The sequence below is a fragment of the Lontra canadensis genome, unplaced genomic scaffold, assembly GCF_010015895.1.
Source record: "Lontra canadensis isolate GAN:19392208 unplaced genomic scaffold, GSC_riverotter_1.0 scaffold4, whole genome shotgun sequence".
Lineage (NCBI taxonomy): Eukaryota > Metazoa > Chordata > Mammalia > Carnivora > Mustelidae > Lontra > Lontra canadensis.
The window spans coordinates 54394029-54538207 of record NW_022630998.1 but is presented as its reverse complement, the minus strand read 5'-3'; the positions used below and the strand labels follow the sequence as shown (position 1 = coordinate 54538207).

Here is a 144179-nt window from a genome sequence, read left to right as displayed (position 1 = left end):
AATATATCCTTATGTTTATTCAGTAGATAAGGGGTTTGTCAGGAGATAAGGAGTTTGCTTTTTTTAACAGCTGCCCGCTGTATTCCATTCTAGGGATGTACCATCATTTATTTGACCCATCACTGTGAGTGGAATTGGGTTTTTTCTCCCCCAGACTTTTGCTTTTACGAGCACAGTGGTGATGAGTGATGAGGTACATGTGTAATTTCCCAATACATCTCTAGAATCAATTACTGATGTGTAATCGCTGGGTTGAAGGGGATGTGCACTTTTACTTTTGCTAGATATTGCCAATTTGCTCTCTTCAAACGCAGCCAGCGGTAGCATGAGAGAGCGCCTCTTTCCCTCACTTTGGCCCACCCTCCCAGGGCATCTTCATGGATACTGTGTCCCAAACATTCAGAAGTACCAGTGTTTCCCATCATGTCATCCGATTTCCCAGCACTATAACTTTCACCTGCTCCCCCTCTGCCTGGGAAACGTCACCATCCTTCAAATCCTTGCTTGATGCTATTTCTGTGTTGCTTCCGTGTGCTCCTGTGCGGACTCCGTCAGTAGCTCCTTCCTGTGTTCTTCCACACCACACCCTGTTTATACAGCGCCTACCATACAGGTCAGATCTGGTTCTGTCTTATTGTCAGTGCGTACTCATCTGTGTATCCTCAGTGAGAACTGGGAGCTCTGAGTTACTATTTACTGGATGAAGATGCAAGATACTACACTAAACTCGGTCAGGGAAACGATGGGGAAAAAAAAGCAGGATCCCTACTCTCAAGGAACTTGCAGAATTTATTAGAATTCTCTGATTCTGGAAAAAATGGGCACTTGGTCATTTTAATAATTTCTGTTGATGTCCCAGAATTCACACATGGACCTTGCAGTGAACAGAGGTGAGGGAATGTGTGTGTGCCCTTGAGAGAAGACAACACACACACACAAGCCCATCCCCATCTTGAATGGAGATTTAAAAAAAAATGGCTTTGCTAAAGTGAATGGGAAACTTTGAAATATGTACATGATAAAAACACTGTCTTACTCTGCTTCTAAGAGGACATATTCTACTATAAGACCAGATCAGATAGACCTGAAGAAGAGAGCAAGTACAGTTTACACACACAAGCCCATCCCCATCTTGAATGTTTTCCTCCCTCCCTCCCACCTTCCTTCCTCCCGGGAATGACTCCCAGAATATTATGGAAGCTATGGTGTTTGTCACAATTGGGCAGCTCACCTCTGGAAGAAATAAAGTCTAGAATATACCATCTTGGCTGCTATCCAGAGATCAGGAAGGTCTCCACTGCCAATGCAGTGTCCAGTCCGAGCACTGGACCACTAAGACCACTGCCACTACCACTACCTCTGGAAGCTGGAGATGAGACATTAGCATCTCTATACTTTTTCTTGACCATTTGAAAAGGGAAGAAGGATGGATGGAAAGAAGGAAGGAGGGAAGGGAAAGAAGAAGGAAGGAAAGAAGCCTTCCCTTCTTCCCTTCCTCCTTCCCTCCCTTCCCTCCTTCCTTTCTTTTAGGAACAGGTGAGGAAAAAAATGGCTTTGCCAAAGTGAATGGGAAACTTTGAAATATGTACATGATAAAAACACTGTCTTACTCTGCTTCTAAGAGGACATATTCTACTATAAGACCAGATCAGATAGACCTGAAGAAGAGAGCAAGTACAGTTTACACACACAAGCCCATCCCCATCTTGAATGTTTTCCTCCCTCCCTCCCACTTTCCTTCCTCCCTCCCTTACTTCCTCTCCCCTTCTTTCCGTCCCCCCTCCCTTCTTTCCCTCCTTTCTTTTAGGAACAACTGAGGAAAAACTGGCTTTGCCAAAGTGAATGGGAATCTTTGAAATATCAGGTACATGATAAAAACACACTGTCTTGCTTTCTGCTTCTAAGAAGACATATTCTACTATAAGACCAGATCAGATAGCTCTGAAGAAGAAGAGAGCAAGTGCAGTTTACAGACCAAGCCATCACAATAAGGTAAAGGAAAAGTTACAGGAAGAAGAAAAAGTGGACATGAGAAGGAAGCGAGTGCTGCAAAGTTAAGCAGGGGTATGCCAGGACCAAACACTTAACTAGAAGAGAATTTTGAGCTGCTCATTCTCTTGACTCCCCGATTTGAAACCCCAAATCTATCAGAGGAGCTTGATCCTTAATGTGGATTATTATTTTATAAATTATTAAGAAGAGCAATATCTCTCCATTTACTGAATGTCATAACAAAAGAGATAGGAGGAAAACCAAGACATAGCCTACCCAAAGAGCCTAGCATTTGGACAGTGTAAAGTCACTAAATAATTCAGCAGCTATTTGAAAGTATAGTGTTTTGTAATTTCGACAGAACCATCTTAGTCTGGCTCTCTGTAGCACAGAATTTTAAAAAGGTGTTCGCCTTCATGATGATCTATTTCTAGGAGAAATGGGAGTCGGGTGGAAACGCTGGTCAGGAGAGAGAGGACTGTCTAATTAGAGAGCCTTGTGTTTACTCTGATTTTAAACTTTCATGAGACTGCTGAGGGTGAGTTCTGACCAGCTTCTAGTACTGTCTCTGATTTCTTTCTCTGTGCCCACACGCTGGTGCTCTAACTAGACACATCTGTGCCCCGTATGCCCATGGAGAGGACAGCCACTGCCCGTGTGGCAGCTGTCGCATATTGCAGGAAAGATGAACGGAGGAGCAAGCCAGGGTAGCCACCTTAACTCTCCTAGTAAGGTTGGCGTGCCTGGTCCAGCTGGTTCGGAGCAGCTAGAAACACAAGCTCAACAGCACCTGGAAGACGCTGCACCAGGAAAAGACAGGGATGGGGTGAGGCAAGGGGCCCGAGGGCTGATCCCACACAAAGGAACTAATTCATCGCTCTGGGCGTGGTTTTATGTAGAGCTGACCTTACTACAGGGAAGATTTCAGGCTGTTTGCTGGGGTCCATAAAATTAAACAAAGCGTTTAGAGCATGACAGAGGCAGGATAGCATTATAGATAAGAGAGCACTTGAGTTAGTCTTTAAGTCCTGCCCCTCCCTGACGGGACCGTGGGCAAGTGCGTCATCTCTGTGCGCCTCAGTTTCCTGCCCTTGAAGGCACAGATAATTATGATGCTTACCTCCAATGGTGGTTGTTAGGATTTCAGTGGAAAATAACATGGTGTAGCAGAACAATGCCTGGCTCAGGGTAAGCGCTCAGTATGTATCAACTGCTCTTACTCCTTCGCCCTTAGTTCCCTTGACCCCCGAGAACTGGGGTAGGCATAGTAGCTAGTTACAGAGAACAGAGCTATGTGTTTAATGTGGCTATTGAGTGAGGGCCTCTGCAAGTACTTATTGGCAAGACAGACTCCTGTGGATGAGTTATGTAAGTGGCATCCCAGAGGTCCCGGCATGGATGCAAACCAATTAAGTTAAGCACTTACCGCAATCACAACTGCAGCTCATAGGTTTAAAAGTGGGAAGAGAGTATACGTGAACTTGGCTTTGCAGTACTTCGCTTTGTCAGGTCTATTAGAAATATAGCCCGTGATTTCCTCACTCTTGTTCTAAATTCTGGAGTGCTTTTTGTCTAATGAAGTATAGAATTCTGGATCTATTTTTTACTAGCTATGCAGTCTTGTACATCTATTTATATTCTCTTAAGAGAGTATAATTTTTCTTATCCATTCAATTTCCTTATCCGTTAGAAAGGTTTTAGTAAAAACTAAAATCACCCTAGCAATTTTGAAGCACAAGGATTTCCTATTGGGAATTAAGAACTTGTAGAATTGTTGTAAGGACTGTAGTTGAGCATGTAGGAATGACACCAGGATATTATGGAAGCCATGGCCTTTGTCATAATCGGGCAGCTCACCTCTGGAAGAAGTGAAGTCTAGAACATACCATCTTGGCTGCTATCCAGAGATCAGGAAGGTCTCCACTGCCAATGTAGTGTCCAGTCTGAACACTGGACCACTAAGACCCACTGCCATTACCACTATCTCTGGAAGACGGAGATGAGACATTAGCATCTCTATACTTTTTCTTGACCATTTGAAAACAGCAACCATAGCAGAAGATTACCTTTCACTTCATTTCTGCCTTCCAAATCTCGCTCGAGTGCATCTACTTTATGAAATCTCTCTCACATCTAGAACCCTAGCTGCAAGGGAGTCTGGAAATGACCTATTAACTTTCCAGCCTCTTAAAAGCTTAAGGGTACTGCAAAGAAGATGGAGATTGACGTTGAGTACTGACTTAACATATCCAGGCCAGAAAATAAGAGTAGTAATGATGTTATGGAGTTATTGTGGGGATTAAATAAGGTAATAAAATGATTTTAAGGCTATGTAACAAAAAAGTAGGCAATCAAAAAATTAATGATTTCCAACACTGCTACTATAGTAGGATTCATTGCTACATCTTTTAAAAAGACCCAAAGGGAATCATTGTTTCTTCAGATGCCAGGCTGAATTTCCTGTGAGAATGGGAGAATTCTCCACCACCCTGGCTCCCTCCCAATGACCTGAGGTCGTAGCACAGGTGTGTACAGAGCCCTCCTTGCCATCTGTCAATGCTCCAGGGTAACTTTCCAGGCCATTCCTCCTGTTTCCCATTCAAACCCGCCCCCATTCCAGATTCTACAGTTCCCATCCTGCTCCTTCAGGCCAAATTTCGAGTTCTTTGATTGCCCATTTCACGGTGAGACCTGAATAGAATAATTTGCTTGGTTTAGTCTCAGTTTCATCTCTAATACTGTACCCACTTCACACTCAGCCCAGGCTTAGAACCTTGTACTAAGGATGGAGCCTAAGACCGCACTTGTCATCAAAGGAATTATCAGGCAGAAGCTGGAAGACAGCACTGGGAATTCCAAGATAAAGCTCCAACCAGACAGCTTGTTCTTTCTGTTTTGTTTTTTTTTTTTTTTTTTTTTAAGAGTTTATTTATTTGTTTGACAGAGAGAAATCACAAGTAGGCAGAGAGAGAGGAGGAAGCAGGCTCCCCGCTGAGCAGAGAGCCCGATGCAGGGCTTGATCCCAGGACCCTGAGATCATGACCTGAGCCCTAGGCAGAGGCTTTAACCCACTGAGCCACCCAGGCGCCCCCAAACAGGTTGTTCTGAGGCAAATACAGAGCGAAAATTTATCTTCAATGTCTTCCAACCCACATTTTGTTGTTGCCAAGTGTTTCCCACTTAAATATTGAACTCACCCGTTGCTCTTTTACTTGGGATCATAACAGACATTCTCTACAAACCTTGGTTGTTCTACATCTCATTTTTTTCAGTGTCCTGTAAAACAACTAGCTAGCTCAGGGATTCTCAAGCCTGTTCGGGCCTCCGCTCAGCTCACATGAATCTGAATCTCAGGGGCTCTGGGTGAGGTCTTGACAGCTGTAGTTTTTAAAGGTCTCCAGAAACAATAACTGTAATGTGCAGGCAGGGTTGAGAGCCGTAGCATAGTCTAACTTGAGTTGCTATGTCAGTGGGTACAACTGTCTTAATATACTGTCCCAAATAGGGCAGTCCTATTTTTCTTTAATTAGGACTGTTTGCAGGGAATGCCATAACTCAAAAAGAAAATTCATAGCTGCATCTTAGGGCCCCGTGGCAGGATAAAGTGATAGATAAAGTTTTGGGGTCAGGACACCATTTTAATAGCCCTCAGGCTCTACCAGTCAAGCAGGTGACTTTTCCACCCATGCATAAAACCAGTTGTAGCAGTTTAATGTTTCATTCTTGATTAAAAAAAATTTTATTCTATGAAATGGAATTATATTTTATCTCTATTCTTCTGTGCAATCTTGGGCAAACTACTTAACCTCTCTGAATACCCATATCTTCCTTTAGTCAATAGGGATAATAGTTAGTACCCACCTGAGAGGATTGTTCTGTGACTATTATATGTGGTTGATGACACGTGTAAAGTACCTGGTACATTAGAGGTGAAAAATAAATTCAGCCCGTTACTATTATTGAATTATCTTTTATTCATTGGTGTAGCGTTTAGAAGCTGTTTGAAAAGTAGGTGATGGCAGCAGGTAAATAAATTGGACATGCTCAGGTCTGTGACCAGTGGAAGGAATTAAAATGTGCCTCTCCCTTGGAGTACTACTTAGCATGGAATAACCTTAATGGAAATTTCCAATAAGGATGGTTAAGTTTAGTGTTACCTGCCTGGCTTGTTTCTCTACATTGAACTCCTGCTTGTAAGCTGCAGGGCCATTGAAATAGGTAACATTTGCTTCACAACTTTTCATCTGAAAAGGATTGCCAGAGTTTGTTATAGGAATAAGGCCACCATGGATGCAGGGAGAGAAGTGGTAATGGAAAATCCAAGATGTTCTAAATAACATATGTTCACAATCTCATGAACAACAATCTTGGAAATTTGAAAATGATTCACATGCAGCCATACAAAAATGCCAAAGTAGTCTATAGTGTGTCGTCTCATCAATTTAATGAGCCTTAATGAACGCTTAACATGAGCCAGGCACTGAGCCAATGCTCTGAAGAAGAAGATAAGCAAGACATAGACCCAGCCTGTCAGAGGTCAGAAACCCCTGGGGAGACTGACAACTAGAGATCACTATTAAAAAGGACTATTGAAAGTAATGGCTTTAGGACTATTTGGTAAAATTGAAAAAATAAAGAGATATGAAGTTGAAAATGTAAGATACAAAGTGGCAAATAGAGTATAATTCTCTTAATGTTAAAATATGCCCCTATGGACATTGGGTAGGGTATGTGCTATGGTGAGTGCTGTGAAGTTTGTAAACGTGGAGATTCACAGACCTGTACCCCTGGGGGAAAAAATATATATATATATATATATGTTTATAAAAAATAAAATTATTAAAAAAAAAATATGCCCAAAAGAGTTCCGAGAATAAATACAGTATATAAAAACGACAGCTATAATTTTATGAAGATGGGGTATTATGGCTAGAAATTTTCCCCTTCTGTTCTCTAGTTCCCAAAGTTTCTCTATTTTTTAATTTTTTAAAAAAATTTTAAAAAGACTTACTTATCTGAGAAAGAGAACATACCGGCACTCATGAGCAGGGAATGGGCAGAGGGAGAGAGAGAATCTCAAACAGGTTCCCTGCTGAGCATGGAGCCCAATGAGGGGCTTGATCTCACAACCCTGAGATCAGGACTTGAGCTAAAATCGAGTCAGACGCTTAACCGACCGAGCCACCCAGATGCCCTTCTGTTTTTTTGATACATTATTTTCTTAATGAAAATTTTAAACATAAAACACCTTAAAATGTATCCTGAAGTACAACAGGAATGACCCATCTTCTATCTCTTTGCTATCTCGAGCTCCAATATCTGTCTCAGTTCAGGCTTCCGGAAAGCAACAACCAAGACACGAGCTTGGGAGACCCTAGGAAGGCCGGCTGAAAGAATGAGGAAGATGAGACACCAGGAAGAAAAGCTGATGCACCTGGGGTGCCCTTGTGAGCTGCTCACCACCGAAGCGACTGGAGCACAGCCTCACTGGGCAGCCTCTGCAGAACCCCGTGATCTGCGTCTCTGCTGAGCTGTCCCTCTGAAAGATGGGAGGCCAGTCGGCCCCTTAGCCACTGGCTCCTATCCCCAGTAATTGAGGATTGCTCTTGGAAGTGTGGACTCTCCCCAGCATCCCAGCTGGGCTGTGCCTGGGTTAAGTGGCCGTCCTCAGCCTTGGAGAAAGTCTGGAGGCAGAATAGCAGAGAGATGGCATAGGGGTCGCTAGACGCTTGTTGTGAGCGTGGAGCAATCCAGCACTGCATTGATAACAGGGGTGCAGAAGGCACACGCTGGGCACGCAAGGCCGCTGAGGTTTTCAAACATGTCTCAACCTCCAGGCTCCCTCCCTGCTCCACTCAGAGTGTACCAACAACTCAGAAACCCGGCAGGCAGGTCTCTCACAATTGAGAATAATGGGGAATTGGGAATTGAGGACAAATGCAATGAGAACTAAGTTCTTACAGATCTCAAGAGGTTGGAATGACATCACATTTAAAGATGGAATTTAAATAATGAGAAATGAAAGTTAAAAAATGTATACATTGCTCCAAACAAACAAAGACAAAGGCAAAAGACTGGAAACCGTGACTTAACCAGAGAAAATTTCATGCGATAGAACACACTTGGGTTTGAGTTAACCCTAAACCTGAAATATGAACCAATGGAAATTTTATTCCATCTTGCACTGCAATGTGTGCACTGAAGAAGCAGGATAAAAGGCCCGCGTACTCTGAACTAGCCAGCAGTGGTGCTGGGCTAATTGTGGGTACCCGCTCCAAGTGAGACATAGACCAGGTGGAACGTGGGTGCAGGAGAACCACCAGGGCTGGCCCCAGTGGGGAGGAGGCAGAAATCACATACTTTGGGCTAGAGAGACAGAGGGTGTTTAGCCAAGAAGGAGGCAGGGGGTGGGGGGAACATGAGTGCTTACTTCAAATGTCTCGAAGGCTCTTGAGGGGAAGCAGTGGGAGGCGGTGTGGCATGTGGTGGAGAGAAGATGGTATAGAGAGGGTCAGACACACCTGCCTTGGTTGGACTCCCCTTCTGATGTTAACTTGCTGCATAGGCTCAGTCAGGTTATCTGTAAAATGAAAATGCTGGGGTGCCTGGGTGGCTCAGTGGGTTAAAGCCTCTGCCTTCAGCTCAGGTCATGATCCCAGGGTCCTGGGATCGATCCCCACATCGGGCTCTCTGCTCAGAGGGGTGCCTGCTTCCTCCTCTCTCTCTCTCTCTCTCTGCCTGCCTCTCTGCCTACTTGTGATCTCTGTCTGTCAAATAAATAAATAAAATCCTTAAAAAAAATCTTTAAAAAAAAAAAAGAAAATGCTAATGATCCTACATCACATGGGTGTGTGTATAGCAAATGAGATGTGTACGTCAGTTGCTTAACACGGTACCCACCCACATATAAGAGCTCAAATTATGATGATAATTAGAAAGTTACAGAAAAGAGGAATTCAATTTGGTCTCTGTGGCTGCAAATTACCGAGCTAAGGCCACTAGTTCAGTACTAGTTTGATCCTAGTCTGTGTCAGATGTCTGTTACCATCGGAATGCCCCCCAAATTGTAGAGGCTGCCTTTGGAATCATGAGGTCCCTGACCTGGGGTGTGTATAGTCAGCCGGATGGTTTCTGACCAAACCCTTGGAGGAGATTCGAGCTTTGTAAGTCCTCCATGACTGGGGTGTTCGCTGGGCCTTCGCTGGCCACTGTGTGGGGCTGGGAGTTGCCAGTGGTGAGGGTTTCCATGGAAACCACGAGGGGCTCAGAATTCTGTGTCTGTGCACTGCATCCCAGAGGAAAGAGACAAGCAGTGAAGCAGTAACAGTGTGCACTTTTTAAAACTGTCTAATTAAATATTAACCCCAGAGACAGAGCATTAACGGGTCTCTTATGTAAACTTTGTGCATCTCATAACCATCCGGGCAAGGGGCTTAGGTAGGAAAGGAAATTAAATCTATACGCCTGTCTCCTTCCCCCCTGCCATCACTGACAAATAGCACAGAGGGCTGCCCTGCGGCCACTGCCCTCTCAGTGAGGCCCTTCCTCGGCCACTGGCCAGGGAGGATGGGGCAGGGCCCAGGGCCAAACCTGACACCATCTTTGACCCTTTCCTCCTTACCTCCTACTGTTTCTTCGGTCTCTGGAATCCCTAAGTATTGGATCCTCAGGAGTGGGTACAGACAAGAGGCAGAAGAAGTAGTGGGGTGCTTAAGGAGAGAACAGAGGTGGGTGGGAGGCAGGAACATGTAGCGAAGCCCTGGGGCTCAGAAGCATGGGTTTGTGCCCTTAGTTCTGTGATCTTGGGCAAATCCATTATCTTTCTGGCTCTTGGAGGGGGGAAATGAGGATTTGTACTAGAGCTCACGGACCTCTCCAGCAACAATTTTTGTGTAGCCCTTGTGAATGATGCTGTGAGATAAGAGGCCCAGTTCCTGCCTGGGAGGATTTCACTGTGGAGCCCAGGGGTCTTTGCGTGGGGTCCGTGTGTCCCTTCAAGGTCAAGGAGCAGAGCACCTAAAAAAACCCTTGCCTTTGCACCTAACTTTGTGAGGCTGTGTATGTGTTTGAGTGGTGTGAGTCCTTTGCTTTCACCAAGTTCATACAGGGATCTGTGGTCCTCCAGCCAACCAAGAATCCCTCCCTGCCCTCTTGCATCTCTTCCCAGACCTCAGTCACTTGTATGTCCTTTGTCCTATTTGCCATATCTGCATTTCACCTGTGCACAATTTTTCTCTAAAATAAAACTGGATGTAAGAGGATACCTACGTCAGCAACAGTCTCCATGAATTGTGAGTGTGGGTTTGAGGAGCGAGATACTCTCTAGCAAATCTCTCTACTTATCTATCTATTTCAACAACAACAACAAAACCAAAAACAAACCCAAAGCCGTTAAATAAAAAGTTCTCCCTTGCCTACCACCCCACATACTCTCTACTACCACGCTACACATCTCCCCTGCGGCGTCTCTGGGAAAACACTGGTCCAGTGGTTGCCCCCCAAAACCCTTCCAGCTGTCATTCCTTAGGAGCCTGCCACCCACCTTCCCTCACCTGCTCCACAGCCTCTTCCGTAGCCAGTCAAGGGGCAGACACGAAGGCCCCTCCTCTCCACATTGTCTGCCTTTGTGATCAGAGATGGTCGGAGGCTGCTGCCAACCCCCGGAGATATCCCCAGACCCAGGTGGCCGTGGGGGTGGGGGCCCGAGCTTCCCGCCCCCACCAACCCGGAGCGTTCCCTCTCCGCAGCCCCGACGCGTGCACCGCTGGCCTTGTAGGATCCCCTGGCTGACTTTGCGGTGAGTGACAGGGGCTGGCGGCGGGCTGGCAGTGAGTGGAAGCGGTCCTGACACCCGAGCTGTGTGCGGCGCGCTAATTACACTGATGTGGGGTCTGGGCCGTGCACAGTCCTTTGCTCAGAGGAAGGATGCGATGCAGGCGCGGGGAGCGAGCGGCACTACAGAGGAAACGGGGGACCAGCAGCACCTAGGCGCATCCATAATTTATAAAATGCCAGCAGCAACAAAGGCAAAGAGGGACCAGAACCAGGAGAACAGAATAGCATAAAGCTTTTTAATGGTCTTTTTCTATTAATGTCAGATGGGCGACCGTTTTTCAAGTGGGTGGAAGGGTTCCAAGGCCCCCACAGTTCAGTCACGAAAGCTAAATGCTGCCATTTACCCCTCCTCCCCCGGCTTTATGGAGGAGCTGAGCTGTCCTGCCAGCCAAGTGCGCTGTTTGAAGTTCAAGTGGGCATCTCATCCTTCCCGAGAAGCCGTCTGCTCTTTTGACGGAGTTTCCTGCAGAAGAATGGAAAGCCTCTCCGTTCTCTTGTTTTGTGGGGCAGGGGGTTGAGACTCTGTGACGTTTGTCCAGGGCCTGGCGGTGCAGAGTTCAAGAGCGCGGGCTCCGGAGTTGGGACTCAGCATCCAGGAGATCCTGGACACCTACTTACTACTTGATAGGTGCCTCTGTTTCTTCCCTTGTAAAACGGAGATGACAATCTTATCTCCCTCTTGAGATTATTGGGATATTCGGGAATAATGGACATAAATTTACCCAACAGAGTGTGTGGTTGTTGGTCAGCACAGAGCCTTTAACCCTTTCCGGGTGCCTCCAAATTCCGCCTTCACGGTCTGCTCTTGGGGTTCCTCAGAAGTGGCCCCTATGCTGTGGTTACCTGACATGTACACGTGCACACTACAAACATGGTTTTTGTGGTGTGCGGTTAAGTATCCAGGAACGACTTTATGTTTTTGAGATCTATCCGTGTTGCTTCATGCTGAGCTGGCTCATTTATGAGCTGCCGTACAGAATCCCATAGCCCATTTTCCCAATCTTCTATAGCTATTAAAAATATATGATAATTAGGCCTTTCTAATTCTGCTGTTTTGCGTGGCCCTACTCTGTCTGAACTTGCCTCCACTCTTCCTTTTTTTTTTTTTTTAAGTTTCTTATCTTAATTCCACTTTGTTAACATACAGTGTAATGCTAGTTTCAGGTGTACAATATAGTGATTCAACACTTCCATGCCTCAGGTGCTCATCATAAGGGCCCTCCTTAATCCCCATCACCTACATCCCCATCCCTCCATCAGCCGTCCCCTCTGAGAACCATCAATTTTTTCTCCCCTCCACTCTTTATTTTTTTAAGTTCTTTTCTTTTAAAAGATTTTATTTATTTATTTGACAGACAGAGATCACAAGTAGGCAGAGAGGCAGTCAGAGAGAGATTGGGGGAAGCAGGCTCCCTGCCCAGCAGAGAGCCCGACGCAGGGCTCGATTCCAGGACCCTGAGATCATGACCCACTGATGGTCTTAACCCACTATGGACTTTTCTATCAAATTTCTAGTAAGGAGCCCACACCACACCCCCAGAAGTATCTTTCTCACTGGATCAACTTGTCTTCGGCATGGGAAGTTAAAAAAAAAATACTTGACCAAAACTTTCTTCCTGCACACATTCTGTAGGAAAGTTTTCTCTTAAGAGTCTCCCCTTGAACCCAGGGGCTCCTTGGAATCAGGGTGTCTCTTGAGCCCAATATATCTTCCTTATAAGCAACGTAAATCATTGAGTACCAAAATTGGAAAAACAGTCTTACATATTAAGCAGGGAAAAGGGAAGTGCTCTCAGTTATATTGAATATTAGCTAATCACAGAAGAGCTGTACCAATGTTTTAAGATCAAAGGAAATTCAAGGGCTCAATGTGTGGCATTAGCCTCAAGAACAAAAATTACCACAGGAAAGAACTAAAAAAGATAAAGCAAAACAAAAATCAGAAAGCAACCATCTAGGGCGACAAGAAGAAGAGAAATTGATGTCAAAGCAGATATCTGCTAACCTGGCATCACTGATACCTAGTTTGGATGCCAAGATGACTCATTCCCATGTATACTAGTTTCCCGGACCTGCTATAATGAACTACCACACACTGGGTGTTTTGAACAACAGAAATTCATTGTCTCCCAGTTCCAGAGGCTAGAAGTCCTAGATCAAGGTGCCAGCAGGGTTGATTCCTCCTGAAGCCTGGGAGGGAGAATGTGTTTCAGGCCCCTCTCCTAGATTTTGGTGGTTTCCTGGCAATCCGTGGCGTTCCTTGGCTTGGACACGCATCACTCCCATCTCTGCCTTCGTGGCGGTGTTCTTCTTGTGTCTTTGTCTCTGTGTGCAGACTTTCCCTTGTGGTGAGAACACAGTCACCTTAACCTGATCATCTGCAAAGCTCTTACTTCCATACAAGGTCACATTCACAGTATTAGGGGCTTAGCACTTCAACATCTTTCTGGAGGACACAAATCAACCCATAACAGTGTCAGCTGTGTTCTTTCTGTACTTTCCCACAATACACAAACCAGTTTTGCCCATTCAGTATGTTAAAGACTGCATGGGCCCTGCAGTCAAGGAGTTTACAATCCATGTAAACAACACTGACACAGCCGGACCATATACAAGTGTGCCTCGAATCCCAAAAAGATGACCTTGAGAGGGATTTGGCAAAATCAGTTGAGGTTGGAGGTGTGCCTGTCCTACAATCCAGCCAGTTCATGTCTAGAGTCACTAGCAGACATGCACAGCGCGTTCACTGCATCATCATTTATGTTAACAAACCCAGGGAACAGCCTAAAACTCCAGCAGTAGGAGAATGGATAAATCTATTAGAGGTTCTGGACAGCAGATTAAATAAATGCACCACAGCAACCTGTAGCAACACAGGTAAATTTTAAAAATACAGCATTGAGGATACTTTTATAGAAAAACTACCTTCTAAATTTAGTTCAGTAATTACTTTAGGGGGCCTGAATGGAAAGGGGATGTGAGGTGAGCTCAAAGGTCATGCCCATTGTAATATTCAGGTCTGGCACAAGTATGTTAAAATAGTACAATTTATTGGGGCGCCTGGGTGGCTCAGTGGGTTAAGCCTCTGCCTTCAGCTCAGGTCATGATCCCAGGGTCCGGGGATCGAGCCCCGCATTGGGCTCTCCGCTCTGCAGGGAGCCTGCCTCCACCTCTCTCTCTGCCTGCCTCTCTGCCTACTTGTGATCTCTGTCAAATAAATAAATAAAATCTTTAAAAAAATAGTACAATTTACTGATTTGTGTGGTAGGTCCTTGGCTTTACTATATTATTCTCTGTGCTTTTCTCTGTGATCAAAATTTTTAAAAAAGATTTATTTATTCATTTTAGAAAGAGAGAGAGGGTGGGGACAGTAGGGAGAGTCCCAAGCAGACTCTGAGTGCAGAGCCCGACTTGGGGCTTGATCTCATGACCCTGAGATCATGACCTGAGCCAAAACCAGGAGTTGGCGTCTCAACTGACTGCACCACCTAGGCACCTCTGAAATATTTAATAATAAATTTAAGCTGCTCTCTAGAAAGCATCTTAGAGATCTAGATTTTTTAAAGTTTTTATTCTTAAAAATCATCACATATTTAGACAATAACTTGTACATAAATGTTCACAGCAGCTTTATTCGTAATAGTCATAAAGTGAAATCAACCCAAATGTCCATCAACTAACAAATGAATAAACAAATTATATTATACCCATACAATGGAATATTATTCAGTCATAAAAAGGAACGAAGTACTGATACATGCTTCAGCATGGATAAACCTTGAAAATACTTTGCTAAATGAAAGAAGCTGGACACAAAAGGTCATATATTGTCTGATTTCATTATATAAAATGTCTAGAGTAGACACATCTTTATAGCAGAAAGTAGGTTGGTGGCTGCCAAGAGCTGGAGGGAGTGAAGAATAGTGAATGACTACTAATAGGTATGGGGTTTCTTTTGGAGGTGATGGTCTGAAGGGTCTGAAATTGGATAGTGGTAATTATCGCATAATTTGGCAAATGTGCTAAAAACCAGTGAAGAGTACACTTTGAAAGGGTGGATTTTATGGTGTGTGAATTACATCCCAATCTAAAAAAAGATACACACTTATGAGCAGGGTCCCTTTAATTGATGGTTCTTTTAGTACTTTGAAGAACTGAGTACAAGAAAAAGCATTTGTATGCATAGATAACATCAGAATATTAGGGATGGTTATCTATGAGAAGTGGGACTAGGTTGGTTTTTTTAAGTTGTTGTTTCTTTTTTAAGTAGGCTCTATGCCTGGTGTGGAGCTCAACGCAGGGCTTGAACTCACAACCTGGAGATCATGACCTGAGCTGAGACCAAGAGTTGGATGCTTAACCTACTGAGCCACCCAGGCACCTCCAAGGGTCATTTTTTGCGCATATGTTTTTCTTTATTTTTATTCTACATTTTTCAAATTTTCTACAGCAAACATTTTCTAATTTTATGGTAGAAAATTTCTAAAAAAGAATTGTTTTCAAGTGGGGTTTAACAGAAATTTAAAGAAGAGCTCAAAGTAATAATAACTGCTCCCATTCATTGGGTTTTTACTTTGTGCCAAGCACCATGTGTTGCCTTGCATTACTCACTGAGAGAAGGACAGACTCCATTGTAACAGTTATAAAAAGTGGAATTTGAAAACATTAAGTTTGAATCCAAATTCAGGTTGGTTTCTTCACAAGCCAAGAACACTGAACTGCCACATTGTCATACTTCTAAAGACTAAAGCTTAGCTGGAAATGAAGCCATTCTGAACTCATTTGCCAGTGGGAGAAATGGGTATTAATCAATCTAACAACAATAAAACAAAACAAATCCCCAAGTCATTTACATGTATGTTTCCAAAAAACACATCTGTTTTGCAAAATAAGACTCTTATTCAGGGGGCTGCCTGGGTGGCTCAGTCATTAAGGGTCTGCCTTCTGCTCAGGTCATGATCCCAGGGTCCTGGGATCAAGCCCCGCATTGGGCTCCCTGCTCAGCGGGAGGCATGCTTCTTCCTGCCTCTCTGCCTACTTGTGCTTTCTCTCTGTTAAATAAATAAATAAAATCTTGAAAAAAAAAATACTCTTATTCAGGAAGTGTCACATTTCCCTATAACCTTTTTGGTCAGCAACTATTTCTCTATGATTGTGTTAAAAAGAGAAAGATCTTGACATTTTTTTTTTTCCATACATGATAAAATGATGACAGGATGCATGAAGGACAATTGTAGCCTGGGATAAGGATGAAGGGTGTGAGGTTACTTACTGTAAAGGCATTAGGATTCTCAGCCTGCTGCATGTGCCCAGCACAAAGGAAAGTGGGTATTTGATAGCTCTCCAGTTCCTGTCTGGGGACTCAGCCAAATGGAATCATCTAGACTCAAAACATACTTCGGGGTCTGAATTTTCTATTTGAGCTGTTGCCACTAATCAAATGGGCAGGTAAGGGAGGTGTAGAACTCAGATGCCCCATCCATCAATGTCATAGGCTGAATTTTGGGATTTGAAACTCTATTAGAGGAAGAAGGAAGATTGGCCATAAAGATGGCAACGGCATGGTCTATTGTAGTGCACGAAGGTTTGTCTATATGGTTATGCCTATGAAGGGGAAAGAGAAAGAGCCAGATAGAAATCATAGCCAAAGAATGAATGTTGCTGGTGGGGAAAGCTACACTGTAGTGAATCTCGGGTTGAATGATTATTATTCAGGGCTCAGCTATAGGTCTTGTATTTAGCTAGGCACTCCAGGGGGCCTGGAATTCATACATACATATAGTAAATGTCCAGTTTTCCTTGGGGTTGGGCATCCATTCTCCCATGGGACTGTCAATCAAGGTATCCTTCCTCCTCCTGGCCAAAAGTGGGCCACACTGCACACTGAGAGCGCTACCCTTGAGAGATAGTTGTTGTTGTTGTTGTTGTTCTTCTTCTTCTTCTTCTTTTTTTAATTAACATATAATGTGTTATTAGCCCCAGGTGACAGCCCCAGGTCTGTGAATTGTCAGGCTTACACACTTCCCAGCACTCACCATAGCACATACCCTTCCCAATGTCCATAACCCAACCACCTCTCCCTACCCCCCACCCCCACCGCAACCCTCAGTTGAGAGATAGTTCTTATCACTTCCTGCTACATAGACATACGAAGCTGCTTTGGTTTCTGTCCTTCTTGGTTCTTTAGCTTTGTGTATTTATATGGGCTTCTCCCTAGCCTTCTGATAAAACCTCCCCATTTTTTTTCTTAAGTTAACCAGTCAGTTTCTTTCACCTAGTGATGACTCCCTGCTGTTTAAATTTCCCATTTCATGATGTTTCCATGACTGACGAGAAATTTGAAGAATTTGGAAGGCATTGTGAGGATAGTCCTAAGAATGATTAGCAGGTGATGGATATGTGGGGCCTTCTTAAGGAAATACAGCTCTGTCCCAAGAAAGGAAATTTGAGCGAAGTTAGTTGTCTTTGAGTGAGTCTATGCTTTTAAAGAAGATGACACCTCGGACCAGTGTGTCTTTTGAGATAATTCAGGTGAAGATTTGCACCCACTGCTCCATTTTATTTTTTTTGCATGTAGACATAACAAATTTTTGCAAAGAATTGTCTCTGTTTGTCATCTACAATTCTTCCTTTCCTATTCAATTCACTTTTCCTTTCCCTGTAGTCTGGGATCATGGCTGACAGAGTCAAATCCAATGGGCCTTTTTCCGATCTTATTTTACCTCTGCCTCTTAGCTGTGTTGGACACTGTTGGCCACTCCTTCCTTCTTAAAGTACTTTCTTGCTATGGCTTCTGTGACTCCCCATTCTCCTGATGTTTCTCTCTTACTTCTCTGGCTGATTATTCTCCGCTTCTTTCGGAGACCCTTCCTGGGCCCGTTCCTCAAACGTGCGTGTCTTCAGGGGTTTGAATCAGGTGTTCATTTCTTCATGTTCCACGGAGGTGATTGTTATTTTATCTACTCCCATGGCTTCAATTACTGTCTGTTGGCAGATAATTCTTAAAAGTGCATCTCTCTCTCTCTTTCTCTTTCAGCACTCCCTCAGTGCCAGATCCTTCTATATAACATCCCTCAAGACTATTCTTTTGGCTATGTCATGGGCACTTCAAACCCAGCACTTCCAAAACTGATTTATTCCCTTGTGTGTCATAGTTCAACAAATGGCAACACCACCCACCCAGTGTTCAAATCAGAACCTGGAGCATCTTCCGTGATTCTTCCCTTTCATTGATTCTCCAAAGCCAATAAATCACCAAGACCTATTAGCTCAAACAACTAAAATATCTCTTAAATCCATCCATTTCTCTCCCATTCCATTGCCATGTCTCTAATCTAGTCCACCATCATTTCTCACTCCTTGGCTACCATAGTCTTCTGGATAGTTATGCTATCCTGAAGCTCTTTACCCATAACAGGCAGCCAGAACCAACCTTTCAAAGTACAAATTGATGATCTCTCTCCTCTGTTTAAAACCCATCAATGCTTCCACTTCCCTTAGGATAATGCCCCAATTCTTGGTATAAATGGTTAGTTAGCCCTTCCTTATAGTCTCTTGTCAGCCTCTCCAACTTTGTTTTCTCCTGCTTCCCTTATGCTCCTTGCACAGTGAACTTCCCGCATTCTGTTCCTTTTCTCCATCAACCTTCTGCACATGTTCGCATTGCCTGGAATACTTTTTGTCTCTCCTACTTTGTCTCCCCTACGCAACTTCCACATCTCTTCTTCTTGAAAGGCTTCCATGAGCTTCCTCTCTCCTTCTTCCCGTTGACTGGGTTAGTGCCTCTAACTCGGTGCTATATGTTCATGTAAGTCTCTGTTTCTTTTCAATCATATCCCCTATTACAATGCATTGAAATCACCTGTTTTAAGCCCATGACTGTGTCTTTGGAGATAAAATACCATGGTTTTCCACCATTCTACAGCCAGCACCTACTTCATAGTCAGTACTCATTTGACATTTCTTGAATGAATGAAGTAATAACATAAAAGAGAATAAGAAAAGTGGGCAAATCATTCTTTATTACTACCAAGAATGCAAGAAGAGAAATATTTAAATGGGAGCAAGGAGGGTCTAATTAAGCTATTTGGGAAATATTTCTGTAAACTTGGGTTAGTAAACATTAGTGTTGCTTCCTCTGTGGGAAAGGTGACATCTCCTTGGGAGATACAAAATAGAAAATTCTCTCGCTAAGAAAAGCAGGCAGAAAAAGGGATTGGATGATGTCTCTAGACGTTCAAATTCATTAAAAAAGCTTGCCAAATTTGAAATCTGGCTGACTCAACAAAGTGTTACAAGATTATACCTACATTATAAAGACATATATTATTAAAAGGTGAATAGCTTAAATTCTGAGAGGAATTATTATAATTACTCCTTTTCATATATCCTCAACTCCCTTACTCTTCTTCCACTTCATCATACTCAGTGAAAACCATAGTTTTGGTTCCTTCTAACGCCGACCTACTCTGAGCCCATATCCATGTAGCAGAATGTGCTAGTGAAAACCCCCTAAACACACTTCAAAGTCTCACTTCCAAAGGGTGACTTTGAAACTCAAGTGGCCCCCAGGCAACCACAGTGCTTGTCTTTGGTCCATTCATCCTCTTATGACGTAGACAATTCATTCACACCTGTCCTCTCCAAGTCTCTAATACCCCCTCTACAACCCCCCATTTTCAACTGGTAAGTCACTAGGAAAACTGAAGTCATCTGCAACCAAACCTAAACCTCCCAACTCTTTCACCCACCTCATGTACTTTCCTTTTGTTTTCATAGATGAACTTTCTACGCTCTTACCTAAAGCCAACACCTTTGCTTCTGGACTAAATCCTTTCTTGTCTCACTTACTTCAAGACATAACTCCAGCAAATTTGTCCTGTCTCACACAATGAGCTTTTGCTCTCTGTAACATATTGTTCCCATCTTACAAAAGTCTTCTCTTGACCCCTTTCCCCTCACCAGCTACTAAGGCCCCCTTTCTTTGCTTCCCTTTTCATCAAAACTTCTCAAGAGTTGTCTGTGCTTCCTGTCTTCAATTCCTTTTCTCTCAGGTTCTCTAGAACCCGGTTAAGTCAAGCTCTACACTAATTGCTCTGTCATGTTTGTCAGTGACCGCCATTTGGCTAAGTTCTGTGGTTACTAAGCAGTCCTCAGCATCTTTTTTTTTTTTTTTTAAGATTTTCTTTATTTATTTGACAGACAGAGATCACAAGTAGGCAGAGAGGCAGGCAGAGAGAGAAGGGGAAGCAGGCTCCCCGCTGAGCAGAGAGCCCAATGCGATGTGGGGCTCGATCCCAGGACCCTGGGATCATGACCTGAGCCAAAGGCAGAAGCTTTAACCCACTGAGCCACCCGGGCGCCCAGCAGTTCTCAGCATCTTAAACCCATTGGCGGTGTTTGACCAGTTGATTGCTCCCTTCTCTTTGATACACTTTCCCACTTTGCTTTCAGGACGGCACATTCTCTTGTTTTTCTTCTATACCATTGGCTAATCCTTCACAGTGCCCTTTGCAGATTTCTCCTTTTCTCTCTAAGCTCTTCGTTGTAGTGCGTTGGACCTTTTCTTCATCGACATGCACTCTCCTGGTCATCGCATCAAAGCGCAACCCAGTTCTGTGATGCACAGGTGTACATTTCCAGCCTTCATCTCTCTCCTGAGCTTCTATAAGACTTCTATGTCCAGCTGCTGATTGACATCCCCACTCAGATGTCAAAGAGACACCTGAAACTTAATCTGTGCAAGGCTGAGCTCCTGATCTTCCTCACTAAATCTGCTCTAGCCCAGCTTTCCCCATCCCAGTATGTTGTAATTACATCCTTCCAGTTGCTCAGGCCAAAAACCTCAGAGCCATTCTTCAGTTTAATTCATCAGCAAATCCGGTTCGCTCTTCCCTCAGAGTCTCTCTGCCCACTTCTCATGGCTTCCGCAGCTACCGCCCTAAACCAGGCTGTCATTGTGTCTTACAACAGCCTCCTGACAAATGGGTGTCCCTGGGTGTTGTAAAAGGCACAAAAAAGTGAGACTAAACGGTGTTCACCCTTGCCCGTCAGTCATCCACTCTCAACAAAACTGCTAATATAAGTCAGCTCACGTCACATTTGTGCTCGAAACTGTTCCCTCGGGGTAAATATCCATGTTCCTAGTGGCCCACAGGGCCCTGCATGATCTAGATTCCTGCTGCCTCCCTGACCTCATCCTCTACTACTGTTCCCTGGCTCACTGTTCCCTAGTAAGGCAAACATGCCAGGCCACTCTGAATTAGGGTCTTTGCTGTAACTAATCCCTCCGCTTGGAATGCTTTTTCCATGATTATTATTTCCATGATTATTATTATTTTCCATGCCCGTCTTCCTCCCCTCCCTGAGATTTACTCAAATTCCGCGCACTCAACCTTCTGACCACCCTGTACAATACTTCCCTACCCATTGCTCTTGATTCTCCTTACCTGGCTCAACTTTGTCTTTTTTGCAGAAGTATCAATAATTTTCTAATTTACTTATTATTTTTATACTCTATTTTCTGACTCCTTGTAGAATTTACATTCTAAAGGGCAAGGATCATTGTCTGTTTTGGGGATGTAACTTTCCCAAACCTCTGGAGCAGCGTTTCTCATCCTCAGCACTAAGACCTTTGAGCTGCAGAACCTTGGGATGTGGGCTGCTCTGTGCTCTGTAGGATGCTTAGCAGGATCCGTGGCCTCCACCCACTAGCTGTCAGTAGTAGCGCCTCATTGTGAAAACCAAAAATGTCCCCAGCCATTGCCAAATATCCCCTGGGGGGCAATATAGTCCCCAGCAGAGAACCACAGTTCTAGAAGAGTACTTGCCACGTTTAATGATTATTTGTTGAAATAAAGGAAGAAAAAATGAGGAATTTTAGGTACATCTATTTCTCCTGGATTCTCCCAGCATTTGTAGTTCACCATAGGCATCACCAGGACGAGCTTTCACCCTAGAGCAGGAAAAGCTAAGTCTTGAGCACGTGAAGGACTCCATGGCTGACACTATTATTGTTTTTGTGCAAGATGGCATGTGGCAGAGAAAGGTATAAAGTTAAGGGTAGTAAAATAAAATGATGCATCAGAACAAAGACACACTGAGAGGCTTGGTGCCAAGGAAAGTACTGCCCGTGAGAGTTGTGTGGATATACTCAGTGGGATTTCTAGATCTTGGGACACTTAGCACTTTCCCACACTGCTTCCATTTCCTTTTTACAGCCATCTTTGTTTCTCAATATACCTAGGAACCAGTTTCAACAGCTGGTTCTCTCTAAAATACTAGTAATAAAGAAAATATTAATAATAAGAATAATGTTTGCTGAGCACTTACGTGCCAGGCCTAATACGCTATCATTTAATTCATGACAACCTTGGGAGGCAGGTCCTATTGTTAGCCCCCATTCTCCATATGAAGAAACTGAGGCTCAGAGAGGTTAAGTAATTTGTCCAGTGTGACACAGCTGGGATTGAGAATGAGCTGAAAGATATAGTAAGTATAGTAATTTAAGTATATTACAAGTATATTACACATAACATTACTTATAAATAATAGGGATAGTAAGATAGTATAATCACAGACCTGTGCAAAAGTCAGTCTCCTTAGTTGAGAGCTATCAGTTTTTTCCCCATGATCAGAAAATATAGAATACACCAAGTCATGAAGACAATAACGATTAGACTTTTTGCTGGTTCTTTTTTTTTTTTAATTATTTTTATTATTTTTTATTTTTTTATTTATTTTTATTTATTTTTTAATTTTTATAATTTTATTTTTTATAAACATATATATATATATATATATATTTATATTTTCCCCCAGGGGTACAGGTCTGTGAATCTCCACGTTTACAAACTTCACAGCACTCACCATAGCACATACCCTACCCAATGTCCATAACCCCCCCTCTCCCAACCCCCCTCTGCCCAGCAACCCTCAGTTTGTTTTGTGAGATTAAGAGTCACTTATGGTTTGTCTCCCTCCCAATCCCAACTTGTTTCATTTACTCTTCTCCTACCACATTAATCTCCCATGTTGCATCTCCTCTCCCTCATATCAGGGAGATCATATGATAGTTGTCTTTCTCTGATTGACTTATTTCGCTAAGCATGATACCCTCTAGTTCCATCCACGTTGTCGCAAATGGCAAGATTTCATTTCTTTTGATGGCTGCATAGTATTCCATTGTGTATATATACCACATCTTCTTTATCCATTCGTCTGTTGATGGACATCTAGGTTCTTTCCATAGTTTGGCTATTGTAGACATTGCTGCTATAAACATTCGGGTGCACGTGCCCCTTCGGATCACTACGTTTGTATCTTTAGGGTAAATACCCAGCAGTGCAATTGCTGGGTCATAGGGTAGTTCTATTTTCAACATTTTGAGGAACCTCCATGCTGTTTTCCAGAGTGGTTGCACCAGCTTGCATTCCCACCAACAGTGTAGGAGGGTTCCCCTTTCTCCGCATCCTCGCCAGCATCTGTCATTTCCGGACTTGTTAATTTTAGCCATTCTGACTGGTGTGAGGTGGTATCTCATTGTGGTTTTGATTTGTATTTCCCTGATGCCGAGTGATATGGAGCACTTTTTCATGTGTCTGTTGGCCATCTGGATGTCTTCTTTGCAGAAATGTCTGTTCATGTCTTCTGCCCATTTCTTGATTGGATTATTTGTTCTTTGGGTGTTGAGTTTGCTAAGTTCTTTATAGATTCTGGACACTAGCCCTTTATCTGATATGTCGTTTGCAAATATCTTCTCCCATTCTGTCAGTTGTCTTTTGGTTTTGTTAACTGTTTCCTTTGCTGTGCAAAAGCTTTTGATCTTGATAAAATCCCAATAGTTCATTTTTGCCCTTGCTTCCCTTGCCTTTGGCGATGTTCCTAGGAAGATGTTGCTGCGGCTGAGGTCGAAGAGGTTGCTGCCTGTGTTCTCCTCAAGGATGTTGATGGATTCCTTTCTCACATGGAGGTCCTTCATCCATTTTGAGTCTATTTTCGTGTGTGGTGTAAGGAAATGATCCAATTTCATTTTTCTGCATGTGGCTGTCCAATTTTCCCAACACCATTTATTGAAGAGGCTGTCTTTTTTCCATTGGACATTCTTTCCTGCTTTGTCGAAGATTAGTTGACCATAGAGTTGAGGGTCTAGTTCTGGGCTCTCTATTCTGTTCCGTTGATCTATGTGTCTGTTTTTGTGCCAGTACCATGCTGTCTTGATGATGACAGCTTTGTAATAGAGCTTGAAGTCCGGAATTGTGATGCCACCAACTCTGGCTTTCTTTTTCAATATTCCTTTGGCTATTCGAGGTCTTTTCTGGTTCCATATAAATTTTAGGATTATTTGTTCCATTTCTTTGAAAAAAATGGATGGTACTTTGATAGGAATTGCATTAAATGTGTAGATTGCTTTAGGTAGCATAGACATTTTCACAATATTTATTCTTCCAATCCAGGAGCATGGAACATTTTTCCATTTCTTTGTGTCTTCCTCAATTTCTTTCATGAGTACTTTATAGTTTTCTGTGTATAGATTCTTAGTCTCTTTAGTTAGGTTTATTCCTAGGTATCTTATAGTTTTGGGTGCAATTGTAAATGGGATGGACTCCTTAATTTCTCTTTCTTCTGTCTTGTTGTTGGTGTAGAGAAATGCGACTGATTTCTGTGCATTGATTTTATATCCTGACACATTACTGAATTCCTGTACAAGTTCTAGCAGTTTTAGAGTGGAGTCTTTTTGCTGGTTCTTTGATTTGAGTGTTGTTTTCTATTTTCAAAGGAAGACTACTCTGTAGGAAAGAATGGGGCCTTCAGTTCTGTTCAGCAAAAACACTTTGTGGGCTTTAGCATAATTTCATAGAGAAGGAAAGGCTGGCCTTACCAAGGAGTATTTTTGCTCATGGATGGGTCCCAAGAACCAAGATTCCTTTGAGTCTGTCAGTCTGTTTCTGATGGCGAAAGGCAAATCAGGTACATGATATGAAATTTAAAAGGGGGAGGGTGGATCTGGAGTGAAAAGTAAGTTTCTATCCCTCTCTAGTTTCCCCGTTCCTCTTTCTAGAGGTACCTCTGCTCTTGAGTTCTCTGAGTGCTTGCACTCAGTTCTCTGCTTAAAATGGCACCGAGGTGCATTTAAGTCTCCATTCGTAGAGGATTTTCTTGTTTCCAGAGCACAGCGCCCTGCACAGCGCCCTTCTCTTCTGATGTCTCAGCAAACAGCCCAACTGTGTGAGAGAAATCTACTGATCAGCTCCACCGTTGTCCCCTTCACGGCATTCCTCCAGGGCCCTGAGACAGTGAATAAGGTCTGGCATTTGTCCCACAAGTCACTGTTCCTTCTCCACTCTCTTGGAAAAATCATTAAACGTCTCACAGGTATTTAGTCCTAAAAACCAAATAAAGTGGAGAAGCACGTGCCAAGATTGGCTTTTTAAAAAGTAGTGATCCTTGAATTTCCCTTCATAGGCACGTTTCTCCCCTCCTCTGCTGGGCTCAGATGCCAGCTGTAGGTTGCCATGGTCCGAAGAAGGACCTGTGGGTCTCCCTTGGCAGATGCTGCCACTGTTTTAGTCTGAGGGCCCTGCAGGCAGCCCCTGGCAACATTTTTAATTCAACATCAAACTTCAACTTGAAATTTGAAAAAGTGGGGGAAAATGACAAGATGTCATTGTCTCGGAACCTAGCGAGTAGGGCTTGTAAATGTACCCAATCCAGATTGCTTTGAGCAGGGTGGAAGTTTTTTCACTTTCTCGTTTTTTGTGAAAGTGATTCTACCGCATGAAAGGGGCCCTCAGGGATGCTGAAGGAGCTCAAAGGGGATGTTACGTCTCCAGAAGAGACCTCCAGAGAGCCTTCTAAACAAAGGCAGGTGGACAACTGTCCAGTTCTGTTCAGTGCGAAGCTCAGTGACAGGCAGTTTGTGAAACTATGTATCTAAAAGGTGCTATCTTTGGAAAAAAGGATGTGTGTGAATGCACAGCAAAAAGTTTGGAAGGCTACACCCCTAAAATTCATAGTTGTAAGATTATATCATATTAAAATTTTTCCTTTATGTCTTTCTCTGTTGTCTGACTTTTTTTTTTCCCAAAGACCCTATAATTTTATAAACCCTAAAATGTTATTTAAGTAGAATTCAAAATTTTTTAAAAGGTAGCACAGCTGGGTTCCTGTCCCCTCAGAGCCCACAGATTCCTAGAATTGAAAATAACAAGTCCTCAAATGCCTGGGCAGCTGGGCTGATTGCTCAAATGCCCAGCTGTCTGGGGCTCAGGGGCGAGCGAGCTCAGCACATCGTGAGCGGGAGCTCAGTAACCGCAGCTTCCCTCTGAATAGAGCTGCCCTGTTCACCAGCGATCTCGTCCTCTCATGTGATCTCACAGCAACTTGGGCAGGTATACGGAGGAGCCACGTGTTTTGTTTTGTTTTTTTCTTGATTTGCATGTAAAGATACTGAGACTCAGAGAGCTTAGGAGGTGGGTGGTGGCCTTGGACTGAAAGCTTGTCTTCAGACTTGAAGTCCACCACACCTAACACCCCATACTTTAAGATTTAAGTGTGCATTTGGGAACCATCTTGTGAAAACCTGAACATGCCCTGCTCATTTGGGGTGGTGGTGAAAAAGAAACTTTCCTCCCGGACTAGGACTGGAAGTGTAAACTCGGGAATCATTTGGGGCGAAGGATTCTGAAGGTCATGCCTTATCGACCCCCGTTAGATGCACTCCTGGGTAAAGAGCTGATGTTCACCGAACTGTGCTGTCCTATTGGACCTCCAGGGAAGATTCACAGGATTCTAAGGGACTGAAATTTTGGCAGGGGCTGGCTGTCCTTTGTTCTGGGTGTGGCTATGGCACTGAGTGTGTATATGGCACTGCCTGATATACTGACACTTTTTTTTGAGGAACAAAAGAATGAATGAACTCAGATCAGCTCTAGGGGAGCTTTAGGGCACAACCTTCTTCCCTTTGCCCATGCTGAGTCTGGTTGTCTGTAAGGCTCACCTCTGGCCCTCTCTTCCTCTCTGCTCCTTATCTCCCACCAGACTGACATCCTGCCTGCTGGTTCAAACTTCGGCTCAGAAATGAGTTGGGATGGAGAGTAGAGCTGAGGGAAATATGTGTGTGTGTGTGTGTGTGTGTGTGTGTGTGTGTGTGTAAAAGCTATGTTAAGAAGAGGGATGAGTAGCAAAATTGAAGCTGTAAAAAAAAATGTCTCTTTGCTCCCTCATCTCCCAGAAAAGGAGCACAATTTCCTCTCAACTCTAGCTGCTCTGAGCACTAACTATAAAAATAAAAAAGTGAAAAATGGAGCTGGTTGTTGTCATTTCACATACAAATGGGTGTGTACATTCAGGCTTTATGATAACTCCCACCTCCCGGGCTCTGGGTTTATTGGATTTGACTTATTGATGGTGCATCCTGGGGCCTCAAGTCCTTCCCACAGAGCAAAGACACCATCAGCAACCACTTTCTCCTCTCGACCCATGAATAATAATGTGGAGGATGATGCCGGTGTTATTATTATCATTTGGTATTTAGCCAACGTCTTTCCCCGAAGTACTTAAAGCACTTTATAGGCATTGCCTTATTATTCCTCACAATACCTCCCTGGAGAGAGGGCGAGAACAGAGATTTGATTTCCATTTCACTGAGAGGAGAAGCTGAGACCCAGAGCAACGAGAGGGCTGCTCCAAGGTCACCTGGAGGAACCGGGCTGAGGTCAGAAGAACAACCAAGGGCTTGTAATGGCTGTTTAAGGGCGCCTTCCCACCCACCCCAAGGGAGAATGAGTCATTAGCTCATTCACTGAGTTGTAAGTGTAATGGGACATTAAAAGGCAACTTTTGGCTAAGGCACATTCTAAAGTGAGGCGCTGGAACCAGATACAAACATTTTCAAAGTAGGTGCTTGAGAAACTCCCCACTTACCTCAAGGGGATATGAGCACCATTAGATGGGGATTAGAGGATTCTTTTTTTTTTTTTTAAAATGTATTTGACAGAGAGAGGTCACAAGTAGGCAGAGAGGCAGGCAGAGGGGTGGCGGGGGGAAGCAGGCTCCCTGCCAAGCAGAGAGCCAGATGCGGGGCTCGATCCCAGGACCCTGGGATCATGACCTGAACCGAAGGCAGAGGCTTTAACCCACTGAGCCACCCAGGCGCCCCAGATGAGAGGATTTTTGAAGAGGATTTCTTCACCCCAAAGGGAGGGCTGGGGCTGCACTTCATCTGAGCGCGAGGAAAAAGACTACAAGGAGACCACTCAAAGAGTTTAAAATGAGTTTTTTGCTGCTTCTGATGTACAGTGGATAGGTATGAGCCATATCCAAGAAATCTAAAAGCCTGAGGTTGGCGGAAGTGGCCTCTGGTGCTGAATGGAGGGCTGAAACGTGGGAAGTAATCTCTCTCCCAGAATGCAGTGGAGTGTGTGAGTGTTTCGTGATCGGATATGGACCACATTTGAAAGAGCCTCAGTGTGGGACCATCTTGGACTTTTGGCCAAGAGGACCAGGAAAATAAGCAACGGGAGCTTGGTGCAGGAAGTGGAATCCAGGATACCCAGGGCTATGGAGGGAGCTGTAAGCAATCAGTCAGAATAGGAATACATTCATTCACGTCAAGGAAACCGAAGGAGCAGCCTACATTGATGGAATCTCTGAAGAACACATGAAAGCCCCTCAAGAGAGTCAGCCTTACGCTTCTGCCAAGTCTAACATTAGCACTGTAGAGTGAGGATGTTACTTCTGTTACCTCTTCTTCCTCAACCTGCCGGGCCCTGCAGGAGCTGGGGTGGGGAGTGGAGAATGAGAGGTACTTACAGAAGTCTATCACATCCTATTCCCCAGCTCCGGGATAAGGGGGAGGGGGCAGCAACACTTAACTTTAAGTCATATTAGACACATTTATTAAAACACGGGGGCTGGCCATTTTAATTACCAAATTGGGGCACAGTTTTGTTTTCTTTTTTCAGATTTTATTTATTTGTCAGAGAGAGCAAGAGAGAGCACAAGCAGGCAGAGTGGCAGGCAGAGGCAGAGAGAGAAGCAGGCTCCCCGCTGAGCAAGAAGCCCGATGCGAGACTCGATCCCAGGACCGTGGGGTCATGACTGGAGCTGAAGGCAGTGTGGCTTAACTGACTGAGCCACCCAGGTGTCCCGGGGCACCGTTTTAGAAATTAAAGTGACCAAAGCTACTGAAGAGTAAACAGAAGTCATGAGACCTGCCTCAAGTTTCATACAGCGAAGAGGCTCTTTTGTGCCCCTTCAATGCGCATTGCTCCTCCTAGCCATGGTGGCACATGTTTAACCTTTCTGTTTTCTGCAAGGGCTATAACCAGTCTGCAACCAGTCCAAATCGAGTACGTTTGAACTCAGCACAGTGGCTCAGGACACTGCTGGCATTTAAGAGGTAGCTATGGACTGGCTGATGATACTTACCTGTAAGAGTGGGCTACGGAGTCATACATCTGTAACTTACTGGCTGTGTGATCTTAGGCGAATGACCTACTCTTCCTGAGCCTTGGTTTCTTCATCTGTGAAACAGATTGATAATGCCTCCCTGGGAGGGCATCTGGGGGGATTGAGTAAGTCTCCTATCACTCTGTGTGTCTTCAAAAATGATCTCTTGTATGAATCACTAACTCAAATGCTGTCTTGTCTTGTGCCTTATTCGCACACTTATGCCTTATCTTTCCTATCAGATCAGAGACTCCAATGGTGTGGGTCTGCTCTCATGTTCCGTACAAGTGTTAGGCAGACAGTGTCGAGGGGACACTAGTGGCTGATTACCATTGTCTTTGCCATGGAAGAGTGCACCACCTGGAAGCCCTCCCATGGATGAAGGGAGATATACAGTCAGGGAAGTGCGTTTCAGGAAAGTGAAGTAATACAGATGCTCGATTAAGTTGTTGCATGATAAGAAAATATATGTTATGAGCCAGTTGATATACTAAGTGCCTTACATACGATCTCTGGGTCCTCACACACCCCTATGCAGTAGACTTAATTGTTGCATCCCTTATTTATTTATTTATTTATTTATAAAAAGATTTTATTTATTTATTTGACAGAGAGAAAGATCACAAGTAGGCAGAGAGGCAGGCAGAGAGAGAGGGGGAAGCAGGCTCCCTGCTGAGCAGAGAGCCTGGTGCCAGGGCCCAGGACTCTGAGATCATGACCTGAGCCGAAGGCAGAGGCTTTAACCCACTGAGCCACCCAGGCGCCCCTGCATCCCTTTTTTAAATGCTTTGATTTTGTCTTTTTGTGGCTGGAGGAAATGGAGGCTTAGACAAGTTAAGTAACTTAGGCAAGGTCACATGACTGTTATGGAAATGATGGTATTGAAATGCATTAGCCAGTACCTGGCCTACAGAGTTGACTTTTACAGATTCCTATTTCTCATCTCCCTTACCCACGATTCCAGTGCCAACCTAGTGTGACATTAATTGCTTTTCTTATCTATTCTTATCTTTTCTTTTCTTATCTATTCTTTTGCAAGCATTTTGAGTGCAGAGATGGTGTCCTCTTCATCTTTGTGTCTTTCCAGGGCCTTCCTCAGAGCGTGCACTCAGTAGATGCTTGTTAGGTAGGTAGTCTGTCGGCCTGGTCTACACCCTAACAATGTATCACACCTGTTCCCTTCCCTCCACTGCCTACAACTCCTGCTCAGGCTGCTAACACTGGCTCAGAACTGCATACTGGCTTCTGGCTTCTGACGGTCTCTGTCTCTATCCTTGGCCCCTTGGATTTCTTTACTGCAACTGCTGTGATCTTTTTATACCACTTATAAGAGGAATAATAATGTGAAATATGAAACCAAGGTATCATTCTTTTCTCCGTGGAGAACTGTCTCCAAGAACTAATCTGTTACTGTGGCCTCTGTATAAGACTGAATGGTGATGTCAGTTCTGGAGGAAAGAAAAAGTGAGGCAGGAAATCCACATGGGAGGGATTAGGGGGCAGAGAGGGTAAAACGTGTGCTCAATCTCCCCTGTTAGGTAGCTTGATGGGACATTTTCATGACATTTTCATCCGTGGCTTCCAGATTCTGATTTGGACCCTGGGAGGGCCCCTACTTTGCAGGGTTCCATCCAGTGAGACTGCCACATCAGAGTAAAACTGATGTCATGGCGTGCAAAGAGCTAAATCACAAAAAATCTAGCATTGGTCCCTTATAGCATGGAAGGTGTCCAGAAGCTTCCATGGATGCTGTGGAGGGATGTGGTAGAGATGTTTGAAAAGGTGACTGACCTCAGAAAAGCTGAGGATGCAAAGCTGACCCCCAAGTCCAGGGATGAATGGGAGTCAAGGGTAGGCTGTGGTCTGCAGTATGAGCAAGATCAAGGCTGGAGTGTTAAGAGGATGGAGAACATAACTAGGGATAAAATAGGAATGCTCAGCATTTATGGCCTTCTGCAGCAGGGAGGTCCTATGAGGAGAGCAAGCACTGTGCTACAGGGGCTAGAAAAGACTTTGAGACCTGCAGAAGGACCCACGACCTCCCCCGCCATCACGAGGATCCAAGTGTAAGCTCATGGCCCAGAGGCCATCTTCGGAAGGAAGAGGACAAGTGCATTCTGGCATTTTCTGAGCGTGAGATACAAATATTGAAAAGTCAGCTTTTTACTGGAGTTAGAGAAGTTTAAGGTTGGATCCATGAGAGGAAGTAAAGAGACTACATTTTCTTTGCACATCTGAAGAGAGCTGAGTTAGGTTTCCAACTGCAAATAAGTCACTTCTGGCCCCCTTCCTATGGCCTACAAGACGCGGCATCGTCTGGACCAAGTCGCACTCCCCCAGGTCCTCTCCGGCCTTGTGTCAGGTCTTAGAGCACACGGACCTCCTTCCTGTGGACTTGCATCGCTGCCTGCCCTCCCTGGAACCCCCTTCACCCCTTGTTCTCACTACTGGGCCCTCCTCTAAATTCAGGGCTCCGCTTACAAGTCATCTACTCAGAGAAGCCTTCTTGACTACCTAACCCAAAATGGGTCTCTCCCTACCTTGTCTGTTATCCTCTCTCTGGCTACTCTATTTCCTTCAGAGCAGTGATCTTAGTTTGGAATTATTTTGTGTATTTATTCATTTGCTTGTCCACTGCCTGTCTCCTTACAGATACTATAAGCTCCTTGAGGACTGGTTCACTGATAAGTATCTGTTGGAGGGAGGGAGAGGAGGGAAGGGCAAGGGGGTAGGAGGAAGAGGAGAGGAGGAAGGGAGGGTAGTAGGGGAGGAAGGAGGGGAGGAAGAAAGGAAACTAGAAAGGGAGGAGGGAAGGAGGAAGGAGGAAGGGGAGAGGGAGCCCAGGTATCTCCAGCTTGAATGGAACTGCTCAGTCATCCTCACATCATTAGAAACTAATTCTTGAGCCCTGGAGCAGCTGCTGGTGGTACCCGGCCTGGGGCCCTTTACCGGCCGTGCACACACCACCCCAGCTGCGGCACCTGTTGGGGGCTACTGTCCCACATATCTGGACTTGTCACAAAAGGGCTGTTTTTGGTTGCAGAGAGCCTCTTGGTGGGGCACACCTGGGAGTTCATACCCATCCCAAGGGCAGGTGTGGCATTTGGCTGACTGATGCAGGGACCATCACAGCCCAGCCCCTTTACCTGGGAAGAACCACCTGTGAGATGCAGTTTATCCTGCAGTACTCCTGGGGGGGGGGATGGGATGGGGGGTGAGTGGGGCTGGGGGTGTGGGGGGTGGGATCAGCTCTAGGCTAGACTTTTCCTAAGTCCCATCTTTGTCCGACACTTCCCCCCGCCCCGCTTCTCTCTTCCCCTTTTTCCTACATGACAGGTTTCTTCTGAAAGGGGCCCCTCAAGAAGTCAATTGCACAAGAATCCCCATCTCGGCCTCTGCGTCTAGACCCCCTGATCTGAGTGGACTCTCTTCGGGGACGCCGCTGGGCACGGGAGCTGGAGGAGGAGTGCGGAGAAGGGTGCCACAGCAGAGCCACCTTCCTCCTCCCCATCCTGCCCAGCCCGACTCAGCCACGCAGATGCCACGGCTGTGCCACTCAGAACGCCATCAATTATTGAAGAAACTCAAAAGGAGGGAATGGAAACGAAGATGAAAGATTCCAGCGGAAGACAGACAGGTCCCACGGCTTGGGAAGAACCTCGGCTATCATGTCTGGGAAAAAAGCATTTTAGTTTCCTGCCGTGGGAAAGCTCCAAATGCTTTGGAGGCTAAAGAAGCAGTTCTGACAGAGACAGAAGTGGGCGGATGGGGCTGACGGGTCTTTTCATCTCCCGCTTTTTGCTCATCAAGAGGCAGGCGCTGTAGCAGCCCCCTTCCTTCTCTCCCCTCTTGTTTTTTTTGGAGACCAGAAGGGGTGGGAAGCCACCCAGGCCCCTGGAAGGTGGCAGCCTCAGAAGGGGAGGGATCCGGCCAGAGGGAGGGAAGCCCGGGTCCTCTGAAAGGATCGAGCGGCTCCTGTGCGCCTGGCCGCCTGGCTGGGAGAGAGAGGTCCCTGCCTTCTGAGCCATCCTCAGAGTCCTGGCAGGCACTTGCAAGGGAAGGCAGAAGGAGAGCAAATTCAGGTCAGCATGAAAATCAAAGCGGGAGCCCTTTTAAAGGGATATTCAAATAAAGTGTTTTCCTCTGAAACAACTCTCCCTCTCCCTCTTTCAGAGGCCCCAAATGTCCAACAGCAACTACAAATATTTATTAAGAACTTGGATTGATGTAGACACTGAACTAGCATCGAAATAAATCCCAGCCCCAAACTGAGGCAGGTGCAGTGGAGGGTTCAGACCGGCCGGAGGAGTACCGGCATGCTGGGGACATGGTCCTTGTAGCTCACATGCAGGTGGAAGTCCACATTTATGATTCGGCCTTGATCGGGATGCTGGGGAGCCTGCAAGCTGTCTGCGCTCCTCCCCACTGTCTCTGCGGGATTGAGAATGGTGGCTGGGAGCTGGAGGGGCTCAGGTGTGTGAGGAACCAAAGAACCAGTGGGCAGGATAAGTGTGCCAGCTTCCCGGATAATCCGGGTCCTTTTCTCATAAGCGGAGTTTTTAAGGCAAGATATCTTGACTTTTGGAGCTGCAGTTTCCCCAGCTCTAATGTGAAAAGAAAATGGGATCCTGCTCCCCGAGTTGTTCCGAGGGGTGGACAAGCTGTGACAGACATGGCACAGTGAAGGACATGGAGGAAGCTCGGGCAGATGGCAGTTAGTGTCATTCTGGAGACTTGTACATTTCTTGCGAACAGTAAAATGAACAATAAAATTGGGACTTCATAGGCGTAAAAACTGAATTGCAAGGAGATCTGTGAATACATAAAATAAAATGAAACAGGGCAGTGAAATCCCAGTCACCCTGGCCAATCATTGGAAAAACTGTCAGAAAGAAATAAGGCCGTTCTTAGTTGTCAAGAAATCTAAAATAGCAATTTTGAAATCAAGGAGGCAGTAATGTGTTACAAAATCCAGGGTGTCTATTCGCATCTATTTCAAAAGACTCAAAATTAAATGATCATAAAGAGATCTTTGAGAAATACCACGAAGGGAAGAAAGCGAGTTATCTAATTATGCATTGTGTGAATTACTCCTAACTCGAATCCAAATTTAATGTAAATGCATTCACTTATAATAGGAACCTAATGATGATTTAAAAGCATCCTATTCAGCTTTGATTTTTTAAAGTGAAATACTTTTTCCCTTGCACAGATTTGATGTGATATGTCTAGGAAAGCCTGTGCGTATTCATCGCCTGTGTATGAAGTCCATGTCTACTATCCATATAATAAACCCTTCTCACCCAAGTGGAAGGATCCACCCTGCTTCCTCGGGAAAGAAAATTGTTACAGTGTAGTTGAAAGTGGCAAAGCCAACAGTCCCTTCGATAAAAGTTGCAACATCCAGAGGGGCTGCCATTCTAATAAATTGTTTGTTTAACTGGTTTTGGGATGATGAGGCTGACAAGCCAACATGATGCTTAAAAAGGAAATCTGCCAAGGTGGCCGATATGCCTGGGGCTCCAGCTGCCTCCGGTGCCTCCATCAGGCACAGTGAAACTCTCCAAAGTCCTACATGCTCCGCCGGAAGCAAAGACACCATGGGCTGACCGGTGGCAGTCGGAAGTCCCGCTTCAACCTTTCAACCGCAGGCGGTCCCAATCCTGGGGCCCGGGGAGTTCCTCTCCACTTAGTGCTGTATCTGGCTGCTCCACCTCTCAGAGGACCGCCAGACAGAGACATCTCAAGTGAGAGTTTGGGGTCTTGAACAAGGATGTGCCCATCCACAGGCGCACCTCATTTTACTCACTCGCTGGGGTTCTCAAAATAACATGGGGGAAAACAAGGTTTGTCTGCGCGGACTACCTCTTTTCATGTACTATAGTATAAACTAATCTTACAGCAAATTCTGTTGTAAAAATAGGGAATGATTTTGGAAAGCTCTTCTATAATTATGGGTTAGGAGGACCCTGGCAGGCACATACTGAATGGGTTGACAATAGAGTGCATGGCCTTCGGCGGGGGTGGGGGGGCGACAGTCCACATGTAAGTTTGGGTTCTACTGCGGCATTGACTAGGGCTGTTCACCCTAGGTAAGCCCCTTAAGAAAGGAATCTTTGTCGTGAAAATAGAGATTCTATCTGCCCTAGAAAGCGACTGGACGATGACACGGGCACGGGCACAGTGGCGCAGGAAGCCCTCGATCAGCATTAGCATTCCATAGAGCTGATGCTCCTTGAGTGGGAGACATGCCCCGCAAGACTGGGCGATGTCACGGCTGTGACTCATACAGGACAGAAGAGGGAGAACCTCTGGGCAGATTTCATGGTTCCTTGCCTGCTCCGCAGTCTTTGCGTGCGCCTCCGTGACAGCTCTCGTCCCACTGTCCTCTGGTTGTTCACATGTCTGTCCGCCTCTCTACACTGAAGGTCTAGTAGATGTGGTACCCTGGCCCAGCCCACTGCCTGGCATGCACTGACTGTGGAACTTAATTAATTCAACTGCAATTATAAATACCCCCGAATGTGGCTTTGGGTAGCAAGAAGAGGGGAAAGAAAACCCTGTAAGTTAGAATGCTTTTATTTGTAAGCACAGAAAACCCAGTCTAAACTGGCTTAAAAACAGCGAGCTAGAAAGTGCAGGAGGGGGGTTGGTTCGAACGATGCCGAGAGGAAATGATTTCTCTTCTCTTGGCCCCGCTTTCCCAGCTTGGCCCTGTTTCAAACAGGCTCTTTGCCTCCAGCTAGCAAAACGGCTGCATAGCTCCAGACTTAAAGCTTTCCCAGTTTCTAATCATCCAGCAGGAAAAAAAAAAAAATCAAGAGGTTTTGTCCTAGCAAAATGCTTGTTGCAACTTTAATGTTCATCTCTGAGACTATCCTGATGCCAAGAGTTGGTTGGCTCAGACGTGAGCCGTGAGCCGTATGCTCCTCCCTGAGTGGGAGGAGAGAATAATTTCCCTTTAACCATGAATTGAGACTGGAGTGTTTTCAAGGTTGATCTTTGTTTTGAAATGTATCTGGAGGGCGCCTGGGTGGCTCAGTCAGTTAAGTGTCTACCTTTGGCTCAGGTCATGATCTCAGAGTCCTGGCATCGAGTCCTGCCTCAGGTTTCCTGTTCAGCGGGGAGCCTCCTTCTCCCTCTCCTCCACACTCCTGCTCTCTCTCACTCTGTCTTTCAAATAAATAAATAAAATCTTAAAAAAAAAAAAAAAAGCGTCCCTGGAATTGCTTATTGTGATAAGGCCAGGCCAACACAGCAAGAGAGGATGGCTACTGAAAAGATAGTTTGTTACCCACAGTTCCCAAGAGGAGGGGGCCAGCCACACCAAGGAGGGTCACATGGAGGAAATGCCTCAGAGCAGAGGCAAGAGTAAAGAAAAGAAATCGGGGCCAAAGCCTTGGTTGTGGTTTTCATGGGAAGGAGTGGGCAGGAAAGGGTCAACAGCTGGCCTGGTTTGGGACTGGGTAGTTGGAATAATGGAATTATTTTGGTGGGCTCTGGGCTACAGGGGTGGTCCCTAGCTATCTTATACCGGGCCTTAGGGTAACATAGGGCAGGGAGATGGTGTCCACTGAAGAAGCCTGATAAAAAGAAGCAGAGGGGGTATATGGATTTGTCTGCATATTAAAGGGGTGCTCACAGGCAAGTTGTTCATTAATTCTAGGAATTAGCTACCCCTGGGAGGGGCAGTCCCTTGCTGGGTCTGCAAGGTCCCAAGATGGCAAAGCAACATAAAATACAGAAAATTAAAACATGATTAATATTCTGCTGGGTGGCAAAAAGCCATAGATATCTACTGCGAAGACCGAAGTGTCACATAGGGATGTTATCTCATCCATGCGCTCGCCATGTACTGAGTGTTCAGGACGTGCCACACACTGAACGAGGTGCAAGGGACATAGAAGTGAAAGAAACAGGCCTGGTCCCTGCCCTCCTGATTCGAGCCACAGAGCAAGTCATCAGAATTCCTAAGAAAGCTTAGTTCAGTCCTATTGGGGACTATCCCACATCATACAGGATCCAGTATCTCATTTTTTAAAGGCTTTAATCCACTTACTTCTTTCAGGCTATAGTGACATGTTTAGCCTGGAAATGTATTCTGGGCCGCTGGAGAAAAGATTCGATTCCTATAAATAAAAATGCTCTCAAAAGTGAGGCTAATCCTCCATGACGTATAGCATTTTAGATATTATAGAATGCTTTATTCTCGAGATATCCCTGATGGCGATGATTATTATCATCTCATTTTACAGCTGGGAAAGCTGAGGTTTTGAGAAGAGTTGGCATGATTCACCTGAGGATTTAGAGTCCGCAAACAGCCAGGCTAGGGCTCAAAACCAAATCTGGTTCTCTTTCTCCTTCACTGGTACTTTCTAAACTTTGGGACCCCTACTAGTGTCACACAGAGTATCCATGAATACATGACCTCACGTAGTGAGAAGTTTACTTCCATTCCAGTTTTCCTTCAATGCTTGTACTTGTGCCAAGGGCCGAGTCTCATATCTGTGCTAATTTATCTTTAACACCTTTCACGTGCTAGTAAATCTCTCTCTCTTTTTTCATCGCTCTTTCTCTTTTGAAACCAAGAAGGTATAGGACTCAATGTCAGAATCTTTGGCAGGCCAATTAGATCTAGAATCTAATAATATCATTTCACTTTATTGAAGACAAATGATATTGGTGTTTAATATTTGTGAAGTTTCTTTATGCAAAAATTTATTTTTCAAGTTACAAAAGTATTGATTTAAAACAAATGCTAAATAAGTAACAACATAGGTGGTTTGTGGAGATGCAGAAGCTATGAAAATGATACCCAAGTTAATGCCACATAGACCAAGCGAGGAGGAAGAGACTCCTGGAAGGAAGAGAGGGTTCCTCGCCCTTCTCTCTTGTCCAGGGAGGAAGAGGACTGGGTCAGACCCCACTCTGTGTAGCAGACATGGTCACCAGGTTCTCAAGCCAGGGTCCATGGATTGATGCAAGTCCAAAAGGCTGTCTCCAGATCCTCCGTGAGAAGAAAAATAAGGACCATGTGAGTATCAGTGCAAGAATGCCAGTTGCTCAGTCCTAGGGAAGAATGCACTTTATCCTGGAATTCCCTCCTCGTCCTCCTTTTTTTGGTTCAAGAGCCTGGATGTTAAATGCTAATTCTTTAGTGATTACTTGATGATAGTAAATGGCCATTGTTTATTGTTAATATCTTAATTTGGCCAAACAAAAAGGTGGCAATTTTATTTTAACAACTCCTTTGACTCTTTTCTACATATCGCTGAACCTCTGCTCCAGGATACTTCAATTGCAGGAAACAGCTTGCCTTCTATTGTTAGAGGAAAAAGATATTGATGGACCCAGCATAATAACTGTGGTTGACAGTAATGCAGAACAGCCAGCCATAACTCCTTGCTGAGCCCAGCTGTGCTCTTTATCATTGAAGAGATCCTTCTTTCTCTCCAGTGTCACTAAATAAAGATGGGAGATTAGCGAAACACGATAGCTGTTAAATTAAAGAGGAAAAAAGTTCAGGTTTCAAGGAGGCTGTTACAAAAACAAACAAATGTAAAAACCGACTGACCCCCAAACTTCTGGACCAATTCGTAGCTCTCAGTGACCTCACAGACCATCCTGCTTTGAGACGGGTGAGCTGACAGCCCCCTGAAAGTGCCAGCCCCACCCTCTCTCAAACTCCGATCTTGGAAACATCCACTAGCATTACAGACTAACTCTTTAACCTGGCAATTCCTTTTCCACTCATTTGCCTGAAAAAAAAAATCATCACTGGGTACAAATAATTAATTAGAAGGATGTTCAGCAAAACCATCGCTTCCATAGCAGAAAGCAGGATACAACTTAAATAACTAACCCCAAGTTGGTTGGGTTAATCATGGTACATTCATACACTAGATTATTGTATAAATATATAAAAGCATGCCATAGAAAAACACTCAATGTCCTGCAAAGATGCTGAGAATCTTTTGTTAAACAAGAAAAGCGGAACAGTGACACGGGTTCAAACATTGGTTACAGTATCATTTGTTTCATTTAAAAGACAGGCACAAGGGGCACCTGGGTGGCTCAGTGGGTTAAAGCCTCTACCTTCGGCTCAGGTCATGATCCCAGGGTTCTGGTATGGAGCCCTGCATCGGGGAGCCTGCTTCCCTTCCTATCTCTGCCTGCCTCTCTGTCTACTTGTGATCTCTCTCTCTGTGTCAAATAAATAAATTAAAAAAAAAAAAAAAGACAGGCACAAGACTTCTGGATGGTGAAGCTATGGGTGAGTTCTCTTTTCTTCTTATGATGTCAAGGTATTCTGTAAAGACGGTGACAGTGAAGATATACCACTTTCACTTTAAGAAAAAACAGTGATTTCTTTAAGTGGGGCTTCATGTCACCTGGTTAAAATGGGTCTGCCATGGTCAGCACCGGCTTAAAGTTGTGTGTTTGTGGGTTTGCATTCTGTGGTGCTGACGTGCTTCCCCGAGAACCGAAGGGAGACACTAAACCTCTCTGCAAACTCTTTGTAGATTCCCATCTGTGACTTGATAAATATTTGATGCAGTGGCCAGTCAACATCCCTACATTAGTGAAACTTCTGCCCAGGAGCAACTGCACAGCTCTCAGCAATGAGATCGGAGTAAGTTAAAAAGAGTGTATTCATTAGCCACTACAAAGGATTTGGTTTTTTTGAGCTGGCAATTTTGCAGGCTGGATTATTGGCTTGGCTGTCTGTTGCGTGATGACCAAAAAAAACGTACTATTAGAAGGAGAAGCTTGCTTCTTCCCTGAGCGATACTTTCTTCCCTTCGTGTTCACAGGAGGCAGATGCAACCTGAATCACCCCTCTCTTTCCCTCGGTTAAACAGCTGTGAATGGCTAGAGCGAGTTTAGGATCTGCCCAGTAACCTTGATGCCAAAAACCTGGAGTCTGGTCCCCCTTTCTCATGGAGTTTTGTGTAACAGGATGGGCTCTTTATTCTCTCTTCACTTCGGTGGTTACAACTGATAATTAAAAGGTTAGCACTTTTGTTCCCAAATATCCTAGCTGACCAGCAGAATGGATAAACAGAATGCAGCAGGCAGAGAAGGGACCCGAAACTCCCTGAAATGGATCCCAGCTCCAGGGCCTTTCAGAAGAACCTGGGCAAAGTTCTGCTCATTCTTCAAACCTCTTGGAACCTCTTCCTAGAAGCCTGCTGGGCTCCATCTCCGCTATTCCAGGCTTGGTGGCCTTCCTCTGAGCTTCCAGAGCTTCTGTGCTCCTCTTGTGAGAGCTGTGTTATAGTGACCTGGTTGTTCATATCTTTCCTAGGAAACTGAGTTTCAAGAAGACTGCCCTGTTCATCACTGCCTTGCATAGTATCTGACCCTTTAAAAAGAGCCGAGTAAGTGTTTACGGATTCGGGTATGTTTTTCTTGAAATTGCTGCTGCAGAAGACTTAGAAAATTACAGGATCATAGGATATCAAATTTGAAAGTTTCCTTCATTCATTGCTCAATGCCTTACCCACCAGAGCTTTCCAAGCAAGCAGGCTGGACAACTATAAGGTCAGGGAGTTCACTTTTGCCTCAAAGCTGCCAGAGGTAGACTAGGAGGATGATTTTTTTTTTTTTAAGATTTTATTTCTTTATTTGACAGACAGAGATCACAAGTAGGCAGAGAGGCAGGCAGAGAGAGAGGAGGAAGCAGGCTCCCCGCTGAGCAGAGTCCGACGCGGGGCTCGATCCCAGGACCCGGTGATCATGACCCGAGCCGAAGGCAGCGGCCCAACCCTCTGAGCCACGTAGGCGCCCCTAGACTAGGAGGATGATTAAAGTAAAAGACAAACAGGACAGGTCCTGAACTAAACGGGGAGGGAGTTAATCTAGCTTCCCCTTTTTGCAGGGTTATGAGCTCACTTAACAGTCAAGTAAACCCTACTGAGGTAGCCACTGACAGCCGCTGAGGGCTCTGCCTTTCAGACTGGAGGAGCAGCCAGAATGCTGGGGTCCTTGAGCTCTAAGACGAACATAGAATCCCTTCTAAAGCCTCATTTTTACTTGACGATCTGAAGAAGAACATTATGCATGCACACACATACACAGAATGGAGAAAAATCTATGAATGATTATAAGGAGACAGCACAAGAAATTGATCAGAAATTGATCAGATCTTTTGGGCTGAACCCAAAGAGTTAAGAATTCACTCTTGGTCTGATGGGTTATTTTGGTGGAAAAAGTACGAGAAATACTACTGGCTTTACATGCTATCATCTTAGGCTGCCTGGAAGTATTTCTAGTTTCACTGGTTTCTTTTGTAGACTTGGAAGTCTTTGAAACAAAACGCCATCAGCGCCTAATGATGGCCTTTCAGGGGGAGAGAGAGACAGATTTCCCAGGAGAGGCCCTGCGTTCCCTGGTGTTCCATCAGCCCTTAGCAGCCAGTCCCCATCAGGGTGGGCACAGTGACTGTGCACTTGACGCAGCTTTGACAGCAACTGGGCAAGCAACTTTGCTTCTTCAAGCCTCAGTTTACAGCCCCAGCTGTAAAGTGAAATTGGAATGTCTACCTCATGGAGGTGTTGTGCGCCATCCTATAAGCAGTAACAAGCTCAGTGCCTAGCTCATAATAAGCACTTAATAAATACTAGTTATTATTGTCATTAAATATAAAATTAATAAGTCCTCACTCTATCCACCCCTGAAATTTGTGGACCTGGTGCAAACATATAAATGGGGAAGCATCTAAATCTTTAAAAAAAGTTATAAACAAGCTAACAAACTGTTAAATATAATAAAATATGTTCTATCCCTCTACTTTTATAACACAATTGAATACAGCTCTTTTTTGTCCTTTTTTTTTTAAATAAGAATTATTTTATTGTGGTAAGAACACTGAACCTGAGATCTAGAAAACATTTTTGTATGACTGAAAATCAGCAAACTTGAAAGCTGACCAATCTTTACTTTTTTACATATATCTGGGAGTTCTGCTGTCTGCCTGATGTTTGAATACATTGTAATAAACACATGCATAATCCATACATTACTATGACTTATTACCTAAATTCAATTTTTTTCACATCTTTTATTTCAGCTAAATTACTAATTACATTGTTATAAAGGATTTTTACATAACTTGTGATCTAACGGTGGTAGTGCCACCGTTCTTAAATCATTGCATTCTCATGTTTTACTTAAATATTGAGGAGAGTTGCGGCTAAGCCAATAACAACTGAAGTTATCAATAAAGTTATTGCAGTAACATTTACATTCAGAATTCAACAATGGATTTTACATACAAAGTTCAAATAGTATGATGGGGTCTCACGATAAATTTTTACCATCAAAAACAGCATAGAATACGCTGACTTCATCATGTAAATCACTGTGACTTCTACTACAATTTGCAACTTCTCTAAAAGCAGTATCTAGATCTAGAAAATATTTAATTTCTTTTTTCCAAAAAATTTAAGGCTGGAATATAAGGAGAACAACAACAACAACAAAAAATGGCACTATGTGCTGTGATTTATTCAAATGTTTCTTGCATTGACATGGTATGTTGATTTATAATGACCTCGAGAACAGTCTCACTAGAAATTAGTTGGGGATTATTTGTATCTGAATATTCTCTTTTATAGTGCTACAAACATTTTTGTTGACTTGTTCTGATTTTCTAATATTTTATAGGAATGTCAAATTTATTATGTGCTTTGCATACAGTTTATTTCAATTTGGAGAAATGATTTTCTCTAAATTAAAAACAAATGAGTCTTAGGCAAAATAGCCAAAGTCCCGTCCGTGCATGTGTTTGCAGTTTCTGCAAGCTTTGGCTAACATTACTACCAGTATGCAACAGTTCACACCCGGGAACTGTTCGGATAGTGCAAAATCAAAAATCACTATTTTTTTTTAAACTTAAGGATCATTTTTTATTTCTTGTACAATTCTAATCCATCTTGTTGTCATGTGTAAATTAAATCTTACTGCATTAATGGTGTTTCATCGGTATTGCTTTTGCGTGTCCAAAGTGGTTGTAGTGGCAGATCTGACATGGTTTTCATCATGATGACTTCTATTTGGGCAGATACAGAAAATATCTATGCCATCATGAATTGTTCAAAGATGCCGTCACTTATTGGTACAGCTGAGGACTTGTTTCTTAATAAGAAATTCAAATGGTGCATTGTCCATGGCTCACAAAAAATGCTTGTTCCTTATCAACTGCTATTACAGTAGCTAGCCCTCCTCATTCTTTTAAATCAATGCCTAAAATGCATTGGTTATTTTTGCGATTCTATTTTTTTACAATGGGCATCACCAATAAACTACTCATTAGTTTTGATTTCTTCTATCTTTACCTTCTGATAGTTTGACAGTGTATGCTGAATGTTCTTTAATATAATCTGCTCTAATATAAGCTAAAGTAGTTATTTTTAGAATTATATGTGTAATTTCTGTACTCATATTTAATACTATTTTGCATTCTCTTCCTTTTATGTAATTTTCAAGAGTTTAGCTTTTATCTAATGTACTTGATTATTCTGGCATCAAATTTTGAAGGTTTTTTTTCCTACTAAACTGGAAACTTTCCATTGTTTTCTGTGACTATTGTGCTGCTGTTGTCACACAAGATTGGTTAAATACACAACACCTATTCTTTTTTTTTTTTTTTGAGATTTTATTCATTCATTTGACAGAGATCACAAGTAGGCAGAGAAGCGGGTAGAGAGAGAGAGGAGGAAGCAGGCTCGCCGCTGAGCAGAGAGTCTGATGTGGGGCTTGATCCCAGGACCCTGAGATCATGACCTGAGCCGAAGGCAGAGGCTTTAACCCACTGAGCCACCCAGGCGCCTCAAATATTTTCTTCCCAGGACCCTGGGATCGTGACCTGAGCAGAAGGCAGAGGCTTAACCCACTGAGCCACCCAGGCACCCCACACAACATCTATTCTTAATAATATCACAGCAATAATATCCTGTTTACTGGTTGACGTTTACTGGTTTACTGGTTTACTGGTTTACCTGTTCCCTTGTTGATTACTCTTGTTCAGTTACTGTCACTTTAGACTTTTTTACAGTTCTTGTATTTGCACGGGCAGCTTTTTGTGTTGTTTTGTTTATGTATTTTTGGTTGTAAATAATAGTGTGTGTCCTTTTAATTGAGAACCTAAATATTTCCATTCACAAATACTTTCCTTGACCAGAGCTGCTTGTGAGGACTGGCTGGGTAATGTGTAGTAAAGCTAACAAAATACTTTGTCTTTCAACTTAAAATATAACAAAGATTCTATAGTTTCTCCATTTGAAAAAATATTTTATTATAATATGAAATACTACATTTTCCCTCATCTTTATCCAATGGAAAATTATTAAGGAATCATTTGAATCCACTGGAAACATTCTCATGATTTAAAAAGTTCTGGAAACATTCTCATGATTTAAAAAGTTCATGACAGCCTTTTTGTAGGGTCACTTTCCCGTAAATGATAAAGATTCAAAGTTTTTATTTTTCTCATCCAATTTCCCCAATTTTTTTGTTAATTTCTTTATTGTCTAATAGGCAGGCAAGAATTGCATTTATTTCTCCTAAGTTGTGAATTTTATAGAAAAAACTATCTTTTTCATTGTCATCTTTTGATCAGAAGAAAAGAACTTTTAGTAAAGAACAATAAAGACACCGTTGTTTTGTCTGACCTGTTGGGTTATGATTTACTAAGAGTACTTTCTTTGCTTATTTTGTTGTTTCGCTCAGTCCATAAGTCTTCGTTCAGTAAATAGTTGGTAGTATTTGTGAATTGTATATGGGTCATGCTTAGCAAAAATCTGTTTACTTTCACTCTCTGCAATTTTAAAAACATTGACTTTTTTACAAAAGACAAAAACTTTTCAGCCCCTTCTCTTCTGAGCTCCACTTTCATTATGTGTGGTTGTATCCCAGTGCCAGCTTGTTCTTATTCTCTGTGATCTATAGGATTAAGAGATTAAATGTAATCATAATCAAAAGATTCCAAATTCACCTGTACTTCATCAAAAATATAATTAAAGTAAATGTTAAAATACTGAAAAATTAAAATTTTTTTCCTGTATGGTCTCAAAAAGTAATTAAAGAGCAAAAAATATTGGAGGAGGAGTCAAGATGGCGGAGAAGTAGCAGCTGAGACTACTTCAGGTTGCGGGAGATCAGCTAGATAGCTTATCTAAAGATTGCAAACACCTACAAATCCAACGGGAGATCGAAGAGAAGAAGAACAGCAATTCTAGAAACAGAAAATCAACCACTTGCTGAAAGGTAGGACTGGCGGAGAAGTGATTCCAAAGGGACGGGAAGACAGACCCCGGGGGGAGGGGCCGGCTCCCGGCAAGCGGCGGAGCAACGGAGCATAAAATCGGGACTTGTAAAAGTCTGTTCCGCTGAGGGACATCGCTCCAGAGGCTTAACTGGGGTGAAGCCCACGCGGGGCCAGTGTGGCCTCAGGTCCCGCAGGGTCACAGAAGGATCGGGGTGTCTGAGTGTCGCAGAGCTCGCAGGTATTAGAACAGGGAAGCCGGCTACAGAGACGGAGCCGAGGAGTGAGCTCACAGCTCGGGCTTACCTTGAACCGGTCGCAGGCTCGGTGAGCTCGGAGCGCAGCCGGAGGCCAGGCAGACGGGAGTAATTGGACGCTGTTCCCTGAGGGCACACTGAGGAGTGGGACCCCTAGCTCTCGGCTACTCCGGGCCGGAGACTGGCAGGCCGCCATCTTCCTTCCCGTCCTCCGGACTCTACGGAAAGCGCTCAGGGAACAAAAGCTCCCGAAAGCAAACCCGAGCGGATTACTCAGCCCGGCCCCTGGTAAGGGCGGTGCGACTCCGCCTGGGGCAAAGACACTTGAGAATCACTACAACAGGCCCCTCCCCCAGAAGATCAACAAGAAACCCAGCCAGGACCAAGTTCACCTACCAAGGAGTGCAGTTTCAATACCAAGGAGAGCAGCGGAATTCCAGAGGAGGAGAAAGCAAAGCACGGAACTCATGGCTTTCTCCCCATGATTCTTTAGCCTTGCAGTTAATTTAATTTTTTTTTCTTTTTCAATTTTTTTCTCTTCTTCTGCTAAATTTTTTTAAACTTTTACCCTTTTCTTTTTTAACGTTTTTTAACTAGTTTATCCAATATATATATATTTTTTCCTTTTTATATTTTTTTCATTATTGGTTTTCTTTTTTTTATTTGTTTCTTTTTTCTTTTTTATTTTATTTTTTTTTTCTTTCTGAACCTCTTTTTATCCCCTTCCCCCCCCCCCCCCGCTTTGGGATCTCTTCTGATTTGGCTAAAGCATATTTTCCTGGGGTTGTTGCCACCCTTTTAGTATTTTACTTACTCCTTCATATACTCTTATCTGGACAAAATGACAAGGCGGAAAAATTCACCACAAAAAAAAGAACAAGAGGCAGTACCAAAGGCTAAGGACCTAATCAATACAGACATTGGTAATATGTCAGATTTAGAGTTCAGAATGACGATTCTCAAGGTTCTAGCTGGGCTCGAAAAAGGCATGGAAGATATTAGAGAAACCCTCTCGGGAGATATAAAAGCCCTTTCTGGAGAAATAAAAGAACTAAAATCTAATCAAGTTGAAATAAAAAAAGCTATTAATGAGGTGCAATCAAAAATGGAGGCTCTCACTGCTAGGATAAATGAGGCAGAAGAAAGAATTAGCGATATAGAAGACCAAATGACAGAGAATAAGGAAGCTGAACAAAAGAGGGACAGACAACTACTGGACCACGAGGGCAGAATTCGAGAGATAAGTGACACCATAAGACGAAACAACATTAGAATAATTGGGATTCCAGAAGAAGAAGAAAGAGAGAGGGGAGCAGAAGGTATATTGGAGAGAATTATTGGAGAGAATTTCCCCAATATGGCAAAGGGAACAAACATCAAAATCCAGGAGGTTCAGAGAACCCCACTCAAAATCAATAAGAATAGGTCCACACCCCGTCACCTAATAGTCAAATTTACAAGTCTTAGTGACAAAGAGAAAATCCTGAAAGCAGCCCGGGAGAAGAAGTCTGTAACATACAATGGTAAAAATATTAGATTGGCAGCAGACTTATCCACAGAGACCTGGCAGGCCAGAAAGAGCTGGCATGATATATTCAGAGTACTAAACGAGAAAAACATGCAGCCAAGAATACTATATCCAGCTAGGCTATCATTGAAAATAGAAGGAGAGATTAAAAGCTTCCAGGACAAACAAAAACTGAAAGAATTTGCAAACACCAAGCCAGCTCTACAGGAAATATTGAAAGGGGTCCTCTAAGCAAAGAGAGAACCTAAAAGTAGTAGATCAGAAAGGAACAGAAACAATATACAATAGCAGTCACCTTACAGGCAATACAATGGCACTAAATTCATATCTCTCAATAGTTACCCTGAATGTTAATGGGCTAAATGCCCCAATCAAAAGACACAGGGTATCAGAATGGATAAAAAAACAAAACCCATCTATATGTTGCCTACAAGAAACTCATTTTAAACCCGAAGACACTTTCAGATTTAAAGTGAGGGGGTGGAAAAGAATTTACCATGCTAATGGACATCAGAAGAAAGCAGGAGTGGCAATCCTTATATCAGATCACTTAGATTTTAAACCAAAGACTATAATAAGAGATGAAGATGGACACTATATCATACTCAAAGGATCTGTCCAACAAGAAGATCTAACAATTGTAAATATCTATGCCCCTAACGTGGGAGCAGCCAACTATATAAACCAATTAATAACAAAATCAAAGAAACACATCGACAATCATACAATAATAGTAGGGGACTTTAACACTCCCCTCACTGAAATGGACAGATCATCCAAGCAAAAGATCAACAAGGAAATAAGGGCCTTAAATGACACACTGGACCAGATGGACATCACAGATATATTCAGAACATTTCATCCCAAAGCAACAGAATACACATTCTTCTCTAGTGCACATGGAACATTCTCCAGAATAGATCACATCCTTGGTTCTAAATCAGGTCTTAACTGTTATCAAAAAATTGGGATCATTCCCTGCATATTTTCAGACCACAATGCTCTGAAGCTAGAACTCAATCGCAAGAGGAAATTTGGAAAGAACCCAAATATATGGAGACTAAACAGCATCCTTCTAAAGAATGAATGGGTCAACCAGGAAATTAAAGAAGAATTGAAAAAATTCATGGAAACAAATGATAATGAAAATACAACGGTTCAAAATCTGTGGGACACAACAAAGGCAGTCCTGAGAGGAAAATATATAGCGGTACAAGCCTTTCTCAAGAAACAAGAAAGGTCTCAGGTACACAACCTAACCCTACACCTAAAGGAGCTGGAGAAAGAACAAGAAAGAAACCCTAAACCCAGCAGGAGAAGAGAAATCATAAAGATCAGAGCAGAAATCAATGAAATAGAAACCAAAAAAACAATAGAACAAATCAACGAAACTAGGAGCTGGTTCTTTGAAAGAATTAATAAGATTGATAAGCCCCTGGCCAGACTTATCAAAAAGAGAAGAGAAAGGACCCAAATAAATAAAATCATGAATGAAAGAGGAGAGATCACAACTAACACCAAAGAAATACAGACAATTATAAGAACATATTATGAGCAACTCTATGCCAACAAATTTGACAATCTGGAAGAAATGGATGCATTCCTAGAGACATATAAACTACCACAACTGAACCTGGAAGAAATAGAAAGCCTGAACAGACCCATAACCAGTAAGGAGATTGAAACAGTCATCAAAAATCTCCAAACAAACAAAAGCCCAGGGCCAGACGGCTTCCCGGGGGAATTCTACCAAACATTTAAAGAAGAACTAATTCCTATTCTCCTGAGACTGTTCCAAAAAATAGAAATGGAAGGAAAACTTCCAAACTCATTTTATGAGGCCAGCCTCACCTTGATCCCCAAACCAGACAAGGATCCCATCAAAAAAGAGAACTACAGACCAATATCCTTGATGAACACAGATGCAAAAATTCTCACCAAAATACTAGCCAATAGGATTCAACAGTACATTAAAAGGATTATTCACCACGACCAAGTGGGATTTATTCCAGGGCTGCAAGGTTGGTTCAACATCCGCAAATCAATCAATGTGATACAACACATTAATAAAAGAAAAAACAGGAACCATATGATACTCTCCATAGATGCTGAAAAAGCATTTGACAAAGTACAGCATCCCTTCCTGATCAAAACTCTTCAAAGTGTAGGGATAGAGGGCACATACCTCAATATTATCAAAGCCATCTATGAAAAACCCATCGCAAATATCATTCTCAATGGAGAAAAACTGAAAGCTTTTCCGCTAAGGTCAGGAACACGGCAGGGATGTCCGTTATCACCACTGCTATTCAACATAGTACTAGAAGTCCTAGCCTCAGCAATCAGACAACAAAAAGAAATTAAAGGCATCCAAATCGGCAAAGAAGAAGTCAAACTATCACTCTTCGCAGATGATATGATACTATATGTGGAAAACCCAAAAGACTCCACTCCAAAACTGCTAGAACTTGTACAGGAATTCAGTAATGTGTCAGGATATAAAATCAATGCACAGAAATCAGTCGCATTTCTCTACACCAACAATAAGACAGAAGAAAGAGAAATTAAGGAGTCCATCCCATTTACAATTGCACCCAAAACTATAAGATACCTAGGAATAAACCTAACTAAAGAGACTAAGAATCTATACACAGAAAACTATAAAGTACTCATGAAAGAAATTGAGGAAGACACAAAGAAATGGAAAAATGTTCCATGCTCCTGGATTGGAAGAATAAATATTGTGAAAATGTCTATGCTACCTAAAGCAATCTACACATTTAATGCAATTCCTATCAAAGTACCATCCATTTTTTTCAAAGAAATGGAACAAATAATCCTAAAATTTATATGGAACCAGAAAAGACCGCGAATAGCCAAAGGAATATTGAAAAAGAAAGCCAGAGTTGGTGGCATCACAATTCCGGACTTCAAGCTCTATTACAAAGCTGTCATCATCAAGACAGCATGGTACTGGCACAAAAACAGACACATAGATCAATGGAACAGAATAGAGAGCCCAGAAATAGACCCTCAACTCTATGGTCAACTAATCTTCGACAAAGCAGGAAAGAATGTCCAATGGAAAAAAGACAGCCTCTTCAATAAATGCTGTTGGGAAAATTGGATAGCCACATGCAGAAAAATGAAATTGGATCATTTCCTTACACCACACACGAAAATAGACTCAAAATGGATGAAGGACCTCAATGTGAGAAAGGAATCCATCAACATCCTTGAGGAGAACACAGGCAGCAACCTCTTCGACCTCAGCCGCAGCAACATCTTCCTAGGAACATCGCCAAAGGCAAGGGAAGCAAGGGCAAAAATGAACTATTGGGATTTTATCAAGATCAAAAGCTTTTGCACAGCAAAGGAAACAGTTAACAAAACCAAAAGACAACTGACAGAATGGGAGAAGATATTTGCAAACGACATATCAGATAAAGGGCTAGTGTCCAGAATCTATAAAGAACTTAGCAAACTCAACACCCAAAGAACAAATAATCCAATCAAGAAATGGGCAGAAGACATGAACAGACATTTCTGCAAAGAAGACATCCAGATGGCCAACAGACACATGAAAAAGTGCTCCATATCACTCGGCATCAGGGAAATACAAATCAAAACCACAATGAGATACCACCTCACACCAGTCAGAATGGCTAAAATTAACAAGTCAGGAAATGACAGATGCTGGCGAGGATGCGGAGAGAGGGGAACCCTCCTACATTGTTGGTGGGAATGCAAGCTGGTGCAACCACTCTGGAAAACAGCATGGAGGTTCCTCAAAATGTTGAAAATAGAACTACCCTATGACCCAGCAATTGCACTGCTGGGTATTTACCCTAAAGATACAAACGTAGTGATCCGAAGGGGCACGTGCACCCAAATGTTTATAGCAGCAATGTCTACAATAGCCAAACTATGGAAAGAACCTAGATGTCCATCAACAGACGAATGGATAAAGAAGATGTGGTATATATACACAATGGAATACTATGCAGCCATCAAAAGAAATGAAATCTTGCCATTTGCAACAACATGGATGGAACTAGAGGGTATCATGCTTAGCGAAATAAGTCAATCGGAGAAAGACAACTATCATATGATCTCCCTGATATGAGGGAGAGGAGATGCAACATGGGGGGTTAATGTGGTAGGAGAAGAGTAAATGAAACAAGTTGGGATTGGGAAGGAGACAAACCATAAGTGACTCTTAATCTCACAAAACAAACTGAGGGTTGCTGGGCAGAGGGGGGTTGGGGGGGGGGTTATGGACATTGGGTAGGGTATGTGCTATGGTGAGTGCTGTGAAGTTTGTAAACGTGGAGATTCACAGACCTGTACCCCTGGGGGAAAAAAATATATATATATATATATATGTTTATAAAAAATAAAATTATAAAAAAAAAAAGAGCAAAAAATATTAACAAAGAGTAAAATCTGAACAAAAATTATTCAAGTAAAGCTTAGTTACTTGTTTTAAAATTTAATTATCTCTTGGGGTGCCTGGGTGGCTCAGTTGGTTAAGCCTCTGACTCCTGATTTCAGCTCACGTCACGATTTTGGGGTTGTAAGATTGAGCTCCTTCTGGGGGTGGCAGGTGGTGGTGGTGGGGGGGTCTGCACTCAGCGGGAAGTCTGCTTGAGATTTTCTCCCTCTGCCCCTTCCTGGCTCGCTCTCTCTCAAAAGTAAATAAATCTTTAAAAATTTTTACTTATATCTTATGTAATATATATTTTTTAAGATTTTATTTATTTGACAGAGAGAGAGAATGAGAGAGAGCGAGCATGAGAAGGGGAAAGTCAGAGGAAGAAGCAGACCTCTTGCTGAGCAGGGAGCCCAATGCAGGACTCAGTCCTGGGACTCCAGGATCATGACCTGACCTGAAGGCATTTGCTCAACCAACTGAGCCACCCAGGCACCCTTATAAAATATTTTTATTAATATAAAATTGTATGCAATTCCTGTGTGCATGACCATCAGTTGCTAATGCAAAAAATTGGGATTATGCTTCATGCTTCAAGCTTGCTGTGTCTAGACTCTGCATAAAAAAAAATTAGGAATGATATTATTTAATATTGCAAACTGTTCTTTGCTGCTGTATGTAGCGATTGCAAAGACTGCAGTAATGTGTGAGTACTTCTAGGTCTGTAAACCGGAACTTAAAGAAAGCAAGAAAATACCTGCTAAGCACTCCTGGGAAAAGATACTTTATTATGCAAGAATCTATAACATTGATGATATGCGAGAAGAAGGATTTGACAAGCTAATTAATTTGTCTCTTCTCTTACCTAAGTGCTTCCACAGCTCAAATTTTCCTCACACTCCTATGCATGTCCTTCCAGGATGTTGGCAGAACAACGCATGCTTCCTCATGACATTGAAGAAAGTCACCAGTTGTTTTTAGAACAGAGGGCAAGAGATGCAGAGAAACATGTCCTGTGGCCTCGGTGGTGGAAGTCCCCATGTGGACTCTAGTGTGGCTGCTCTGTGTCAGCAGTGAGTACATGATCCATTAGGGTCTTGAATATATTTACCTTTGCATTGTGTGCTTGTGACTTTCACACCCTAACCCATGAGGTCTGAGGTCGGAGCTTCTCTTGACCAGGCCTAAGGGCTGTCCTGAGCGCAATAAAATACTCAACATGACTTATATGTACAACACACATGTATAAAATAGACATAGCTTTCCCCAACCAGTACCGGAATAAACTACCAGGTAAACAGTTTGGTGTTGGATTTTCTAGGCATCTTTTATACTAACCTACACAGATATATGTATTTTTGACATAAAATAAAAAATTCATATATACACAAATGAGATCATAATATAAAAGCTTTAGTAAGCTTCTTTTCCTACTTAACAATATATTATGTTCTGCTTTTCATGTTACATAAAACTCACCATCGACTTTATCTGATTAATAACTACGTGATACACACTAATTTTTTTTTTTAGCGAATTACTTCTTAAATGGTATTTACCCCAATTTTTTTTTAAAGGTTTTACTTATTTGAGAGAGAGAGAGAGAGAGTGCACATACAAGCAGGGAGAGGAGCAGAGGCAGAGGGCAATGGAGACTGCACACTGAGCAGGAAGCCCAATGTGGGGCTCCATCCCAGGACTCCAGGGTCATATCCTGAGTCAAAGGCAGATACCTTAACCCACTGAGCTACCCAGGCACGCCTGGTTTTTACCCCAGTTTTTACCATTATAAAATTCATACAGTGAATATGCTTTTGTGGGTGATTTGATTCTCATTATTAGAAAAAAATAAGCTTTTTCCTTTGGAATAATTTTATACTTACAGAAACATGCAAAGACAGTGCAGGGAGTTACTGTAGTCCCTTCAGCTAACTTCCCTGAATGGTAACATCCTCCATAACCAGCATCCATTGGTCAAAACTAAGAAATTGATGTTAATTCAGTATTGTTGGATAAATTACAGATTTCATCAAATTTTCCACTAACACCCCTCCTTTTTTTATTATTATGGTAAGAACACATAACTTGAGATATACCCTCTTTTTTTTTAATACTTTATTTATTTATTTGACAGAGAGATACACAGCAAGGAACATAAGCAGGGGAAGTGGGAGAGGGAGAAGCAGGCTTCCCGCCAAGCAAGGAGCCTAATGAGGGCCTTGATGCAGGGCTCGATATGGGGCTCAATCCCAGGATCTTGGGATCCTGAGCCGAAGGCAGACTCATTTTTTTAAAAATTATTTTTATTAACATATAATGCATTATTTGCCCCAGGAGTACAGGTCTGTGAATCGCCAGGTTTATACACTTCACAGCACTCACCATAGCACATACCCTCCCCAATGTCCATCACCCAGCCACTCTTAAGGACTGAACCACCCAGGTGCCCAAAGAGATCTACCCTCTTAACAACTCTTCAAATACATAGTTAAGTATTCTCAACTTTAAGCACAATGTTGTATAGCAGATCTAGAACTTTTTAATCCTGCATGACTGAGACTTTATCCCTGTTGAATGGCACCTCCCCCAGTTTCCCCTCCCTCCAGCTCCTGGTACACTCATTGTTCTGGGTTTTTACTACTTTTAAACTTATGACTGCATTTGGTCAGTTACAACTAATTTATGAATGTTAGAAATGAGCCGTATGGAGCCCCTGCTCCTGTTTTTCATCTTTAGGCTTTCCTGCAGACTCTTCTGGGCAACAAGGTTCCAGATGAATATTTCATATTAATGTGTCTTGTTTAGGATCCAAGGCAGTCTGACAAATTAATGTGTTAACATTTACTGTCCAGAAATGGCAGAAGAATTAGAAATCTATATTAATTAGGAATGGCAAATGGAAACTCAAGTATGTATATAATGTATATTTAAATATTTTATTTTCATATATTGTAAGGAGATATTATATATCTCCATCTTAATTATAAGCAGCATATGCATGCTATTATTTCCACACTTTGTTCGGAGCTAGAAAGTGGCAGATACAAAATCAAATTCCAGGTTTGGCTGACACCAATGCTAGTGGTCCTGCCATCGTGCCATGCCTTCTAGTAGGGATTAGAATTTGCTGGTGGTGATGGCGCCTCAAAGAGCTTTTAATTTTTTTTTAAATAAGAAATAATTTTTACACACAGCAAACCAATCACAGTTTGGATCACACATTTAGGGAATGGAGAGAGATTGATGAGAGAAAAGGGAATTTTGCATCTCTGTGTTGATTGATTTATTTAAATGATGAGAATGGGTTCGTGGAGTACCTGTCAAATTTTAAAAATTAATGAAAGATAGTCCTGTACATAGGTGTCGGATACTAATATTCAGTACAGCCGTGTTTGAAAACAGCTTGGAAGTTGTTTATCAAGTTAAACGTCCAGTTATCATATGACCTAGCAATTGCATTCTTACCCACTAGAAAGGAAAGTATATGCCCACAAAAAAATCTGTACACAAATGTTTATTACCGCTCAATTCATAATCACTAGAAACTGGAAACAATCCATATGTCCATCTACAGGTGACTAGATAAACAAGCTTTGGTACATCCTTACAAGGGAATAGAACTCAGCAATAATTATGAAGCAACAAACTATTGATATGTGTGACAACATAGCTGAATTACAAGAGCATTGTGCTAAGTTAAAGTCTGGGGGCACCTGGGTGGCTCAGTCAGTTAAGCATCTGCCTTTGGCTCCAGTCATAATCCCAGGGTCCTGGGATCAAGACCCACATTGGGCTCCCTGCTCAGCAGGGAGTCTGCTTCTCCCTCTCAGTCTGCCTGCTGCTCCCCCTGCTTGTGCTCTCTCTCTCTGCCAAATAAATAAATAAATAACTTAAAAAAAAAAAAGACGTCTGACACAGTAGGTTACATCTATGATTCTGTTTATACGACATGCACTAAAAGGGATAACTATAGAGACAGACATCAGATCGGTGGTTGCTGGGGTTGAGAGCAGGGAGCTGATTATGAGTAGCACAAAGGATCTTTTTGGAGTGATACAAATATTTTTACTTGATTGTGTTGGTGGTTATACAATTGTGTGTGCATTCATCAGAACCCATTTAATTTAATACCAAAAAGGTTTAATTACAGATTAAATTATAAATTATAGTTTATATTATAATTATATGTAATATAGTATAGAATATGTAATATTATGTATAATACATAGTATATACTATAGTGTATATTAATTTAAAAATATATACTATAATTTATAATTGTTATATACTATAGTATATACTATAAATGATAATTACTATATATAGTTATGTATCTATATTTAGTTATAACTATAATTTATAGTTTGTATTTTTTTAAAGGTTTTATTTATTTATTTGACAGACAGAGATCACAAGTAGGCAGAAAGGCAGGCAGAGAGAGAGGAGGAAGCAGGCTCCCTGCTGAGCAGAGAGCCCGATGCGGGGCTCGATCCCAGGACCCTGGGATCATCACCTGAGCTGAAGGCAGAGGCTCCAACCCACTGAGCCATCCAGGGGCCCCTATAGTTTGTATTTTATATGTAGTTATATGGTTTATATATAATTGTAGTTTTATTTTAATGTAGCATCCTTTATATTATAAATTACAGATCAATAAATATAAGTTAAAAGTTAATAAACAGAAAAAGCTCCAGCCACAGAGCACTCCTTGCTGGCAGATGGTGCCTTAGTGAACCTCATGGACGTCTCAGGACAGGCGAAATAAAGATGTGCCTAGTAATAGTCCCAGGCAGGAAGAAGGGAATCTATCTGCCCAGCTCCATCCTTTTTACTGTTTCCCACTGGTCATGGTTTGCCCCAAGGAGAGTTAATTCTCTTATGCCTCAAGTTACCTCATGCAATCCTTTTAGCAGCCATTCAGGAAGCTAGATTAAACGTACTCTGCTTTTTTTTTTTTTTTTTTTAAAGAGGTTATTTAGGGGCACCTGGGTGGCTCAGTGGGTTAAAGTCTCTGCCTTCCGGTCAGGTCATGATCCCAGGGTCCTGGGATCAACCCCACATCGGGCTCTCTGCTCAGCGGGGAGCCTGCTTCCTCCTCTCTCTCTGCCTGCCTCTCTGCTTCTTTAAAAAAAAAAAAGTATTTATTTGAGGAGCGGGGAGGGGCAGAGGGAGAAGAAGAAGCAGATTCGCCCTGAGCTCAGAGCCTGACTAGGGGCTCCATCTCACAGCACTGACACCAGGACCTGAGCCAGAATCAAGAGTTGGGATACTTAACCAACTGAGCCACCCAGATGTCCCAATGCACTATGCTCTTATAGTCTAAGTCCAGAGGTGGCAAGAGAAGCAAGAAACACAGAGCATGTAGCTGTTCGGTTTAGCTGCACAGAGGCAGTGGGGAAGAGAGTTGTTGACTTCTCCCAGTAATGAACCATCAGCCCGAGGTGGCAGATACCTCTGGGCTTAAGTGGAGTCAGGTAATTATAAGCAGCAGGGTCCTGAAGTTAATGGCACCAATAGAATAGGAAAAGGCATAAGATTACAATTCAGGGCTCAAAATTATTTGTTGAATAAATGAATGAAACAATAAATCAATGGAAATGATGGGAAGATGATAGCAGGGGCAGTATGGTTTTTAAATCTTTTGAAAGCCCCTTTAAAAAAAAAAAAAAAGATAAACTCTAATGGCAAAACCCAAGGCCTAATGTCAACATCTCACAAAATCTGGTTGAACATGGTATCTTCGTGAACCACAAAATGCGAGCAGGTGAAGGAAAACTACCAATAATAACTAAGGGTGCAGTGTCTATCCATGTCACAGGAGGAAGCAGAGGGGAATATGACAGGCCTGAGAACAGGACTCCAAGACTGACAACATGACTCCATGAAACACAGAGTGAAGCAATTTGAGAACAACTGGAATGGGGAGGAGTTTTGCACATGTCAACAAAGCTGTGGCTGTGTGGGGCCAAGATAAGATCTAAAGGAGGTGGTATAGTCTTGGCTCTGTGAACTGTCAAAATTACCAAGCTCTTTTCAGGAGAAAGTCTCACACCAAAGGTAGCATTCTGAGGGTGGAATCCAAGTGGAAAGGAAAGGGTAGAAGAAAGGAGAAAGAAAGTGTGAATGAAAGAGCAGAGGAACCACATCTCAGAAAGCAAAAAGCCGTTGAATTCTTTGTGCAGATGCTGTAAGAGGAGGACCTAGAGCACTGAAGCCAGAAAAGTTGTCCTGACTCCTCCTTTTTCATAAAAGAAAAACCAACTTCATATAAAAAGAAACAATAGAATTAGATCATGCTCAAATCCAATGTGAAGCTGGATGTTTTAACTTTTTGCGTATTACAATTTTGGGGGTAAATTTTTTTTTTACATTTACATCACAATTTTTACATTTTACAATATATACATACATAAAATCGTTGAATTGTATACGCTAAACTTACACCATATTATAGGTCAATTGTATCTCAAACTGGGAAAAAAAATCCAACACTAAGTTATCATAGAAAAAAAGACAAAAACGTAACATTCCAATAATGAAAACATATCAGAAAGACATGCTTATAAAACAGCTGAAAAACACAACTTTTTATTTCAAGATGAGCTTAAAAACTAGTAAGACATTAAATAAAAAAGGACTATAATCCAAATAAGAAAATCTCAGAAATGAGGCCAGAGAACTCGAATTAATATTAATTATTTGCGAAATGGAGACTAAAATGGAACCTGAAGGTGAATAAATACAGGAGATAATGACTTAAAATGAATACAAGATGAAAGGAGTGAATTTCAACAAGTCCAAGAGATTTAAGAGAAAGTGGTGAATATAGAAGGTGAGCAAAGAATATCAACACACATTCCCATAGGCTGAATGATCTATTAGACCTACATAGAAGAAAATAAAAAATAATGGCAGCTTAAAAAGTAATTTAAATTACAAAAGGTAAGATTTAAGAAAACTTCCCTGAGAAATAGAGATTTGACACTAGAACCTAGGAAATCAACCCTGAATAATCATTGTCAAGAGATATTCTAAAAGACATCTGGAGTTTACAAAAAATAAAAATAAAAACATGGGGTGCCTGGGTGGCTCAGTGGGTTAAGCCTCTGCCTTCAGCTTGGGTCATGATCCCAGGGTCCTGGGATCCAGCCCCGCATTGGGCTCTCTGCTCAGCAGGGAGCCTGCTTCCTCTTCTCTCTCTCTGTCAAATAAATAAATAAAATCTTTAAAAAAAATTAAAAGGACATGGGGAGATGGAGAGGAGAAGGGAGCTGAATATATGGACTAAGGGAAAAGAGGAAGAATCCTGTAGTGTTGGATTGAAGTTGGGGGATTGAGATAAATTAATGCTTTAAAATAAAATACAGGAGCACCTGGGTGGCTCAGTCAGTTAAGTGTCCGCCTTCAGTTCAGGTCATGATCCCAGGGTCCTGGATTGAGCCCTTCATCTGGCTCCCTGCTCAGTGGGGAGTCTGCTTCTTCCTCTCTCTCTGCAGCTTCCCCTGCTTTTACTCTCCCTCTCGCCATCAAATAAATAAATAAAATATTTTTTAAAAATACACTTCCTGGTTCTGTCCTCTGAAAGGACCTAGAAAGAGTGAAACCCCACTTGCCATGAGGACTTATCATTTGGTTGTTGATTTCTAACAACTGTTTCTCACTGAAAAGAATGAGGTCTGATTCCAGGTCTCAGCCAAGGAAGTATAAGATGAGTTTGGGACTTCCTTTGCTAGGAGAGCAAAGAAGCGCTCAAAACCAGATAGGTATGTGTCAACAGGACACAGAAACCAATTCAAAAGGGCTCCCACTTTGAAGAGGGCAAATTTGGGACAAACTGAAAATAAAAAAGAAAGTAAGTGGTAATGAATATTCTGAGTTCATCATGATACTCCAGAAAATCACAAAAGTGTGTTTGAGGGAAGAGAAAAATCTTTTTCTTAAACAGTGGAGTGCCAGCTATTAAATGCAAGAAAAAAAATGATAGAATTTTTTTAAAAAAATTGTGATTTTTGCAATCCCTAACTACCAGTTGATTCAGGCAAGCCTTATTAATGACTGTTAACGCAATGGTTAAAAGTTTTAAGGGCACGAGATAGTCTCATATTCTTGAAGTACAATCCCTCAGGTTACTGATTAATCACAAAGGAGAAAGAGATGCCTTTATGATGCAGAGTTCTACCAGACAGCACCTCCATCAACGGATTAAACCTGGTGTGACCAATGAAAGAACACAATGGCATCATGTGCCTTTTGTTAAGATGCCCTGAGAAGGACCCAGCCTCACCTCTGTAGAGCTTTTGCTAAAGGTCTTTAACTGGATATAATTCTGAAGAAACAGCCAGACAATCCAAATTGTGGGCATTCTATAAAAGCACTGGCCTGGGGCACCTGGGCGGGCACAGTCAGTTAAGCATCAGACTCCTGGTTTTGGCTCAGGTCAGGATATTAGGGTTGTGAGTTTGAGCCCCACGTCGGGCTCTGTGCTGAGCAGGGAATCCACTTAAGACTCTCTCTCTCCCTCTCTGGCTGTCCCTCCCCGCCGCACTCTCTCTCAAATAAACAAATAAATAATTTAAAATAAAACAAAGTGAAGTAAAATAAAATAAAGTAGGCCTGAAAGTCAATGACAGGAAAGAGGAAAAAAAAAAAAGGCAGGAGAATTGTTTTGGAATAAAGGAGAGACAATAGGATGACTTTAAAACAGCACATAATTCTTGGGGTGCCTGGGTGGCTCAGTGGGTTAAAGCCTCTGCCTTCGGCTCAGGTCATGATCCCAGGATCCTGGGATCGAGCCCGGCATCGGGCTCTCTGCTCAGCAGGGAGCCCGCTTCCTCCTCTCTCTCTGCCTACCTCTCTGCCTGATTGTAATCTCTGTCTGTCAAATAAATAAATAAAATCTTAAAAAAAATAATAAAAATAAAAAAAATAAAATAGCACATAATTCTTGATGAATCCTGGATAAGAACAAAAACAAAAACAAAGACAATCCCTACAAAGCTCCAAAGGATACTACTGGTATTCAGAAGAATGTCCTTGTTCCTTTGGAGGTGTATCCTGAAGTACTTTGGGGGTGAGGCTTCATAAAGTCTCCAACTACCTTTGAAATGATTTGGTTACAAAATGCCCTTATATAAGGAAATATGTACCATGACAGCTAAATGTTAACAACTGATGAACAGAGGTGAAGCATATTTAAGCATTCATTGTATTATTTACTCAAAATTTTTGTAGGTTTTTACATTTTCATAATAAGAGGTTGGGATGGGGGACAACCACATGGACCGGAGGTAGGTGTATGACCCAAGGCAATAAATCTGCAGGGTAACTAGCTCGTGACCTAGGACCCGAGTGACCTGGCCTGAAAAGATGAGCTGTACTGTATCTGCTGGGATCCTTTGGGCTTCAAGTAACAGGATACCCGAGTCAAAGTAGCTAAAACTGTAAGGACATCTAATTATCTCATGTAACAAGAAGTCTAAAGGTAAATGGTTCCAGGGTTGGTTAATTCGTCAGCTCAAGGATGTTCTAGCCCTCCGTCAGTTCCTCTCTAGCTCTCTTGGCTTTGCTTCATGGTTGCAAAATGGCTGCCACAGCTTCAGGTATCACGTCCTCACATGACATGTCCAAAGCCGGCAGGAAGGGCACAGGCTGGCTCTTCCAAAGGCTTTGTCCTCTGAGATCAAGGATAAAATGCTTTCCCCTGAGCCTCCCCACTCTTCCTGAAGATTCTTCTTACCTCTCTTCGCCCTTCAAACCAATTTAGTTCACCACTTGGGGTTGTTCACCCGAACGAAACTAACTAGGAGGGCTGGTTGTTGGAGGGGCAGCCAAACCATGTTTGCCACATAAGCTAGTCAGACTCACTTGGTCAGATCCTGAGTCAAGAAACCTGGCCTGGGTTTGCTGTCAGCACTCACGTTGCTAGGTGAATGGACAATCAGAAGCTGAGTCGGGGCCATGGCACGCTAGGCTGTGTACAAACCAGGGTTAGGACCAGAGAAAGCTCTATAGAGAGGGTTAGGAAATCATTTGGTAAGGAAAGGAGAATATAGCCACTTCTGCGAGGAGGGTGGGGCTGCCTAGAGGGCTAGAAACTGCCTAGATCGCTTGTTTCCCAGTTGTGATTTCAGTTCCAGGCCCCAGAGAATATACCACCAGTTAGGACTCATTTGCCAGCAACAGAACAAACAAACAAACAAGAAACTGCCCTAGGAGGAGAGAGCAATTAGTTATAATGGTACGGGAATATCTTTTTTTTTTTTTTTTAATTTTATTTATTTATTTGACAGGCAGAGATCACAAGTAGGCAGAGAGGCAGTCAGAGAGAGGAAGGGAAGCAGGCTCCCCGCTGTGCAGAGAGCCCGATGCAGGCCTCAATCCCAGGACCCTGGGATCATGACCTGAGCCAAAGGCAGCGGCTTAACCCACTGAGCCACCCAGGCGCCCGGTACGGGAATATCTTAACCCAAGGCAGGAAGTTTGGCCTGTCTGGAAAACGCTAGAACTAGATGACTTCTTTCTGCCTCTTCCTCTGTGCTCCTCTGGAATTACTTCATTCTTATCTCCGCAGTAGGATACCTCTGCTTGCTGGCCTGATGGTAGCCTACATTCTTCCACACCTTCTAAATTTGTGGTCAAGTTTTGAACCCAGGTGGCAGTCAGTCCCTAGGTCCTAGTTTCAAATTCCCAGAGGAGAGAAGCTGAGAGGCCTAAATTGGGTCAGATGACCAACATACTAAGTCTATAGGCTTCAGGTCACAGCAGCCAGGCATGGGACAGGGAGGAGAGACAGTGCTAGAAGAAAGGGGTCATTGGCCCAGGCTGGAAAGATATCCCCAAAGTTATCCATCATGATCTTTAAGATCGTGGGGCGCCTGGGTGGCTCAGTGGGTTAAAGCCTGTGCCTTCGGCTCAGGTCACGGTCCCAGGGTCCTGGGATCGAGCCCCCCATCGGGCTCTCTGCTCAGCTGGGAACCTGTTTCCTCCTCTCTCTCCCTCTCTGCCTCCCTCTCTGCCTACTTGTGATCTCTGTCTGTCAAATAAATAAAAAAAAAAAAAAAAAAAAAAAAAGAAAAAGATCATGGTTTCAAGCTTTGGGTGGAAATTGTCCCCGCTCCAGGTGGACTTTTAGCAATGCCTGGAAACATCTTTGGTTATCACAGCCTAGGGGCTCCGTGCTACCTGGATCTCATGGGCAGAGGCCAGGAAAGTTGCAAAACATCCTAGGGTGCTCCCACAACAAAGAACTATCTAGTCCAAAATGTCAGTATTAAGATTGAGAACCCCTGCCTCCCTGTGGAATCTAGTAACTGTTCTTTCAATCCAGTGCAATATCTGTCCCTACAGAGAATAGACCCAGGCCTGTAAGTCCTAGGGCTCAGGCAGTATTTGTCGGGCAGAAAGTGAATGAAAACACTGTTCTAAGAGTGTGTGGCAGCGGATTCTACTGCTGGTTACCTGGGCTCTGGGGGGCACTCTTGGTGTAGGAGCCCACAAAGGCAGGAGACCGTGAGGTCCTTGCCCTGGGAGGGTTTGTCCAACAAAAAGAGGAGATAGAAGAAGCGGAAACATATGAGCCGAAGACAGAAGTATAAACACACGCACTTTGCTCGTACATATGCTCCAAGCACAAACCGCAGCTGCCCAGCTGGTCCAGCTCCTCCCCACACACCATAAGGGAGAGCGGCAAATCCTCCGGTCCCAGACAGCTGCCAGCTATGGTCACAGTGTCTTTTTTTTTTTTTCTTTTCTTTTTTTCTTTTTCCACACACTAACCTGTCAGGCAGAAAGGGACAGGCTCCAGGCCGCTGGGTCTCTTCTTGACTTAGGCAGTTTAACATCTGCTTTCCTTTTCTGAGGAAAGGAAAGCCTGAAAGCTTAAAATAAATAAATAAATAAATAAAAATTCTATAATTGGTACAGAGCAGAGAAGGCTTCAGGAACAAGGAGAAGAGTTTTTAAGGCTGGACTCTTCCCCGAAATTCCTGATAAAATCATGTTTACCATTTGGCAAAGGAAGTAAGTTTTCTGAAGCTTCAACCCCTCCATTCCCGGCCCCCCACCAGGCGAGCAGAGCCGGCGCAGGTGGATAACTCAGGGTCTTTGCTGCCCTCTACTGATAGTAATGAGGACTAGCAGGGGGTTCAGAGGAGAGAGGTTTTTCAGTAGAGCGCTTTGTCCCTTCGTTTAATTTTTCAGCACATATTTACTGAGTTTATGCTCTGTGCAGATGCTGGGCTGGGCATTAAACACACTCGTGAGAAACACACACTAGGTCCCTGTTCTCGTGGGATGTGCATTCTAGCAAAGGTGACAGACTGTAAGTCAACAAGTAAGGAAAAAATTTAAGGTTGTTCAAACTGCTCTGAAAGTAACCGACAGGGTAATGGGGGAGAGGGGCAATTCAAGATTGGGGGGGTCAGGAGGTGACCCGTGAGCTGAGAATGGAAGAGTGGGACACAGCCACAGGGCTGAGAACAGGACCCAAGTCTTTCCAGGCAGATCAAGAGGTGGGTGTAAACTCGGGGAGCAAGAAAGAGCTCGGGGGTTCCTGAACCCAGTGGGGAACAGGGGACCGAGGGGAGGAAAGGCCAGGTCATGAGGCGACCCTGCGGTCTGCAAAGGGACTTGGATTTTATTCCGAATAAATCTTTCTCAGTGGGGGAAGCTATTGAAGGTTGCTACTTTTGTTTTTTAAAGAGTATTCTTTTGCTTAGTTTTGTTTCATTGAAAGTAGGCTTCATGCCCAGCGTGGAGCCCAACACAGGGCTTGAGCTCATGACCTTGTGATCAAGACCTGAGCTGAAATCAAGAGCTGGATGCTTAACTAACTGAGCCACCCGGGAGCCCCTTAAAGATTATTCTTTTTGATGCAACATATTTCCTATAGGATATCAATAAAGATGTTTCCAGAAGTACCAAAAAGTTCACAAAGGTGCATACGTTATATGCAGAAGTGAATAAGTAAGCATACTTTGTCTCCTGCGCAGATAATGGAAGGTAGGGCTGAGGACAAGACGGGGACCGGGGGCGGGGGCGGGGGCGGGGGCGGTGGGGGAAGGCCGTGTGGGAAGCGGGCTGGGCCAGAGCGATGCCATGGAGATGAACAGAAACAGATGGACCCGAGGTGCCTTCGGGAATTCCACCTGCAGGACCTGTGGAGGGGCCGAGGGGGAAAGAGGGTGAGAGAGAGCTGCCAAAGTTACGAGGACAAAAAAGTCAGCTCTGACATGAAGTTGGAGGGAAGTGGCATTTGCAGCCTCTGCCCCTTGCTCCCTATGGGCCAGCAGGTGAGGGCCGTTCTCTCGTTCTCTCGTGCGCTTTGCTCTCTTTCCTTCGGCTCAGTCCGGGTGAGTATCCCTGACAGGTCTCAGGGAGGCATTGCTCATAAAAGCCGCTGTACAGCCTTTTGCTAATATGAAGCCTTCCATAAATGTCAGAGGATGAGAATTACAGCCCCGCAGCCTCATAAAAGAGAGAGCGTGTCGTGGCTTGAGGAAGCCACAGCGACTGCGAGGGCACCGAGCTGTCTTTGCAAGCTGTATTTTCATTTCGGGGAAGATAGGACCGGAGGAAGTGGAGTGCTGGCTGAGGGCAGAGCGGCTCCCAGCCTCTCTGGAAAAGCGAAGTTATTAAACCTGGCAGCAAAGCCTCCCTGCCCCTGGCCCGGGGCGTCCTCAAGGTGAAGAACATACTCTTGACTTGTTCTTATTTTTAACTCATCAGTCTGAATGCAGAGTTAATCTTCCCTGCAGTTCTTTGTAACTGTTCTTAGTGACTCAGCCAGGAGGAGTCAGGGTCTTAAGGGAATGTGGCCTCAGGCAGCCTCTGATTCTGGGGAATAAACAACATACTGTTTCCCACCTTCTCTGGTCCTTGACCCACCTGTCAGCTAATTAGTACAGGTTACCCAGGTGTTTTTCCTGCCCTGAGCCGCTCCCCTGCTTGCCATCTGCCTGACATCCCTTTGATGTACCCCATATGTCTAATAGCTGCGACCCCAGTGCCCTTTATTTCTCCCCTTTTATTTCTCTCTCTTTTACTACGCGTTCAACAGACGGCTCGACGTCCCCAGGATCATGCGATAAGCGTGGCATTGTGCTGAGGTCCTGGAAACTGGGCTGAGGGGCCTGGAAATAGGATCCGAAGCCCTGCTCAGAAAAAGTTACTCATCCAGCTGACTGCCAGCTGGGAGAGTGACTTTGGGGAGCACATACGCACTGAAAAAGGCAAATCAAAATAACGGTGGCTAATCTCTCTGTTGAGGCTCGACTGTGTGCGGGCATCTGCCCAAGGGCATTATCTCAAAAGGGGGGCCTCAGAATAACCCGGGGAGGTTAGAACAACTGCTGTTTTCATTTTCACGTGAAGAAGCAGAGGTTTGGGGGGGTGGTGACTACTGCAGGGTAAGAGCTGGTGAGGGGAGGAGCCCTTTCTCAATTAAGTCAGCCTGATCTTGAACCCCGTGCACTGCTTCATCTCTGGCCCATCAGATGGGATGACGTGAGGCTCCTACTGGCATGGGGGACATTCTCCACGCTGCTCCAGCTCTGAAGCCATGCTGCCCCCCCTTTTTTAGAGATTTATTTATTTATTTGGGGGGTGGGGCAGAGGGAGAGGGAGAGAGAGACTCTCTAGTAGACTCCCTATAGATGTGGAGCCAGAGGTGGGGCTCGGTTCTCACATCCTTGAGATCATGACCTGAGCAGAAATCAAGAGGTAGACACTCAACCGACTGAGCCACCCTGGTCTCCCACGCTGCCTTTGTTTTTTTATTCCCCAACTTTTCTTCTACATGTCTGCATGTGTATGCACACACATACACACACACACACACACACACACACCTTGATCTATATGCCCATCCCAACTCTTGGACCCTAGTGCATTTTGACATTGAATCAAAATTATACCTGCATTATTACATGTTTGTTGAGAAAGCTCTTTCAGGAGCAAACACCAATAGCCCAATAACTTCCGATAAACTCCAACAAATAATAAATCCTCCCCAAACTCCAAGAAACTTATGGATCAATTTTCTGTATCATAAAATATTTTTATGATTTTTGCTATACTTTTTTATTTACTAAGGTAATGATAATAAATAATAATAGCAAAGTATCACTCTCTTTCTGACAGAATTAAGTGTTCATTTAAATTGCAGAGTGAAGGGGCACCTGGGTGGCTCAGTGGTTTGAGCCTCTCACTTTGGCCCAGGTCATGATCCCAGGGTCCTGGGATCAAGCCCCGAGTTGGGCTCTCTGCTCAGCGGGGAGCCTGCTTCCCCCTCTGTCTCTGTCTGCCTCTCTGCCTACTTGTGATCTCTGTCTGTCAAATAAATAAATAAAATATTTTAAAAAAAATAAATTGCAGAGTGAAGATTTGAATCATCCTGCAGTTGTTTGTTTTGTTTTGTTTTGTTTTAAGATTGTATTTATCTTAATACAGAGAGGGAGAGAGGGCACAAGCAAGGGGAGTGGGAGAGGGAAAAGCAGGCCTCCCACTGAGCAGGGAGCCCGATGTGGGGCTCGATCCCAGGACTCTGGGATCATGACCCGAGCCGAAGGCAGATGCCTAACAACTGAGCCACCCAGGCACCCCTCATCTTGCAGTTTTGCCTGCATCAAGTCTTATCAATTTTTATATTGTTTTTCTGAGAGTTCTTCAGTGACTATTTTTTCTGCCACATCCAACTTTCCCGAGACAAATTTTGCAAATATGCATTGAAGATTTGATCGTCAGCCAATCTTTTAAAAAAGATCTATCTATCATCTATCTATCTATCTATCTATCTATCTATCATCTATCTATGCCAGCAGGGGGGTGGTGAAGGAGAGGGAGAGAAGCAGACTGCTGAGCCTGGAGCCTAGCATGGGGCTGGATCCCAGGACCCAGAGATCACAACCTGAGCTGAAACCAAGGATCAGATGCTTAACCGACTGAGCCACCTAAGCGCCCTGGGCTTCAGTCAATATTTAGTCAGCAATCACATCTTACCGCATGCAGTCATAGCCATTTTTGGTTTTAATTTGTATTGGTTATTTTTACCAGAAATATCCATTACAGATTGGATACCAGACTAATAGCTTGTATTTATTTCTTAGTTACCCCTGAGAAGGTTGAGAGCATTTAATGCAACAGAGAGAGCTAGGTAAAACAGAGAGGAAGGTCCAGACGTGGGGAGATAAATAGAACAAGCAAGGATCAAGCAAAAAGAATAAAATTATATTTATAGTAATGGTAATAGCTACTGTTGATGGAGCACTTACTATCTGTCTTATTCTAAATATTTTAAATGGGCTTACATTTATTTAACCCTCACAATAACTCTTTGCAGAGATATAATTATTATTTTATTATTATAATTATATAATTAATTAGGATATAATTAATATTTCTCTTAACTATCTATAATTATTATTTCATTTTAACATGGGAAGCTTTGGCAGAAAGATTGGAAATCATTTGTCCCCACATACACAGCTGGTAGAGGGTTGATGCAGGATTCAAACCCGGGAAGCTTGTGACAGAGAAGCTCCAGGATTCATTATACACTGACTGTTTACTTCTCAATATTGCTGCATTAAAACTTCCTCTGGAACAAAATGGTGACCTGAGTCAAAATGTCCTTCTTCCACCCCATGCTTTTCTGTAACCTGAAACGCCCTCCATATCTTCTGTGCCTAATGCAATCATACGCTTCCTATAGAGAAGCTGGCTTGACCCAGAGGAGGACGGTCCCACTGCCCACAGGGCTGGGACTTCCCAGAATCTGAGCTAATCCTTGCTGGAGATCTTATCATATATTTTGCAATTTTTGCTTCTGAGTCTTTCTCCTTAGACCACAAACTTCTTAAGGGTAGGAGTTGGGTTTCATTATATCTGTTTCCTAATGTCCTAATTTTGGACTGGTACAGATTAGAAAGACTATGAAATTCCTTGAATGAATGAATATGTCATTTCACTAATAATGAATTCCACTAATGGTGATTTGCTTTATTATTTACTTTTTAGTGCTGTTACTTTGGTCTGAAGTTCTTCTGCATAAAGGGGCCAGTGACCTGTCATGGCAGTTCTGGAAACTTCCTAATTAAAAGCTCATGAAGTTTAGATGTTGTGGTGCAAATGACTAGGCTGGGGGAAATTGTTTAATTTCCACTGTTTCCTATTTTGTTCTAAAAATCCTACAATATCTGGAAATAACAGATTTCATTAGCAAGGGAATTTGAATATAATAGAGTAAATCAAAGTCTAAAACCAGAACAAGTCCATTTAGAATACATATTTCATATATATATATATATATACAATATATATATAACTCTATATTAACCTATAATGTTAGAGAAGTTATCCCTGTGTATTACTCAGGCTGCCCAACTCAGAAATCCTAACATTGCCTAAAACTCCCCACCTGTCCCACACTGCAATCCAAAACCTAGTTTTGTTGATTCTATCTTTTTGAGGGGGAAGGGGCAGTGGGAGGTGGAGAGAGAATCCCAAGCAGGCTCCCTGCTCAGCCTGGAGCCGGACACAGGGCTCAATCTCACGACCCTGAGATTATGACCTGAGTCATGATCAAGAGTTGGATGCTTGACCAACTGAGCCACCCAGGCACCCTGATTATACCTTTTAAATGGTTCTGACCCTGCCCCCTCCCCTCTTATCCCTCTCACTTGTCATTGTTTGACCTCAGAGTCTCATCATGATGAATAACAAAAGCTTTCTACTGTTTCCCTAACTTCAGTCTTGCTCTGTTTTAACTCCTTATTCTCTGTATTCACTGTAGTCCAACTGATCATTTTCAAGAAGCAAATCTGATCCTGGCACTCTCCTGCACATTGGTCCTTTCATCCTGTAGCTCCTAGAATTACTTCCAAAACACTGTCCCTAATGCATCCTTTCCTAGTTCTTTTGCTGCCTCAGTTTCTGCATCCACAGTGGAGTCTCCCTACAAATATAATCCTTCCCTTCTGGTTTCTTCCTGAGTTCCAAGCGGTGTGGCATAAATATTCAGAGTAAATGCAGATGTGTGGAATTGCCCTAGTGGCCCACTTACACCACAGGCATTTGAGCAATTCGGTTCAACTTTCTTTTTTTTTAAATTTTTTTTTTTTAAGATTTTATTTGACAGGCAGAGATCACAAGTAGGCAGAGAGGCAGGCAGAGAGAGAGGAGGAAGCAGGCTCCCTGCCAAGCAGAGAACCAGATGCGGGGCTCGATCCCAGGACGCTGGGATCATGACGTGAGCCAAAGGCAGAGGCTTTAACCCACTGAGCCACCCAGGTGCCCCTCAATTCAACTTTCTAATTCTCATCTGTTAAGTGGGGATAATAAGTAGTTGCTGTGTATGATTGTTATGAGGAGTTCCATGAGAAGTTCCATGTAAAATGCTTGCATATAGTAATCCCTTTGTAAATACTCGTCGTTTGTCTTGGCTAAGATTTGGTTAGTCTACTTCCTCTTCTAGGCAGTGTACTCCACGGACAATGACTCTTGCATCTTTAGCAACTAGGATAGTGTCTCACACAAAATGAATGTCCATTACATGTTTGCTCAGTGGAAAATGAATGGATTTGCCAAATAGACAAGTTAATTATCTTCTGAGTCACTTGGTCTGATACGTTTTGTGTAATGGAGAACAGTTCAAGTAACTTCTGAAATGGTGAGTTATTACTTCAGCAATAAAAAGTTATTACTTTACTCTGTCCCAAGCCTGGTGAGTTGCTTAATGACACACTGCAGAGGTTGAGTTTCATAAATTTTAAGAGACAGAGCTTTCATTCAGATTTAACTAAGGAAGCATAAGGTCATGGGGACCTGGGTTCTAGTCCTTTCTCTGCTACTAACTGGAGCTGTGACCATGAGAAAGTTAAGTGCCAGGGTCTCTGTTTCCTTATCTGTAGGCAAAGAATGTTGGGTGAGGGGTGTCTGTGTGGCTCAGTGGGTTAAAGCCTCTGTCTTCAGCTCAGGTCATGATCCCAGAGTCCTGGAATCGAGCCCCACATCAGGCTCTTTGCTCAGCAGGGAGCCTGCTTCACCTCTCCCCCCATCTTCTGCCTGCCTCTGCCTACTTGTGATCTCTGTCTGCCAAATAAATAAATAAAATCTTAAAAAAAAAAAAAAAAGAATGTTGGGTCAGATGATATCAAAGATTGCTTTCAGCTCCCAATTAAATTCTTTCGTAACTTCTCAAAGTAGTAATTGGGAAAAATTGCATATGACACGTAATATAAAAAACAAATGCAATATAATAGTCTTAAATAGTATCTTTCAATGAAGATTCCGGATATATCATTTTAATTTTGAGAAACAAAAAAAAATGTTTTTTTAAAGATTTTATTTATTTATTTGACAGACAGAGATCACAAGTAGGCAGAGAGGCAGGCAGAGAGAGAGGAAGGGAAGCAAGCTCCCTGCTGAGCAGAGAGCCCGATGCGGGGCTTGATACCAGGACCCTGAGATCATGACCTGAACTGAAAGCAGAGGCTTTAACCCACTGAGCCACCCAGACACCCCACAAATAAAATTTTAATAGTATGATTTTGGAGCTGGAATGAACCGTAAAAGACATGACTGTTGTTAATAAAAGAGAAAGTCTCCCTCCCACCACTCCAGAAAAAGAAATGATGTTTACTTTACACAATGGGTTTGATGAACTCTTTGTGTTAATAACCAAGATATAGTAAATGTGTCATTGAGTATTTGGGGAAAAATCCAAAGGTTCTGAGAGTTAATCTAGTACAGTGCATATTCATAGTGGACTTAGGTCTTGCCGTCTGTGTTAAAAAACCAAAAGCTCGCTCCTGAGTGGGTGACTATTTCAGGACCAATCCAAATTAGGGTAATCTTAGGGAATGTGATTATCATTTAATAAGTGGAGGCCTGAGTAATCACATGGTATCCTACGGGGGAAAAGTGTGGAAACAAAAGCATAGATGGTTGTCTTAAAGCAGTGTACTCCACTTGGTGGCTCACTGATCCCAGGTGGTTCATGGAATTATTGTAAGTGTCTACAAATTCATGAGCTCATCAACCATTCATTGTATTTATATTATTTTATTTTTTCAGTGTTCCAAGATTCATTGTTTATGCACCACACCCAGTGCTCCATACAATACGTGCTCATCAATCATTTATTGTCTGTTGCCTGAACCAACCAATGAAGTTAAAGATAAAAATGACTTCCTTTCTGTTTGTTTCCTATAGAGCAGAATAGAAAAGAACGCCCTTCTAGGGGCACCTGGGTGGCTCAGTGGGTTAAAGCCTCTGCCTTCGGCTCAGGTCATGATCCTAGGGTCCTGGGATCCAGCCCCACATCGGGCTCTCTGCTCAGCAGGCTTCCTTCTCTCTCTGTCTGTCTCTCTGCCTAATTGTGACCTCTGTCTGTCAAATAAAGAAGTAAAATCTTTAAAAAAAATAAAAAATAAATAAAATGCCTTTCTAGGGGCACCTGGATGGCTCAGGTGTTGGGCATCTGCCTTTGGCTCAGGTTGTGATCCCAGGGTCCTGGGATCGAGCCCCACATCGGGCTCCCTACTCGGCGGAAAGCCTGCTTCTCCCTCTCCCTCTGCTGCTCCCCTGCTTGTGTTCCCTCTCTCGCTGTGTCTCTCTCTGTCAAATAAATTGATAAAATCTTTGAAAAAAATGCCCTTCTAGCTTGGAAAGTAGGCTTAGGTATACATGGGAAGCAGTCCTTGGGTAGGGCAGAGAGGTCCTCAGTGCAAGGGCAGACACCGACTATTTAAATGGAAGGTATGTTTCTATTTGGAACAGTGAATTATCAGGCTGTCATGACCCAATGTTATTAAAAATTCAAATCAAATAACTTACTGCCCTTGCTCTGCTTCCAGTCTCACTGAGCTGTTTTCTGATAATTTTGCTAGATCAGTAAGTTTGCCCACAGAGAGGACAGGGACATCTTGCTCACCTGACTACTGTAATTCTCTGTAAATAAATTGGCATTCTGGCTTATGGAGATGGATCTTTGTGTGTTCCGTTTAAAGTGAGTGTTATTGACTTTGGTTTTGGTCTTTTTCTGCCGATCAGATCTATTTGGGATACTGTAAAGCTGGGAATTCAATCCTTAACCACAAGTATTTCCCAAGATCAAGGGTACTTTGGGAGGTCACTTGGCGCTCATGGAGCTGGGGCTTTTCTAGGGACATTTTGCACTGCTTGTCCTTTTCACTGGATAAACATCTTGTCCAGTCCTCTCATTTCATAGACAAACAAACAAGGGCATACAGCACAACATAACTGTGGTTTTACCCCTGCCCTTAGTTGGCACTGAGAGCAAGCTATCTGCAAGTTTATGATATATTTTGAAAAATTTTTTATTTTGAAACAGTTTCGGATTTACACAAGAAACACAAAGTACAGAGATACTCTGCATCCAGCTTCCCCTAATGTTAACGTATTACGTAACCATAGTGCATTTATCAAAACTAAGAGGTCCAATACTAACTGAAGTACAAAAGCTTTATTCAGATTTCCTCAGTTTTTCCCACTAGTGTCCTTTTCCTGCTCTAGGATGCAATCCAAGATACCACACTGCGTTTAGCTGTCACACTTCTTTTGTTGCCCTAAATTGGTGAGTTTCTTAGTCCTTACCTTTCTTTGATGACTTACACACTTTTTTTTTTTTAAAGACTTTATTTATTTATTTGACACAGAGAGAGAGGGATCACAAGTAGGCAGAGAGGCAGGCAGAGAGAGAGGGGGAAACAGGCTCCCTGCTGAGCAGAGATCCTGATGTGGGGCTCGATCCCAGGACCCTGAGATCATGACCTGAGCTGAAGGCAGAGGCTTAGCCGTCTGAGCCACCCAGGAACCCTGATGACTTACACATTTTGAAGAGTATGGATCAGGTATTTTGTAGAGTGTCCCTCAATTTGTATTTGTTTAATGTTTCCTCGGGTCTAGTGTTACAGATTTCAGGGAAGAGCCCTTCTTTTTTTTTTTTTAAGGTTTTTTTATGTGTGTGTGTGTGTGTTTTTTTGTTTTTTTTGTTTTTTTTTTGTTTTTTTTTTGAGAGAGAGAGAGAGAATGAAAGAGAGCATGAGAGGGGAGAAGGTCAGAGGGAGAAGCAGATTCCTGGCAGAGCCAGGAGCTCAATGCGGGACTCGATCCCAGGTCTCCAGGATCATGACCTGAGCTGAAGGCAGTGGCTTAACCAACAGAGCCATCCAGGTGCCACAAGGAAGAGCCCTTCTTATCACATGGTATCATGAATGCATAGGGTCACTGAAGATATTAACCCAGAACACTTGGTTGAAATGGTGTGTGCTAGATTTCTCCACTGTAAGTGTAAATGCTGTTAGGTAGAGTCACTAACATCGGCCTGCACTCAAGGAGAGGGACATTGAACTCTATCTTTTGGAGGGAGGAGTATCAAAGAATTAATTGGAGTATCTTAAAACCACCACACTATTTTATAATTTTGGGATGGAGATATTTCGAGCCTATGCAATATCCTGTTTCTCTTTACAGTTTCATCTACTAATTTAGCATGCATCAGATGAACCTACCTAGAGCATAATTACTGTGGTATTCTAATGATAATTTTATTTTCCTTGTTCTTTCTAAGTTTATTAGAAACCATATTTTTAATGGATATCTATTTGTACCCCAGTGTGTTTTATGATCTGGCATCTTTTTATCTGTCTTCTGAACTTGGTCACCAGGATAAGTCCTTGTCTTGAGATCTTATCTTCTAGAAGAGAGATTCATAGTTTTCTTTCCCCATTCCTTTCGTAGTGATCAGATTTTCTCTGAGTCCTGGCATTTAAACAATATTACACATACCATTGTTATGAGATTTCCAACAAAAAAGTCAAACATGAGATTGCTGCTGTCTCAATCTGTTTCATAGGATGCTCTTACTCTTTAAATATTTTTTTTCTATTAAGTATAGTTGACATATAATGTTACATTAGTTTCAGGTGCACAATACAGTGCTCGGACAATTCTATATATTATGCAATGTTCACTACATGAAGTGTAGTTATCATCTATGACTATAAGAAGGATCTTGCTCTTTGCATATCTAATTTAGCTTGTGTTGGGATAGCTGGTATCATCAGTTCACTTTCTTTCTTTTTAAAAAATATTTATATATTTATTTTAGAGAGAGAGTGTGTGAGTTTTGGGGGGAGGGATAGAGGAGATGGAGGGAGAGAATCTCAAGCAGACTCCCTGATGAGTGCAGAGCTAGATGCGAGGCTCAATTTCACAACTCAGAGATCATGACCTGATCCGAAATCAAGAGTCCCATGCTTAACCGACTGAGCCACCCAGGCACCCCCATTCACTTTACTTTCTTACCTTTTGTCAGACACCAGGCTAAAAATACAAGCAGATCAATTTTGTTGTGTATCAGTTTAAACACTTTTATGTAGTTTCCTGTATTTTAATGTTTCAAAAACTTAGAATATTTTCTTTGTTTTTTTTTAAGATTTTATTCATATATTTGACAGAGAAAGATCACAAGCAGGCAGAGAGGCAGGCAGAGAGAGAGAGGAGGAAGCAGGCTGCCCACTAAGCAGAAAGTCCGACTCGGGGCTCGATCCCAGAACGCTGGGATCATGACCTGAGCCAAAGGCAGAGGCTTTAACCCACTGAGCCACCCAGGCACCCCAAATATTTTCTTTGTTAATGGAAAATTTCAAGTATTAAAAAGTAGAGAGGATAGTATCATGAACTCTCATGTACCTATGACCCAGCTTCAACATATCTCAAGGTGCAGTCAAACTTGTTTCATCAGTAACCTTCTCCCCTGCCTTGCAGCTCCCTACTCTTGTTTATTTTGAACCTAATCCCAAGTATTACATTATTTAATCTGAAAGTCTTTATTAGGTATCAGAATGTTTTTTTTTGGTGTTAATTAGAAATGTTGATCAATGAATTAATTTGCTCATTGACTTACTTATTGACTGGCACTGAGTTACATTCAAGAGAAATGAATCGGAAGAAACCATGAATTCATTCCCTACTCTCTGGGGATCTAGATTCAATTGCACACGGAAGTTACTATCTGAGCCACCTTTGTTACTTAACTTCTCTTTAGCCCAGTTTCTTGGTATATAAAAGGGGATAGTAATGATACCTTACTCAAAAGATCTTGTGAAGAACAAATGGAAAATTTATGGAAATTCAAGCATCAGAAATGATTATTGATTTTAGTTAATTGAAATGGACTCAGTCTGCTGAAAACTTGTGAGTCCATGCTAATGCTTAAAGAAAGGAGTCAGGAAAAAACAAAAACTAATTTGTCTCTAGTTGAGATGGCCATCAAACCACCTTTTTATTTTGAGAGCTGATAAATAAAGGCAAAGCATTAAGCATTTATCTCTCTTTAAAATAGAAACTGTATTTTGGGGTAACAAAATAGCCACTATTATTCAGGGAAACCTCTAATTTACAGAATTGTTAGCTAGTAAATGTAGAAGGTAACATATAATTAGAAACTCATTATCTTGCCACCCCCTAAGGAGAATATTGATTCAGGAAAAGACAAAACCATTAAACCATTTAAGTGAATGGTTGATAGCCGGGGTGACCATTCATTCAATTTTGCCAGAAATAGTCCTGGTTTCTGACTCTAGTCCAGATGCACTATTCACAGGGTAGATAGTAGTATTCTGATTACCATGGAGGAACAGAGCTGTCATCACTGTAACTCACATCAGTGTCAGCATCATCAAGGGTGGGATCATCATGGACACATGTATTTCTTGGTATATTATAACTGAAATAAACAGCACAACTTCTCGAGTTCTCTCCATCAAAACGTTCAATTCCTATCTAACCAAGTCTTCAGATCTAACTTCCAGCTTACAGAAATACCACGGTGAGAGGAAGTGATCAAACTGTTCCAGAAGCTGGGACGGGCCTGGTATCTTCAGCAAGTCAGCATTCTGACCAGAGGAACTCTTCTAGGTAAAAAGTGACTTAAGCAACATAGCAACCAGAGGCATTGCATGGTTCTGAATCGGATCGTAATTTGGACAAATCAGTTGGAAATGACATCTTAGAGACAGCTGGGGGAAATGTGAATATGGACCAGGCATTACTGTTAATTTTGTTAGGTGTAAAAATGTTATTTTTGATACGTAGAAAATGTTTTTTTTTTGATTGAAGAGAGCCATAGTGATGTATTTAGTTGTGGAATGTTAGGATGTCCATCATTTACAGTACTACAGCACTAAAAACAAAAGAGTTGACAGGAAAAGAAAGAAGAAGATATAGGTCAAACATGTCATATACATAATGCTCGGTGTTAAGATATGTAGTAACGAGTGGTTGGAATGTTAAGAGACGTGAAGGGTGAATAGGGCAAATCACCAAGATGGGCATAGCAGGAGGTCAGATTTGCACTCTGAAGAATGATTTCTGGAAGAAGAGATGTGGAAACTGAGACCTGAAAAAGAGTGTGGCAGGTAAGATGTACCCAGGGTTCCCTGCCTACTAGTATTCTACTCTTGGGTCATCTCCTCTTGAGAGGGAGCTGGATTGGCTAACTGTCCTGCTTCTAATGAATAGGATAGGAGTAGCAGTGATGAAATTTCATGGCCAACGTTAGGCTACAAAAAATCTGTGGCTTCTGTTTTGGGTATTCTCCCCCCCCCCACACCGCCGCCACTTCTCTCCATTTGTCTTTTTCTCTCCCTTTCTTTCTTGCTTTCTTAGATTGCTTGTACTAGGAGAGGCAAACTTCCACGTTGTCATCAGCCCCATGGAGAGAACCATGGGTGTGTCCTCAGTTGTTAACAATGTACAAGAAGTGACACTTGTCAACAACCAGATGAGAGTACTTAAAAGCAGATCCTTGAACTTCAGGTGCGTCTTCTCCGTTGGCTGACAGCCTGACTGCCGCCACACACTGGATTTCTGCAGCCAGAGGCTGCACCTGGATTCCTGACCCATGAAAACTGTGACGTAATACATTTTGTTGCCTTGAGCGGTTAAATTGTGGGGCAATTTGTTATACCCAGAAATAGATAACTAATACAGATAAGAAAGAGTTACCTGGTTGAAAAAAGGCAGAGGTGAGCCACTATGATTATTTTCTGCTCTGACCCTTAATGTTGATTTAGTATGATGTTTACAATTCTTAGACTAATATTGTTCTAGCTCTTGGCTGCAAGCTCAAAGTCTTCACCTGATGGGTGCAAAAAGCTGAAGACTATCTTGATTTGAACCATTTAGGTAAAGCGTTAGCTAGGAAAATGTCCCAGAGCAACTCATGGAGGCCTGTTAGTGGCTGCCTAGGCCATGGAGAATGGTTACTTATAAAATGTCACCGCAACTCTTTCTTTTCCAAACAAAGAAGCTGAAGCTATGGGAAGTCAAGGAATTTGCCCAAGATTACACAACCAGAAGTGAGTAGAGCCGGGATGAGAACCTTGATCTCATTTACTCCAAAACCTGCTAGTAACTGCTATCCACGTGCCCCCCACTTAGGTAGTCAGCAAATGTGTCTCCATTTCTGAGTTCTCTTTCAGTGTTTCAAGGACCAATATTTCTGGTAAGGAATAATACAGCTGCACAGCACAGTAGACAGCACTGGTCTTATATGGGAATGGATACTCTACTAGAACTTGGGGATTCAGTGAAGAAAATAGAGTCCTTTCAAAGAATTTCAGTCTGGAGGAGAGAGGAAGAAATGATATATTAGCTCTGCTATCTTTCTTCTTTGGGTGAGATGTGGGATTTAGCAGTCCGCAGTTGGCTTTGGCGTGACACCCACTGGTGTTTGAATCCTTGCTTCATCTCTTATCAGCTGAGTCAATGTCACTCTGAGCCATTTCCGTAATCTCTGTGAGCCTCAGTTTCTCTGTATGTAAAATGGTGACAATAGGTCTGCCATGCAGGGCTGTTGAAGGGAATTAAAGATGGTGTATGCAAAGTACCTACCATAGGTTTAAGATGGGTGTTCCAAAATGGTAGTCACTAAAAAGAAAAGTCTGATTCTGCACTGGAACCACTTTTAATTTTTTTATTAAAAAAAAAAAGATTTTATTTAGTTGACAGTGAGAGAGGGAGCACAAGCAGGAGGAGTAGGAGAGGGGGAAGCAGGCTTCTCACCGAGCAAGTAGCCTGATGCAAGACTTGATCCCCGGACCTGGGATCATGACCTGAGCCAAAGGCGGATGCTTAATGACTGAGCCACCCAGGCACTCCTGGATCCACTTTTAAAGAGTTACTTCTGAAGAGTGACTTCATAGCTAAAGCTTAAAGCCCTGATGATATTAATTCGTCTTAGACAAACACTGTCTCTTTACTTCCCTTTGATACAGTAAGATTTAGGGTTTATAATGCAACTGTTGCCAATTGCTCAAGGGTGTTATTTGTTTTTTCTGTTCTGTGCAGCTATGCACATTTCCAATATCCTGAGTTATCAAGCTTTGACTATAGGAAAGTGCATTTGGTCTCTTGAAAAATGCAATGAGTCCCTTTAATTATTTTTTTTCACATTGATTCAATAAAATGGTTCACTGTAAATGCAGCTCAGATCAGATATTTGCAGTATGATTTGTGTAACTATTGAGTGCAGAATGACTGAATTTCAAGCTCACGTTCATGTGAATAAGCTGTGGCAATGAAACAATGAAATGATTATATGTGAATAATCATGTACATGTGATACATATACATCTGAACGTATGCCTGCTCTAAATAGCTAAAAAGAAGATAATCCAGTGACTTAAATATCTTAATTTCTATATATAGACAAATAATAAAACTCTCAAATGATGAAACTTTCATTACAAATGCAAAGAGCTTTTTCTGTTTATTTAAGCTGATGGTTTGTTTTCACTCATTATACAGGCCAGTGATTTGCTCTCTCTAAGGTAACTATTTTGAGGTGTTTTGTTGCTCCCCCAGCAGTGGGGATTAGTTCATCCTCAGCCATCTATACCAGTATTTTTCTCAGAAGACTTTGCTAGGATTTGGGGATGCAGGCTGATGTTGAAAAAGGGATCTGCCCTCTCACTGAGACTGCATTTTGTTTGCGCGTCATATCTGTATTGCAGTTTTAACCATTCTTTCCTTCACCAGTCGATCACCTCAGAACTGTGTTCAGCACTGATTGCATTTTATCCTAATTGATCTTGAATATTTTACTGAGGTTTCAATATGGCAGGTATTGCATTATAAGTCACATTGAATCAACGTCACCATTTAAAAGTATACAGTTCTACACATTCTAGGATGTACCAAATTGTGCGGTCATCATCACTATAATTCCAGAGCATATACATCATCCAAAAACTAATCCCATACCAATTAGCAGTCACTCCCATCACCCCCTGGAAATCCCTAATCTACTTTCTGTCTGTATTTGATTTGTTTATTCCAGGCAGTTAATAAAATGGAATCACACAAGATGTAGCCTTTTCTGTGTTTGTTTTTTTTTTCACTTAATGAAATGTTTTCAAGTCTCTTCTATGTTGTAGCATGTATCAGTACTTCCCTTTAATGACCAATATTCCTGTGAATAGATTAGATATAGCGCTTTTTTTTTTTTTTTATCCATTCAGTGCTTGATTGGACATTTGGGTGAATTTACTCTTTGGCTATTATGGATAATGTTGCTATAAACACTTTGCCCAAGTTTTTATGGTGGGAGTATGTTTTCAAATTTCTTGGATGTGATGCTTAAGAATGGCGGGTTTAAGGGCACACTCTACCGTTTACTAGTTCTGTGAAGTTACTTAACTTCTCTGTACCTCAGTTTCATCTATAGACTGTGGCTATTCATAGTACCCACCTCTCGTGTTTGTGAGAATTCAGAGAGCTGATACATGTCAAATACTAAGGACCGTCTCTGGTACGTGTGGTTAGGTGTGAGCAAAAATTATCTATTATTTTAATATTTTGAGTTCCTTCATGATACATAGGGTTCATCCTCATTATTCCTATGATATCTAAGTTTAAAGGTTTATTTTTGGTTTTTCCCCTTTAATAAAAAAGAGAAACAGAATTCCTTCGGGGTATCAGGGTGTATTTTGAAATTGAAGGACGGATGTTTTGAGCAGAGGCTTGCCACCTCCAACTTGTCTTAATACAGCAACTTACAACATTCATCAGCCGGCGATACAATTTAGGGGGTACTTTTGTACTTAGTAACCTATTATTAATAACGCGGCTATAATAGCGTAGTAGTTTAAGACTCTCAATTCTGAAAAGCTGGGAGATAGCTTATTTCCACAGCCACTCTGTGATTGGCTTAGGCGCGACCCAGGTTGATTTTTTGATTGGCTCTCGCATGGAAAGGGGCTCAGCCTGAGCCAGTATTGCCAAATGTGTGGTCAACATGGCTCCACAATTGGCTTTCCTGGAAGCCGGCAGACACGTGGCTACCGCAGCCCCGAGTACGTGGGAGGACCTAGTTTTGCCGACCGCGAGAGGGCGCCGGCGTTCCCTCGTTGCTCAAGTCTCATTTCCCATAAAGCCTCCGAGTGACCAATCAACTGGCTGTCTCGATACCGCTTTCAAAGTCGGCGGGCCCTTTCACCAATCGTAAGGCAGATACCACCCCCAGCCTGCGGATTGATGGAAAGCTTCGCCAATCATCTCATAGATCTCTGCGATCTCCCCCTCGCTCGCACGGGATTGACGATCCGTCCGGCCAATAGGGTACGCTCAGTCGGCGGGTGGATGAACGCGGCCCTCTGTAATGGCGGAGCGTGGCGGGGACGGGGGGGACGGTGAGCGATTCAACCCGGGGGAGCTCAGGTAAGGGGCTCTGACCCCCCATATATTTCAGCACAGTGGAGTCCCAGGGGCTAGGCTTGTGGCGCGGAGATCCGCGGTGGGGGGGTGGGCGGAGGAGCCGCGGCCGCTCGGGGCCAGGACCGCATGGGGTTGGCGAAGGGGGAAGGGGAAGGTGGCTTGAATGAGAGAGCCGGACCTGGGCTGGGCCGCGGCCTCCTGCGCCTTGTCCGGGCGCTCCCTGCGGTTTTCACGGGTCCCCCGCGCCCCTCGCGGCCTGCGGCCGGGGTCCGGCGTTCCCGCCTTGGGGCCCCGCCTCAGCCGCGTGCCGCCTCCGCTTCGGCCCCCCTCAGCCTTCTTCTCGGCCTCGCACTGCCGCGGGCCTGGTTTTCCTCCTCGACCCCCTACACTCCGCGCTGAACTGAACTCCCGGGGACCTCTCGCCACTTCTGGCCCAGCCTTGCCCACGCCCTCCGCGGCCCTCCTCGGTCTCCGCGTCCGCCCTGTGCCTTCATCCCCACATCGCTTGCTTTTCTGAACTTCCTGTGTGTTTCCGTTCTTTCTCTCCTCCTCGTATTCGTCCTGCCGCATTTGGGAATAACAGCAGTAGCAGCGGCCGTTTGTTACCGTGCTTCGGTGTGCCTGTGGTGTAGTTGCTATTGTCATTTTGCAGGCCCCTCCTCAGTTAAGTTACTTGCCCATCTTACAGGTGAGGAAACTGAACCCCGTAGAGGTTGAGGAAGTGGGACAAGGTCGTATTGGTGGAATTGTGGCTCCAGGAAGTGGCTTGAACCCAGGCGGTCAGGCTCCCGAGCCTGCAGTCTGGATCGCTGTTCCATTCTTCTGCTTACGCCATTGCCCTAAAGAGTGCAGTGACCTTTCTTCCTCTGGTATCTCAGTGCCTATGGAATTTGTAATTAAGATTTGGTACAGCAAGAGTGTCTCGATAAAGTAAAATTCTTCAGTCAGTGACTTTTGAGGACGAGAGGTACAGAGCTTTATGTATGTTTGGTACATTTTTGCCCCCCCCCCCCCCCGCATGGGAAAAATGTCATTTCAGACGTTCAGCTTTCATTCTGAATTGTGCCATTGTCAGCATTTGAAAATGAAAAAGAGCACTGTAGGTTATGAGGACGCTTTGGTATCGTCTGGAGCTCAAGATGAAATTGTATAAAGAAGTGGGTATTGTTACTCAAGTTTTCAGGAAGAATGTCTTTTAAATTCTGAACTGTCACACACAAAAAGCCTTATTTGACAGGAATAAAATCATTTCTTTCAGAGATGAATTTCAAATCCTTTAAACCCATATGTACACTTTAATAATGAGTGATCAAAGTGTATTGTCAGGGTGGTTCGATACTAGTGATAGAAAGTTTATTTTTGATTGTGATCTCAAGAGAATAGTTACTTCAGCTAGTCATATTGGGAACAATACTTTGCATTTTAGAGTTTTACAGTAAGTAGCCTTTTCAGACTTTTTTTTTTTTGACAGAGATCACAAGTAGGCAGAGAGGCAGGCTGGGGTGGTGGGGGGTGAAGGGGGGGAAGTGGGAGAAGCAGGCTCCCTGCTGAGCAGAGAGCCCAAGGAGGGGCTCCATCCCAGGACCCTGAGATCACGACCTGAGCCGAAGGCAGAGGCTTTAACCCACTGAGCTACCCAGGGGCCCCTAGACTTTATTAATAGTAGCTAGACATTGTTGCAAAACTGATTTGAATAGGGTTTTTAATTAGGTGTTCTGTTGCACATATTTTATACCTTGGCTTCTTGGGTTGGAAGTTGCTTCCAGAGCGTATTGTAAAACTATTTCATTTAAATAAAATAATTTATTTTAGCATCTCAGGGTTTAAGAGGAAATTACCTGTTTATGCGGCTTCTTTGATAGAAATTGAGGCCTAGTTTTTGTATTAGTGTCCTTTATGTATATCATGGTGTGTCTGTCACAGTCCCTGGCAAATGAGGAGTTCAATGGATATATGGTAAATAAATGAATATAGGAGATTTAGAGATGATTTCCTTTTTGGACCTATATTTAGTGTGTCCTTTGTAATAGTCATTGACCTCTGTACCTGCTGGCAGTAGAGCCTTGAGCCAGACCAGAAAACTTTGTCCCCAAGGAGCTTCAATGCTAATTAAGATTGATCTAAGTTCTGAATTAAACTAACCTCATCAAATGATCAGCCTGCAAGTGTGAAGAGACTTATGTAGGGTCCTTGAGTAATTGGCAAGGTCTAGGTCTCCTCACAATCTTACCACTTAATTTGACTCCCATCAGTAGCATCTCTCTATTTTTGCCCCTTCTATGAAAGTAATGGCAGCGTTGTCTTCACCACTGGGGACATTGCATGTCTGGATAAAATAGTAGGGTGGTACATGTGTTCTTGTTAAAAAAAAATTATTTTTCTATTCATATAAGTAGCCTTCTCTTTTTCCAAAAAGGTTGAAAGTGGTAGGGTTGTAAATAACCCACAATAGACAGAATTTATTCAGAGATCCAAATGCCATCCATCCCTTAATGGTTGAGGACCATTAAGAAAACTTTTATAGAGTTGTATTTGTATAGATCATTTGTTTACTTACTTGTTAGTGCTTAATGTTTTATGACAAGGTGCTTGCAATCTCAGTTTCCTCAATTGTAAAATGTGAATAAAAATACAGGGGTCCTACCATGGCCAGCTGCCTTAAAAAAATTACTTTTCTGTGCCATAGTTTTCTTCTTAAAAATGGTGCCAAACTTAACCTTATTGGGTTGTGGTGAGAATAAAATAGTGCCCATATTGTCCATATAACTTGCTTGGTATGTAAGAAGTATCCAGTTTTCATTTCATAATAATATCATTATTAAAAGAGTAATGCTTTAACAGTTACCAACACTGGGTTGCAGCAGTATACTAAGGGGAAATTATATTCTATTGGGTAGAGATAATACAGAAGTAAACAAGTGAGAAATTTTTTGTTTATCGTATCATATCATAATTGAAAACTCAAACTGAGCCAGAGAGGACTAGGAGAGGTTTGGGATGGGAAGAGCTTGAGGTAACATTTGAATGAGGCTGAATAATGAGGAGCCAGTTATGTAAACATTTTGGGAAAAGCATGCCAGGCAGAGGCTTCACGGTAGTGAGCTTTTGAAACACTTGATCAAAAAAGAAGACTGGAGTCTATAGAGGGGTCAGGTTATAGGGAGTCTGTTAGCAGTAATTATAGTAATAGAGCTGACACGATAGTATAGCTAACGTTCTAATGTTAATGCCATTTAACACTTACTGATCTTACTATACTGATGTTAGAGCCACAATAATAATAGCTAATACAGAGGACTTAAGTGCTAGGTGCTGTTCCAGGTGCTTTATTGGCTCATTTATTCCTCCTGTTGGAATGAAATAATGGCATAGAGAGCTCAACACGAGTGCTGTACAGATCTGACATCGGAAGGTGGCAACTTTAGGCTGTTTATGGAGGAAGTTCTGTAATTTTGTCACCATTTTTAGTGACAGAGTTGATAGCTAAGCTGTCTAGTCAAATTGACAGTGAATTGCCTTTTCAGGTAGAGCACTGTGCTAGGTTTTGTGGGGGAATGAAAATAATGATAAAGTAGTTTAGTGTGTAACAGATACTATCCTAAATGTTTCACAGGCATTAACTCATCGAACAGAGTTAGGAGGTAGGTTTTACTTCTCTTCCCCTGCGAATTTACATCTGAGTATATTCAGGCTCAGAAATTATGTAACTAGCCTCACTACAAAAGGCAGAGCCCTGATTTGACTTTTCTGTGATTCTAGAGCCTAAATGCTTAACTTCAAGCTATAACTGGGAAGTGAAATTCTAAAGGAAAGAATTACTGTAAATTTTTCAAAAGGGGAGATGCAGACTCAAAGGAAATCAGAAGATTAAGGTACATTGTTAATTCAGTGCTAAGAGTATTTTTCCTTGCTGCTTAATTTTTTTTCTGCTCAAAAGTTAAGATTTTCTTCAGTAACAGTGGCTATCTGTCTTTGGGGAGTGCCTATAATTTGAAGACTGATCATTCTGATAAGATCCTTACTTCTTTTTGTAGTCACCATTTTTACCTCATACTTTGTAACTTTGAGTGCAGGATCATTTGCAAATTTGGTTAAATACACTTGGTATAGTAGTTCGTGGATGTGTTCATAATCCTAGTGTTCTCATGGAAGGCATCTTGGTTCTTAGAATTTTTTGTGACAGTTGAACTACAATGTGGAAAATTTAGATAAAGTTCAAAGGATAATCTTAAGTGGAGGGTTAAAAATGTAGAAAAGTTGGAAGAGCTTGGTGAGGAGAGTATAAAAAATGATTACTTTCAAATATACATAAGGAATGTAACTATTAATCTTGGGAACAAAGAAACAAATTTCAGATATAAAGTAGAAAGTTACAGTAGCTACTGGGAAGACTAAGGTGAACTATACTAAAAATAATTTTTATAATCTACATAACTTACTTGTAAAGTAACTTAGGTACAATATCACCTAGGTATTTATTGGTTGATTCCACACATACTGAGACCTACTGTGTGCAGACCTGCGTGCTGGGAGTATACAGGAGAACAGGACAGACAGAATTCCGGCTCTAAAGGCACTTACATAGACAGCCTGGTGTAGTCTTTAAGAGTCAGTTGCCTGTGTTCAAATCCTGGTTTTCCTGCTGAACCACTGTGAGGTCTTGGGCAAGTGATAAACTTCCCTGTGCCTTAATGTCATCATCTTAAAATGAGGTTGATCATACAGTTGACCCTTGAACAATATGGAGATTAGGGATGCTGACCCCCAGACCCCCTGAGATTTGAAAGCTCGGATATAACTTTTGATTCCCCTTAATCTAAACTATTACTAGCCTGCTCTTGTCTGGAAGCCTTACCCAGAACATAAGCAATTGATTAACACATATTTAATATGTTATATGTATTGTATACTGTATTCTCACAATAAAGTAATCTAGAGAAAAAATGTTAGGAAAATCCTAAGGAAGAGAACATGGATTAGTATTGTACTGAATTTATTGAAGAAAATTCACCTGTAAGTGGACCTGCACAATTGAAACCTATATTGTTCAGGGGTCAGCTGTAGCATCTATCTCATAGGGTTGTTACGGTGGTTATGAATGAGTTAAAAAGAGCTTAGAGTGCTGCCTGACACATCATAAGCAGAATTGTTCATTTTTTTAAGAACACTTGTGAGAGGAGATAGATAATACCCTCTTAGGTGATACTACCTATCTGTTTAAGTGCCATGGAGAAAACAAACCAGGGTGTTTAGAGATTGAGGGATGGGGTGAGGTGCAATGTAGTGAAAGGCTTTTCCGTTAGTAAAAGAACACTTGTGATCTCTTAAGCTCCTACCCACCTCTCCTGTAAAATCTTTGTGTCTGGAAGTAATTTCAAAAAGTTGCAGAAATGAAGGTTATACAGCTAGTGTTATTATTTTGTCTCTTCTGCTTTATTATTTGCACACATGCACGCTCTCTGTTACTCTGAACCATCTGAGGGTAAGATCCATAAACCATGGCCCTTTACCCCTAAATACTTAAGTGTCTGTTTTCTAGGAATGGAGATACTCTTACTTAACTACAACACAGTTATCACTTCATAAATTTACACTGGCACAGTACTTACTCTCCATATCTTAAGTGTTTTCCACTAATTCAAAATGTCCTGTATAGCAGTTCATCTCTTTAGTACAGAATCCAGTCTGGAGTCAGTATTGTGTTGTCATCTCTTTAGCTTCCTTTAAAATCTAGAACATTTCCACAGCCTCCCTTCGTCTTTTATGTATAACATCGACATTTGTAAAGAATACACTCCCATTCCTCCCTTTTTTCTTTTAAGATTTATTTATTTTATTTTAGAGAGAGCACATGCTGAATTGGGGAGGGTAGAGGGAGAGAGAATCTGAAGCAGACTCTGTGTTGAGCTTGGACTCAGTCTCACGACGCTGAAATCATGAACTGAGGCAAAATCAAGTCAGACACTTAACTGACAGTGCCACCCAGGCACCCCTCCTTTCTCCCTTTTTAATGGAACATTCCTCAGTTTGTGTTTGTCTGATATTTCCTCATTATTAGATTGAGGTTAACATTCTTGCTTGGAGTAGGGGATATCGTGTCCCTCTCAGTCATATAATGTCCATTTATCCTTTTTAGATGATAGTAATTTTGATCACTTGGTCGGGGTGTTGCCCAGTTTCCTTAATATGTAGTTAGTAGTTCTTCATCCTGTCCTGCAACTATAGATAGCATATGGGGAGACATTTTAAGACCATCTAAATATCATCCTCATCCAAATTTCCTCCTGAATTTGGTGACCATTGATCATTCTGACTGATGCACTTTTTAACATGTGTGTTAAATGATGACTTACCAACTCCACTTGCTCTTAAGGGCCTTTTAAATTTGATTTTAATTAGAGATCAATAGCTACATTTTGTAATTCTGAGAAGGAAAAACTTATACATTGCTTTCCCACCCAGGATGGCTCAACAGCAGGCCTTGAGATTCCGAGGCCCGGCTCCCCCACCAAATGCAGTGATGCGAGGCCCACCACCTCTTATGCGGCCTCCTCCACCTTTTGGTATGATGCGAGGCCCTCCACCACCACCTCGGCCCCCTTTTGGACGTCCTCCTTTTGATCCTAATATGCCGCCAATGCCTCCTCCAGGAGGGATTCCTCCACCTATGGGCCCTCCGCACCTCCAGGTAAAGAACATAGAGATTGGTTTTTGTCAGTGTCAGTATCAATATTATGTATGAGTTTTGCTTAAAAACTAGTTCTTTGTTTCACTGTTTTTAGGAAAATGGGAGCTGAAGAGAACATTCAAATGTTAATGCGTTTAACAAAAAATGTGTTTCCAAAAGCAGTGGAAACATAATTAGTATAGAAATTCAGAATGGGAATTTAGATGGTGATAAAAAAACCATACATATAAAACTAGGATTCAGCAAGATATTTCTGACATGCCTTTATCTCTTGAGACTTTAGTAGTCTGTCTTTATGGGTTATGAAATTTGAAGTCTTAATAATATATAGAGTGGGTGAAATTTATTTTCAATTGTACATGTTGCCAGTAAATGTAAATACATGTATGTGTGTTTCTGAGCAATTCTCCCCAGAAGTGATGCTTAGGCTAGACTCGAGGAAGTGACAAAAAAGACATTAAGTTTAGTACTTGGATTTTCTCTCCCTGAGGGGAAAAAAAGGGTTATCTTAAAATTAAAATTAAATAAAATTAAAATTAAATAATTCCATTAGAACTGGAATTGTTGTGGGATTTCTTTAAATAAATACTTTTCTGGTATTTAGTTAATTAATTAATTAATTTAAAAGATTTTATTTATTTATTTGACAGAGATCACAAGCAGGCAGAGAGAGAGGAAGGGAAGCAGAGAGAGAGGAAGGGAAGCAGGCTCCCTGCTGAGCAGAGAGCCCGTTGTGGGGCTCCATCCCAGGACCCTGAGATCATGACCTGAGCTGAAGGCAGAGGCTTTAACCCACTGAGCCACTCAGGCACCCCGCTTTCCTGGTATTTTAATCTGAGGCATAATATTTCTTTCTGGTTTATGTAGACCTGGTTATTGTCTGAAATGGTGTCATGAAGGTATCAACTCTCAAATGTCTACTTTTGAGATTGTTTTCTTTTCGTTTGAGTATGTATCTGTTCTCACGTTTATCCAGCCTGCACGTCTCTGAAACCAAATAAATACAGTGCTGTCATCTGCCCTCCATTAGCTTAGATAATCAAGAATGAACTTAACTAAAAATGGAAAAGGGTAATGAGGTAGTATTTAAGTGATGTTAACTCAGTTTGATTGGATTATATTTATGGAAGAGACAAAGAGTTTTAATATTTTGCTTAATGATTTTTTTAAAAAGATTTTATTTATTTATCAGAGAGAGAGAACATGAGTGGAGAGAGGTCAGTGGGAGAAGCAGACTCCCTGCACAGTGGGGAGCCCAGTGTGGGACTTGATCCCGGCACTCCAGGATTGCAACCGGAGCTGAAGGTAGTCACTTGACCAACTGAGCCACCCAGGAGCCCCTTGCTTAATGATTAATTGTCTTCCAAGTAATGGGTGCTTCCTCCCCTCCCTCCCAACAAAGTGTCAGGTGGTTTTGTTATTTCCTTGAAGATTAGAGTAAGAAATAGGTTTTTGACCTACTGTCTCTGGTGTAACTTATAATAAAAGGTGGATTTATTCTGATTTGTGCTTTAAGTGTTAAAGTAGAATATTATAAAGTGTAATGGACTAATGTGACCCTCTAATGGAAATAAATCAGATGGTGTAATGTGATACTTTCTAATGTTTTGATACTTTTCTTGGTCTTGATGGATAAGTGTGTGGTTTTACTTTAAGTCCAGATGATTTCCAGCTAATGGTGCATGAGACATATTTGGGGTAGTTATTTCATAGAACAAGGGTTTTTGTGCAATTGCTGGAAAGACTAAACTGGATCCTGAAAAACCTAGTATATGGGAAAGAAGACAGTTTTAGGAAAAGGAAATCCAGTTTCATGATATTAGCATAGTGTCCCTTCCATTATATAGATTAAGGTGTTTTGGATAATTGAATTTTGGATAATTGATTTTAGAGAAACTGTTTTTAATTCATGTTCAGAATCTGTTTTTAAAATGTCAGGGCACATTTCAGCTTTAGTAAGTAAGATACAGCAGTTTCACTTAAATTGTTTGATTCGGGGTCTTGTTTCAGCAATCTTTGAAGAATGATAGTAAGGGAATTATCAGAGATAGGATTAGATCAGTAATGACTCCAGGAAATTTGTTTAAAAATTTAATATATACCATTTAAATTCTTTCCACTAAAGTAAAATGGACAACTATTTTACTATGTCCTTTAACTTTTTGATATTTGTGTGTTTGAGCTGCATTATTAGTATTACTTGAAAAAGAATGGAAATGATGAATATTTTCTTACCTTATAGTTCTTAATAGGAAAAGAGAATAAAGGGTTAGGTATAACCAGTCTTTCTTTTTCAGTTATTGATACGTTGTTTGTAAAATAATGTTTCTTTTACAGTTGGTTCCCGTTGTAGGTGAGGTATGAAGGCATTGTTGTGTTTGGTGTTCAGCAAGATATATAAATAAATCAGTTTTTTCCTTTTGAAAATAATCCAGTACCCAATGTATGAAATAGTGCTGTTAAGGTATAAGAAAAAAGCAAGATTGATTCATCCATGATGCAATAACAGGGAGGACCCCTGTTAGTGTTTTGATCTATTCCTTTCTGGTCTGTTTTAGTAGTCATTTTTGTTAAAGAGAAACTTGGCTTATTCAACATAGATGAATGTATTTGAATGGGCTCTAAAACCAGTTTTTCTTACAGTACTTTAAGGGGAAAAAAAGATTAATGCAAGTGACCGTTACTGTTTTTATTAATTGACAGAGACCACCTTTTATGCCTCCACCCATGGGAACCATGCCTCCTCCTCCGGGTATGATGTTTCCACCAGGAATGCCTCCTGTGACTGCTCCTGGTACTCCAGCACTGCCTCCTACTGAAGAGATATGGGTTGAAAATAAAACTCCAGATGGGAAGGTAAATTATAAAATGTATTTAGGTTGTTAACTCTTTGCTGACAAGAGAGTAAAAGTTAAAAGTTCTGGCAAATGGAGATAAGTGATAGTATCCTTGCCAATGAAGATGAGTCTCAGACAGGCACCGGATAGGGTAGAACTCCACGAAAGGCTCGCTGGATTGGATTTCTGCACAGATATAAGGTTGCCTGGAGTGCTTACATACCTATTTACCTGTGATTCCAGAAGCTTGTATTTTAAATAGTGTCATAAGGTTTGGTGTTCGCTAGATGGACTCAAAGAATTCAGCATATAGTAGTACTCAGAGCTAAGACTAATTACAGTGAAAGGATCCAAAGCAAAACCAGCAATGAAAAAATGGTGTATGGGGCAAAGACTAGAGAAAACCAAGCATAAGCTTCCAGGAGTCCCCTCAGGGGAATCACACTGAGCATGTTTAATTCTTCCAGCATGGAATTGTGAGAATACGTGTGAAGTGTTGTCTACCAAGGGAAGCTTGCCTGAGCCAAGGAGTTGAGGGATTCCAGGAAATGGTGGGAGCCCTTTTAAAATTCAGGTGTCCAAATGCCAGTCACGGGCCAGCTTTGCAAGCAAGGCTTTCTAAGGAGAGCAGTCTGAGGCTAAGTTAACTTTGAGCACAAGATATAACCTTGGTTTTCCTTTTTATGTTAAAAGTACAGTGCGTTTATTATAGAAAATTAGGGGAAGGGGAGAAAGGAGGGAAAAACTACCTCTAGTATCAGTATACCAACAGCCAATTTCCGTGCACTTTTCTAAGTTTTGTTTTTTGTTTTCATTTTTTTAAAATACCTTCTAAGGCAGGATATAGTTGCGTTAGTGTTTTTTTAATGATAGTTGACAGATTCTGGGATACCAATGATTTTGCTTCCTCTGCAGGTTTATTATTATAATGCTCGGACACGTGAATCTGCATGGACCAAACCAGATGGAGTTAAGGTTATTCAGCAGTCAGAACTGACACCTATGCTTGCAGCCCAGGCTCAGGTTCAGGCCCAAGCCCAGGCCCAGGCCCAGGCCCAGGCCCAGGCGCAGGCTCAGGCGCAGGCACAAGCACAAGCTCAAGCGCAGGCCCAGGCCCAGGCCCAGGCGCAGGCCCAGGCTCAGGCACAAGCACAGGCTCAGGCGCAGGCCCAAGCGCAGGCCCAGGTGCAGGCGCAAGTACAAGCACAAGCAGTAGGAGCTTCCACCCCTACAACCAGTAGCCCAGCACCTGCAGTGTCCACTTCAACATCATCATCCACCCCATCCTCTACCACTTCTACCACAACAACTGCCTCTTCGGTTTCGCAGACAGTATCAAGTGAGTACCAGCCAGCATGTATTTTCATTTAGGGGCTAGAGAAATGGACAAGTAGGGACTGCATTGCCAAATGATCCTAGTGTTTGAGGTGTTATCCTTGATGTTATAAATTCATTTTTGACACCAAGACTTCTGGGTTAAAAAAAGAGCAGGAATTTAAATTAGTAGAAGAAATTATTTGTCCTCTTGGCGTTCATGAAGCTAAACCGTAAAGTGCAGAGGTAGCTGTTCATCTTGGCCAGCAGTAATGCTGGGTGCTGTGGGGTTTGTAAAATAAGTGTAAGTTGTTGTTCCTGCCCTATAGAACTTCCAGTTTTTCTCATTGAGGAGAATAATGTATGTGCAGTAATTAGGAAAGCAGTGTGCCCAATTATACAGTGAAAATAGAAGATGTGGGAATTTAAGAAAAGGGAGAGGAGTAAATGGGTGAACAGACTTTGTGGGTTTTGAGATTAATCATGAAGGATGTATGGTAGGATTTGAGTAAGTTTCAAAGTAAAGAGATCTTTCAGGTATGGGGAACAACATAAACAAAGGTCAGGAGATGAGGATAAATGCAATTTATGGGATTGTTAAGAAAGTCTTCGGAGGTGGGGTGGTTGATAATGGTTGGCATATTCATTCAGAGTGAGACCAGGTTACAGAGAGTTTTGAGGACCAGTGAAATGGGTGAGGCAGGTTAGGTTCCAGGGGTCCAGTATCAGCGCAGTGTTCTGGAACATTTTTCTGGTGTTCTTTTTTTTGGGTGGGGGTTAGTTATTGAAATCAGGGAAAGTTATTAGGAACTTTTTAGTAATCTCGTTTAGAGGTAGGTAGGTCCTAGAATGGGATATAGGGAGATGAATGAGGAGCAGAGATAGAAACAGTCAAGAGTCGTAAGAGAATTTTCATGTATAACGTCACAGAGGCCCCGGGGTTAGACCTTTCCTAAAAAGGTGAGAGGGGATTAATCGCAGATTTTAGGAATGAGGAGAGAATTACTAATTTGCTTAAAAGATTGCCATTAATATTAACACGAGTTCTGGGAGGTTTTTGGTTTTATATTTATGGTACTACTTAATCTTTAAGGTGAGCCCCAAAATACTTAAATAATGATTTTATTGATTTGCTTATTTGTTTTGATACGGGTATGAAGATACCTAGTTAACCCTATAGGTGATTAGAAGTTGGATTGTTTTGCTAACTGGATAATAGAATAAAAAAAGTCCCTTAGCTTCAGGGACTTGGGAATTTTTAATGTCTTTTATCCTATTAAAAATATGTCAGAGAGATTAATCATAGTAGATTCAAATTGGATTGATAACCAAAAGTAACTGAAGAAGTAAGGTACACCTAATACAGAGACAGTTTTTTTGTTTATTTGTTTGTTTTCAGAGACAGTTTTTTTTAACGGCTGTACTTGATACACTATAGACAGGTTGGGGGAAAATGTACTTAGTAGGAAGATATAAGTAATGCTTTACATCTTCATTAGCTAAGGTGAATTCTGATATGGAAGTATTACTGATAGTTACTAGCTGGCTGAAGGGCTTTCCCTTCTCACAGGCTAGTGTTTCTAAAAACTTGTGTGGTAAGGCAGGAAACTGCTAGTTTTTATGGGGTACCTCTTGTCGTAATGACAGAAGGAGATTAACAAAAGCGTTGCAGTTCTGTGTGGAGGCTCTGTTTGCTTCTGCTTTTCTTCTCTTCCTTCTTAGGAAGGAGAAGTAGTCGTACTTTGTTTTAAAGAAAGTTGGTGGCAGTATACTTTAACTGTCCTATATGTATTCCATTTCTGTATCAGAGTGATCTGTCCGTAGGCCGATAGCTATCTTGCTGCTATGAACTATACTATTCAGAACTCCGGTTTGCCATTTTTCCACCACTCTTCACTGATTGGGAGGCCCTTATTCTAAGAACAGAATATCAGAAACCTGTTCTTTTTACTGCCCTTAAACATCACTTTTGATGTTCTTTCTGAGTATTCCTGATGTCTGTTTTTATTTCACTTGGTTCAGTATCCTGAAGTGTTGTCGTACTACAGTCTTAGTATTTCTCCATCTGTTGTAATCACTTGTCTTTTTTAATTAAGATCTGAGGCTGGATTAGGAGTATATTTGAGGCCTAGCCTTTCACTCGATATTTCAGCAAAAGGTGTTAGTAGGAGTTAGTGACCATTAAGTTCTAGCTCCCATCCTCCCAGTTTCCCATTGAATTCTTTCATTGCCTTTATGTCTTTCCTCTCATGACTCATGGCCACTAATCAGATTTAGAAAATCCTGTGTCAGCAGGAGGAGTGGGTTGAGTGAATAACTTTGCCATCTCCGTTGGTGTTCCTTTCCACTTGAAATTTGATGCTTTGTAACTCCTGTTCTTTTCCTGAATATAGTACTTGTTGTCATACTTCTGATCATATCTAAATATTATTACCATAACATTTAAAAAAAATTTGTTGTATGAACTGCGGTATAGTCCTATGGTAAATGGAAATACAAATTAAGAAATTTATATTTTAGCCCCAGTTGAGCATAAACTCATTTTATCCTGTGTACATTTGTGAAAAATGCTGATGAAATCCTCCTCAGGGACGTTGGGAAGAATAATTAGACATATTTTCAGCCATTACAGTATATTATAGATGCTAAGTGGTATATTTATGGGACTGGGCAAATGTTGCATGTAATTTGTATTTTTCACACTGTTATAAAATTATATTAATATGATACTGTACCCTAAGGCTAGGTCTATGCTAGACCAACAATTCATTCCTGGGCCCCTGAAGATACTTGTTTGGCCCTGCTGTCTATTTAGCCAAGGTGAGTCCCGCATTAACAAGTATGAAATTGCTCACATCTTCCCAGCCTAAGTGAGTTTTTCATTATTAGGAGCTGAAAAACGATACAAATTTTGTCAGGTTTATTGGGTGGCTTGTATTCAACAGTGTGCTTTCCCTTAGAATAAAATTGGCATGAAGATTGGGGATGCACTGTTTTATTTCATTTAATTTGATAAATTCATTCTTAGTCCAGTACAGGTAATTGAAGTTTTTCTTTACATCAAGAAAAAATGAAGTATTTGTTACCAGTGAGTTACCAAAATGAATTTTGTTTTGGAACTAAATGGGTTATAAGTAAATGACAAGAATGTTTTATAATACTTGAGAACTGAAGCTTTTTAAAAAGTAAAAAATACAAAGTTTATTATTTTGGGTCTCAATTTGATTTTAAATGTGATAACTAGAGATGAAATGTTTTATTTTTGGTACTTAAAATAATGTATTAGAATCAGATTATCCCGAATTTCATATTCTCCTGGTCTCTCACACTGGAAACACGAGTTTTTATTATTTTTTCTTTTTTTACCTTTTTATTTTGAAATAATTATAGAGAAACCCGACTTGTTTTTTCACTCCCATTTGTTCATACTCAAGTCATCAGTTATTGCATATCTTTTTCTCACTTCTCCCTTGCTTGGACGGTTCCAGATAGGTTGAAATAGATTTTTCCACCTCTGTTCTTCCTTTTCTTCCCATTCATCTGCCAGATTAATTCATCAGATGAACACTGCTTAATTCTCTTCCATACAGAAACCTTCATTTTGCATCCCCAGACCTGTTATATGCTCATGAAATCACACGAATAACACATGAATGCATTCTTAAAAAAAATTTAGACTGTAATGAAGGCTATGTAGCAAAATGTGAAAGGCAGACACAGATGTAATTAGTACATGCGTTTTGGTGTGCATTCTCCTAGGTCAGTTTTCTGCATTTACCTTAGTTCTTCCCTTTCTCTACCCGGCAAAGTATAGACTCCCTAGTCTTCTGTCAGAGCCTTCTACTTTATGCCTCTGGCCTGCCGTTCCAGTCATAACTCCCTGGTTCTTTTGATATGCCTAGTGTTTTACTAGTTGACTGCCTGCTTTGTATTTTCTAAATAATTCCTTGTTGTTACCTCCTCTTTGCTTTTACTCACTTTTCCCACCACTTATTTTCTCCTTCTACTTTGTCATTGTCCTTGTTGAAATCAGTCTTTCAAGGCCTGTCATCAGTGTACAATTTTCTTTACCCTCTCACGTTAGAAATGGTCTTTGCGTCTTGATTCATACCCCTATACATTTATCCCATTTCACTTTGTATTTTAGTTATTTTTTGTATTTCATGTAACCAACTGTTTTCAAGCTTCTGAAAGACAGAGACCTTGTTAGAAATTTCTTGCAGTGCATGGAATGGGCTCTTAAATACTTACTGAATGAGTGAATGATGAATGAATATGGCGACATGGTTTATGAAGGAGTGATACATATTTTTGTTTTATCTTTCATCAGCACCCACAACACAAGATCAGACCCCAAGTTCTGCTGTTTCAGTTGCCACGCCTACAGTTAGTGTTTCAACTCCTGCTCCTACAGCCACACCTGTGCAAACTGTTCCCCAGCCGCATCCCCAGACGTTACCTCCTGCTGTTCCTCATTCAGTACCTCAGCCAGCAGCAGCAATACCTGCCTTTCCACCAGTAATGGTACCTCCGTTTCGTGTTCCCCTTCCTGGCATGCCAATTCCACTTCCAGGTAAACCGATAGATTCTAATAGTCCTTTCCAGCTATGTTTTCATATTGTCAGTTAGTTTGTTCTCATGTGTCTGTTGCATTTGAAATTTGCCTTGAATCTGACCAGTTTGAAATGTTTCTGAAAGATTCATGGCTAACTGCAGTATTTTCTCTTCAGTTTTGGTAAATGTCCTTTTTTTGTTGTTGTTTACATGTCTTAAAATTAGAGCCACATTTGAAACTACACTCATTTTTGGATAATGGCCTCAGTGAATTAAAAATGATCATCTTTTCATGTAACTATGTTCAAATGCAATATCTTTAAAGGATTGAGTCTGTGAAGTTGAGAACTTATAAGTCATTAATAGCGAATACAGATTGAGTGATTTTATATATTGTGCCCTGTTCTAAGCACCTTACATGTAATAACTCAGTTTAATTTTTGCAACCATTGTATGAGGTAGGTACACAGACAGGTTAAATTACTTACCCATGGTCACAAAGCTACTAAGTGATGGCGTTGGGATAGGAGCTGAGAATTCCAGACCCGAATACCATGCTCTTAGTAACTATGCTATACTGGGAAGAAAATGCAGATCACCTAACTGTAAGAAATTCATCTAAAGCAAAACCAGAGCTTTACCTTGTGAGGTGAAGTGAAATATAACCTGCACCATTTAAACATTTAAATAGCTACAGTGAGGTTGTGGCTTAGAATCCTTCCTGTAGGGATTATACAGTGGTAGTGTCGGGCATCCTAATTTGAATGCATTTGCTGTTGGCAAACACGTTTAACCCTTAATTTGTGGTCTGTTCTCCTTGTATTACAGTTTGAAGCTTTTATACCTTAGCTCAAGTTCACAGGGCTAGTTTGTAGTAAGGATGGATAGAACTAGGCCTTTTGTCCCCAGTTTCATATTCCTCCTGCTATCTATTATTGCTATGTTATTGTACTCTTTTTTTGTAAGAATAGGATTATAGTGCAGCTGTTTCTTAGATTTGTGTATATTTTAATTATCGCTATTCTTCTAATTGTTTTTGTCCTTGTGACCGTTTGGAAAAGAAGCATTCACTTGGGTATTGCACCTTAGCAAGAAAGAAACCAGAAATTTTAAGAATTAGTAGGATTTTTTTCCCTAGGGAAAACCTTTTGCACATTGTTGATGTAGTGTTAGATAATTAAATGCCCAATATGTGATGTTTAAGAAACTCAAATCATTTAAAAGTAAGAGGAAAATGAAAAATGTTTCCTCATACTAGGGATTATCCTTTTTCTAAATTAAATTTTAAGACAAGCTGCTGGATAATTGCCTCTAGATAGACTTTTGGTAGAAAACCAGGTGATACATGGAGACTAGGTTGACATTGGTCACAAGCTCTCACAGTCTTGCTCTGCTCTCCATTATTCAGACCATGTACTGGATTCTGAATCACCTGAAGGACCTAGGGTTATGAATTCTGTAGAGAAGATTGAGGTGTAGCATAGTAATGTTACTAAAGTATTTGAGAGGTTTTATAAAAGGGACTTTTGTTTTGCTTTGGAGGTTCTTAATAGGGAGCAGTAGGTGAAAGGTACAGAGTAACAAAGTTCATTTCTATAGACTGCTGAATTTTGTCACAAAAAAGTCCCTTCACTTATTGCTCCGTTTTGATATGGTCTTTTCTGACCCTCACCCCATCTATACATTTTAAAACAGGTGGTGGTGACCATTTAAGCAAGGTGGTATTTATGAAGTTTAGCAATAAAAGGCATTTAATAAATGACAGTCACTAATGTCATTTTGTAGGTCATTTGGAAGAGAGCTTGAGTTAGATAATCTATAAAAAATGCCAAGATTCCTTAAAGAGAGAGTTAATGTTTTATAGAAAATAATAATAATATTTGTTTATATGGTAAGGCATCTTTGATATTACAAATTCATTTTCTCATTTTCCCTTTTAATTCAGTTTTCCAAGGTGCTTTAGTGGGGCGGGGGGGCGGGTAGAAATGATGACTTGTTTTTCTCTTTCCCAGATCTTTTATGTACAGTGGGATTGATCTCTTTTTGTTTCTTTTTATCAGTTTGGCAGTAAGGTAAACAGGAAAGATTTGGTTGTGATTTATACTGGAGCTTTTAAGTTCTCTCTGTAAGTGCAGTGTATGGCTCTAATGAGGATGATTAAAGAAGGGGTAATCAAATAAGATGAGTGAAAGGAGTAGAAGAGTTATAGGTACAATACAGAAATTAGAGTTGGAATTGGGAATAGTAAATTGGATTGGAATTACAGGATTTCTAAGACTATAAAATCTTGCTTTGAATTTTAAGAAACTTGTTGGCATCAGAATTATTCAGAATGCTAAATGGAATTTTCTAATTTCCTAGTAGAACATAATTTGAGAATAAAGTTACAGGAAAATTGAACAGATGCTCCCTTTAGATTTTTTCTTAATTTTAAATGTATTTATTTGAGAGAGAGAACAAGAGCCAGCATGAGCAGAGGGAAGGGTAGAGGGAGAGGCGGATAGAAAATCCTCAAGCAGACTCCCTGCTGAGTATGGTGCCCCACACGTGGGTTGATCTCAAGACCCAGTGATAATGACCTGAGCCAAAATTTGAGAGTTGGTTGCTTAACTGGCTGAGGCACCCAGGTGCCCCAGATGCTCCCTTTAAATAGAAGATTAAAAATTTAGATATGTGGCGGTTTTGTGAATCTTGTGTATCTAATCAGCCTCAAAGAAGACCTTACATTTATCTTTTTAGCATGAGAAGAAACATGTATGGGCTTTCAGTATGGTCTCTTTGTTTTCAGTCAGTAGGAGCTCTGTGTTGGCCCAGTTCATATTCAACGATGGTACTTGGGCCTAAACATTAATAGATCTGATTTTCTTCTGTTTAAGTTGAATAGTTAAAATTACCTTTTGGGGGGAGTGGTTTTGGAGAACATTGAGAAAAAAGTTCATGTATTCTAAGAATTGAATTTCTAGGGCTAACTTCCAGATTCAGTGGTCCTGCAGATGGCAGTATTTATACTAGTTTAAACCTCATGCGTGGTGTAACTTCCTTAACCAAATGAATTTTTCCATTGCTTTCTTTTAACATTAGGGAAAACAGAAGCATACATATGACTTAACTCAGCATGCTTTATTGATCCAGTGCTTTTGTTTTAGTTGCAGAGGTAATAGAAAGTTTTAATATTAGAATAGAAAGCTTTAATATTCTTTACTTAAAATAGTAAATAAGAAATAAAAGGCATTTTTTCAAAAATTGGCCGTATTTTTGTGTGTGTGTGCGTGAACTTAGGTACATTATTTACAAAGCCAGGGGTTTAATTTTCGTTTTTAACTCCAAGAGAAATTTCTTGTCCTATACTGCAGTGGGGAATATGAATATGATTTTAAATTTTCATTGTTACCCAGCTAGGTTTAGTTTTTTCAGCCAAAACAGAAATTAAAACTTAATTCCCCAACCCCTTTTCTTCCTGCCTTCAGCCTTCAGCCTTTTCCTTTAAAAAATTTTTTCCAATTCACACTTAATTTTGATTTCTTCAATTAATCAGTCTAAGTTTTCCAGCTTTTCCTTTCATTCCCTTTTTATCACCATTGTAATGCATCATGATGAGTCTTCATTCTTCTAAGAACTGTACGTAATTTCCATTCTTTGATAAAAGTGCTGCTTCTTTAGTTGGCTTAAATAATAAGAGGTTTCTGAGCAATCAGCCCATGTAGTCATTAGTGCTACTATAGGGGCAGTATTTTTCTTCATATGTTAGCCTGCTTCCACACTGTTTCAAGCCTGTGACATTCCTTAGAGCAGGTCCTAAACATGGATATTTTGTCATTAGTTGAGTGCTACCCTTCTTTTCATCTCTGCCCTTTTATTTAAAATATTATTTGCATTGGAATATTTGAATCCATCCCATACCTTATTTTCTTCCTTTCTCTCGTATCCCTCTTTGTCCTATTTTATTCTTTTTCTCCTTCTGCATGGTTATGCCCCATGCCTCAGCTTCTGCATGTAGTTCCCACTTAGCAGCAGCACAGAGAAAGTGTCTTGTCAGTGTCATGCTGCATCTGCCTTTCACTGGTATCTAAGCAACAGCAGCATGGGTTTGATGTCCTGTGGGAAAATGTCCCACATGAGAACTTGTTATATATATGTAATGAAGGGGCTTCCTTCATTGAATTTAAACTCTCGAGTCTCCTTCAAATATTATCAGAGCTGGTTTGATAAAAAGGTAATTGATGCTATAATTTAGAATTAGTTATCAGTGGATTTGGTGCCACTTCCCACAAAATGTCAAACAAAAAGAAATTCTACTCCATTCCTGGTCTTTTTCAATGGGAATAGCATTCTAAATTGTAGTGGTAAATTACTTCCCTGAATCCCAGTGGTAGCCGACATACCATGGCAGCTTTCCAACGTATGCTTGCTTATCCATTTTACAGGTGTAGCAATGATGCAAATAGTCAGCTGCCCGTATGTAAAGACAGTCGCTACCACCAAGACCGGTAATTTTTAAAACCATCTTAGTTTGTTTTGTCTGTAAGTTGGCATGGTAGTGAATGTTGTTGTTTATCCTTTTATTTATTTATTTTTGCCCAAGTGAGTGGATTTTTTTATATTTTTCTTTTTAATGAGCAGTATAAATGCAGTTGTCATATTTGGCCAACACTTAATTTTCCCAATTGCCTGTAGTATTAGCTTCTTTGGTTCACAAAAAACAAATAAGGTCAGATCACTTTATATCTTAATTTTTGTAATAAGTGTAAACAACTTCATTCTCATATTCATTACATTTAATTTTATTTTTGATGTGTTTTTAAGTTAAATATAAAAAAATCATTTCCATGTGTAAAGTGATGTGATTATGCTTGCATGCTAGTGGGTATATGTGTGTGAATATTTGTGTGTATAGTATAACTTTACATTTGAAACTTATTGAAGATAGCTATCCAAAACTTAAATTCTGAAATAAGATATGAAGGTTTTTTTTTTTTTCCCCCAATTTGGATTCATAGGTCCTTAATTATTTCTATAATGTCCGCTTATGTAGCTGTCTTATAAAAATTAATTATCTTGGCTTATCTTTTAAAAAATTAGAAGAAATTGCCTTTTTTTTTTAAGGAAAAGACTAAACTGACAAAGAGTTAACAGGGACATCTGACTTAATCACTTAGTATATTAAAGTGGATTTGATAATGAACTCAGTCATTTACTTGAAAACTGAGAATTTTATTCATACCCTTTTAGGTACCTTAGAACTAAAAAATAATTTTGCCTCAGAAATATGCTCACTAAATATGTCTGTTGTCTTGATTTCATTAGAATTTGAGAAATTCTTTATAAAAATATATCTTTCTTCACACATACAGAATGTGTCATGATTTTTATAATTGTTAGGACTTCATCATTACTTCGATCCAAATTTTTGGTTGTTCTTAAGGTACTTCATGGGTTGAATTTCTGAATCTAATTGAATTTAGATCTTAGAACTAAACCAGAGAAATAGTGTTAAGTAATTAAATCACATTTTATACGATTTGTTGTTTTGTTCCAACTGGCTCATTCATTTATTAATATTTAATAGAAAGATGTAGCTCATATTTTAAAGTTTTGTTTTGCTTTACAGTTTGATACTTGGACCTAACTTTGTATTATTCTTCTTTTAGGTGTGTTGCCAGGCATGGCCCCTCCTATCGTACCTATGATACATCCCCAGGTTGCTATTGCAGCTTCCCCTGCTACCTTAGCTGGAGCGACGGCAGTTTCTGAGTGGACTGAATATAAAACAGCGGATGGAAAGACCTATTACTATAATAATAGAACTTTAGAATCAACCTGGGAAAAACCCCAAGAGCTAAAGGAAAAAGGTATAGTTTTAATGACTTGTTGAGGCATAGTGAAAGCTATGATAATATAATAGAATGCTATTTGAAATTCTGAGTTACTTCCTTTTTAACACATTTGAAGGAATTACTCATCCTGTAGTTGTTGGATTATTTATTTCTACCAGATTGATAAATTGATATTGATAAATATGTATATATTTAAAAAGCCAGTATATATTTAAAAAGCCAGTTCCATTTACATGTTTGTCCTTGGTTTTTCCATCTGGAGAAATTAAATTATACATCTGTACACATATATATATGCTGTTAGGAATTTCATAATTATTCTCCTATGTAATTACTGAGACTGACAGTGCTCTCAGGAAGAGATGTCTGTGTTACATGTGTTCTGAAGAAAGAAATGCAGGCTTTTGGAGTCTTAGATGGAGAAAATTCATACAGTTTTCTGTATCACAAGTTCCTGTTTCCAAGTATCTTAGTATCTTGTCCCTTTGAGCAAAACGAATCATTGCTACAAAGAGTAATGAGAGAGACTTGAAAGACTGTGTCCCGCTACAGGCAGTGGTTCTTTTCTAGTGAAAGTGTTCTGATGGTAGAGCAAGTATTTAACTTGACTAGTACGTTACATTGAATTTGATGATAGAAAGAAGAACATTTTATTTTTGTGGTTAATAACTGCTAGTTAACAGAATATCTTAATTACTTAGTCTCTGGAAGTTCTTGGAAAATTACACCAAAAACCATTGAGTGCCATTGTCTTAACTTTATAATAGAAAAATTAGAGGAGAAGATTAAAGAGCCAATTAAAGAACCTTCTGAAGAACCTCTGCCAATGGAGACGGAGGAGGAGGACCCTAAAGAAGAGCCAATAAAGGAGATAAAGGAGGTAAAGAGCAGTGGCCTGTTAACCTGGGAGCCAGCAGTAATTGTTGGGTACAGTTGACTTGTGATTGAAAACCCATTTGATACAGTTATAGATAATTGCTACAGTCTGATTTCTGAAATTTTAGAGTTCTTTGAACTTTGTAATTCAGTTTTTCCTTTGAAAGTTTCATTAACTTACTTCTTAACAGTAAACCAAGGCCCCTGGAAAGAAAGGGCCTTGGACCAGGGCATTGACCCAAGGCATTGACCCAATCCCAGTCTTCTGATTTACAGACTGGCACATGGTAAAAATTATAAGTACAATTTTATATATGGGGAATGTTTTATTTTATCTGTCTTCTCCTGGCATGGGATGATCTCTACACAGCACTAAAAGAGCTCTCCTTTTTGGAAGCTTCCTTTATTCAGTGAGGGACTAATAGTAGGCATGTCTTACTAGTTAGGAAGTTAGCAGGAGAAAGAAATAATCTTAAAAGAGGAAGTCTCATCTAATTTTCTATCCTAAGTTCTCCATTTCTGTTCCTCAGCAGATGGTTAGTGAGTCTGTAAGTTAGGATCATCTGCTGTTGCTGGGGTCTGCTGTTGTAGAATTTGGCTCTGTCTAGGGAGCAAGGATTTAGAACTTTTCGTAGAAATTCCTACTCAGGATCCTCACTACGCTAGTAACAGACCCTATGCTGGTTGCACTTTGAGGTATTCACAGTATAACTTGGATTTGTGTAAGATTCAGGTATGGTTTTGTGATACCTGAAGTACCTCATTAAATGGGAGTAACATCATTTCCCGTAGGAGCCCAAAGAGGAGGAGATGACTGAAGAAGAAAAGGCTGCCCAGAAGGCAAAGCCAGTAGCTACTACCCCTATTCCTGGTACTCCATGGTATGTACTTGGCTCAATAAGTAAATGACTTAATTTGTTCTTGTTTGCTGAGTTATTGCCGTGGTTTATCATGTAGAAAGAAAAGGTGCTTTTAAAAAATACACACCAAGTAGACTTTTTTATCTAAAGCATATTTTGGTTCTTATTTCTTGTATTTTGGGTGTTCATACCTAAAACCTAATTGCTGCATTGTCTTTCTCCTTTCATGGTACTGTCCATTAATGTTTATTGTACATAATTATAGACTTGAACTGCTGTGAGATCCTGAATCTCCTTTTTAGTGTTTAAGATTTTTAAAAATTAATTTTGTACATATGCCCACATACATGATTTTATTTTTAGAACTGTGTAAAATTGTCTTTTTATTTAAGTGTACTTTTTTTCTTTGGTTTGGTTTTCCTTTTCTCTTTCTCCCTGTGTCCGTGTTCTCTCCTGTTCCTGCTCCAGTCTGTTTAATCCATACATAGTTCACACATTGCAGGGAGTTCTCCCTTATGTCTTATAATCCCCTTCATTGTGTTTTCATTGGTTTTTCTTTTCTGTTTTTATTATTTAAAAAATAAATATGTTTGTTATGTGGAGACTCACAGCCTGAGTGTTGTTGCATTCCTGTGGTACCGTTTTAGTCTTCTATTTCTGAATTTCCTGCAGAGCCCTGATCAGGTTCATGTGTGACCTTTTTGGCAAGACTAGTTCACAAGTGGATGTTTGGCAGTGTCTGAAGACATTTTGGTTGTCATAACTTGGAAGGGATTGATAGCTTGTAGCATCTAGTTGTTAGAGGGCAGAGATGCTCCTAAACATCCTACCAGGTACAGGAGAGCTCCCTGCAGGAGTTAGTTATTTGGCCCATAATGTCGGTGTGGAGGTTTTCAAAATCATGAGTTGGTTTGACTATTAACAAATTCATGGATTTAAATACATTTTCTTTGCTTCTGTTATAGTTACTATCTTTACTAAAGTTCAGTTGTTGCATCTTGGGCTGGGCGAGGCCTCTTAAAGTTGACCCTGAGGTTTTGTGTTGCAACCCTGTCTTTGATACCTTCCTTGTTTTCTACTCTGACAAAGATGTTCCTGGCTTTCTCATGTATTTCCTGTCTTGGATATAGATTCGTCCATTTTGCTTTTTGTGGGATGTGGCATTTATAGGATCTAGGGATAGTTGTTACTACAGAATAAGTCATTATCTTTAAGCCTCTTTGGTAGGAACAGATTGAAGAGGCACACATTTAAAGATACATCATGAGTTTGTATCATTACTTGCAGTTCAGATTTACTATGAGGTTTTTACTGAACCTAATCATCTATTTTAATTCAACATCCCCTTTCCTGCTGAAAATCCTTTTGCTGAGTGATATAAACGTAAGTACTCATTTGCTTATCTCACACACGAGTCACAGAATTGTAGTACCAACACTGTCACTAACAGTGTGATACTGAAGACATTTTTTAACCTTTATTATCCTCCTCGCGCCCCATGTTACTTTTATGTTCAGGGAATGTCACTCCAGGCTGACTGTAGTCATATTACTGTGTTTTAAAGGCCTTTAGAGTAAGTCTTCTGTATATTTTATTCCACCAACTTGATACATAGCCTCATTTTAAAAAATAATTAAGCAAAATACTTACCTGGATCCAAAATCGAAGTTACAGAAAGTCTATTTAAAGAATGTGTTCCTAGGTTGTGGTTCCTAAATTTGAGTATTGTACATGAAAAGCTGATAACTACCTCCAAACCCCACTAGTCTGAAGCTTCATGGACCCTCATCAGTTTTCAGATTTGAGCCTGTCCCCAGATGAGTGGAATTTTCTTTTGGAATTTTTAAAATTATTGCTTCTCTTTATCTGTTTTGTTTTTTCCTTTTCTGGAACATTTGTTACTTGCATGTCAAGTCTCTCTTTTTTTTTATTGCCCTCTAAACCTCTTTTTCTGTATACTTTATAGCTGTAGTTTTTGTGTCCTGCTTTCAGTTATTTTTTCATTGATCTGATATTATTAGAAAAGAGTAATGTGAATCCATAAAAACATATAATATGAAAGAATTATTTGGAGGAAAAAATTAATTCCACTTGTCCCAAGCCTCGTTAATGAAAGTTTTGGTTACATATGCCTTCTGGACCCTTTGTTTTGTGTACATGTGTACAGAGTTGTATGTGTGGTGTGCATGCATCTTAGAGTGTCTTAAAAACTGTATTCCTCAGTGGTTTTTACTAAAAATGTCTCAGAAACTTTGCTATTTTTGTACATATAAATGTGTTTGTGATGGATAGCATAGTTTTCTGTAAATGCATAGTTTTTCTATAAATGGATGATGAGATGAGGTTGTCAACCCCCGCCCTGCATTAATAGAAGTTGCTGTTTAGGACATCCTTGTACATATTTCTTTGTGAACATGTGCAAGTATTTCTCTTGGATTGATTCAAGTGAATCAATTGAATCAGGTGATACTGTTACTTAATATTTCAGTAGCTACTGGTAGGTTGAGCTCAGAAAGGTTTTGACAAGGGTGATGAACTATGCCAGTTAATATTCCAAGCAGTGGCCTCAGAGTGCCAGTTTTCTCTCCCTCTTACCAGTGTGGCATAGTCTGTTTAAATCTTCAGTAACCTGTTGAGAAAAAGAGTCCTGTTACATGTTTTCAGAATGCTGGTATAATTTGATATTTCCTGTTCATTGGGGCTGTGGATTGTTTCCTTTACAGTTTTCCTCATCTTTTTTATGGTTTTGTCTTTCTCCTAATGATAGGAGAAACTTTTTTTTTTTAGACTTTTTTTTTTTTTTTTAATTCATTTGAGAGGGAGATAGAGAGCTTGGGGTGGTAGGGAGAGGCAGAAAGAGGGAGAGGGATGAGCAGACTCCTCTTGAGTGTGGAGCCTGTTGGAGGGCTTGATCCCACAACCCTGATGAGCTGAGGTTAGATGCTTAACCTACCAAGCCACCTAGGTGCCCCAGAAGACTTATGCATGCTATTAACAATACCCTTTGATTTTTACATACGTTACACTTCTCCCTACCTATTCATTTTTGTTTTGATGTCTTGTCGTAACATAAATTTTGTATTTTTATGGGATCAAATGTATTGATCTTTTATTTATATCTTCTAGATTTAGGTATTTCTTAGGGGCTGTCCCCCACCACCTGTGCAACTGTATGTTCCTAGTGCTTTTACAGTCCATCTGAATACATGTAAGATAACTGCTTGTTTAAATTATTTTCCAAGTTCTGGTCAGTGAAAAATGTATTGTCAGTGGAACTTTAATTCTTTAACTTTTTTCTAAAATGGGTGAATGCTAACTTTAAGCAAAACAAATTACTCAGAAGGCACCTGGCTGGCTCATTCGGTGGAGCATATGACTTTAGATCTCGGGATTATATGTTTCAGCCCCATGTTTGGTGTAGAGATTACTTAGAAAAAAGAAGAAAGAAGACCCAACAAATTTCTTAGTTAAGCGGGCTGTGCCACTTCATTTGGATAATCACATTTTTATTACTCTTTCTTCATATCTTCAAATTTCTTTTTTTTTTTTTTTAAGATTTTATTTATTTATTTGAGAGAGAGACAGTGAGAGCATGAGAGGGGAGAAGGTCAGAGGGAGAAGCAGACTCCCCTTGGAACTGGGAGCCCGATGTGGGACTCGATCCTGAGACTCCAGGATCACGATCTGAGCCGAAGGCAGTTGCCTAACCAACTGAGCCACCCAGGCACCCCAAATTTCTTGAAGTAACTGTTTCTTTACAGTTAAGAAGCTAAATGCAAAACATGAAGCTTCATATTTTCTGTACCAATATTGGGATTTTTTTTTTCCCTGGCATATCACAGCATTTGTTTGACTCTTTAAAGAGAGATAAAAATTAGAAGCATTTTTTATTCCTTAGATCAGCAAACTTAAGTTTCTGGTCTAAGAGAGCTTTTAATGTTTTGACAAAAGTTTTTAAAGATTATGGACTGGGATGCCTGCTGGCTTAGCCGGTTAAGCGTCTGCCTTCAGCTCAGGTCATGATCCCGGGATCTTGGGATTGAGTCTTACATCGGGCTCCCTGCTCAGCAGGGAGCCTGCTTCTCCCTCTGCTTGTGCTCTCTCTGACAAATAAATAAAATCTTCAGAAAAAATAAAGGTTATGGACTAATTATATTTTTTCCCATTGCTTACTGAGATTGCATCCCACAGCTTTAGCTTGCAGTTAGTTTTATGGTGTCTTGCAGTGTGCCCAGTGAGAGTTGCTTGTATTTGCTGCGCTTTCTTTGCATGTACTCTGTATTAGGTTTTAACTTAGGAAAAGTGATCTTTCAAGTTTCGCTCACTTTTGCATATACTGAGAGTGGCACAGGGCCACTAATTAATTAGCTCTTGTGTTTCTGTAGGTTTTTGTTTTTGTTTCGAGAGGTTTTTGCTCCAGTATATTATTATGAAAATGTTGAAACCTATAGAAACATTGGAAGAATGTTTCTAGAACTGTGAGCGCCATATATTGACTTAGCTTCTACAAGTAAGGTTTTACTCTATTTGCATTATTATTTATCATTTCTCAGTGCTGCAGATATTAATACACTTCATCCCTAAACATTTTATCATGAGTACATGCATATTACTGCACAGGGCAGGTTTTTTTTTTTTTAATTTTATTTATTAATTAGAGCTTGAGAGAGGGTGAGCAGAGGGAATGGGACAAGCAGTCTCTGCTTAGCATGGAGCCCGATGTAGGGCTCGGTCCATGATGCATGAAATCATGAGACTGAACTGAAATCAGGAGTGAGATGCTCAGTGCACTGAGCCACCGAGGTGCCCCAGCACAGGGCAGTTTTTTGGTACAAGAACTCTTTGCCCGTGATTTTTGTTTTCTGAAATGTTCTGACAGTGTCTCACTCCACATTTATTGTTAGCACTGATGAAGTACATTAGCACACTTTGGTGTTTTGAAGCCAGCATGAATTAGTAAAATAGCGTCTCTGTCTTAAAAGTTATTGCTGTCAATAATTAAACAGTGTTTAGAAACGAGCATAGAAAATTAAGGGTTTTTTTTTCTCACGTAAAGTTAAACATCTATCAAGATGGCTTAAGTATCCCAGGATTGTTCCTTTTTTAGACTTTGTAAGATTTTATTTTTAGTCTCTACTAGAAATAAAACTCACAACGCCAAGATCAAGTGTCACTTGCTCTTCCGACTGAGCCGACCCTGTGTCCCTCTCAGGATTATTCTGATGGAACGTGGTATATAACATGTTTCCCCCCACACCTGCTTTTATTTATTTATGTATTTAAAGATTTACTTGTTTGAGAATGAGAGAGAGTGCGTATGCACGGACATGAGCATGAGCAACAGGGACGGTGGAAGAGGGAGATTCCCAAGCAGACTCTGTGCTGAGCACAGAGCTGGACGTGGGGCTGGATCTCAACATCCTGAGATCAAGACCTGAGCTGAAACCAAGAGTTGGACACTTAACTGACTGTGCCACCCAGGGCCCCCACACTTCGTTGTAAAATTAACTGTAAAGAGAGGTGAAAAGTAGAAGTGTTTTGTTTTTCTTAGGATCACTGAGCCTTGTTTTTTTTTTGGATTCCATGACAAATGCGTCTAGTCCCATTTCCACAAATGATTTGGATTTAGTAGTACATTATACATTTTCTCACTTTTTAAAAAAGATTTTCTTTTCAAGTAATATCTACAACCAGCATGGGGCTCAAACTTAGAAACCCGAGATCAAGAGTGGCATGCTTTTCCGATTGAGTCAGCCAGGAGGCCCCATTTTCTTATTTTTGTGTGTGTGTATTATGTGTGTTACTTAAATAAAATTGAAGTTCGAGGAGCTGAAATATTTAAAGTTCATTTCCACAATCAAAATAAATATTTCCAATAACCCTGAAAGTTTTCTTGTGTTCCTTTGTTATCCCTCCCTCTTCTAATCCCATCCCTAAGGAGCCTTCTGCTTTTATTATTTTTTATTTGATTACTTTGTATTTTCTAGAATGTTACGTCAAGAATCATATATACTTTTTTTGTCTAGCTGTTTCTTAAAAATCCAACAAGTGTGTTGAGAGGATTCACATCCCATACAGTTCACTCATTAGAAGTGTACAACTTCATGATTTTTGTATTCACAGAGTTGTGCAGCCATTACTGTATTCGATTTTAGAACATTTCATTCCCATCCCCCCTCCCCACCCCTCCAGCCCCTGGACGTAACGGATGTAGTTTTACTTTGTTCTTGCCTCCATGGTTTCTGGTAAGAAACCCATGGTCCAATGTTTTCCTGTTTGTAGTGTGACATATTTTAGAAACTGGCATAGAAAATTTAGGGAGGTTTTTTCCCAAGTAAAGTTAAACATCTACATAAGTGACATTTATGTAAGGCATTTTGCTGTAATCCCTTAGGTTTCCTGAAAGCCTGTTGATTCTTTTTTTCCTCTCTTTATTCTTTAGGCGGGATAATTACTGATGTACTTCGTAGTTCACTGATCATTTCCTGTCATCTCTGTTCTGTTCTTGAGCCAGTCCAAAGAATTACTTTCAGTTGTTTATTTTTTTTTCTAATGTTTTAATTTTAATTAAAATTATTTTTAATAATTTTCCTGACAATATATAATTTTCCTTATTCCTGACAATATAGTGACAAACCTGGTGTACAGTACAGTGATACAGCACTTCATACATTACCGGTGCTCACGACAAGTGTCCTTAATCCCGATCCCCCTACCCCCCTCCCCTCTGGTAACCATCAGTTTGCTCTCTCTAGTTAAGAGTCTGTTTCTTGGCTTGTCTCTTTTTTTTTCCTTTGCTTCATTTGTGAGTTTTTCATCTGTAAAATTTGTGGTTTTGTTTTTTTTACAGTTTCTTTTTCTCTAATGAGAACAGTGTTTTCATTTATTTCAAGTTTTTTTCCCTTCATCTCATGAACTCTAGTTATAATTGTTGCTTTAAAGTCTTTGATTATCTCAAAAATAGAGGTTTTATCTGTTATTTTCAACATCTAGATCAACTTGGCTTGGCAACTGTTGATGAGCTTATAATTATCTGGCCACAAGAACCTGGTTTCTATTGGGAATTTTCACTGGCTGTACTGCCATTGCCATGCTACTGTGTGACTGGGGGCCTTTAGGGTAGAGGTGTGAGAGAGGAAAAATGGGAAATTTATACCCTTACAGTTGCTGCTATAAATACTGACTTTCTTCCATACTTACCTTTATTTTTTAAAAACTGTACACAGTCCTTAACATTCTTGTTTTTTCTATTTTGTTTGAATTTCTTGTAATGAACAGGAACAGTGAGCTCTAGTGGGCTCTGGTGTCATAGTGCAATCAATATTTCTTATTTTTATACCAGATATAATAAGATATTAAAGACTTCATAGCAGGTTGCATTTGAGTATGTAAAATTCTGATTTGGTAAGAAATACTAAGAAGTATTACATAATAGGTATGGTGCTATGGTCTGTTCTTTAGTTTTAGAACTGTTTAATAGCATTCTTATTTGTTGCCATTGAATTCATCCTTTGTGATAGGTTAAAATGCAACACTCAGATTGAGCCAACTACACCAAGTTCTTGAGCACTCTAACCACTGATTATGAATTTGCTTTTGGTTTTCTCAGTTAAAATGTTGAACTGCTGTTCCAACCTTAGCCACTCAGCTCTCTCCTCTAGAAATTGTATTCGGCTTTGTAACTATTAAGTACCAAGGTGTCCTCACCACCCCTCCACCTCTCCTTTAGGCAGGATGACAGTAAAAGACTTATCAAATATGTTCCATAACAGAAGAAACTGATATTTGAATCAATTTGTAGGTGTGTCGTTTGGACTGGTGATGAGCGGGTCTTCTTTTATAATCCTACCACCCGTCTTTCTATGTGGGACCGACCTGATGATCTGATTGGAAGGGCAGATGTTGACAAAATTATTCAGGAGCCTCCTCATAAAAAAGGAATGGAAGAAGTGAAGAAACTAAGTAAGTTTTAAGTTAGGAATTTATCCTCTAATTTTGTCATTCTTTTAATACTTTTACAGAAAATATGAAGCCATTTAGGAAAACTTGCTGTTTCCAAGGAATATAAGAAATTTGAGAAATGGGAAATAGACCACTATCCTACTTTGAGTTTGGTAGTAGAGATACTAAAAATTAGAGAGTTTGAACAATTACTTTTTTGTAAAATATTTATATGTATTTTTTTTAACTCATTGTCCTTATCAAGATTTTTAGACCAAGCTATGTTGGTTCTGCTTCAGGTTTTCTCTGTGCTTACTAATAATACTAAAACACTCTTCAGTGAGCCTCTTAACACTTTTTATAACTAGTAATAAATTTTTTGAAATAATCAGAACTCTACAGAGTATTTTAAAATATTGTTTACTACTTTTGTAAAAGAGAAAATTTTGTAAAATTATAAAAGCTTACTCTTAAAGATTTATTTATGTTAGAGACAGTGTGTGCAGTGTGTGGGGGGTGATGGTGGGAGGGGCAAAGAGAGAGAGGAATCCTAAGCAATCTCCCCAATGAGCGCAGAGCCCAACACAGGGCTCTATTGCATGACTTGAACTGAAATCAAGAATTGGATGCTTAACTGACTATGCCACCTAGTCGCCCCCAAAGCTTACTCTTTTCAAGTAAATGAAATTTAGGGAATAAAAGCCTTATTCCTGACAATATAGTGACAAACCTTATTAAGAGATTATCTTTTAAGGTACCTTGCGTTAAGATAGCATTTCAATAGCTATAATGAACATAGATATTTTTACATAATTTTTATTGTATATTTTATATTGGTAATTTGCCCTCATATTGACATGATTATGTTTTTATAAAATCCCTTATGTGCTGTAGAAGCATAAATGAATCACCTGATTCTTCCAATGAAATCAATCCAAATATATGTCATTTATAATAATTGAGAAACCTTTATAGGTTGTATATATATGGTGCTACACCTTTTGCTTGCAAGTCATTTCCAAATCATTGAAACTTTGCCTGCCTAGTGGTAAAGTTACTAGGTACCACTTTTTCCCTTTAGCAGTGTCTGTTTTATAGCTGTAATACTGATGATACTTTATAATCCTAGTGTTGAATTATGCCAGGGTGATACGAGATTTGCTTTTGTTTTTATGACTCTTTTCAAATATTCAGTACAGTTATTTGATAAATGCATGCATGTCTCATGAATAAACATTTCAAAGTGATTTAGAAATTTAAAGGGAAGATTAATTTAGGAAGTATAGAATTGTTTAATGTTTTATAAAGGAGAGAGGATTATGGGATGGGTATTTTATGTAAACAGTAACTTTTTTTTAAAAAGATTTTATTTATTTATTTGACCGAGATCACAAGTAGGCAGAGAGGCGGGCAGAGAGAGAGAGTGGGGGAAGCAGGCTCCCCACTGAGCAGAGAGCCTGACACAGGCCTCGGTCCCAGGACCCTGAGATCATGACCCGAGCTGAAGGCAGAGGCTTTAACCCACTGAGCCACCCAGGCGCCCCTAAACAGTAATTTTTTAAAAGAAAATATTGTGTAATATGTGCACGTAACTATTCATAATAATATTTGATATGTTTTTGCCAGGACATCCAACCCCCACAATGCTGTCCATCCAAAAATGGCAATTTTCTATGAGTGCAAGTAAGTAGACTATGGATTCCAACTACTGGGTTGTTTTGTTTTGTTTTGTTTTGAAGATTCTACTTTTTTATTTGGGGGAGAGAGTCAGGGACAGAGATAGCATGAGTGGGGACGAGAGGGAGAAGCAGGCTCCTGCTGACCAGGGAGCCCATTGTGGGGGTCCATCCCAGGACTCTGGGATGGTGACCTGAGCTGAAGGCAGACACTTAACTGACTGAGCCACCCAGGCGCTCCTCTAGCTACTTTTTAATACTATTAAAGCAAGTGTTCTGGTAGTGGCTAGAAGAGGGATTCAGACTTAAATGTTTTAATTCTTACTTGGTAAATTTTATTCTGACAAGGTTTAATTAAATTTGATCTTATAGTTAAAGAAGAACAAGAATTAATGGAAGAACTTAATGAAGATGAACCTGTTAAAGCCAAAAAACGGAAGTAAGTAATAATTATAGTTCATGTAATTTAGGTAGATAATACCTATTTTAAAAGTTGATTAGATCCCAGTCAGTTTGTGGTTGGGACAGGTAATGTGTATGTTAGGAGACAGAAGTCCTGATTGCTCTCTAAAGCCTGGTATTAGAAAGCTTTGCTTTAGAATGAAGACATGGTGTCCCTTCTATTGCTAGATGTGCAGAATACATGATTACTTAAATTATGTATTATAAAGCCAAGTAACATTTTGGGAATTAGATGATAAATTATTTTCAGACATTCATTAAGCCTGCATTTTATTAAAAAACAAATTTCCTCCTTTATGTAGACCCCAACAGACACCATTCCAGAAGTTTCATAAATACACGCAGACTTCTCTTTTTATGTACTTGTCACTTAGCTAGTTCTTGAGTCTGTGTCATTACTACCTGGTGAAGAGGGAACCTGTGAGCTTAGATAATGCTTTGGGAGAAAGAGATTGCCAAAAGCAGGAGCATTAGGTTGGCCAGTGCTTTGCAGTTGGGTAAAATATGAATGTTTTTAATTGTGGGGGATGGAAGGCTGGGGTAGAGGGTATCTGTGTCTGGGTGGGGGAGGAATGGGACCATTATTTAGCAGCAAAAAGGAAAGTTTGAAGACATTATTAGGAGCTGGATGAGCCGTAGTCCTTATCTAAAAAGGACAGATTGAATGCAGCCACGTTATGGCAAAGAAATTACTAAGACAGCCCCCCGGAAGGGTGGTTCTTTTTTAAAAAATTGTTAGGAGCATCGTTAAAGACGTTAAGATATTAAAGAGAGTCACTCATAATCAACGAAAGTAACATAGCTGTTTTCATTTTTGCAGTTGACTTTTTTAGTTCTTGACCAAATATGTAGATATTTTTATTAGTTGTAATCAGCCGATTTTGTGTTTTTTAAAAAAAAATGTAGAATAAGACATTTGTTTTCTTAATTATAAATGACTGTATTCATTCTGTTTATATAACCATAATTTTGGATGTTCCTACAATGTTAAACTTTTAGGTTGTTTTTAATTGTTTGTTCTTATAGACAACTCTGTAAGGTTTTTAACTGCTTTTATCAGGAGAATGTCAAAGAAGTCCTTTATGTGGATTGCCCGAGCTTCTCTATTTAGGTACAAAGTTAAAAGCCTATTTTTCCTGGCTTAGTTTTTCTTTATTTCTTTTATTGAGATAGATAGTGATAGTTTGTATTGTGACATTTCCATTTAGTGTAATTCTATAAAGGTTATTTGTTTTCATTAGTTATATTTCTTGGATGTCTTTTAACTATTTAAATAGTTCTTAAATAAATTATTATAAGAGGGTATATTGTTTGGCAAATTACTTTTACCTGTTTGTTTTGTGCATATCTTAGGTCACAGACTATCTCGCTAAGTTCCTGCAGGTCACGGACTATGTCTTCTATTTCTTTTGATTTATTCCCAAAGTTGCTAATTACCTCTCACTTAACATGTATTTGTGGGTTAGCCTTAGTTCCATTTAACTCTGCGGGGCTACCTTTGCTTCCTTGTATAGCATGCTTTTGAAATTGATGTTTTGTTTTCCTGATTCCCTTAAGTTTGTTTAGGCAATATGAACCAATTTTATTTTTATACCTAGCAGATCATATTTAAGAGGGAAGATCTGCTAAAATATGCCCGAATATTACTAACTTACTTACTGTTACGGATTATTCCCATGAACTGGCCTTCTTCGTAGTGCAGATGTTTGAGAGGTGACTCGATTTCATGTTTACAGTCTCACTTGAGTGAGAGCAACAGCAACAGGGTTGTCCTTAGCCCTGAGATCCATTTTTGGAGGAGAAAGAAGTAGTTTAGTCATTGGTGAACAGTTCTAATTCCATCTAACTACTCCTGGGCCTATGTTGCTCTCTGGGACCTGTCCTTCAACTTAAATCTCAACTTACCACCCAGAAAGTGAGTAAAAAAGATGTCAGGTAGGTAAGGTATATATCTCACATATCCACTTGGCCAAGTTTACAGATATTTTCATTTTATTTTCAAAATAAATATTTGAGATTACTAAGACTTATACCAATTTTTATTAGAGTAAGAAATATTTTATGCATCTATAATATAAAACATTTTGGAAAATACTATTTTTCCTGTATCATTTCAAGAACTAAAAATTATATTTTGTGCTGTTTGATTCTAACCACATAGAATTTTACTGCAATGTTAGTTTTTTGTTTTTGTTTTTGGAAGTAAGGTAGTTCATTCTGTGTATCAGGGAGAGAGACAGCACAACAATATAGCCATTGTAACATCATTAGAAGCTCATTGTAACTTTATTATTATCATTACAATGAAAGTTGCTTATCCCTTAGAGTTCATTTGAAACCCTCAGTATAATTTTTTTGCCAAAAATATGCTGCTCAGTAGTGAGTCTTGAATGTTCCATTGTTGTAAAGATTTTAGTAAGATTCCTTATTAATATTTTGTCAGTTGATGCCTTATATTTTATTTTTTATAGGAGAGACGATAATAAAGACATTGATTCAGAGAAAGAAGCTGCGATGGAAGCTGAAATTAAAGCTGCCCGAGAAAGGGCCATTGTCCCTCTGGAGGCCCGAATGAAGCAGTTCAAGGACATGCTGCTAGAGAGAGGGGTCAGAAAACAATCTTTGGGGGAGATATTTCTGTTTTGTATAAGTAATATAAATATGTCTTGCTAAAAGGTCAAATCTAAGGTTAGTGCTCATGTTGTGGGGGGGGGGATAAGGGGAGCCTGTCAAATGACTGTACTCTCTCAAACAGCCTTTTTCTTGGCTCATCCTGTCATGTTTGAACTAAATGCCATTTTATTGTCCTTTTAAATACAAATAACATTTAACATTTATTGGGTCATTACATTTTGGTGAGTAATGTGAGTATTAACAGAGTATTAACATTACAGAATGGCGGACTGCGTGGGATAGGTAAGGTATATATGATTCTTTAATACTTCCAGAACGGTTTTGGTTAAAAGAGAACTGCTACTTTATGATATTATTAATAAAGTTAATTGAGAGGGGGTTTTAGCCTTTTGGTTATATTCACATATTCATTTGAATAAGTATAATTGTTCAATTTAAAATCACAACATTGTTCACAAGATTGGAGCAAGCATAGGAAATCAAAATGCAAATCTTCAAGGCTTTTTCTGATGTACTGATTTTTAAAATGTCACACAGTAGTGGTTATTTTAATGACTAATTAAGTGTGTGTTACTTCTGTGTAGTATAGAAATGTTCAGAGCCAATTAGTGTGGAAATTTGCTGTTGCTAGCTTCCCACTGCTTGTCATTTATTAGTGATGGAAACTTCAGTATGGTTTTTATTATGTCTCCTTTTTAAGCAGATGTCCTGTAGATTTCAAGGAAAATTATATGACCTTTATGTTTTTAGAGCCAACTTAATTATGAGGCAATACATTTTTATTTTAAAGGTGTCTGCTTTTTCAACATGGGAGAAGGAGTTGCACAAGATAGTTTTTGATCCTCGGTACTTACTTCTCAATCCTAAAGAGAGAAAACAGGTAAAAGGAAAATAACATTATTTAAGAAGTGTATATCCCTTAGCAGCATTATTTTAAAATGGAGGAATAAAATACCATCCTTTTTTACCCCTGTAACAAAGTGCTATCTTTTTTTTAAGATTTTATTTATTTATTTGACAGACAGAGATCACAAGTAGGCAGAGAAGCAGGCAGAGAGAACGAGAGGAGGAAGCAGGCTCCCTGCTGAGCAGAGAGCCTGATGTGGGGCTCGATCCCAGGACCTTGGGATCATGACCTGAGCCGAAGGCAGAGGGTTTAACCCACTGAGCCACCCAGGCACCTCCAGAGTGCTTTAAAAACATAGTCTTAAATCTTAGAACACGGTTATCATCTGTATGGACATTTCTGCCTCAGAAATAGACTTGGTTAGTTTTGCCTTTACTGTGGACGTCACTGTTGCTTCATGCGCATTTTCTCTTTATGTCTCATATACACTGAGGTTATATCTAAAATTTTCAAAATGCATTTCACTGTGCTCATTAATTAACTTTTTCCTGAGCAAATGATGTAGATTTAGAGTAGAAAAGAAAAATACCAAAGAATTGAAAGGAAAAAGAAACACCTACATTCGTTCCCAACAGATGGGACCAGGATTCGGTACTGGTGTTATAACTTTCCTGTTAGTGCCAATATATATGTGTGAATGTGTGTGTATATTGTAGATAGACAACACTCAAAAGACATGTTTACGTTTCATTTGCACATCCTACATTTAAGTGGCATCTTTTAAATGTCTTTTTGTTATACACTAAAAGAATTGATGGACACTTGAGAGTCTCTGCTGAACTAGAGTTAACATGGATTAGAGTTGCCTGTTTATTGGGTTTCCGTTGATTCCCATGATGACGCAGTGATACATATCTCACAATGATTGCTTCTTCCTCTAAAGCATTGCACACTTGCTCCTTACATAGTTTCTGAATTACCTGGACCACCCTGACACTGATCTCTTTAGAATGGTGAGTATGTTGAACCACTTGCTATAGGGCCGTTGAACTACAGGATTTCCTTTGGTAGTCTGTCCTTTATACTGACAATTTAGCAGTTGGAATAATTCTCTACACTGTTTGTGCCATTATGCATGTAGGTCTCGTGACAAACTTACGAAGAGAGGACATTTAACAGTGTGCCAGACATGTATTTTAGTATGTGTAATAGAAAAGCATGACTTTCAGATATATTTACATCTGCATTTCAAGCATAGTAGGGTTTTTTGTTTTTGTTTTAAACTGTGTGATGGTCTCATTCTCAGGTGGGTTGATGGCCCTATCAAAAAGTACAAATCAGCCTTGATTCTTTACTTCTCCCCCTTGCACATTTCAAGTCTGTCAGTAAAATCTACCTCTAGGGGCGCCTGGGTGGCTCAGTGGGTTAAAGCCTCTGCTTTTGGCTCAGGTCATGATCTCAGGGTCCTGGGATCGAGCCCCATATCGGGCTCTCTGCTCGGCGGGGAGCCTGCTTCCTCCTCTCTCTGTCTCTGCCTGCCTCTCTGCCTACTTGTGATCTGTCTGTCAAATTAATAAATAAAATCTTAAAAAAAAAAAATCTACCTCTAAAAGCTTGTAAATACAACTTCTTAGTCACCATTTCCCCCACTGCCACTGTATTTCAAGGCACTGTGACCATTTCTCAGCATCTGTGTAGCCTCTGACTGATCTCTTTGCTTCCTTCCATTCTTGCTTTTTCTGTAGTCAGGTTCTTTTTCCACCCAGCAGCCACACTAATTTTAAAGTTTAACTGACAGATTAAGGCATTGTTACTATTCTTTTGCTTAAAAAATGTCCAGTGCTTCCCATTTCATTTAGGATAAAATTGAAATTCTTTATCACGGCTTGTAAGATTCTGCTTACACTCTTTTAACTACATACTTCTTGAAGCTCTTTTCTTAGATCCATTCATTCTAGCCACACTTCCTTTGTTACTCCTTGAACAAGTTAGGCACATTCTGGTACTTGCTTTTTTCTCTGCCTGGAATGTTTTTCCCTCAGATATCTGTATATGCTCTATCATTTTATTCAGGTGCATGTGCAAGTGCCTTTGGATCAGTGTATCTCTTTGCCTTCTTTCCTTTATAGCACTCCTAGCTCTGATTATCTAAAATTAGCTTATATTCTGTCTCCTACTGTAGAATATAAATTCTGAGTGCTGGAACTTTGTTTTGTTCATTGCTATATGTGTAATGCCTGGAACAGTGCTTAACCTGCTTATCTCTGGAGGTTTACTTAAAAATTTTTTTGACTTTCTCTTCATTACGAGTGTTACAGTTTCTTACTGAGTTAAATTACAGGTATATATTGAGAGCTAAAATTCTCCTTAGGAGGCATTTTGTAAGGTGATGGTGTTACCTCCTGTTAAGAGTAATAGTTAAAAAGAGGAAAACTGTCAAGCATTATTTTATTTAAATAAAAACTGTACTTAATTTGAGTAGAATTCTTAACAACTGGAGTATAAGAAATGAAAGCGTAAGCTGACATTTGGCATTAATCCATGTACTTTTTCAGTACTTAGTTTTATTTTTTGCATAAGAGTATAAAATCAAGGAGAAATCAATTAAGTGCTAGTTACATATGTGTACTTTGTAACTTCATTTTTGAAATTTGTGTTTTGATTTTTTTTTTAAGATTTTATTTATTTATTTGACAGACAGAGATCACAAGCAGGCAGAGAGGCAGGCAGAGAGAGAGGAGGAAGCAGGCTCCCCGCCAAGCAGAGAGCCTGATGCGGGGCTTGATCCCAGGACCCTGAGATCATGACCTGAGCCGAAGGCAGAGGGTTTAACCCACTAAGCCACCCAGGCGCCCCTGTGTTTTGATTTTTAAAAAACTAAGAATTTCATTGATTGTCTCGTAATCCAAAAGTACATCTCTTTCACTTCTGTGCTTTTCTAATTATCTGTAGTTTTATGTATATCTTACCTCATTATAAAATAAGTATTTTATATAATTGTAACCATAAGTTTTAACTTGAGATTTTCCTTATATAATCTTTTTTTAATAAAAGATCACTTAAGGAGTCAAATATTTTTGTTATATTTCGTTTTTGTTTTGACAGGTTAGAAAGTGAATAACATTTTTCAACAGAATCAGACCATGTCCATGCAGGATTTTAGGCTCTAATGTAGAGACTCGTTATGCTAACACTTTAAAATCGTCTATTACCTTATTTCAAAAATAAACATTTTAATGTAGTATGTGGTATTGAGAGCTTTTTAAGATTGATAATGTTATAATATGGTAAGGCATTATTACCAGGATAGTTACTGACTGTCAACTGGCCGTCTTGGCCACTGTTTACTGAGTCAGTATCAAATTATAAATTGAATTAAATTGAAGTGAGAATCAAATAATGGAGATCTTTTGAAAAGGAAAAACTATTCCTCTACAGATTGAATACTTGGACATCAAAAATGTGTGGGTATTTTTCCACATCGGTCAGTTCTCTGACAGTAGCTGGCTGACCTACCATTAGATTGAATTCTGACATTGTCTGCATGGAGTCAGGATCCTATCCCACAAATTAAGGGCTCAGTCCCGCAAGACCTGCTCTCTCCTCGAATGCCAGTCACCAGTAGTAGGTTCCCACGTTCTGCACCCTTTTGTTGAGTTTGGCTACAAATCAGGGATTCCCATAGTACCCTCCTCAGGTTTAATAATTTGCTATAGTGGCTCATAGAACTCTGGAAAACACTTATGTTTAGTGGTTTATAAGAAAGGATATGATAAAGGATACAGTTGAATAGCAGATGATGTAGGTTGGGTGAGATCTGGAAGGGTCCTAAGTTCTGGAGCTTCTTTCTACAGAGTTGGGAGTGTGCCATTCTTCTGGGACATGGAAGTGTTCACCAAGCCAATAGCTCTCTGAATCCCTTTGGTTACCATTTTTATGGAGGCAGCACGACATAGGCATGATTGACCTAAGTCATTGATCATTGGTGATTAGACTCAGTCGCAGTCCTTGAAAGTTCCAAAGCTCTAATGAGATGGTGGGTTCCATTGGTGATTCTCTGCCATCCTGTGGTTATCTGGCAGCTTTCCAGAAATCACTTCACTCATGCTAGTTTAGGTACAGGTGAAAGGGTCTTGTTACGAATAACAAAATTGTTCTTTTCACCTTTATCTATATCAAAGCTACAAGGCAAGAGCCAGGTACAACAGTAGGGTGGCTCTGTCGCCCTTATCATTTAGGAAATTATAAGGGTTTTAGGAACTCGGGCCAAGAGCCGGGATGAAGACCAAATACATATTTTTTCTTTCTTTCTTTTTTTTTTTTCATTTTTGTTTAAATTCCAGTTAGTTAGCATACGGTGTAATGTTAGTTTCTGGTACACAATCTAGTGATTCAGCACTTCCTTACAGTATCTGGTGCTTATTCCAACAAGTGCCTTCCTTAATCCCCATCACCCATTTCACCTGCCCGTGCCCCCCCCCCCGCCCCGGTAATCAGCTTGTTCTCTATAGTTAAGAGTCTGTTTCTTGGTTTGTCTCTCACTCTTTCTTCCCTTGGCTCATTTGCTTTGTTTCTTAAATTCCTCGTATGAGTAAAATCATAACGGTATTTGTCTTTCTCTTAACTGCCTTATTTTGCTTAGCATAATACTCTACTCCATCTGTGTTGTTACAAATGGCAATATTTCATTCTTTATCAAATACATAGATATATAGATTTTCTTACAACACAATATCACACTCATACTTTTCACAAATTTATATTTGAAGAAAAATATACGTACGGAAAAGTCTGAAAATCCCAAGTTTCACAAAGTGCATAAACAGTTATGCAAGACAGCTAAATCCTAGAAGTTTGTGTAGTATAGTGCTTGTAGCTAGTAGTATGGTATTGGATGCTTAACATTTTGCTAACATAAGATACATTTTTTAAAATTTATTTTTAAATTATTTTTTATAAACATATATTTTTGTCCCCAGGGATACAGGTCTGTGAATTGCCAGGTTTACACACTTCACAGCACTCACCTTAGCACATACCCTCCCCAATGTCCATAACCCCACCCCCCTTCTCCCAACCCCCCTCCCCCCAGCAACCCTCAGTTTGTTTTGTGAGATTAAGAGTCACTTATGGTTTGTTGCATAAGATAAATCTTACATTAAGTTTCTTAATATCACATTCAAAATAAGAATAAATTAAAAGGGCTGGAAGAATGTTTTGGAGGTGATGGATATGTTTTTGGCATAGACTGTGGTGATTTCCTAGATGTATATTTATCTCCAAACTTACCAAGTTGTATACATTAAATGTGTATAGTTTTTTGAATGTCTATCATACTTCAATAAAGTGTTGTAAAAAATGCAAAGAAATGGACTATAACCACCACCGAGAAGTTGCTTTGGCTTAGACAGTATAGCCCTTTAATTTGGATGGTTTTGATTATGCCTATAAAATTCAACTAGGAGTTGTTTTTAAAAACTTACTAACTTTCATGGTGTTAATTACAACATTTTGTTCACAAGTTGATGTTGTAGGAAACTAAGCGCTTAAAATAGGAACATAAAGCTCAAGTGTATTGAGGCATGACACAAATAATTAGGAGACACTTGGAAGCATAACAGAACTCCTAATTTTCTTTGAGAAACTTAATCTCAGCTCGTGATTCCTAACCTTGGTGTGGGATATCCCAGAGGAGGGGATGTGAAGTCTTCTTGAGCTTCTGAAAAGAAAGTTAACATAAATTCACTTGGGTTTTATTTCTGATTTACCACTTCTACAAATAAGAAAGTATATAACAAGGGGGTACCTGGGTGGCTTGCTTGACTGGGGCCCTCCCTCATCGTCTCAGTGGGATGTCCACTTTCTCCTCCTTCCCTCCCTTGTGCACTCTCTCTGAAATGGGTAAATTAAAAAAAAGAGAGAGAGAGAAAGTATGTACCAAGGAAGGAGAAAGGGGTTGAAAAGAGCCCTCTTTCCCATTTCTGTCACCATGCATATGCTTTCAGGATTTATTGCAGTGTTATATTAAGAGGGTGCTGAAAATGACCTGCATGTGTAGCAAGAGACTGGTGAGATAATTGTAGGTATTTCTATCAAGCTATTAAAGATTAGTAGATATATATGGCCTGACCTGGAAAGAAGGATTTTTTTTTTTTTAAAGATTATTTATTAATTTGACAGAGATCACAAGTAGGCAGGGAGGCAGGCAGAGAGAGAGAGAGGAAGGGAAGCAGGCTCCCAGGACCCTGGGATCATGACCTTAGCCGAAGGCAGAGGCTTTGACCCACTGAGCCACCCAGGCGCCCCTGGAAAGAAGTATTTTAAAGAAAATTTTTTTGTTTGACTTTTTCTGAAGATGTGCATGAACACATTTAAAGAGTGAAATAGTTCTATAAGATACACTACGAAAAATAGTAGACTGCTGCCCCAGTTTTATCTTTCTGAAGACATTTCTTCCGGAGCCTTCTGATTCATTCTGGACTGGTTGCCCTCTATACCTGATGTATTGCTGTCAGTTTTTAAGGATGATCATCCTGGGATTTACCTCATTTTTCTTTTTGGTGGTTGGGGGAAGTTTATGAAGGGGGGTTCCACCTGTTTTCTCCATCATAAGTCTTTTCTTTCTTTCTTGGTTTACTCCCTTTTGACACATTTCATTCCTGTAATAGCTTCTTGGGGAGAACATGCATCGGAAATAAATTTCTGAAGCCTGGCATGTTTGAAAACACCTTTGTTGTATATCCTTAATTTGGAATTGTTTGACTGGTTAATATACTTGAAATTGGAAATCTTTTTCAGGATTTTGAAGACACTGCTCTTTTTCTCGTTTTCATTGTTGTTTTTGAAGCCATATTTACTTGTTCCTTTCTTTATGGACCTGTTTATTTTTCCTTCGTAGGCATGTAGAATCTTTGTCTTAGTGTATAGAGTTCTGAAATCTCATGGTGATTATGTGCCTTGGTGGGAGGGGCCCATTGTGCTGGGTCCTTGGTGGCCCTTCTAGTATGTGAACTTGTATCTTTCAGTTCAGGGAGATTTTCTTCTATTGCTTTTTTGATTTGTTTCTACCTGTTTATTTTTTCTTTATGGGACAGAGAATTTGCCCTTGTGGGCTTGTCCTTAAAGTTTCTTTTCTCTTTTCTATTTCTGCCTTTAAAAAAAAAAAAAAACAAACATTTTGGGTGACTTTCTTGTCTTTTTAGTCTAATCTTTTAATTTTTTCATTTCTTCTGTCATCCTTTAATTTCTAGGATTTCTTTTTTCTTTTTCTTGTTTTATGGTTGTAGTATCTTAATTCTATGACATCGTGGAAGCTTTTTCTTTTTCTTTTAAGTTTTCATATTCCTGCATAGTTTCTATTTTGGTTTCTATTTTTCATGCTGGAGAGTTTCTTTAGATGTCTTTAAAGAGACACTGACTTCTCATGATTAAGAATGAAGGACTAAAATGCTCTCTGGGCACTCTGAGCATCTAAGTGGGCTCCCACGACTTGCCTTTACTGTAAAGCCTTGCTTCTCAATCAGGGGGAGTTTTGCCCCAGGAGACACATTTGATTGTCACAACTGAGGGGGTGCTACTGGTATCTGGGGGCCATGGATGCTGCTAAACATTATCTGGCTCAAGTGCCATAAGTGCCGAGGTTGAAAAGCCCTGCTGTAGGGTGATTAAAGCGTTTGTTGAGGATCTCCTGGTGGACGTAATTTTTAGGCCGTTCGGATTCTTGATACGGTCCTTTAGTGTCCTGATGAGAGGACACAGTCCTTTCTGCTTTTGCCCTGGGCGAACTGTGTCTTCCTGCTTGGTATGTAACTGGTTAATTTGCTGTTTTCTCTGACTGGTATGCCTCATTTCTAATTCATGTTGTGTTTCCCTCCCTCTCTTCCCAACCCAGGCAGAGATCCTGCTTTCCTTTTAGAGGCAAGAATCAGCAAAATTTTAACATAAAGGGTCGGATAATAAATATTACAGCTTTTGGGACCATCTGGTCTCTGTCACTATAATATAATCTGCAGCTCTAGTGTAGGAGGTCCCATAGATAGATGTAAACGAGTGAATATGACTCTTCAGATAAAGCTTTAGTTATGGACCCTAAAATTTGGATTTCATTTAATTGTCCTGTGTCCTGAAATATCATGAAATTTTCTAGTATGTTTTTTCCTAACTATTTAAAAATGTTAAAACTTTTTTGGGCTGTGCAAAAACAGTCAGCAGGCCAGATTTAGCTAGCAGATTGTGAATTGCCATCCCTTATTCTGGAGACTTAATCACTTGCCTTTAACTGAGGTTCAGGAGTGGCAGTCCCCTGCGGTATGTTGGCAAGGGGCATCTATTGATGGACTCCTTCTCAAACAGCCTTATTGTAGCTATACGCCACCCTCACTTCTTTGGATATCTGGTGCTGTCACTTGTGGAGCCATTTGAGTATTCTCTAATAAGAAAAAAAGAATTGGTTTCTTTGTTTTCTTGACTGCTGAGTTAGGGTCTACTTTATCATGCCTGCCAAGTCCTTTAGTACTTACCCACTTTTCACCATTGTGAGTTGCTTTTTCTCTTTTTTCCCTTTGGCCTGTTCTTGCTGGTTTGTGATTTAAAAACAACAACAACAACAAACCATTTTTGGCATTTTATTGGCACTTGAGAACAGGAAATAGGTGTGCATGTTCAGTCTATTATCTTGTCTGTACATTATTAGGTGGGAAAATATTCTAGGATAGATGTAAAGCATTACATTTTGTTGAAAATAGTTATGCCTTAAAGAGAATCACAGAAATAAATTTAAATTCTCTGTTCTAAAAGCTTGATGTTTTTTCCTAGAGAGATTTGGAAGGACTGTAATTTCTTTTATACATTTTATATTGCCTGAAATTTTTTTAGTGAACATGTATTTAATTTGTAATCAGGGAAAATGAAAGTTATAGGGGCTTTTAACTTTGTTCTGGAAATTGAAACAGATGGCTTCTGAGATTTGCTGTGGATAATTTGCATATAATTGAGATACCTGTAGTTTATTTTTCTATTACATTTTGGACAAAGATATTGACTTAGTATTTTCTTATAGATTCCGTAATTTGGTAATTAAATTATTTGTATGAAAGACTAACTTGTCAAATTGGTTTATTTTTGTGATAGGTATTTGATCAGTATGTAAAGACAAGGGCAGAAGAAGAACGCAGGGAAAAGAAAAACAAAATAATGCAAGCCAAGGAAGATTTCAAAAAAATGATGGAAGAAGCAAAATTTAATCCAAGGTATATGGTTCATTACTGTAACATTTCAAAATATTTATGTGCTTTCTTCTAAGACCAGCTAAGAGAATATGTGTCTTTTGGATAATTGGATTGTTTGGTTAGTGGTGGCCACATTTCTGGTCTTCATTCTTAATATATTTCCTTTAGAGGAATCTCTTGTGCCCTTGAGAGGCATTGGATTTCAGGAAGGGTACCTTGTTTTAAAAGCTTCGCTGTGGGAATAAATTTCCTTCTCTAGAAACTGGTAAATGATTTAAAAAAAAACACAAAACTGTCTCCATCTTAAAGTTTTATACATAATAACTTGCAGTGCAGGAACATTATTTTGATTGAAGTGGTGAAGGACCTGTCTAGGTTATGTTTTTTTCTGACATTTTCAATTGATCGTTAATGGGTATTGAGTATGCATAATAGGCTGAAGAAGATGAAATATTTTAAACTTATGTGACTAGTGTCACAACAATAATGGCATCATCTCGTGGATATTTTATGTGCACTTAAAGATACATGTACACACTTAAATGCATGATTAATGTACTCATCTCATACCTATTTTGCAGAGAAGGAAAGTAAGACAGAGTAAATTAGGTAACTTACCCAAGTGAATTTGGGATTTCAATTAGATTCTGGTGTTAACACAGAATAGTCTAGGCAAGGGAGAATTACTTTCTTATTTATTTATAGCAGTGGTGTTATTATGCTGCTGTGAGCACCTTATATCATGGAGAATTTCCAAAACTATGGGATAGAATCATGGAGTGTCTGGGTTAAACAGTAGTTTTATAAAAATTAATCTTGTTTAAACAGTTACTTTTGTCATTGGAGATAAGAGTGATTTTGTTTGAGAAAGTGTATTTGGTATTATGATTTTGTATTTAAAGTATGAAGAGAAACCTGTGGCATTAATAGCATTTCAGATAGTAAAGCTAACAGAGTATTTGTGGCTATGAAGAATGTAATATTTGTTAGGGGGTAATTGAGTTTCAGACTTTCCAAGGGGTCTTGGACCTTTCTGTTTGGCTAATCAGAAGGGTGAGTTCTTGGGTCAGGTACTTGGCGACTGGGTTATAAAAAAAGACATTTTGAAGGCTGTTGAGGAAATTTGAACATGGTTTGTTATTACGTATTAGGGAATTTACAGTTTTTTGGGGACATCGTGGTTGTGGAGGGAAAAGGGTTCACTCTGAAGGAGATATGTGCTGAAATATTTATAGGTGAAGTCTCATGATTTCTGCATGTCTGCAGCTTGTTTTCAAGTGATTCAGCAAAATGTATCTATTAAAACCATTATGAATCTGCCAATAACTGAGACTCTGAAGAGATTTCCATTTTGTGGATTTGACAAAGTCAAAATCCTGTTGGTGTTCTTTTGGGGCTGATAGAATTGTTAGAGTGATCTCTACTTTGCAGGTTACTTCAAAAAAATAAAGCCATGAGGCACATAACTAGGAAGTATTGGCACTGGGGACATTGTGCTGTATTGTTCTATTAATACATTCAACACTAGCATAGAGGTAAGGACCAATTTTAGGGAGTGGCAGAAAATGAAGAGGAAAAACTTAAAATGGAGAAGATAGTGTCCATTAACTTAAGTTCACTTTGTAATGGAAAAAGATGTAGTAGAGTTTGTAAAGAGTCCCGGAGTTTATTCTGAGGGAAAGAATGACAGAATGACTGGGGAGAATTACCTTAGTGCCCATTCCCAGTCTTTTCTATTTTGATGGAAATCTTAAGGCATTCCTCCTAGGGTCAGCTCCTGGTCACTCTACTCTTACTGGTCTCCTACTAGTATCATCCACTCTTAACTCTCCCTGAGAAAAAAGGGCAACATGTCTGTTACCAAGTAGTGCTTTTGGGAGTTAAGACATGAGTCATAAAAATCTATCTGAATCTACTGTTAAAACTTCATCTTGGTCTTTTCTGGTGAAAAATAATTATTATTTTCCCTACTTTATTAGAAGTAAAAGAAATACCTGTAGAGTAATTCTCACTTTCATAAGTTGATTTTTACATTAAAAAAAAGTTTATTCTTTAATCATAGTAGTAATTGCTCTTCTTTCTTAAAATTATAATGCAAGGTGCTTAGTTAATCATGAAAAGAAAACATTTGGTGGACTACATGTGATCCCTTTTCTAGGACATGTAATTTTTACTTTAAAATTTTATTGAAGTTACATGTCCATTATTCAGACCAGGTTGACAATAGATCCTGTTGTTGAAAATGTTATATTAATGAAATTAGGTATTCTGAGTAACAATAGTTGAATGTAAAAATTTTTAGAATCTAGGTTTGGTTGCCAAAGCGTAAAGTAAAAATAGCAAATGTTAGCTGTGAGTGGTACTCCTAGTTTTCATTTGATGTTTTAAATTGTAAATTCTGAAGTTAACCAGTTTTTTCATTATTAATGAAAGTTGTAATAGAACCTTTAACACCTGAGAAGATGTGTTTTATATGTGAGTTGAAATAGATAGTTCTTAAAAGGAGAAAGTAAGATTTTTCCTCTCTTAAAAACATGCTAAATGTAGGAATATTTATTATAAGAGCAAATTATTATTATGTAAGGTGAAAACTTCTGAGGTATATCCAAATATGAGGAAATTTTTTTTTTTTTTTCTGTGCTAAGCCTCATTAGCCCTCATAGGCCTCATGTTTTTATATAGCCTGCTTGGCAGCTCTGTGTTCTTTTTGTATCTCTGTACATTGATGTTTTCATTAAATCTGGAAAATTTTTGATCAGCATTTTTTCCGTTCTGATTCATTCTTTTCTCTTTTGGAATTCTAATTACACCTATTTTAAAGTGTTGTGGTATTATCTCACATGTCCCTGAGACTATTCTCCTCCTCCCCCTAAATTTTTTTCTGTGTTCTCTTTTGAGCAGATAACTGTTAGTGCTCTAACTTGGAGTCATTGGATCTTTATTCTTCGTCTCATCTTTTGTTAATAAGCCCATCCATTGAATTTTTCCTTTGAGTTAGCTTTAGGTTCTTTTTTTCTATTTTCTGTGTCTTTGCTGAAACTCCCTTTTTTTGTTCATTCATTAAGACCTTGTTTTTAGTTCCTTGAACCTAATTATCTTTAATCCTTTCAGTATATTATAATAATTTTAAAGGATTTGTCTCTGCATAGAACAGTATCTGGGCATTTTGGGTTTAATTTCTGTTGATTAAAAATTTTTTTGGTATGGATTATGCATTTGTATGTTTAATGTTTTCTGATTTAATGTTGGAAATTCTGGGGTTTTGTTTTCACAGGTAGTTCACTTTATTACAGGCTGATGTAATTTAGTTTTGATTTAAGACTTTCTTAGTGTGGATCTCAGAAAGTGGAGGGTGTTTTTCAGCAGTCCAGCTTTGTCTCCCTTGTGCATCTTTTGTGGACTTCATTATCTTAATGCTGTTCTTTTTTCTGCTGTCAGTTTCTAAGGTATTTTTTGCTCTTAACCTTGTAGCGCTTTGCTGGGGGTGGGTGCGGTCTTTCCCTACTGTTGCAGTCCAGTCTTGGCTATACACTGGAGGGGAATTGCTTTTTAGTATACTTATGGGGTACTCTCTTCTATAGCTTTTTCCTCTGCCATTTTAGCACCCAAACTCTGATCTTCATGCTTCTGGCTATTGAGACCACTGTACTCTGTTTGGAGTAGTTTCTTGGAAAATTGTTCTGAGGCAGAGGGTAGTGGGGCTTTCCTCAGTCTTTGTACTCTACCTATTGTCCACTGTTTTGCAATCAGTTGCTTCATATATTTTATCCTATTCGATAGTTGTTTCTGGAAGGAGAGCTAATTCAGTAAAGTTACTCCTCCATGGCTAGAAGCAAGACTGAGCCTCTTTTTAGTGTGGAAATAGATTAGCTCTGAAGTCTCTTGAAGCACATACATTTTTTGCTCTCTGATGTGTTACCCCCAGTGTCACTGCTGATAGTACACAAGTGTTAACCACATTTTCACCCTTTAGCCCTTTTTTTACTCCTGTCTGTAACTCATTATTCCCTATTTGGGCAGATATTGGAGCTCAATGACTCTTTGGTACATACTCTTGCTGAAAAAATGGTGTCTTCTGCTATACCTTTCTACAAGCAGAAATAGCTCTACCAAAGTTAGCACACTTGCCATTTTGTTACAGAGCTACTTTTAGTGAATTTGCAGCCAAGCATGCTAAAGATTCAAGATTCAAAGCGATTGAAAAGATGAAAGATCGAGAAGCCTTGTTTAATGAATTTGTGGCGGCTGCAAGAAAGAAAGAGAAAGAAGATTCGAAGACCAGAGGTGAGAAGGTAAGTTGGTTTTAGTTCTGGTGGTATGATTGATGGGAGTGTGAATAGGAGAGGACTAATGTGGGGCTGTGTTGCTAATCTTGTTCATGGGCATAAATTACAGCACTCACATTTACTGTTTAGCTTTAAAGGTAAGTTTTATAGTTATTTTTGTGTGTGTGAATTGTCCCTTTACTTCCCTGATCTTTATTTTTTGAAAGATTTTATTTATTTATTAGAGAGAGATAGCTAGAGAGAGCATAACTTGGGGGAGGGGAAGAGGGAGAAGCAGGCCCCCCACTGAGCAGGGAGCCCCATGTGGGGCTTGATCCCAGGTATTGGGATCATGACCTGATCCAAGGCAGACACTTAACCAAGTGAGCCACTCAGGTGCCCCATGATGTATATTTTACTTACTTCACTAAACTACCTAGATTTGCTTTATATTTTATTTTGCATTTACACTTTATTAATACTGAGATGCCCAGTAAACCCAGGACTGAGTGTTAGGTCTGTTTATTCTCTGTTGCCTACTAAGATTTCAAGGTTCTTAATAAGTGGTAACCTTTACATTTCAAAAAGCTTTTTTATCTTTTTTGCCTTCTAAAAGATAGCATTTTAGTGACTTTCTACTCTTTTAGCAAGCATATCTTACATATAAATTATTGCTTATCAGAAATAAAGGTCAGCTATTAAAGATTAATGAATTCCAAATGTCATTTGATAGCAGTGTCAGGAATGGAGAGGAGCCCACCACCGGAGAAGCAGACTGGTGGAGACGGCACCAGTGGTGCGTGAACCATCAAAACATGCAGCTACTCTCCTTAGTGTCCCTGTGTGCTTTGTGAATGGAGAAAAAGAACCTCTGAAGCCTAATCATTTTTGACATTTAAAGTGGCCTGTTATTCCAGGAAGTTAAAACATCACAAATTTTGTTACGAAATGTTATTAGGGAAGTAATACCTCTCTTATTGAGAAGAAGCCTCTTTCACTGTAAATAGCAGTAGTATTGGGTGACATGACTTTTGTCAGAAATACCTGAAATTTCCTGATTACATGCTTATTGGGCTTCCATGTAGATCCTTTCAGAATTATTTAACTGTCAACTTTTTTTTTCCCAGATGATTATGCTTCTTAGGAAATGTGCAAAATTGAGTGTTGAATTAGTCATGTTAATGAATTGTTTGCTACTTTTTTGACTTTTAGTAATAAAACCTATTTGATTAAAGAAAAGCAAGTAAATAAGTGATTGCTACTATGTGATTTATACAAATTGAATGTTTTTCTCTTTGCATTTTTAACTAATGTTCTTTTTCTGAACACTTTTTTTTTTTTGTAACTATTTTGTGTATTCTGTTTTATAACAAGTGGATAGACTTTACAGTTTTGTGCTGTGCGGCCTGTCAATCAGTTCAGTCTGACAGCTGTCAATCACTGATACACAAAGTATTGTGGGATTCCCTAGTGAGGAAAGAATTGGTATCTCTGTGTGGTGACTTTAGCCTCCCGCAGTTCCGGTACTTTATATTTTTTTAGTCTTTTTCCTTATGAAGTGATGAGAGTTGTGCCCAGAATGTGTTAACTGAAGTAAATTAAATAGACATCACATCTAAATAAACCTAATATATACAGCTTTATTTTCTTTTGATTGTAAAATTAATTCTCTGTAGGTTTGGTTTTGTATCATTACTTAATTTTTAAAAAAAAAAAAAGGCTAGAAATTACTAAAGTGAAAACTTTCTCAACCGGTTTAAAGAATGCAAAATTACTAACCAGGCCATGAAACAGAAATCTTTAAAGTAAGGGTTTAAATATAGTTTATTTAATATTCACATTCTGAGATGTAGCTGGTTAATGAAGTTCCTTCATGACTTTTACTGTGCATTTATTTTTATGAAGTATATTGTCTGTACCTTTTTTTTAAATCACATTTTTTTAAAATCACATAATTGGATGGTGATTAGTGCTAGTAGCATGGTGCTGGTATATTGGAGTTTCTTTATTCTTGTGATTCTCTAGTTGCTGTTTGTAGCATTGAGGTAATGTAATTAACAGCTGAATAGTAAAGGTTTAAAGGTAATTACTTGCTGAGTCAGAAACCTCTGAAGGACATTGACTTTTGGTGAAGTTGCTTTTTTCCCCCTTTCATTAGACATTTTTAAGCTAAAGGGTAAAATCATTTTCATACAGCTTTTACTGGTAATTTTCAGTTTTATAAAAAAAAAAAAAAAGTCCCTAAAATTCTGCTTATTTTAATGGGCTGTTTTGTAGCTACCCTCAAGTTTTTTTTTTTTTTTAATTTTATTGCAATTTTTTTTATTACAACCAATTTTTATAAAATTATGGTTTAAGTAATATACTTTTTGGAATAGCACATTTGAAGTTGCATATAATAGAATTAATCCTGTCATAAAGTTGGCATTTTTCTCCCTACCCTCCCTTAAATTTCATTTTGAACAAGTTAAATATTTTTGTTATCGTACATAAGGCTAGGGAGACTGTTTTTTCCTATTGAACTGAACAGCTTAGATGATAAGGTACTTCCATTTGGAGAGAGAAGAAAATAGGGGATATAGGGCTTTGAATTGCTGCTAGTGTAACATATATAAATTTCTTGACATTTATGCAGTTGTTAAGTAATTCCCATACAAATAGCAGCTTTGGTAAACCATGTAATTAGCCTGTCATGGTAGTATCCACAGTGAAACGAAGTTTAACTTTATTTAAAGTTCACTTTGTTTATACATCACACATTTTTAAAACCTATATGATAATCCTTACTTCATAGGTTTCATGTCTAATACGTGAAAATTGTACTAAGTCAATTTAAATTCCTATGGCTTGGAAGGATTCCTGTTAGATACAGCTTGCATGCTTTATTTCACATAAATTTTGTCAGTTTTGCTTTGTGGTTTATATGCATTTAGGAATTGGGTGTTCATCATGTCAGATATAGAGTACACAAGATGAACAGAATTGTTAAATCACTATATCAGGTAGTTTCTTTTTCACTGTCTGGAAATACTGGGTTTATGAGTATTTCTTACTATTCCAAACAAAGGCAAGAGTTAAGTTCAGTAGTAAAGAAATCCAGAGCCGGTTAGCTTTTTTTTTTTTTTTTTTTTAAATCTCTAGTAGGGAAACTTGCTTGTAAACTTACAGCTGTTTTCCAGAAAGTACATCATCTTTCCTTTTAATCCTCTCATAGGGGAAGTGAGGGTTGGAATAGACAGAAAGAATGATTCCATTCCTAATTTCTCATTCCCTTGATCAGGTGGGAAGCCAGGATGTTTAATCCCTGTTGGGAGGAGAGGTTCTTGAGATGGTCAGAATCCTCTATTGAATTACTGCTACCTCATGTGTCTCCCCTGGTAGGAGTACAAGATAATTTAAATGAGACTAAATTTTTAAACAGGACCTCAAAGGTGCATAAAAATAAATGCCTCCTTTATCCCTTTCTTCCCTGTTTAAAAAAAAAAATGAGAATTACAGTTTGGGAAAGGGATTCTAAGTATTTTACATGTTGACACTAAAGGATTAATACCATTTCATACCCTTGGTATTATGTTACTAACTTGGTCCTTGATTGGTTAAGAATGTTAATTCATTAAAACTTTTGAGTTCTTTAATGGTAAAGGCATATATATTTAATGGCTAAAAAATACAAAAGATCTAAATAATGTTTACAATAATGATCGATTATGACCATAGAAATTCTGTATATATAAGGGTGTGAACATTGCTTTTTTAAACTAAATTACAAAAATTTTCCCTGTTTTTTTATCTTTTTAGACATTTAACAATATACTTTCAATTTTCAAATGAATGTGACTTATTTGTGCTCAACTCTTTCCAGATTTGCCTTTTGTAACAAAAAATGTTATTCGTCTACTTTTTAAAATAAGTCATTCTTACTGTCTTGATATTAAAGTATAATTTAGTATCAGTTCATAAGCCTGCATCTTACCTAAAAATAAATGTGAATTCTTATTTTAAAAAAAGGCAGTTCTGAAATGCAAAAGTTAGAAACAACCTAAGATTTTATTTTTCTGTATTTCAGTAATTTCACTGGAGAAAATGATTTATATTGAATTTGGTAGATTTTAAATGAGAGCTTAATGTGTGTGTTGATTTTTATATTTTTCCTAAAAGAGGTGATTCTGATAATCTTTTTTACTAAAAATTACTCCACTCTAAATGTATTTAAAAAGTTACTAATATTCCCATCTTTAAGGTAAGTGAATAGTTTTTTCTGGTTAAAATGTTTGCATATGAGGAATTTCTCATGGCACATTTCCCCCCTATCCCACTACATGTTTTGAAATACAGATTAAATCGGATTTCTTTGAACTGTTATCTAATCATCACCTGGACAGTCAATCTCGATGGAGCAAAGTGAAAGACAAAGTAGAAAGTGACCCACGTTACAAAGCAGTGGACAGTTCATCAATGAGAGAAGACCTTTTCAAACAGTATATTGAAAAAATAGCCAAGGTAACTGTTGTGTTTACTTGTACTGTAAGCATAGAATAATAAAATTCTTAATTGTATTATAAAGGTATTCACTCCTGTTTGGGATTTGGAGTTTTTCTTTTTGGTATGCTTTCCTGCCCCCCCCCCCAAGATATTATTTATTTATTTGACGAGAGATAGTGAGAGAGGGTTAGTATTCTTAATATAAGAATCTTTAGTAGTTGGTGTGGAAACAAGGTATAGTGTTGAGGAGTATCCTTGGTAAAAACCAGGTTTGAGATTTTTTATTTGGCAACTACTCTGTGGAAACATATTTTGATACTGTAATTTTACTTTTACAGAATTTAGACTCGGAAAAAGAAAAGGAGCTTGAAAGGCAAGCCCGCATTGAGGCAAGCCTTCGAGAAAGAGAAAGAGAGGTCCAAAAGGCTCGTTCAGAGCAAACAAAAGAAATAGACCGAGAGAGAGAGCAACACAAACGAGAAGAAGCTATCCAGAATTTCAAGGCTCTTTTGTCTGACATGGTATGTATTACTCTTGTTTTGCCCCTCACCCCTTTATAGTACTGGATATTAGAGATCTATTATATTATGTTGTTAGTGAAAATTTTCATATTTAAATTGACTCTGAGATAATTTGGTAAGTTTTATAAAGTGTTTTAAAATTGAGTTTTTGGTATTAGCACCGTTAGAATAGGAAAACCCTAGTTATTTAACATTTTCAGAGATTAGATATTTTGTATATATAAAAATTTATGATCTTATAGTCTCAAAGGTAAGTAAGTTCTTTATTCTTGATGGAAGTCATGTTAAATTATCACACACCGCATGCCATAGTAATAAAATATGCTGAACATAATTAAACCTTTTTCTTTGATGATTTAGGGTCACTGTGATGATGAATTATTATACATGTAGACGGTGTGAGATCTAGAAAGAACTGGAGGTGTACTAACCCCAGGAGATACCCTGGAATTTTCTTGAAAAACCCTTCTGCATCACCCAGGGTTGTTGAGGTGTGTAGGGTGTTCTCTGTACAGTGAATGCCCAAGGCCGCTCTGCTGTTGTACTTGTTTTGTTCCTTCTCCTGTCGCCGTCACTGTTTGTCTTCTCCTCTTCTTCTCTTCTTTTCGTTACTGCTGTCATGTCTTCTGATTTCTTCCCTTTCTTCTGATGATCTGTTTTCACTTTCCTCTTTCTGTTCTCTGGACAGTTACAGTCACTCCCTGATTGTTCTCCCTGCTTTTACTTTCCCCAAATTCATCCTCCTTATTGCAGTTATAGAAATCTTCGTAAAAACCAAATGATTTTGTCACTCTCCCTGTGGCTTACAGAGAGAGAAGCTTCTCTGTGCTTCTAGTGGTCACCTACATTTAAAACTCCATCTTCTTAGCATAATATATCAGGCTATTCATTTCTTAACTCCCCAGCCTTCTGTTATGTTACCCTCTTTGGTTTCCTCTCTTGCCCCCTAAGCTCCAGCGTTTCTGAACTTAATTCTAATGAACCATACTTACATATTAATGAATCCCGTCATTGCTCATGCCAGTCCCTCGACCTAGAATGTTTCCTGCTGCAGTTACAAATTCACTGTTCAAGATCACACTCAAATCTCTCTCTTGTGAGGTTGATCTTGACCCATCTAAGGCGGATTTGTTTTTCCTCTTCCCTTTTGCCACCTTGTGTTCAGCATACAACTCTGCAGCCCTTGCTACATGCTGTTGGGATTATTTGGTTATACGCCTCTTTTCCCTTAAAAAAAAGTGAGTCCTTGGGGTGCCTGGGTGGCTCAGTGGGTTAAAGCCTCTGCCTTTGGCTCAGGTCATGATCCCAGGGTCCTGGGATGGAGCCCCACATTGGGCTCTCTGCTCAGCGCGGAGCCTGCTTCCTCCTTTCTCTCTCTGCCTGCTCGTGATCTCTGTCAAATAAATAAATAAAATTTTTTTTTAAAAAAGTGAGTCCTTTGAAGGAAGGGATGGTGTCTTACTTGTTTTCCCAGTATCGAGCTCTGTGTTCAGCTGACACGGTTATCGATGCTTGATAAATGCTGGTTAAATAAAAGTTTTTGTATTTTTCTTCTTTCTTACCTGTCTTTCTAGTCTCCCATATTTCTTAGCATTGGTAGCAATGTTACTAGTAATAACTTGTAATGCCATTTGCAATTGTGAAGCGTACCTTTCTGCTGGTTGTTGAGCCAGCCAGATCCGCCATGTCTTCTCTTGTTAGCCATGTTAATTCTTGCTTATGCTCAGAAGTGTCACTTCCCGTAGGTAGTTGATAGGTACACATTTGAGCTCAAGATTTGTTCAGTGGTTTTTTTTTTCCCCTGTGAGCTCTCTATTATATAGTAAGATATTTCCCGTTTTATTTGTATCCATTTCATGTACTGAAAGTTGGTAAGTTGTTAAATAGAAATTCTCTTCATCCTTCTCCAGTTCTAAATCCATACTTGACAGCTTAGGTGAGCTCTCAGCAGAGGGCTTTCTGGCTTTAAAAAAGGAGATTTTCAGTGACTGCTTAACTAAGGTGGAATCATCAGAAGCTTTTATTACTAAATGTATCATTCCTAAACTAAATAAATAAGCCTTTTATTGTTGAAATATGAGAAGATAGGTCTCTGGTGATACAATTTTTTGGTTCGTTTTTAGGTACGCTCTTCAGATGTGTCATGGTCTGATACTCGGAGGACTCTGCGGAAAGATCACCGTTGGGAATCTGGATCCTTGTTGGAAAGAGAGGAGAAAGAGAAGCTTTTTAATGAACACATTGAAGCACTTACCAAAAAGAAGAGGGAGCACTTTAGGCAACTTCTGGATGAAACTTCTGCAGTAAGTCCCTTGTTTTCCTTGTTTTAATCTAGATGGGCCTTCATGAATAATTCCAAAAGTAAAACATTGATGTGATTATTGGCATCATGGTCTTTAGAGCCGTTACTGGAATTGGTGAGTTTTGTGATACTTTCTTCTCTGACTTTATTTCTCCTTTTTTAAGTAAAATGTTCATGGCATACTTACTATATAGAAATTACTTCCTTCTGCAGTTTCCGTATTTGTACTTGCTCTTGTGGTAGTTCATAAGGTCCTAGCTGTGTGATCATTGATCCCTCCTGGTGAGTTTAATAGATTCCATCTTTCACCCCATTTTCAGTTTGGCACCACGGCAGAAGCTATCCAGAATTTCAAGGCTCTTTTTTCCGACATTGTTTATATTACTCTTGTTTTGCCCCCCGACTCCTTTATAGTACTGGCAGTTTGTACCCTCTGTGGTTCAGGTTTTCTCCTGATTATCTGATCTCTTTTTGGTGATAGTTTCTTTAGAAGTTAATGGTGTTACCTATGGAGACACAGGGTTTGCAGGTGATAGTCTTAAGGCCACATTGAAATAATGGCCATGAAAATAACTCTTGTGGCAAGCCAAAAAGAAATTGCATTAAAGCTGCTTCCCTGTCCTTAACTAGTCCAGTTACATTTGGGCATTACAAGAGATGCCAGGTCAGTGTGATACCATGTGCTACATGTGCTGCCCATTCAGCCCTCTCAATAAAAGTGAATTGTATTCATGTTTTTTTATTCACTTGCCTTTCAAAGATTACCTTAACATCCACATGGAAAGAAGTAAAAAAAATAATTAAAGAAGATCCTCGGTGCATTAAGTTCTCCTCCAGTGACAGGGTAAGAGGGTTTTGTCTGAAATTTACTATTGTCAGTTTATAAATATTAACTGGGTGCTTAATTAGTACCACTAGTATCTTGACCAAAATGAAATTGATGGTTTTAGTTGAGTAACTTTTAAGAGTATGAGAAATAAATCTGAAGTTTAAATTCATATTTTTTGTCTTGCACAATACATAGACAGGAAAGCACAGTAGAAACTTGAAAATTTAATCCTTGGCGTCCAGCCTGTCTTCGGGGATATTAGAGCTTTAATGAAGCTCTAGTTTTTATTCATTATATAGTCAGGTAGATGCATTCACACCGGTACCAGGCTGTCAGAGCCCCTGAGCCCTCCGAGCAGAACGCTGTGACATCACTTCTTGTTCCTCTGTGCTCCAGATACTGGAGTAGAGGAACATCAGACGAATGAAGTTTTAGAAACCAAGCTCTGTTCTGTTGCACTCTGCCTCCCATGTGGGAAACGAAGTCAGCTGGGTTCTGAAATAGTGAATGAGGCTAAGGGAGCCATAGCTGACTGCGGTCTTATTTTAGCCCTTTGCCTTTCATTTGTTCTACATCCCCATCATTCTTGCCTGGTTGGTTTCTCCAGGTATAGAGTGCACAGCCGCATAGATTGACTTTAATAAGTTGGATTGTAGACGGTGTGGACCACAAACTACACACGACTGGGGAAGAGTGGTAGACTGATAGATGACAGATCCAGTTTCAGTTTCTAACTTTGCTGATTGTTCACAATTGACAATAAGGTCTTTTTAAATTTTATTCAATTTTATTTACTTTTTTGTCCAAAGAGTTTATACCCATTATTCCTATTCCCTTAGTAGAAAAGCTAAATGCTCAGTATGACTTAGTAAAGTTATGACTGTTAGTTGGGGTTCCCCATAAGTCATACCACATTATGGTCTTGGTGCTGGAAGAGAGAAATATAGTCTATAGGAAAGGCACGTTTACCCCTTAATTTCTTTATTTTTTAGAGCGTCTACCACTTGAGGTTGTTAGGAACATGAAGGGAGATAGTCTCATCAAACCCTCAGCAGTGTTGCACCTAGCAAGCCCTCAAGTCTTAGCTACTGCTAATACAGTGTATGGGACCTTGTTCTTGGTTTCTTTCAGCCTTAAAAAATGTACTTTGTGTATTTTGCATTTTAGTGAATGTTACATGAACAAAAATACACCTTAGTGCCTTTTCCTTTTGAATTATTTATAACGTGACTTACAAATAACTGGTTTAATAAGTAATTGATTCTAATTTTGGAATTAGTGACCTTTTTTTTCTAATTTTACTGTCTTTTTGCAGAAAAAACAAAGAGAATTTGAAGAATACATCAGAGACAAATACATCACAGCCAAAGCTGACTTCAGGACGCTTTTGAAAGAGACCAAATTTATAACCTATAGGTGTGTGCAATGAAATGTTTCATATCAGCAGTCATTGTCTTTACTAGTCCTTACTCTAATGGCCAAAGCATTCTTTGCATTCACACACATGTTGACATTATTAATTTTTAGGAATAAGAAGAAGCCAACTTCTGTCAAAGGCCAAATACAGCCCATATATACGTTACTTTTTTTTTTTTTTTAAAGAAAGGGCCCAGATGTCAATTCTTATTTTGTGTTACCCACCCATCCCGTTTTTTAGATACACTTTTGTTTTTACTTCACTGCTTTTTTAGGAGTACCCCTGTTTAAGAATTGTATTCGTGAAGAGACTTTTAAAATAATCCTTCACTATCCATTATCTTTGCTTCCTGTGAAGACTATTCAGTGTTGTGGAACAGGTTGAAAGCTTGAAATCATCTTATTTAAGCTCAGCAAAAACTTTTTTTTTTTTTTAGACGATAGCAGTTTGCTAGATACTTTAAAAATCTTAAATGATAAAATCAGAGTTTTGAAACAAGATTTCTCTGTAACATGCCCAGTAGTTCCACATTCCCAACAGTTTTACCATCAGGAAAACAAGTTAACGTTGCTTAGCAGTCAGTGCACAGGAAACAGTTTTGTTTCATGCTCCAGCTTTTCTTCCTTTAAGAGAAAAATTGGAAACATCTTAATGAAGGGTATGTGCACGGGAGGATAGATAGTGCTGAGGGTGTGGTTTTTAGGTATTTTGTCATTGGATTTTTTTGGTCAGGATCCTTAATGTTTTGCATCAGCTTGGGCTTTTAAATTAGATGTGAAGTAAGACTTCTTTCTACATTTTTATAGTTAATTTAGTGAAAGATGTGAAAGTGAAAGCTTGTGAGAGATGCTGGGATTGGCAGCCCCGCAGACTGAAGTCCTCTGTTCATCCACAGAACAGGTACAGCACGGGCAAGATTTACCTACCCACCCTCAGCCCTGATCTGGAGGGACCACCAGTAGGGGCGGGAGGGTAATTCAGCTTCTGAGGCCCTTTCACTCCTTGGAGTCTTTGCTGAGGCAACTTACAAAGGTGACCACTGCAGTGAAATTTTTCTTAAAAAAATAAATAAATAAATAAATAAATAAAATGGAAACACGATTAGGAACTAGATGGACATCTCCAGCTCATTTCTGAAAGACCTAGGAACAGCAGTCAGTAATTCTTGGACTTCTTTTCTTATTTCAGATCCAAAAAGCTAATCCAGGAATCTGATCAGCACCTGAAAGATGTAGAAAAAATCTTGCAGAACGACAAACGGTATCTAGTACTAGACTGTGTGCCCGAGGAGAGGCGTAAACTGATTGTGGCATATGTGGACGACCTGGACCGCCGGGGTCCACCCCCGCCTCCCACAGCGTCAGAGCCCACAAGACGATCAACAAAATAATTCTCAGTACTCTTCCACAGGGGGATCTTCATTCAGAACGCTTGCATGAGCCAATTTTCAGGTTTTTACATGTATGTGCATTAGTCAAACTATTGCAGAACCATCTGACGAACAGAAGGAGAAGCATTCGTGAACCGTTTCTGAACAGAGAACACTTTGGAAATAATTTATGCTTTTCTTTGTGTGGCATGACTGACATACATACTCAAATATAGGCTGTCTCTAGTAAATCTAAAATCTCGAAGATAAAATCATCCTTTTATGAGGTGTGGAAGTCAGTGACTTGGTGACGTTCTTTCTAGCAGTGTTAAACATGCAAGACGTAAGAGCATTTGTGGTTTGAACTCGCAAAATGCAAATAACCACAGACTCCAAGAAAACCTAAGTTGGGGGTTGTTTTGTTTTGATTTTGTTTTTTTAAAGCGGGTAAAAGAGAAAACACTGAAAATTGAATTCTTATCTTCCAGAGGCTAAGATTATTATAATGGACATACTTTTACCTTTGTCTCTAAAGAACACTTTAGTTTTGTTTGTTCACTTATGTGCTTTGATTATCCCCTCAGAATTAGAGGCCAGGTCTTGTTGTTTAGCCTAAGAGAAGATTTATTTAGTAATTTCTTCTCAGGTATGGAACCATGGTCATAACTAACATGTTGGCCAGAATAGGACTGCTGGTTAAACACATTTTATTTACCATTAAGTGATCTTTATCAATATTCTGGATTAGACAACAAATTATCTTTCTTGGGTGTTCCCTGTAAACTATACTCCTGTTTGAATGTTAAACTTTTGTTTCTAAAGTTAATTTTAAGATGTTTGAATGTTCAGTTTATGTATTTGAACTACAATAAACCAACCCTTTTTATATATGTGGATTGTATATGATTATTGTTAAAGAATTTATTAAAAAATTTCTTTTAAACCTGTTCTTAAAAGCAGTAGCAAATGTAATTTGGCACAAAGAAAGCTGACTTTACACCCTAAATATCACATAGTTTTTAAAGGCTTGAATATAATAAATTATTGGCAGTATAAAAGGGAAGGAATGTATAGAACCATTTTGGTGCTCAGTCTCTTAGCAATATCTTATTGCTTCATAGCAAGAAGACCCAGATTTGTTTGTTTGTTGACTTGTTTTTGTCTTTTATATCACCATATGGCTGATTGATGCCTGCTTGGCATCCTTTTGGTGTGTCCTGCACAGCATACCCTGATACCTACCTTTGACCCCCACTTGCTCTTTCTAGCCGTTACCACCCCCGTTTAAAGACTCCTCTGTCTCATTCCTTCATAGATTTCTCATTTCGAAGTACCGCAGAAATGCTTAAGAAAAATATGTTAATTGGATAATTTATTTTCCCTGTTTCCTCACACCAGCTGTGACTGCAACAAAACATAAAATGAGGAAGAACCAACAGATCTGTATTTGTATGTCATGTGCACACAAACACACATCACAAGCATACATGGACTTGTTCACATGTTACTTAGTACTTGTATATGAAGTGCCACAGAAATTATATATGTAGGAAACTGGAGTTACCTAAGGTCTTAACCTCTACAACTGAAAATTAACAAAATATTTTTCTCCCTTTTTTCGAAGGTCATTTTTGTAATTACATTGAGTGGCTTTTAAGTCCTGTGAGGAATGAAACTGCAGTGTTTGTCAAAAGGAACACAACTATTATAGGAATATAACCCACAAAAGTGAACTTTGTAGAAT

General features: G+C 40.2%; 1 protein-coding gene across 6 annotated transcripts; it reads left to right on the top strand.

Annotated features, from left to right (window-relative positions):
- Nucleotides 1-81408: 81408 nt before the first annotated feature.
- On the top strand, nt 81409-143383 carry TCERG1 (transcription elongation regulator 1). Of its 6 annotated transcripts, XR_004381813.1 has the most exons (24): nt 81409-81503; nt 87963-88188; nt 90892-91044; nt 91941-92364; nt 96670-96912; nt 101318-101380; nt 102542-102742; nt 103495-103607; nt 104396-104484; nt 112265-112425; nt 114031-114087; nt 114453-114519; nt 115603-115653; nt 117014-117149; nt 117967-118056; nt 127153-127271; nt 131392-131542; nt 135851-136015; nt 136336-136518; nt 138642-138821; nt 139581-139664; nt 140965-141065; nt 141873-141966; nt 142255-142370. XR_004381813.1 is itself a non-coding variant. In XM_032850807.1 (23 exons), exons 1-23 carry the CDS (start codon nt 81445-81447, stop codon nt 142454-142456), a joined length of 3318 nt encoding a protein of 1105 aa, XP_032706698.1. In that variant the 5' UTR covers nt 81409-81444; the 3' UTR covers nt 142457-143383. The 6 variants fall into 6 exon arrangements, 5 of the variants coding, with proteins under 5 accessions (XP_032706698.1, XP_032706706.1, XP_032706702.1 ...); XM_032850807.1 differs by lacking the exon at nt 141873-141966 and having other exon boundaries at nt 142255-143383; XM_032850815.1 differs by lacking the exons at nt 101318-101380; nt 141873-141966 and having other exon boundaries at nt 142255-143383.
- The last annotated feature ends 796 nt before the right edge of the window (nt 143384-144179 follow it).

Coding starts and splice junctions, on each gene's coding strand:
- TCERG1 (XM_032850807.1), top strand. CDS start 81,445: ATGGCGGAGCGTGGCGGGGACGGGGGGGACGGTGAGCGATTCAACCCG. Junction 114,088..114,452: donor GCAATTTTCTATGAGTGCAA/GTAAGTAGACTA, acceptor TTGATCTTATAG/TTAAAGAAGAACAAGAATTA. Junction 131,543..135,850: donor CGAAGACCAGAGGTGAGAAG/GTAAGTTGGTTT, acceptor TTTGAAATACAG/ATTAAATCGGATTTCTTTGA.